At 37.5% G+C, this 144,179-nt stretch overlaps 1 protein-coding gene across 2 annotated transcripts; it reads right to left on the bottom strand.

Annotated features, from left to right (window-relative positions):
* Positions 1 to 17,736: 17,736 nt before the first annotated feature.
* Positions 17,737 to 113,473, bottom strand: LOC150080901 (serine/threonine-protein kinase H1 homolog). Of its 2 annotated transcripts, XM_090381227.1 has the most exons (3): positions 111,880 to 113,473; positions 26,567 to 26,875; positions 17,737 to 17,832 (listed from the first exon to the last, which is right to left on the bottom strand). In XM_090381227.1, the coding sequence occupies exons 1-3, from the start codon at positions 112,882 to 112,884 to the stop codon at positions 17,827 to 17,829; spliced, it is 1,320 nt and encodes a 439-aa protein (XP_090237353.1). In that variant the 5' UTR covers positions 112,885 to 113,473; the 3' UTR covers positions 17,737 to 17,826. The 2 variants fall into 2 exon arrangements, with proteins under 2 accessions (XP_090237353.1, XP_090237352.1); XM_090381226.1 differs by lacking the exon at positions 17,737 to 17,832 and having other exon boundaries at positions 26,487 to 26,875.
* Between the last annotated feature and the right edge of the window lie 30,706 nt (positions 113,474 to 144,179).

Here is a 144,179-nt window from a genome sequence, read left to right on the forward strand (position 1 = left end):
CTTGATTTTGGCAGTCTGTAGCTAGACGATGTCACGTAAGTATCTCACTGAAGCTGAACTTGAAAAGTTAGTAAACAAAGGGTTTGAGGATATTCCTGATGAAGACATTTCACAAAGCCAAAGGCAACAAATTAGCGATTCATCCAATGAAAATGGTGAAAGCGATAATTCTGCACATGCTGGTAATGAATTATCTGATGATGGCAGTGAAAATAATAATTCTGCAAATATAATTTTGACCAAAGATGGCACTCGGTTGTCAAAAAACCAACCATCTGCAAGAAGACGTCTTGCAACAAACATATTGAACAAAAAACCCGGACTTACAAGTTATAGTGAGAAGATTACGACACCCACAGAAGCATTCAACTTATTCATAACTGACAAAATTTTGGATATACTTACTCAAGAAACCAATCGTAAGGTGATGAACGGAAGGAAGTAAGTCGCATAGAAATGAAAGCATTCATAGGCCTGTTGATTATTGCTGGTTCACTCAAAGCATGTCAGGGGCCACAGAAATCCTGCATTGCAACGTGTGATTTTTTTTCTGCAACCATGTAATGCAGTAGAATGATTTGCTCAGATTCATTACATTTGACAATATAGACTCGACCACAACTGCGAGAAGAGAGTAAGTTAGCAGCGAGATATATTCCACGTTTGTTTTGAATTGTAAAAAAAAACTCAGATTCCTGGTGGAGACTTGTGCATTGATGAGCAGCTTGTCTCATTCCGTGGCCGGTGTCCATTTTGTGTTTACATGAAATCCAAACCAGCCAGGTATGGGATAAAGATATGGACCATTATTATTAATAGCCATATGGTGCAAGGAAGCCTGAGGCTTATGCTGCACCAGGAAAAAAAAATTCCTGAGTTACCGAGAGAGAGTCAAAAGTAAAAGGGAATCAATAAGAAAGAGAAGAATGATGATATCCAACTCAGGACCCTGGTTGTGCCAAGCCCATACTCACCAGATGCGAGCTCATGGCACACCCGAAAAGGAACAGGGCAAGAGAGTAGTATTATATTTGGTAGAAGGTTGGTCTTCAGGTTGCAGAGTTACCACCGATAAATCATTTAGCTTATAGTTATAAGTTGGTATACTTCTGATATGTTCATTCTGAACACTGTTTTTTGTGTGTGAATGTAGATGTAAAACATTTATTCAATATGTAAGCAAACAGAACACCATCATCAATAGTTAGTCAATTCTTATCTAGTGGACCAATGTGGTTTCTTTTCCTTTTTTCCTAGTGTTTGCATATGAAGAGTTTTTTTGTTACTTTTCTTTGTATTTTTAGCCAAAGTCTTCTCATAATCTTTCTTAGCCTGCTTAACCCCTTCTGTTACTTTATTGCAGACTTTATATTTACTGTGTCACCTGATAATTTATAATCATTCCATGCATTTTCCATCTGTCAGTAGTCTCATCAGTTCATCTTCATCTATTTAGGGCTAAACTTTAAACAGTATAGATCTCTAGTTGGTATGAAAAGCTTGGTAATGTCCACAATTACTTCCTTGAATGCTTCCCATTGCCATAGTTGAACAAATGTGATATAAAAGGTTTAGGTGTCAAACAATGTTAACTACAAAATAATTTTATAGTTGATGTTTTTGTAATTAATCAAAAAAAAAAAAAAAGTTGTTTGACATTTTCTTGGTTTACTGGAAATGTACTTACAACCTAAGCTAACTTGTAAAGTACTGGAGAGATACAGTTCTATGACATGATATGCATTGTTATTTGTATAAAGTAAAACTAAAGTTATTGCAAAAAGAAAATTCAATTTTTTAGTTACTGTTGACACTAAACCCTCGATATGATATCAGCTGGAATACCATACAATGATTTTTTTCTTCCCTAGTGAATTCAGCAGGAATCGGTTTGCAAATGACATTTCTTATCAACAATAAACAGGTGGTAATGTGCAAAAAGGCTCTCCATGAGAAAAATAAAATCTCAATAAAATATGGACACGTGGTGATATATTGCAATTATTTTTGTATTTCAGCTAGGCAGAATTTTCAGTTAGTGAAAATTCTGCATAGATAAACCTTGTGGGAGGGAGAACAATATTAGCATTAGTAGAGGCAGATGATGCAAGAAAGCAAGCTTATACAGCATCAGCCAAAAAAAAAAAAAAAAAAAAAACCATTACCATTTCACTGATCCATTCATTCCAAATGTTTGTTTAGTTCTGCCTTAAATTTATTTAAGCTATCAACTTCCACAATAACAGATGGCAGTTTGTTCCAGCAATCAACTACCCACTGGCTAAAGGCAAACTTCCATACATCTATTCTACAACTGTCTTTTCTCAAGTTTGAATCTATGCCCCTCAGGTTTGTAATCTGAGCAAGAGGAAGAATCCCATCAGCATTAAGCCTGCTCAATCCATTCAAGGCCTTATACACCTCAATCAGATCCCTCACAGGTGCCTAGTCTCCAGAAGCTGCAATTTGCAGAACTTAAGCCTTTCTTCATAAGAACACCCCTTTGTTCTATTCACCAGTCTTGTTGCCTTTCTCTGTACACATTCTATCAAATCTACATCCTTCCTAAAATGAGGCTTCCAGATCACCTCCTTATCCCTGCTAGCAAAATTCCTGTATATCATTGACAAGACCCCTCATGACCTACTCTGGCAGCCTCTCTGCACTGCTCAGAAAACTTCATATCTGACTGCACAATTACCCCAAGGTCTCCATTCTCCACTACCTTGAGTGTAACATCACATAGTTGGTACATTTCTCTTGGGTTACTGCTACTCATATGCAGTACTTTGCATTTGTCAATGTTAAACCTCAGTTGCCACTTCTCTCAGCCCATCTACCCAACGTTTCCAGATTCTGTTGCAGCAGCATACTGTCATTACTGTTATTAACAGTAATGACCCTGCCAACCTTTGTATTATCTGCAAACTCTGACATTAAGCTTAATATACCTTCATCAATATCATTGATAAATATACAAAACAACAATATACAAATATACAAAAAAAACAAAGGAATAGGCTGGCTTTGTCAGCCTATTCCTTTCTATGGTATACTATTACAATACTACTGGAGCCCACAACTTATAGCTGCACATTTTCCATGCCGATCGTTTTCTGCTCTGTTGCACCAGACAGCTCCATATTCATTCATCATGGTATTCCCCATTCACTGTCATATAGCTTTTTCTAAAATTAAAGCCATGTATTCAATAACTGTGACCACTTCTTCATCATTCAGCTTAGAACTGTGATGCTATCTGGATTTCAGATGATCAGGTCCAGGATGTTCTTGTTGCCTAATACTTTCCCTAACATGTTGATATAAATAATAATCATCTAATTGATTTAAAAAATTTCCCCCATGGTAAGTCCCCCCCCACTTATGGCCTACTTAGTAAAGGTCAAATTGAAATCACCCATAAGAAGGCACACTTGCTTGCCCATTCCATTTTTCGTTTCGTTCTCATTTTCTCTTTGCCTCCTCTGATATCACACAGATTCTATGTTGGCATGCATATATTCTAACATGTAATGCTTTCTTACACTAAGACTGCTTTTGATAAGGAGCATGGTCCTTCCTCCCTCCCTCCCTGTTTTTTTTAAACACATAAATGCTATAATGAAACTCTTCTTCACCTAGTTCTGGGTGGCACCAAGTTTCTTTTAGCCCTGTTATACTGGCATCAGTTATCCTAATCTCAAATTCACTCATTTTACTGACAACACTCCTGATACAGACAATTCAGACTAAGTGTTCTTGGGTTGTTTACTACCCTAATACAGTCAAAGTTCTATATAACGACCCTCCAGGGGAAATGAGGCCCCGGGTGCCAAGCGATTGTGACTGAGCGATTTATCTGTACTTCCAGTGCGATTTCTAGAAAGCGATTTACAGTTCCTTTTTGTCCTTATCGTTAAAAAATCTATTCATTTTATAACAGCTCTCGTAACAAAAGTCCCTGTACAGAGCAAGGAAGGAAAGCCACCTTTCTTTTTTCTCATAGTATATTACTAATACCTACTAATCTTCGCTTGGTCACACCAGGCACTGCTCCTGCCTCCCCGTGGCGGGGCCGGAAATCTTGGCAGAAAAGTCTCTCTGCCAAGGGCTAAAAGGAGCAAAGATGGACCATACCAACACTGACTCTTGTGGGATCAATGCCCCATCACATTCTAGAGAGCAGGAAGATTACAACCCTTCCTTTGCTAAGAGACAAAAGAAGGATACAGACCAGAATATCTGGCCTCATTTCCTCATTATACATTCTTTGACTGACCAGCCAGTCAGCAAGCTTTCTCCTTTTCTGATTCAGAAAAGTTTAGAGAACGTCGCTGGCTCACCAAAAATGGTTCGCAGACTAAAATCAGGTGACCTGCTTGTTGAAACAACACAATCCAAGCATTCTGACAAGCTACTTAAATTGAAAACACTTGGAGGAACTCCTATAGAAGTGTCACCTCATGCCACCTTAAACTACTCAAAAGGAGTTATAACAGAATGGGATCTTTTACATGTATCCGAGGAAGAAATTAAACAAGAGCTTTCAGAACAAAATGTTATTCAGGTAAAAAGAATACTAATCAAAAAGGATGGTTCACTACTTCCAACCAGAAACATTATACTAACTTTCAACTTGCCAAATCCACCAACATCTGTAAAAGCCGGATACTTGAACTGTCATGTCCGACCATATATACCGAACCCAATCAGATGTTATAAATGTCAAAAATTTGGACATTCACAGACAGTATGTCGAGGGACTGCTGTATGTGCTTCATGTGGATCTAAAGATCATACCCATACCGAATGTTCTGCACAAATCTTACAGTGTCCAAACTGTAGAGGCAATCATTCCGCTTACTCCAAAGACTGTGAAACATGGAAAAAAGAAAAAATGATTCAGAAGTATAAAACCGAGCACAAAGTCTCCTACCCTGAGGCAAAGAAACAAATATCACCAACTGCAATAACACGCTCATATGCAGCAACTGTCCAACAGCATAAACAGATAACTGTTGTCACCACCACTACCACTTCAGTTCAAACCAACGTTACAATCCCTCCAAACATCTCTATTTCTGATTGGGCTCGCTCAATCCTAGCTCCATCGGCAAAATCATCTTCAATTTCAACTTCTAATCAAGCCATAAATACACCTGTTACAATTCCTCCAATGCCTTCCACGTCACGGCCAACCATAAATACTAAAAACATAGATATAGATGACAAACTTCCTGTCCATGATCATATGGATACATGTGAAAAAGAAGTCCCGGAAGAACCAATCTTAGAGATACATGCTGAGGAAGAGATGGATGTTCGCCCAATCTTTCCCAGAAAAGAGAAAAAGCCTGAGCGATCCAAGCAAACACCTACTCGTAAAAAGTCAGAAACAAATACAACTACAAAGCCAATATAATGCGCACAATAATACAGTGGAATTGTCGAGGTTTCCGCAGTAACATTGATGACATTCGCAGCCTAATCGACAAATATCACCCTGTAGGTATATGTCTTCAAGAAACTAACCTAACTCCCCAAGTAAATACAGCAGTGAACCGTTACGGTACCTATAGACAAGACCGATGCCTTTCCTGTGGAGCTCATGGTGGAGTGGCAATTCTAATTGACTCCAAAATTCCATGTAAACGCCTCCAACTACAAACATCTTTGGAAGCAGTTGCAGTACGAGTCTCAATCCAGTTTACTTTTTCACTGGTCTCACTCTACCTTTCCCCAAATCAAGAGTATGCATATTCAGACCTAGAAGCATTAGTAACTCAGCTACCACCCCCGGTCTGTATCATGGGAGATTTAAATGGACACCATCCCATGTGGGGATCCCGTCACCAAGACAAACGGGGTAAATTGATTGAGAAATTATTGGAAGAGCAAAATCTCTCTCTCCTTAATACTGGAATTGAGACATACATCCATTTGCCCACTGGAACAGCCTCTGCAATTGACATTTCCATATGTTCACCTGTCCTATATCCACTGATAGAATGGACAATCTTGAAAAATCCTCTTAATAGTGACCATTTTCCAGTGGTCTGCAAAATATTAATAAATGATGTTACACATCACGATGGTGAAAAAAGATGGAGGTTTCATAAAGCTGACTGGACAAAATATAAAACAATCGCAGCAATGGATGAACAAATAATCACCACTCAGCCCATAGACAATGCTACAGCTCATGTCACAAACCAAATTTTAATAGCAGCTGAAGCTACAGTTCCTCGGTCATCTGGAAAATATCATAAACACGACACAGCGTGGTGGAATGAAGAATGCAGGATAGCCAAAAGAGAGAAGAATAAGGCTTGGAATCTCTTCCGAAAGTATCCCATTTCCATCAACCTCATAAATTTTAAGAAAGCTAGAGCCAGAGCTAGATATATCCAGCGTAAAAGTAGAAAGGATTCATGGATACGATTCGCCTCCACAATTAATAAAAATACAGATACCCGTGTCATATGGAACAAAATCAGAAGACTTAATGGGAAATTTCTTTCAGTTCCAACTCCACTAATAATCTGGAATGGACAGGAAATAACTAACTCCAAGGAAATCGCAAACTTACTTGCAACTACTTTTGCAAATATATCAGCAGTATCGGCATATACCCCATCCTTTCAGAAAACGAAAACTGTAGCTGAAAAATACAGACTAAACTTTAATACCAGACAACAACTCCCATATAACCAACCTTTCAACATAGAAGAATTGCAAAAAGCTCTGGCTAAGTCTAGGAAGAGTGCAGCAGGACCTGATGGAGTTCACTATGAAATGATCCAACAACTTAATCAAAAATCCCTAAAGGCTTTGCTTATGCTATACAACAGAATTTACATGGAAAACTACTATCCAAATTCCTGGCTTCACTCCACTGTAATTGCCTTTCCTAAACCTGGCAAAGATCATACGATTCCCACAAGTTATCGTCCAATAGCACTAACAAGTTGCCTTGGGAAAATCCTCGAGAGAATGGTGAACAACAGATTAACCTGGTTTTTAGAAACATATAATGTACTTAACATAAATCAATACGGTTTTCGTAAAAATAGATCTTCTCTAGATCCCATGATAAAAGCAGAAGCAAATATCCGAAATGCTTTTCTAAGGAATGAGCATCTAATAATGATCAGTCTCGACATAGAAAAGGCCTTTGATACTACCTGGCGATACGGCGTTCTTAAAGATCTCCACAGCATTGGTTTGCGAGGCAACTTACCGCTCTTAGTAAAAAATTTCCTAAAAGTCAGAACCTTCCAAGTAAAATATCAAAACAATCTGTCACAAATATATTCTCAGGAAGAAGGAGTTCTATTCAAAATAAATTCTATTACAAAAGACTTGCCAAAAACAGTGGAAACATTCCTATATGCAGATGATGTTACTATTTCGTGCCATTCACAAAACATGAAAATGATTGAAAGGCAGTTACAAAGCGCAGTAAAAAAAATAGAATTATGGACTAAAAACAATGGCTATAGAATATCACAACAAAAAACAATGGCTATACATTTCTGTAGAAAGCGAAAAATGCACCCAGACCCAGAAATAAGACTAGAAAACCAGCTGATACCGCTAGCAAATAGTATACGTTTCCTTGGCCTCATTCTAGATAAAAAACTTAACTTTTTGGATCACATCAAATGCCTCCGAATAACCTGTCAAAAAAAACTAAATATCCTCAAAGTTCTTTCTGCAATGAAGTGGGGAGCTGATCGGTTCACACTACTTCACCTATACCATGCTATAATCAGATCAAGACTAGACTATGGAGCCCCTGTGTATAGTTCTTGTAGACCAAGTGTCATCAAATGGCTCGATTCCATACATCATAGTGCCTTACGAATCTCCTTAGGGGCATACAGAACATCACCAGTCCAAAGTTTATATGCAGAGGCCCACGAACCCTCACTATATCTCCGGAGGCAAATGCTGCTATTAAACTATGCAATTAAAATCCGAAGTCTTCCTCATCATCCTACTTGGCAGTATCTTTTTAACCCACAGTGGGAAATTCTCTACAACAATAAACCTACAGTAAATAAACCAGCTGGAATACGACTAAAAGAAATAGTTTCAAAATGGGGCCTAAGTTTTGACAACATACATGAGGATAATAGGATAAGTATTCCACCATGGTTCACTTTCACGCCTAACTGTGACACTTATTTCCAACAATGGGGAAAAAGCACTCTTGCAAATGTCAACATAAAACAGATGCATGCAGCCCACTCATCACAGTTCCCTGAATACCTTCATATATATACAGATGGCTCTAAAACAGACACCAAAGTTGGTGCTGCAGTGGTATTTCCACAGACTGTTATCTCACAGCAACTCCCAAACCAATGCAGCAGCTATTCTGCCGAGCTATTCGCCATACTAATGGCCTTAAAATACATAGCAACTTCCCCGCATCTGAAACATCTCATATACACAGATTCATTGAGTGCAATACACGCTCTGCAACAAAGGCAGACTCCATCGCATCCCATTCTTCATCAGATACAAACTCATCTTGTGAAACTCAAAAGTAAAATGAGGCAAGTAAAATTCTGTTGGATTCCAGGACATACAGGCATTGAAGGTAATGAAAGAGCCGATAGAGCAGCAAAGAATCCTACAAACACAGACCTAAAGCTTTACAAAGTTCCACATTTCGATTACAGGCCTATTATAAAAAAAATTCTCCATACTCAGTGGTCACAAATGTGGCAAAATGAATCAAATAATAAACTGTTTCAAATAAAACATGAACTTCAGCCATGGAAATCGAGTCTTCGTAAAAATCGGCACGAAGAAGTCATTTTAACGAGACTGCGCATTGGACATACTCATCTCACGCACTTTCACTTACTCACCAAAGCAAACCCCCCAGAATGTTTTCACTGTTCTTGTCAACTCACTGTAAAACATTTCCTCATAGAATGTCCACAATACCACATGGCGCGACAGTCAGCCTTCCATCTCCCTATAAATTTCCAAGATCCTCTGACCTTATCACAAATCCTAGGCGATAACTCCAACATTGAAAATATATTCACTTATTTAAAATTAATAGGATATTTTGACCAGATATAAATCACATTTAAGAAATATAAACTTCCTTGTCACATAAACATTAATAGATAGGCGCAATATGGCCAAAGTTGCTTTTGCGCCAAAAAACCCTACAACAACAACAACAACAACAACAACAGGGGAAATGAGAAAAACGGTCAAATGTGAATGCCTTCTTATGGGTGATTTCAATTTGACCTTTAGCAGTAGAACATAAGTGTGTGGGGGGAACTCACCATGGGGAAAAATTTTTAAATCAATTAGATTATTGTTATTTATATCAACACGTTAGGGAAAATACTAGGCAACAAGAACATCCTAGACCTGATCATTTGCAATTCAGATAGCATCATAGAACTGACAGGAGAGGAACCCTTAAAAGGAAGCAATCACATAGTTCTAAGCTGAATGATGAAGTGGTCACAGTTATTGAAGGCATGGCTTTAATTTTAGAAAAGGAGACTTATGACAGTTGAGATACAGAGGGACTATAGAACACCTTTAAAGGAGTCACAGAAGTCATAAATGCATTTGAATTATATCAGTGGTTCATAAAATCCAACAAAACAAGCAAAAGCCTGAATATTTAATGTAATTCTACTAATACAATATACAACAGTACTGTATAATCTTATTTATAATATGTATTACAGTATTAAATTAATAGAGGAAGAAGCATGTGAAACTTCACACATTGCATCATTCAAGGCAGTAAATCCTGCATGTTTGAAGCAGTTGGCAATCAATTTTTCATCAGCTTCATTCTATGCTTAAACACATAAATACATTGCCTGCAGGATGTCAATTTTGCACTGAATTTTGCTTTCAAAACATAGCACAATTTTATTTAATAGCATTCTTTGGTAGTTTTTCTTAAAAAAGGTGATTACATCTTGATCAAGTGGCTGAAGAACTGACGTCACATTTGGTGGTAGGTACTCAACAGTGATTGCACATAGGTCGTTTATTTGACAATAAGGAGTGCAGTTATCCACAAACAGCAAAATTTTTCTATTCTTTTCACTCATCCTGCGATCAATGAGTCTGATCCATTCTTCGTAGCTTTGTGATGTCATCCATGCCTTTTGGTTTGGTCAATACATAGTAATGTCTTCAAACCATAGAGGCTTTTGGGCTTTACCAATGATTAAAGGAGGAAGAGTCTCTGTGCCAGTTATGTTTACTGCTAGGAGAATGGTAATCCTTTGTTTGGCCTTTTTTTCTGCCACTACATTTCTTGCCTTTAAATGTAAGTGCATGCTTTAAATCCAGTAGCAATTTAAAAAACAGTCCAGTTTTGTCAGCACTGAAGATGTCATTGTGGTCGTATGTGAGAAAAACATTTTTTTTACACGATTTTCCTTCCATTCCTTTGTAGTGTAAATATCCATGGCTGCACTTTTGCCACACACTTTTTTGAAAGACAGGCCATGATGAGTCTTAAATTTCTGGAATCATCTGAACTATTAAATTCCTCAATATCATTCGATGCGCAAACAATCCAGCCTTAGCTTTTAAAAGGTTACCACCTATGGGAACTTTTTTTTGCCTGCGTTATCATTAGCCATTCCAAAATCCAGATACTTTGCCTTTCATGCTCGAATTCCACCCAGTGCAGCGGCAGATTTATCTAAACTTTCAATCTTTTCCTGATCTTTCAGAATAGTGAACAGAGTACTCTTAGGAATGCAGAACTGTTTGGCGATGTCATTCTTAGACTGCACACCATTATCTTTAAAAAAAATGATGAAATTTTAAAAAACGATTTCTCAAGGCCAGGCTGCAATTACCAATATATTTGAAGTGAACTGTCATTTTTAAATGCAAATATTGTAATAAAAAAGTGAAAATTCAGATTAAGAGGTAGCAATTTATGGTCGTTATAGAGAAATCCTTTTATTTTTAATGTTGTTATACTGAAAGTAAAATAGTATTATGTTAATGAGAAATTGGCTGGGAACAACCACATAGGACATTATAATGTGTTGGGATGTTAAAAAGAGGGTCGCTATAAAGAGCTTTAACTGTACATCCTTTGAAGGTATGAATGTTTTGTTGTCCTAGCATTATATTACCCTTTGTTCCCCCTTAATTCTGAAGATGTGCTACTCTCAGCACATCTTCAGAATGTCAGTTCATCTAACATACAAGTTGTTTGTTTTAAATGAGCATGCATTTTGTATGAGGCCTTAAAATTCCTCATAAAAGAACTCTTGGGAAGTATTACTTTGATCCTTATCATCAGATAAATTTGTATTTATATTACCCCTGCCTTCCCTAAGGGTCAGGAGTAATACAGATACAAATACTAGTAGTTTCTCATATTTTCAATGATACTGGAAAGTATCATTAAAAATCCGAGAAACTACTACATTTGTTCAAATGTGTTCTGTCTCTATAAATTAGTTTCCTTCTACCTACAAGCAAATGCAAATTCTTGTGTAAGGAACCAAAAAAAAAAATTCTTTTTATTATTGAAATTTGTTAATTGTCTTGAGAAATGAATCTGTCTTCCAAATTTAACGGTCCCCTTTCAAGATCAGGCAAAAATGCAGCTGCATTGGCATAGTTACTCCACTGAACAAAATCATTGGGTTTTCTGGAGATAGTCTTTCAGTTAGCTCTTTGTACACTGAAAACTCCTTGAGAAAATAGAGAAAAAACAAAAAGCCTCCTGCATTCTTTTCTTTAATTTTGAATTTTTGGTTAAAGGTGGACATATTCCCCCGCTCCCTCCCCCCCTGAATATTCCCCTGAGCTTTATGCCACAAAAAAAAAAAAAAAAAAAACCCTACAAATTCCATATATCATATCACAGAGTAAAACTTAATACTCTGTGATATGGAATATAATGTTCTGTGCATTCCATATATTTTATGCAGTGGAGAGTTGCACAAACCTGGCAGCAGTTCAATAACCAGAAATAAAGAATGAAATTAAACATAAATTAACAGTATTTTTTATAAATTCTGTAAATTTAATGATGAGGTCAGATTTATATAATTTTTTTTTTTTTTTTTGTGAAAGAACTGTTAGAATTATGAACAGGAGAGGCCAAAATAACTGAGTCTCCATTGTAAATCTCAAAAGTTGATAACTTCATCAAGAGTTTCCTTAATTTGTGAAATATTACTGCTCCTAACTGCTATGGCAATATTTTGGCTGCACGAGTTATATATACATAAATATAAAAAGCACCACAAGAAGAAAAGCTGCACTGGGTGGATGGGATTATGCTATATATACAGCCAGCATGTTCCAACACTGCCATTGTGTAAGTGTACTGAGATTGGCAGATAGAAGGGAAAGCAACCAGAATGAGTTTGATGATGATTCTCTCTCTCTCTCTCACCTGTTCCACAAACTGAAGTTTGGGTAGTGAACGATTTAAAAGATGTGATAGTCAAGCAAATTGTGTTTCCCTTATCATACCAATGGAAGGATGTGTGTGTGGCAATCGCAAGAGGCAGCGGAGTCCACATGCACAGTGCATACAATGAAGGCTGGTAGCAGCAGTGCTCTTGTTGTCTGATACCAATGTAAGGACTTAGACAACATGCCATCGATGCAAACCATATACACACATCAGTGCTGCTGTTCCTCAATGGTGTTGTCTACCACCAGGATAATATACATACTATTGGGCCAGATGTGTGCAAGAATGATATGCTGGAGACTTTATCCCACCACCTCTGACTTTAATGCCATTGAACATCTGAGATCAGACATGTGAATCCGTCATTCTCCAGGTTGGAACAATTAATAACTGTCAAGGGCAAAGGGAAGGGATTTTACTTTCGTAAAAGTGACGACGGCGGTCTCAGACAGTTTTTAAATTCTGTGCAGAATTACCAACAGAATTCTAAATGGAAGCATTCAGGGTGTATTAGAGAAGATACTAGGCTTTTTATACTGAATAAGAGACGGGCTGCTAAGCGATACTCTTCTAAGCATAGCCCAAAATGGATGTCAAATGAACTGATTGAGATTCGTGGCAGAGAAGAAAAATATATAGGATGCAGTAGTAGTAGTGGCGTGTGATGCAAGAAAGCAAGTGTATGAGCTTATGTAGCATTAGCCAAAAAAAAATTTACAAAATAATCCCCTCTAAATGTTTGTCCAGTTCCTCCTTAAATTTATTTAACCTATCAATTTCCACAACGACAGATGGAAGTTTGTTCCAGCAATTAACCACCCACTGGCTAAAGGCAAATTTCCGCACATCTATTCTACATCTGTCTTTCCTCAATTTCAATTTATGCCCCCTTAGGTTCGTAATCTGAACAAGTGGAAGAATCCCATCAGAATTCAGCGTGCTGAACCCATTCAAGGCCTTATACACCTCAATCAGATCACCTCGCAGGTGCCTAGTCTCCAGCTGCTGCAAATTTACAGAACTTAAGCCTCTCCTGATAAGAGGATCCCTTCATTCCCCTCACCAATCTTGCTGCCCTTCTCTGTACACGCTCAAGCAAATCTACATCCTTCCTAAAATGAGGCCTCCAGACCTGCACGCAGTACTAAAGGCATGGCCTGACCATTGCCTTATACAGAGGGACAATCACCTCCTTTTCCCTGCTAGCAAAATTCCTGTATATCATTGACAAAACCCCATGACCTGCCCTGGCAGCCTGTCTGCATTGCTCAGAAAACTTCATATACGACTGCACAATTACTCCCAGGTCTTTTTCATTTTCTATCACCTTAAGTGTTACTACAGAAACAGTAACCCCACAGAAACATACCACACAGTTGGTATGTTTCTGTGGGGTTACTTCTACCCATATGCAGTACTTTGCATTTGTCAATGTTAAACTTCAGTTGCCACTTCTCAGCCTATCTGCCCAAATTTTATAGATCCTGTTGCAGTAACAAACTGCCATTACTGTCATTAACAACCCTGCCAACCTTTGTATCATCTGCAAACTTCGACACTAAGCCTGATATATACCTTCATCAATATCATTGATAAATATACAAAACAACAGTGGACTCAACACCGAACTTGGGACTCCACTAATAACATTAGTCCATGAAAAGCAGCAGCACCCATTGATTACCACCCTCTGTCTTCTCCCAATCAACCATCCTTTTATCCATTGTAGCAACTTACCCTTAATACCATTCTGCTCCAATTTGTACAATAGTCTTCCATGCGCAACAGTGTCAAAAGCTTTCCTGAAATCCAAGTATATGATATCAAAATTATTTTTTGCATCCAGTTCCTTTGTAACCACATCATAATATCCTATCAAATTTGTCAGACAAGACTTTCCCTTAACAAACCCATGCTGTGTCTGAATTATTGCTGAAGTCTTGTCTAGATGATCCTGCAATGCATCTTTAACCAGTGACTCCATTATTTTACCTGGAACAGAAGTTAACCTAACTGGTCTGTAATTACTCTTGTTACCCTTCAATCCCTTTTGTGAATTGGGGATACATTTGCACATCTCCAGTCTGGGACCTCCCCTGAGACCAATGATGCTCTCATAATTATGGCTAAATTAACTTCCTTTAATACAACTGGATAGATCCCATCCACTCCAGGTGCCTTTCTTATGTTTAACTTCAACAATTTATCCTCCACTTTGTTCTCAGTTATTACAAAATCATTAAGCACCCTGCTACAATTTGATAACCTTCTGGCATTTTCAAACCTTAATAACTCCTCATGTGTGAATGTAGACGCAAAATACTCATTGTTTGTTTGCTATCTGAGCAGGATCATCACCAGTCGAACCATCAATATCAAGTGGACTAATCAGATTCATTCCCCTTCCTTTTAGAGAAATCCTTTCTGTTTTTCTTAGCATCCTTTGCCAAAGATTTCTCGTAATCTGCCTAACTTCCTTTGTGACTTGATTACAGATTTTATTATATGTATGTGTATAAATAATCACTGATACAGAAGCTACAGTTGATAAGAACTAGTCTGCAATTAGGTCACAAAGGAAGGCAAGCTAAGGAGAACTACGAAAAGCCTCCAAGAAAAGCAGCAAAGACTTTTTTACTTATGTACACACTACAAAGAAAGGGGGATGATTCACATTGATCTGCTAGATAGAAATGTCGTAATTGTTGATGATCCTGAGCAGATTGCTGAAAAACTGAATAGATATTTTGCAGCTACATTTAGGGATGAGGATGCCAGAAGTGTATCAAATCAGGGAGCTAACAACTAATATTAATGGAGGTAAAACTTTTATTGATAATTATGAGAGCATCCTTGGATTCAAAAGGTTCCTTTGGAATAGGGATCTGCAAATATTCCACAAAATATATCACCAAAGGGGTTATGAGTAATTGCAGACTTGTTAGCTTGACTTCTTTTCCAAGGAAAATAATAGTCATTGATTAAAAAATTAATGCCCGGGATCACATACAGACAGGAATGCAGGTATCCTTCACTCACAGCATGGATTTGTTATTGGCAATCTTGTCTAACTCCTTAAAAAAGCTTATCAATGGGCACTGCTGCTATTCTTGGACCCCCCCCCTCCCCAAGTTCAATGCTAGGAAGATTTCTGTGTTCAATATTTATTAATGATATTGATGAAGGCATATCAGGCTTAATATTTTAACTTTGCTGATAATATGAAAGTTGTCAGGGTGGTTAATGACAGTAATCAGCATGTGTTGAATATTGTCATTAACCACCACACAACAAGATCTAGAAAAATTTGGCAGATGAGCTGAGAAGTGGCAATTGAAATTCAACATTGACAAACGCAAGGTAGTGCATAAGATCCCAGATTAACATACCAACTATGTTACCACACTCACAGAAATGGAAAATGAAAATGACCTGGGGGATAACTGTGCAGTCAGACATTAAGTTATCTGAGCAGTGCATACAAGCTGCTAAGATAGCAATTGTGGTTGTATACAGGAAGTTTACCAGAAAGGTTATAGAGGTGATTATCTCTTTTTATAAGATGTGGCCTAACTATTGCCTTATACAAGTAATCACCTTGTATAAGGCAATGGTTAGGCCACATAATGATTACTGCCTAGAGATCTGGAAGCCTCATTTTAGAGGTTTCCAGATTGGTAAAAGAATGTGGATCTGCTGGAACAACAATGAGTTAGTGAGGAGAACAAAAGGGCTTTTACCAAGAAAGGCTTCAGTTCTGGAGATTAGGAATTTGTGAGGAGATCTGATTGAGGTGTTAAAAGCTACTTTGAATGGATCGAGTAAGCTGAATGCTGATGGCATCCTTCCACTTGCTCAGACTACACACAATGAGAGGCATAAATTTAAATTGATGATTGCAGGATAGATGTGCAGAAATTTTCCTTCAGCAGCTGATTGTTTGAACAGGTTTCCATCTGGTGTTGTGAAACTGAGTACTCTGAATAAATTAAAGGAAAAACTAGATAACTTATTAGTGGGAATGATCAGGTGATATTTTGTTATATATATAATTTTTTTTGGCTGATGCTGTTATAACTTGCAACATTTGCCACTAATTGAGGAGAACTATTCAATTGACAACATTTATGCATTTCTTAAATTCGGTCATCAGGTCTAATCAGGAATTAGTATTAGTAGCAGTCATATCAATTACGATGGAAATAGAACTGTAGAAATTGTCTTTACAAAAGATAACAGAAGGATAGACAAAACAAATGTTACTTTGTTTTGTCTATCCTTATGTGTACAAACACTGTTATAGGTGTAGTTGCTAAATTTGCTTAATGACCAGATGATACTCTACTTCCTCTAGTATATTTACCTTAATGTGTTGAGAGAAGAATGTAACATGGTTATTCATAAAGAATTAAGTTTGATAATGATTTGTTCAAGTGAAATATGTGAAAAGTATTGCATAAAGTAACAGAACTATTCAATTGGCAACATTTATGCATTTCTTAAATCCCATCATCAGGTCTAATCAGGAAACATTTGGTAGCTGTTCCTAACTTTATGGGTCTCCATTGTGTAAATTTAGGAACAGCTACAAAAACATTGATGTCAGGATAATTTTTACTTTAAGGATTTAATTTAATTTTAATAAGGAATATATAAATGTCACTAGTTAATTAGTTCTATTCTGTGGAAACATGACTCTTTACATATATATATATATTTTTTTTTTTACACAATAAAATTTACTTAAAGAAATCCCATGATTTAATTAATTAATTGTGTGTTTTTATATATATATTTACTGTATTTTTATATATTGTATATGCATTTATCTTAATATATTTTTTAGTTAATAAATATTCAATTTATTCAGAGAGAGAAAGAGAGGATTTGGAACACAGAGTTTTCTAATGTGTTACTAAACTGCCTTGTTTTAGTTCAGCATATAAAATGGAAACATAGGTAATAATTTTACAAGTTTACACATGTGCAAATGGCTTTAAAAAAAAAAAGTCATATTTTTTGTGTTATTCTAAAATTATATTTATAAGACTAATGCAAATGTACACATGTACAGGACAAAATATTTTACAAACTAAATATTTTAAGATACTAACAAATGTAAAATGACAGTTGCCACACAAAATATAATGTTATTTACAAGAGGAAGGATCATCTAGCACATAATATATAGACAGATAATACATACAAATATATTAAAACATTTTCTACAATATTCTGAATTAATAATATAGCAAGCATTTTTTTTGTGTAAACAGGAAGTGGCACTTTTCCATTTTGGACTTTACTAAAAAAATCACTTTTGGCACTTTTCATTTGGCAAATAGGAACAAGCTTTGTACTATTATTTTTCATAGCTGAAAAGAAGAATGCAAGAAATAGTAAGTATCATGTTTCGTACTTTGTATAAAAATTACGTAATTCATACTGATGAATATAATTATTTTATAAGTAACTCAAATTAAATGAAAATAAATGATACCTTAAGTCTAAATATTTTAGAGAGAAAGAGATTAATCTCCCTCTAAATATTTTAGAGGGAGATTAATTTTAGAAAATGGAAAATAATAGTAAGTAAATTTATTAAAGGCAACTAGCAATTCCTCATTTTGAAGTCCCATTCTTGAATTATAATCATTTTCAATGAAATTATTCTTAATTCTTCCTCCCTAATTAAATATTAATTATGAGGTGTGGTCATAAATTAACAATGTTACATATATAAAACATAGGTGAACTTTATCCTTTCCAAAGTAGTCCCATGAAAAGTTTACAAACTTTTTAATACTTTAACAAATAATTCTGCTAAAGGAGAGCTCCAAAATGTTAAAAATATTTTGGAGCTCTCCCTTTTGAAATACCATTCATAGTTTCTTTAAAACAGTAGAAACCCTATTACTCAGGGTGGCTGGAAAATAAAAACTTTTCCAGATAATCTGCAATGAAAACACTTGTGATTGTGTGTAATAAAACTGTAAATTTATTTACAAGGAGTGATAATTTAATTCACAGATTGATGCAAGATCTTATCATAATTATCATCTGAATCTTTGTGGATTTCTCCTTCTTGAAATACTCTCCCCTTGAACTTTACACACTTTTTCCACCGTTGTACCCATGCATTAAATGCTTCTTGCAAGCCACTTTTCGAAAGACTGCAAAGTGCTTTCATTGTGGATCTGCGAGCACCATTGTGTTGGATGCGAAACGCTTGCCTTTTAGAATTTTCTTCAGATGTGGAAACAGGAAGAAATCACACTTGGCTAAGTCCAATGAATAAGGGGAATGTGGCAGAACCTCGGCACCTATGCCAGTAATCACTGCCTGCACAATATTAATCATATGGGGCCTTGACGGAGAAACCACACCACACTGGAATATGGCCGTCCTACCAAGACACTCATTACCATACACTTCATTCACTTCTTTAACTGTTTCGATGCATTTAAGCCCCATCTGACACAATAACAAATTACGTATCGCTGTTCAATCTGTATGTCCGACACAATTCTTGCTTCAAGATGATTGACAGTGACACATAGCTAAAAAAACTTTCTTACACAACACTAGCTAGACAAGTACTGGCATGTGCATAGAGTCTGCGCAGCAGCAATCAGGGAGAGGGCCAAGTGGCAGTTATGGAAGTTCATGTGGTAAACATAAAATCTTTTGGCAGTCTGCAAATTAAATAACCACCCTTCATATATACATACTGTAATTCATATTTTGAAAAGTTCATGGCCTGCATATGAAGGGTTTATTTGAGGAGTCCAGAAACGAACTGTCTCTTGTCTGGTAACACGTTACTTTTCAAAATAGCCCCTTGTGGAATCAATACTCTTTTGCCACCATTGCTGCAATATGTTGATTCTGGTTGTGGAAAAGAAAGAAACCCAAGAGAGAAAAAGGTTTTTCTCTTGGGTCTCCAGGAATGCATCCACTGCACCAATGATGTCACTGCTGGTAGGAAAATGAATACAAGCCAGGTATTTTTTCAAATTAGTAAATAGGTGAAAGTCCAGTGGTGGTGGATCGGGGGGGGGGGGTGATGGTCGAAGATTTCAAAGCTGTACTCATGCAGTTATGGAAATAACAGACCTGTCAACAGGCACAGTGTCCTGGTGGAACAAGACTTCTTTCCTGAGTTTTCCTTGACATTTATCTTTGATGTTCTCACATAAACACCTTGCAAGGTCTACGTAATATGTCCCCATGACCATCTGGCCTTTCTAGCAACAAAATATCAGCTTCCCAAAAAAAAAAAAAAAAAAAAAAAAAAACAATTCCATTACCTTTCCAGCAGAAGGAAGCAAGTTTGAGAGGGGGGGGGGGCACATTTTGTTTACACCATTTGGACTGTTTCTTTGCCTCTGGCTGAAAGTAATGGATCTATATCTCATCCATGGTCACAAACCTTGCAAGGAAATTTGCTGGATCTACTTGAAAACAATGCAAATGTTTGTTTGACTTGACAACTCTTGTGTGTTTTTGATCTGCTGTCAACAACCCATTGTGCTGACACCTTTTTCATAACAAGAACCTCTGTTATTGTGTGGTACACACACATTCAGATGAGATACCCAAGACACTGGCAATGTACCAAACTGTCTCTTGTCAGTCACTCATTATCAGATGATGCACACTGTCTACAACTTCTGGAATGATGGACGTTGCAGGTCTTCCACAGTGTGGGTCATCTTCTGTGCTCTCCCTCCTTCGTTTAAATTTTTCTGCCAACTTCTTAACCATGGAATAGGAAGGAGCATCCTCCCCCAATACTGCAACCATATATATCTTCATGAATTGCCTTTGGTATTAGTCCCTTTTTCTTCAAATATTGGATGACTGCACAGTTTGATTTTGTTCATCTTTCCTCATTCACATAACTTTGACTTCAGGACCTGTAATTAAAAAAAAAAAAAAGAAAAAAAAAAAAAAAAAAGACATTATTGAAACAGCATGAAACTTGATGGATTACTATTTGAAGTGTTATACATTAAGTATACTGAAATTTTTAACACCGTACCACTACCCTTTCATACTTAGGACAAACTTTTCCAGTCCCCTTTGTATGCTACAACATAAGAACTGACAAAATTTAATTGGAAAAGGAAAACAATGAAGTTCTCTTGATTTACTTCCTGTGAATGGAAAATTTTGAGGCATCATATTGTCAGCAAAAATGATGTCCTTGCTCCAAGTAGTTAATAAAGTATGGACTAACTTTTTATGTTTACTGATGAACTGAAGTTTTTCTTCAACAGAAAGAACAATCCTTTTTTCTGTTTAAACATAACAGATACAAAAAACTGGAGAAGAATGAGAATGTTAAAATTAACAGTAGTAAATAACCATTACAAAATGCAAACAACACCAGTAATAGATTTCATGTTACAGATATTACCTGACTTAGACTTCCTTAGTGACCCGAGTTATTCCTCCTTGGATAATTCAGACTTTACTGTGTCAACAACTCAAGAAAATAATATTCACTTCAAAGACTTTTTTAACTCAGAAAACAGACGACATGGAAACTCAAATCTGAATAGAGCAGGTTGCATGTTCTGCAGTTTTTCCCAAAAACTATAACACAGAAATCTTGTGAATACTGCCACGATAAATAATTCGTTCAGTTGGCCAAAAATTATCCCTTTTGCACTGAACAGACTCCCTTAACTCAACATTCCTGAATCTTATAATTTGATTTCTTTTTGAGTAAATTAAAATCCATGGCCTCATACTGGCCATAAGTTTTGTCTTCATACTTGAGCTTCATGTTTTGCATTTTTAGTTTATTATAGTACACTGTGATTTCCCTAGATATTCCTCAAATCTTATACACAAAATGTTACCACTGGTCAAAAATCAGTGCCTTGCTATTTAAGAATTTCCAAGTATTAAGTCTGACTAATTCTCTTACCATAAGTCTGAATGCTAAAGGAACAATGCCACTGATATCAAAGAAACAAACGAACACTGTTTCTACTGTTAATATGTGCATGTCATCTTGACTTTTGGGGATTGAAGAGTATCTCCATTGCCAAAAACAAAACAAAAATATAATAATAACAAACATTTAATTAATACGAAGTACAGAGAACAAATTATTCAACATTCAGGGGGTAGGGATTCTCTGCAGGGTCAGGATCATTAAATTTTTCACCTTCCTCAACTTCTAACTCAACAAAGGTTAAGCATGACAAAGCAGGAGGTACAGAAGCGAGTGGCTTCCTGTAACTGTTCTGAGTTGGTTGAGTTTGTGAATTTCTCTTCTCACAGAGGATTTCTTAATAGAAAGCAGCACATTCCAACATCTTCTAAGGATTCCATTAAGTAGCAGCATACAATGATGTGTCTGATTTAATGCTTTCCTTGATTTTTACCTTGTTGCCACTAATAGTGCATTCACTTATATTCAATGCATTCGTTATGATGGCAGTTGACTGGCCGCTTTCATAGTTCTTTATCACAACCAGTTTTTGGTCCAATGTTATGGACTTTCTGACATGTTTTTCTGCACTACCAGTAGCATTATCACTTGCTGCATGCTTAGATGCCAATATTAATTTATTACATTTGCAATATCAAACTAAAGTCACAATAAATAATAAAGTGCTTTATTTTATGTCTATTCAGCACTACTAACAACAAGATTCTGAAAGTGGGGAATGCAGTACCTTACATGGATATCATGTGATGGATGAGTAAACCATTCAGGTTGCTAGACACGCAAATAAAATGAAAATGTCTGAATATTGGGTCATGTAAGTTTGAACTCACATAAACAGAACTTGCATATACAGTGAACTCACAGTGTTGTGTTCTGGGCTAGTAAAATTAATTTTACTAGCCCAGAAATCTATAGAATTTGGAAATGATAAATTAAATACTCAGCTATAAGTTACAGGACTTATTTCACTCTTTCTTTCAGTAGCTTTATCATTAAAAACTATTAAATTAACACTCTAAAAAATCTAAAATGCTAGACAATGGTTAAACAAGGAGTTACCACATGTTACTTCAAAATGGTAATGCCTGGATTTGGGGAATACAAAGGAACGGGGCCGTGCTGAGCCATTTGAGTACTTGAGGCAAGAATGAAAAATTGTGCCCTACTGTTAATCATGGCAATTATTTAATCTTTCTTTTGGCACTCCTTTCAGCTTTTAATCTGAGGCAAGAGCCTTGTTCACTTCACCTCAGCACAGCTCTGCAAAGGAATTTTGTGTTTTAGGTGCATTGACAGCTTACTATACAATCAAAGGAAGACTATCCTAAATCCAACATAATGCAGTTTTCAAAAAAAAGATCCAGTCATCAAAGCAGAAGCAAACAGAAAATGCATTCCTCAGAAATGAATATGTAGTCATGTTCTGATTTGATATTGAAAAAGCTTTTCAGTCAAATTGCAAATCTGGAATAGTTCAAGACCTCTCTGAGCCTGGATTAAGGAAAGAACATTCAAAGTTTGTGTACACAACTGTTCTTCAAAATTCAATTTATCCAAAATATCCAAGAGGACAGGAGTCCACCAGGGTTCATTTCTAAGTAATACTGTGTTTGCTATTAGAATAAATTCATTTGCACATATACTAGATACAGACACTTATGTATATGCTGATGATCTCAGTATCTCCTCTCATTCACAGTACATGACAATGACTATAACTGGCAAAAGGCATATTTTCTCCTTAATTACATATATGGTAATTTAATTTTAAAATGAATTCTTGAAGGTAGACTTCTAGAGGATGACAAACTATTGTGACAAAGAAATTCACAATGCTGGACCACAGTTGTTTATACAATGTGAACTCTATGATCCCATTAGAGATTTAAATCTGCCTAAAAGGTCTGTAGAGCTTTTAGGATCAAGAGTGAAATCTAGAATCAGCTGGTTCCAGGACCAGTCTTTCGTGGTATAGACAGTGTGAAAACGAATTGGTTTCCAGTTTTTTCCAAAGAAGACTTCACAAGCAACAACATCTCTGTAAACCAATCCAAAACTTCAGTCATTCATGTACCAGCTCACAATTCTTAACATTTCTACATAACACCTATATACTATTATTTACTTAATACATTTTTCGAAAAGCAACTCACTTTAATTCAATTACATAAAAAAAAACAATGTTATTAAATAAAAAAATTAAATAAATAATGAAATAGATGTAATTTATTTACAAACATGCACATCTGAAAATAAGTTTCTCAGTAAGAAGAATGGAATTGTTTATGACCAGTATTTTCTTTATTAAGATGAAACACATCTTAATAAAAGGATATTCAGCTTAATATCACTTAGGTTAAGACAAAGATGAGATTCTGTCAATAAGATGGCTCAGTTTTTTAGTTTTGATGTTACCCACAAACCAAGCACCAAGAATCCCAACTGATATGTACATAGCTGGAAAGGGCAAAAGATATTTAGCCTCCTTCTCTGATAGGGCTGGACACTTGAGAATTAATTCCTAACTGAAATGAAGTGACTGAGTTCTGTTCAACAAACTTTTGTTTCAAGTGATCTCCAGAATTTGTCCTTGTGAATGTGACAAGTTATTTGGTAATATCCACAAATATCTGTCTGCGTACCACCTACTGATATATGTTGAGTTCTGATATAAAGTGCATTTTAGCAATGCAAATTTGCTCCAACATGACTGATATACTAGGGAACAATGCGAGTATAAAGCAATTTTTTACGTTGGCTCATGTGCGATTTTGTCCGTGAGTAACACCAGGTGAATGCAAAACCCAGCACCAAGCTGAATGTAGCAAGCTGCACAGCAATACATACAAGTTTACAAAGCTTTAAAAAAAATGTCAACCATCAAATGTGTGAGAGCTATATTTCCTATTTACTGTAGTGTTATTGGTTGGAGACACACTGTTGTCATTCACTGTATTCACAAGATAAAATTGTGATAGTGTAGACCGACCTACGTTTTCAGGAGCTCGCATTTTTCTGTTCGAACAAAAATTTCGTGAGGCAGGATAGTGTGAGCGGAGGAGCACATTTCTGGAGGTCACCACCATAAAACAATAAAAACAATTTGCAGTTCTCACTTTATTGAGCTTTTCTGTTAGTGAAATCTAATTATAAATGGGTAGTTAACTTGATCTTATTGCAACAATACGGATAGCTGGAATTCTGTGGGTTTTTGTGTTATGGCGAAATATGTTTCAGAGATTATGCAAAAGTGGATGTGGACATTGAATGTTTCAGAATATGCTCGAATGAAGAGGAACTCGTTGCAGATGTAATCGAATCTTCTGAAATTTGTAGTGATGAAGATGGGGAACCTGTGGTTGAACAAGAAGTTTCAGTAAAAGATTCTCATCAAGGATCAGAACTTGGATGTTGATTTTTTTTCAAGCGCAGTCTAACTGAAAAAAGGAAATAACTCATATCGCACACCTTCATAATTCTCTAGCATTGAAATGTGTTTTGACAGATTATTTTGAAGTATGAAACAATTCTCTTGATAGATATGTAGCCTATGTAATGAAATTTATAATTTAATTGTAACCTTCTGCACTCTAAATTCACAATCATAATTTTCTTGTTTAATATTGTAGTACATATTATAAACAAGATTATACTGTATTGCAGCGTTTCCCAAACTTTTTTAGTCCCGGAACACTTATAAAACACAAGTTTAGCGAGAGCCAAAGAACTGTTGCTAATATTTTATTACATATGGCGCACTGTGCATCAGGAGTATCTTTATTTCCAACACATGTAAAGCCAAAATTCAAATAAGTCATTTACTTTCCTGTTTTCTTCAGATTTCTGAGGAACAAAAGGCTGCGACTGTTCATCCTCACTTTGAAGTGTGACAATATTGTGTTAGTTTTCATAGAGCAAGTTGCACTACTAGAAGTACTTTGCTTCTCGTTTTAAAGTTCCTTTTTTCAACCACAAATCTATGGTCACATATTTTAGTAATAATATTTCGAAATCTAATAATTATCAAAAAAAATTTATACAAGGAAGGGAGTTTAATTATGATATCAGTTTGCTTCCTCCTTTCTTTCAACCCGTGTACTCCAGGCTAAATCGCATACGAATGGCATATTAGATCACTATATTGCTACTTTTTTGTAGGTGTCATTACCTACAAAAGCCCACCAAAATAAAGTGTCCTGCGGTCTATTTGATTATTAGTCTATGCCATTATATTAACTAACAAAAAAAATTGTTAAATATTATAATGATACAACTATGCAAAATTTATTATTATTATTTTCTGCAGAACACAGTTTAAAAAATGCTGCTATATTGTATTAATAGAATTACATTAAATGTTCAAGCTTTTACTTGTTTTGTTGCTGATTTTATGAATAATTGATACAACAACTGTTTTTCTCATCTCCCCCCCCCCCCCGGGGGTCATTATATAGAACTTAGACTGTATGTGTATATATATATATATATATATTTTTTTTTTTTTTTTTTTTTTCATGCATCGTAAAGGGGTCGCTATGTGGTTCAGAATGTCAGTGAGGATTTTTGAATCTTCAGAATCTTGCAAACCGATTCTTTATGGCATGATAATCATGCCACTGATTTTTGTAGTTAAGATCAAATGAACTTTATATCATTATGCAGACCGCAACTATTCAAAAAATTTTTGTGCCACTCTTTGGCACAAGATAATGTTTCATCATATAACTTTTTGTTGTTTCATAACCAATTATGGAAAATTCCATATTTGGCTAAAAATCTAATGTTAATGTCTATTTTTCAATTACACATATAAAACTAATTCAAATGTGAACAATTATAACTAGGAAAGGCAATGCTAACAGCTGTTGAATCCATTTGATTGATGAGGGGAGTTGCATAAGCTATACATTTGGTTTTGTTTCTTTTTTGTCACACTTTATATTACCATTCATTTCTGAAAATAAATGGTAATGCACCATTTATATCTTGATAGTAGAAATAGATAGTCTAGATGATTTTTTTATTATTATTTACAGGGTGTGATATGGAAATAGCTAGAATACTGCAAAAATATTTCTTCAGTGAGAAAACAATGCCATCAAAATGAAATCGTATCAAATTCAATTGTAAAAGTAACTTACCATGCCAGCTACTTCGGGATCTGCATGCAGTGCTTCCAACTGATATGCATGAACCCTCCGATGACCAGACCGAAGTGAATGAAGAGACTTTCCTGACCAAGCTGATTCTGACGATCGTGCAGACCATTGACTAGCTGTACATTTGATACTTGGAGTGGCAGTTCTAACAGATATGGGCTTCTTAGGTGAGGGTACTTCTTGCAGCCATAAATGCTGTAATGCTTGTGAAGCTGTTGGCCTCTGCTGAGGTTCTCGTTGCAGAAGTGCACAAACAAAACTTCTTGCATTCTTCGAAATTTCTTGCCATAACTGTAATAATTATATGAATTCATTAAATAAAACAGTTTCTAGTAATTTAAATAAAAAATGATTGAAATAACGAATTCAAATTACTCAATCCATTAATTTCAAGTTGGCATCGCAAACACTGTATTGTATTGCAATTTTTGATTTTTTTTTTTTTTTGATAAAAAATAAATATATTAAGTCCTAAAGTAACTATTATTTTAGCAAACTTGACTCAAATTATTCAAGTTTGTTATTTTTGAAGTATTTGTAATTAGTTTTTGCAATTACAAGCACTTATAAAAGGAAAATTTTAGTTGGGAAACCCTATATTGTGATCCCTAATTAAAAATGTTTAGCTATTGTTATTATATATGAATTTAAAACACTCTTCCTTGTCCAGAGATTCCTCGACTTTTATACCCTGACCCCCCCCCCCCCCCTTTAAAACATTTCATAAATCTCTTGCCCTTTACCCCTTCCAAAACAAGTAGAAAATAAACAGATTTGATATTAAATTTAACTATAGGAATACATACTTTTACTGATCAACATGCACATACAGTACTCAAAAAGATTGAAATAAAACCGCATGCAGTCAAGGCACACTCTGGGAATCTCTGTCCTAGCATTTACTTCAATAAAAATTACATGTGTTTTCTCTCTTTTCTCCCAGGGCTGAATAACTGTGGGGAAAAAAGTGATTGTGCCCTTTGTTCAGCATAAAAAAACATAACAAATAGTATATGACATGGTCAAATGTGGGTACTTGAGTGTACAGAAGTACACACCTCATATCAAATCATTTCATGTAAAAGCCTTAGTTCCTATTACATAAATAAATAAAAAAAATTCTCCCATGATTCTTATGCTATCATATTTCTTTTCTTACTGTCTGAAAGATGTCCTTCATTATACAGTTTTGTATATATTGTTACATTAAGTTAATCACCATTAGACAAAAATTACTTAAGTAATGAAATCAATCAATTAATTTCAAGTAAGCATCAAAAATCAAAAACTGCAAAATAACTATGTATATTTTGCAATAATATTTGTCACAGTTCATTGTACTGTTCAAATTGCATATCTCTACTGTAGCAATCACAGAGAGCATATTCTTTTTAACATATAATGAATCTACATGGCCTGGCATATCCAAATATAACTTTTTCAATTTTTTTTTTTTTTTTTTTGGGGATAGATATACACATCTTAATGCACAAAATAAAAGATTTTTATTTTATAATAATATGGTTCATATACTGTATTAAAAAAAATTAATGTTATTTTTATATTTACTGGCATAAATTTAACATTTAGTCAAAATACATAAAAAATTAAATGAATTATAACCATGCTTGTTTCTTCCTTTATGATGCCATGGCAAAACTGAACAATTATAGTATGAAGTATCCAGACACTAACAACTAAATGTATTCAAACAAGGTCTTAGCCGCATAATAGTAACTGTTCTGTGGCCTTAACAACTGATAAAGGTGAGATAGTTGCTCCTCATTAAACTTCATGTGGTATAGTGAAACTATACCACATCAGAATTAAGATTTTACTGTAAACTCGTTACATACTGTGCACATAAGTACTGTTTTTAATAAATTCAGTATGTTCAAAAAGTTAATTCAAAATTAATTATGAACACAGCAAAAATTACTGTTACTGAAAAAGCTCACACAACTATAACAAAGAATATCTGTCAATACGTATACCGCACTCAAGTTGTATTTTTTACTTCCCCACTCACACCCTACATGATCAGATATCATGTAGGCTGCTTATTTAGGAAGGCCCAGGTCACACACACCCACTTTCTACTGTCAGTCGCAGAGGGTGGAGCCAACAAGAAGTTGACCTAATGACTTCTGGAGTATCAAGTTCTTCACTGCCTTGGACTTTGTCAGCGGTGAATAAACTAATATTTTATTACATCACACTCACTGAATGAGAATTTAGCTCCTGAGTTTTATTATCATTATGAAATAGAGATAGTAAAACTGGCAGTAAAGCGATCATGAAAAAATAATAGCAATTAGCAATAAAACAAAATAAAGTGAATAAATAAAAACGATGTTATTTCATACTGCTTACAGATGAAAATCGGTCAGTAAATAAATTTATATATTTCATCCCTTCCTTTCGGCCGAGAATGGGGCTTTCTTTCTAATATTATCAGGTAGTATTTAGTTCTCATGAAGATTAAAAGAAAATATCATTACTCAATTACTTTTACGATACCGCACCAGATAAAAAGGCACAGGAAATTTATTGTGCGCACGGCACGAATGTTGATTAGACGCTACTGTTAAAAAAAAAAAAACAACCCTAAACAATTTATGTAAACAATTTATGTACTTTAAAGCTATCAAGACGATGAAGCGTAAATACTGTATTTATTTTTAACTCAGCTACGTTTTGAAAGGGTCCTCCTCCTTACTATAATACTCTTCTTTTCAGTAGAAAAGAAGCCTATTAGGCTGCAGTGCTCCATGGTCCCAGGTTCGCATTTGCGCCAAAGGCCAGTGCCCCTTAATTAATACCTTCCTGGGACAACAACCATCAAATGTCATCCACGACAACAAAGATTTATATATTTTTCGCAAATATGTACCTCAGGGGCGTTCCTAGGGTATGTGGCGCCCGGGTGTTAATTGAAATTTGGAGCTGTTACAGGTTTTCCGGAGCCCCTTGAACGTTGGCGCCCGGATGCAGTACACCCTTTCACCCTCGGGACGGCCCGAGCCTGATGTACCTTATTTTACATTTAACACATTGCATATCACAAAACAATCCAATTGTTTACAAAGCCTCCAAGACATAGACCACACAATTCTAAAAACACTGGCATTTGTTCATTACCATTTTACTCGACTCGCCTAACTTATATTTCAAAATCATTAGTTATCTTATCTTTATCTAACGATGATGCATCTCATGTTTGACTGATAGTACTGCTGGTTCTACTACTAAACGGTCCATGACATGAGTGATCTTAAAACAATTTAAACTTCAATTTGGAAAACGATCTTTTGCCATTGGCCAGAGTCATGTGAAGGATTACTAAAATCAATAAAATTATTTTTCTTAATGTAATATAAGTGTGATACCACGACGAAAATATTTTCTTATGGGTGATAAGAAATAAATTTTTTTTTTTTTTAAATTGCTTTATATGTCACTTTTTTGTTTTTGCGTGTTTATTTCGCATGCATAGGTTCAATCAGTTTCATTTGATATGTATATGAGGTATGTGATCAAAAAACTTCGAGACTTTTTTTGAAAATGCGGTTGTAGCTATGACTATCTAGTCATAGTAACGCATGAATCACTTGTTTATCTGGTCAATCTGAATAAGCACGCATTGAATGCCTTTGTTTCGTCGCATTTTAAAAATGAGCGATTTATTGAGAAGCGAAATTTGTAAACTCGAATTTTCCTCTACTTTCAAATTAGGAAAAAGTGCAACAGAAACCCGCGAAATGTTAAAACAGCTTTCGGAAAAGATGCTATGTGAAGTTCAGACTTATAAAGGGGCTGCTGTTCCTCGAAGATTACTTTGCTCGTGTTTGTGATCTGATCAGAAGCGATCGACGTTTAACCAACAGCAAGGCTGATTGATAGTGAAACTGCTATTTTTATGGGACATGTCAAATACAAGATTTGGGAATTCGAAGCATTTCAGCAAAATCGCTTGGCACACCTAAGTCCTCAGCTGGATATCATTATTTTTCTCTTTCTTGGTGATTCCTTTCTTTCTCTCTCTCTCTCAAGGTAATTCAGAATTTTTATTTATTTATTTATTTATTTTTGGCTGGTGCAGCATTAGCCTCAGGCTTCCTTGCACCATATGACTAATAATAATCTGTGCCCGTGGAAAACTCAGTCTTTTCAAAGGCCAAAAAAAGCAAGACAAAAAAGGGGCAGGAATGAAGATAAAATATTCATCAATAATAATGAATTTGGCCAGAATGGTCAAAATATCAGTTCTAACGCAGTAGTGCGACAAAACAGATGAAAAGTAGGTTTCGGAGTCTTGGCATCTGCATCTTTGGCGTTTCACATACGTAATAATAAACTTCCAGAGTACTTTTTTTTTTGTTGTTGTTGTTTGTTTCCTAACTTTAAAACATCCTTCAAAGGTCAGAGATCTGTAACTACCGAGAAAATAATTCAGAATACGACACAACTACATATTAGCAATTCCAAAATAAGCCATCAGAAAAGCTTCTAGAAGTTTCAGAAGGGTTGGGTACACAGTGTCAAGCTTACCTAGAAGCAGATCCATCAGCACATTAAGCTTCATCAGTCCCGAACTTTTTGATCACGCCTCGTATATTAACATTTATTAAAAATAAATATATTTATTTCTTGCTCTACTATTAATTCATTTATCATTTTCGGAGAGGGGGCAGCAGTATTGCAAAGTTTGTGAATTCCGGAATTACTCTATTATCAGAGCGGTAGGCACTGCCTTTCCTGATTCAGGTTTTTTTTTTTTTTTTTTTTTTGCGTATCAACTCAGGTGAGTGAGCCAGGTTTTGTTGTGTGTGACAGAGAGAGAGAGAGAGAGAGAGAGTTTGTGTATTTATTGCAAACTGCTCACGTGGAACAGATATGCAAAGCCCTCCACGACCAGGGGTTTACAAATAAGGATATTACACGGATTTTTCTGGGGGAACAAAGTTATAAACAGAACATGTTAAAAACATTTAAACACAGACAATGTTTAAATAAACCACTTCTGAGAAATGAGTTGGATTAATTATTTTGATATATATATATATATATAGAAGAGAAATAGACAAAGGGTACTTAAAAATTTATCCACACAGTTGCGAGGTCGAAAGGGACGTGTCGTCAGTCACAGTTGATAATTCACGGTCTGCGTAAGCATTTATAAACAATTTCCATAGTACAGTACTAGTAACTTTTGATGTCAGTAATGCCTGACCACAATAGTTTGAACAGTGGAAGACAAATTATAATGAATCCTCATCGTGAGAAATCTACAGCCTGGACTTAATATCAAGATGACCGACGGCGGGCAGGGCAAGTTGGAATGTCGCCATTAAATTTCACACAGAGAGTCACCATGTCCTGATTAGAAACGACCGTAATAATGTGGTGGATGCAGCCAAAATGAAGCTGTTTTTCGATGCGTGATTGAGAGACACATGGACAGCCTGCAAGCCAGACGATGTGTTTCCCAATAGTGCAGTTGGTAGCAAATTTGTTGAGGACAGCATCAATTTTCTGTACTTGTTTAAGCATGTGATGAGGGACGGAGCGATCCGAAAGATATACGCGAACTGTAGAGAGCAAATTGCGAGGATCACTCTTAAGTTGAGCAGGCGGAACCCTACAGCCACAGAGACATGCCAAAAAGAGGGAGATATGATGAGCCCAGTGTAATAAAGAATGTAAAATCAACCTTACTGTAATAAAGAGTCTTTCATCTATAATTGAGGGTAGCCTACGACTACCTAGAGCCAGGGCCATCGTTGTAATACAGAGCTGGGGTGGGATCCTATGTAGATTGCTCACTTGAGGAGCTAGAATTCTTCCGCAAAAATCACTGATAATGGTCGGTGCGGCTAAAGCAGTGGGAGGTACACAATAGACCTCATATTTCATTGTAATGGCTTTATCTGAAATATAAATGCAGGTGTTGTTTTGCTTTCCACTTGAGGTTTGCAGCGTGAGTGAGGAGTTTGTCAATGTGATGGATGAATCTTAGTTTGGTATCAAAGCCTACCCCTAAATCATAGTGAGCGAATACAGCTGGAACAGAGGCTTCTCCAAGCATGGGTGAGATGGCAGCTGGGTTGTTCTTCAAGGAGTAAATCATGCATTCTGATTTTTCCGGTTTGACGTTGAAGTCAACTGTACGATGTAAGTGACAAATTAGAAGTATGCTGTTTGATATTGTCTGTGTTCTCAACAAGATCTGCATTGGTGTTTTGACTGGTTTAAGAATTTTGAAATGATCAGCAAATGTCAGCACATCTGATCTTTGGGACTACAAATGGAGAAATTATAGCAGTAGAGAGGATGCCTCCTTGTCCAATGCCTGTTGATATCCGTTTGATAAATATTTCATCATGAGCATGTACTGCAAAGAGGAGCGATAAGAAGTACAAGACGTCTTCGCCAATGCAGAAGTGGTTCTTGAGCAGTCGATGGAGAGAAGGTATGCGTATGGCATCAAAATCTGCTTCCATGTCAATGTTAGTGACGGCAAGTTCTTTCCACTCAAATGCAGACAAAATTCTATGGCTTGCGGCCAGGAGATGTTGATCCATTTGGTAATAGGTAATGAATTTGGGGGGGGGGATCATCTGCAAGAATCTTTGGTGAAAACAGACAGAAGAATTCTCGCGAGTAATTTCAGAAGGCATGACGAGTTGGCAATAGTCTAAAATGCTTTTCGAGTACTGTTATATGAACTTTCGGAATTGGCCTCACCAGATCGATGTTCCATTCAGGAGGGAAAAGTGCGTTTTGAGAGCGCAGCATTAATATTTAGCAATGGCTGGATGATGTATGGCAGATGGAATACCTCAGTCCAAGGCATCGCAACATGGACTGAGGTATTCCATCTGCACCTGCAAAAGGTGGGATTGAGTTCAAGGCTGCTGAATTGTTGCGTAGATATGGATATCAATGTCAATTGACCTTGTCCATAGGGACTAGGAAGCCGATCTTAGTGAATTTGACCCTGCAGTGTCATCAAATTGTGTTATGAAGTCTGTCCAACTCTTTGATGTATTATGTCTGTATAAATAAAATGTGTTCAGGCTTCAAGTTGCATCCTGTGCAACCTGAAAAACTCAACATGACTCAAGGAGAAAAAAAAACAATATTGTCACCGCCTGAAATCGATAGCTCCGACAGAAGCCTGTAAGAATTCCTCATTCGCAGACGGGATTCGAACTTGAACTTTTCAAAACAGAAGTTTGCTAGTCCTCCGTCATGGAGGACCAAATAACTTCTGTATGATTTCACATGTGTGTGTGCGCGCGCGCGACTTCAAGAATACTCTTACGCAGACTCAATTATAGTAGGTTGGAGGAAGGAAAAATATCCTCATGAAAACGGAATCTAACAACAGACAGTGCTTGAGAGGAACCCGGGCATGGCTCTGTTACCAGGACCCATAAACCCATACGCGATATGACTAGGGGGTCTCCCCATAAATTCACTGCAGGAGTCCCTATACTTTATTGAGGAAGGGTGTTTTCGATTACATTAACAGCTGTAAAAAGAAGGGCGAAATCACAACTTTTAATGAGGTCAAATTATACAGCTGTATATATATATATTTGAATAATGGCTTTAAAAGTTAGAATGAAATAAAAAAAAATAAATAATAATAATAATAAATATAAAGCTATCATTAGAGGCAGAAAAATGCACATCCTCCACGTGATGCCCAGTACATAACAGACAATCAATATAAAAATAAAAATAAAATTAATACATATGCAAGTAGCATGGCAAAACTGTAGAGCGAAAAATTAACATAAAAAATTAAAATCAACAGGGAGAGGGAAAGTAAAGGTAACAAGACTGAAACTGTAGCCGAAAGTCTCCAAATAATTTAGAAGTTCAATTAAATCCAATTAATAATAAATCCATTTTAAATTTAAAATATAAAGCCAATTATATAATAATTTAGCGGCACCCCCCCCCCCCTGTAAGGTACCAATGTAACAATGATAGTTCCGAGAGACGTGAAATATCACCAAAACGGAACTAAAACGAACTAACAAAATAATAGACTGACCATTATGCCCCATATCGACGGAGGACCACGAGGTCAATAAGTCATGGAATCGCTGCATTTCAATCGCTAGACAAATCGTCGCAAAGGCGAACCGATCGAAGGACCAAACCACCCCTTCCTCCTCCGATCGATCCACAAATGCACAGGATTTGCACAGCGGTGGTCCTTATGCAGCGAGAAATAAACTATAGAACAGACAGCACTCCAGAGCAGAGCCACGCCACCGACATTTCTGAGCAAAGCAGACAGGCTGCCAGGGCAGGTCATGGGGTTCTGTCAATGATATATAGGAATTTTGCTAGCAGGGAAAAGGAGGTGATTATCCCTCTGTATAAGGCAATGGTCAGGCCACGCCTTGAGTACTGCGTACAGGTCTGGAGGCCTCATTTTAGGAAGGATGTAGATTTGCTTCAGCGTGTACAGAGAAGGGCAACAAGATTGGTGAGGGGAATGAAGGCATCCTCTTATCAGGAGAGGCTTAAGTTCTGTAAATTTGCAGCAGCTCGAGACTAGGCACCTGCGCGGTGATCTGATTGAAGTACATAAGGCCTTGAATGGGTTGAGCACGCTGAATTATAATGGGATCCTTTCACTTGTTCAGATTACGAACCTAAGGGGGCATAAATTCAAATTAAGAAAAGACAGATGTAAAATAGATGTGCGGAAATTTGCCTTTAGCCAGCGGGTGGTTAATTGCTGGAACAAACTTCCATCTGTCGTTGTGGAAGTTGATAGGTTGAATAAATTTAAGGAGGAACTGGACAGGCATTTGGAGGGAATGTGTGATTTTTTTTTTTTTTTGGCTGATGCTGCATAAGCTCATACACTTGCTTTCTTGCATCACATGCCACTGCTGCTACTACTACATTATGTAAGCTTAACCAGCTTTTATAGACAGAAAAAGGAAAATAAAATATAGATGGCGGTTTATATTTATTATTATTTATTTTTTTTATTTCATTCTAACTTTTAAAGCCATTATTCAAATATAAATGAGTGGCAGTAGTGGGTTTGACGTGCTAAAGCTGCGACTATACCGCCATCTATATTTTATTTTCCTTTTTCCCGTTTAGTAAGTCATGTTTTTTTTTTTTTTTTTTTTTTTTGTTATTTGTTGGCGCATCGGCTTCTGTGGCCATATTGCACCTACCAAGGTTTTTTTGCATTTTCTACTCTGATCCAAGCCCGATGCGGGATTCGAACCCGCGACCTTTGGGTTGCCAGGCAGGCACTTAGTAAGTCAAAAATGGAATAATTCGGGAGGAAAAAATATTATTTTATTTATTATTATTATTTTTTACAATGAATTAATAATGAAAAGTTTAGATTTTGTTTTTACGGTTATATAAGCTTTTGCTGGAAATTTCATGATTTTGCTTTGTTATTTTCATGTCTAAAAATAATCAAAATAAAACTGCTTTAAGTTCTACATAAATCTTTTACTCTCGAATTACTGAATTTTTATGGAGTTGAACTAACTCGTCTTAATTTTTAAAATAATTACTCTAACAGAAATTATCAAATGATAGTAAAACAGTGACAATGAACAACAGTTGAAGAAAAATGGGTGGGGCCGAATCTTTAAAGTCAAGGTTGACACTGGATCTTCAGTTGATGCAACGTAGTAATAGCATCACTTAAAAATAGGGGAGAAAGAGAATACTCATATGTCACGTCTGTACTGTTTAAGCTTAGGGGTTTGACAAACTAATATCAACGTCTTAAATATAATGATCCTGAGCAAAGAGGTCTTAACCTATTTTGGAATGTAGTGTTGTAAAGATCAACGTTATGGATTACGTCTACATAAAAAAGCATGGTATAAGCCTTAAAAATTTTTTTTTAAGTAATACAATCGCTCAACTATGTAGTTTTAAAAAGATCTTTTGTTAAACTGAACTCGATCGTTCCGAAACTTAAAAGGCACAAAAGATCGACTGTTCTTCGCGGTCAATGACTGCAAGACGTTTGGTAAAACGTCCACTCATACCCATAACAGGCCTCATTCGGAAATAAAGATTAGGTTGAACGATAGCGTCGCAGGCTTCTCAAGACTTACAATAGAGGAAGTGAGTGAGAAAGAGACTAAAAACACATTCCATCAGCTCTAACAAACCTTTACGTTCCACTCCCTTCGTGTAGGGATTACATATATACTTTATTGAAGGTTCATATTGTCAACTTTCCATATGTAAATATCGTGTCTAGACACAAAAGAAAAGAAGCCGGATTTTGCAACTTAAAACAAATATTTCGAAGAAAGTCGATTTTTTGAACTCTTTCTTATCCGACTTGCAGATAAACTGAAAAATTTGTTACCCTGTAAGAGAAATCCATATCAAATATATTTGTTAAAGGCTATCGCTATCTAAAATGATTTACATTTTTTTCTTACGACACTGTTTAATTAAATTCACATTATTCTCATGTCTTCGTAATAAGTTTTCCATTTATGTTTAATCACGCTTACAATTTCTGCCGTTTCATGTAACCGCTTGGAGTGCTACAGTACGGGGGGGGGGGGGAAGAGTTGGGAACTGAAAATAAAATGTGGTGTTTATCGTATCGAAACGGAAAGTTTCACGGAAGGAAAGGGCAATGTTTAGTTCCAATATGGATAGATTCCAAGATCAATTGGTACATATTATTAAGACAAAAAAGAGACGTCCTTTTCCAATGAAATTTCCGTTCTCTTTGATGCCAAGCAAAATAAAAAATGGAACACAAATAGAAAGCAGTACTCTGTCATAATGTTAGTATCATAGGTAGGATATAACTCCTGAGGATTCACTGAAGACGAAGCAAGTAGGAGGGAATAAACATTTTCCTGACCCAAAAGAAACTGCTAATACAGTTCCTGAACCGACAAAAAAAGTAACCTATCATTTATAGGGTGACCATATGCTTTTGGAGCAAAACCAGGGCAAAATGTGTTCGCAAAGAAGAAAATCCGGGGCAATGTGACTGTTTGAAAGAGGGAATCCGGACAGGACCGGATTTTTCATTACGCACCATAGGCACAGTGCCTAGGGCCTGCAAAATGTTTAGAGCTTACGAAGGAAGGGGAAAAAAAAAAAAAAAAAAAAAAAACCAACAACAACAATAACGCTCCACTCTTTTCACTTAACGAAAAACGAGCTGAGAAACGTGTGCAATCCACTGTTGTCGAAACTAGAAGAATCCAAGTGATGGTCACTACATCAATTGAGGTGGTTTATCACTTATTATAGTTGAAATTTGAGTCACGTTAATTGACGTGATTCGCACTCGCAGTCAAAGTCTTAAAATAGAAGAAAAATTTATCCCCTCCCCCTTTTTCAGCACATTTCGTAATAAAAGTGCCTAGAAACACCAAAATCCAGTCCTGAATCCGGGACAACACCAGGACAACATTAGTGTTCGCGTCTTTTTTAATTATATGCACCTTCTTAAGTAAAGAAAATTATTTTCTAATTTTCTGAGTACTTTAATAATATTTTATTTAGTTTGTTAATAAATAATTTAAATTAATTAATTAAATTGGCATCGTTTTGGTTATATCATATTGTGAATGCCTTCACAGCGAGTTGCCATGGTATTGTACTACCTTGAATAAACAATTCACCAGTGGAGAAGACTACTGTTATTTATTCTCAGCAGATACCACCAATGGTAGTACAATACCATGGCAACTCGTTGTGAAGGCATTCACAATATGAGATATAACCAAAACGATGCCAATTTAACTACTTTGGTAGATGGCTACGTTAAAATGATGCTTTTGCACTAACCTACATGTTAGTCACCCTACCTCGTAGCATGAAGCCTTTGCCCTTAAATATTTTATAATTTAAATTTAAAATTAAGTTTAAAAACGTGCAACAAAATACGTAACGAATGAAATTTGTAATTTTTTTAAAGGTGGGATAATAAAGTTACATTAAAATCTGTTCACATTATATAAATGAAAAGAAAAGAACAGTTTTTATTTTTTTATTTTGTTAATTCAGTGGTAATCATCACAAAATATCAAGTGCACTTAGTTAAAACGCAAAATTCATTTTGCATTTTAACTAATAATAACCGAAAGTATTGTTGTGTTTGAGAACTGAAAGTCTAGCATGATTATTTATTGTTTGCGTAAGGTTCTACACTGAATAATTCCATTATTAAGTAACTCGGAAGCCATAAATTCCTTAGGAAGTTAGTGTTAGTTAACCTCTATGGTATAGAAAAATAAATCAATAAAAAATTTACAGTTTAAATAAAAAATTCTGTTATGAGCTTGGCACTTAATTTTAATTAAGATGGCCACCAATCGAATACAGAAAGTTAGTTTCTTTTAGAAGTTATAATGCCTATTATACTTACCAAGTGCTGATTTCAAAATCTAACCTTGTTAAACACTGTGTACAAAAATATATCTTACTTTAAATTTTCAGAATCAACTCAATGAGTACAAGAAAACAATGTACAGGTTCATTTAGCTTAACCCTTTTCAGAGGAAAATCATGTTCCACAACTTGTGACGAATATAAGAATTCAGTGAAATGCAAATTTCTAATCATGGTGTCTCAGAATTTTTGGGGACAATTAACATGGAATCCATTTTCCAAGTTTTGTCACTTTTTGGGGACAATTAATGTGGAATCCATTTTCCAAGTTTTGTCACTTTTTTGGAGTCGCGTTAATTGTGTGATAAATGGATAAGTACAGTTGAGTCGAGTTGCTGAACAAGTTATGTAACTATAAGATAGGACAAGTTTCAACTGTTGCTTTCAAACTGCTGTCAAATTGAATAAATCGTACCTGAACTTCTGAAACCAACGACGGTACTTCCTTTTCCACACTTCCATAAATACACCCGCATGTATGAACTGAATTCAATAAAGGGAATACTACTGAATTCAATTCATAGAGCACAATATGCTCCTCCGAAACTTTCATATTCTTTTGAAGGTTACAGAAAAACACAGCGCTCTTCACTAGCTAAAATTTACCCATTCGATTCTACGTAGTAATAACTATTCCAAAGAGTGCCCAAAAACAAAATTAATTTAACGTAGTTTTGAAAGTGCAGGAAACCTCATAGAAAACAATGAACACTTTAGATTTTAGGGAAGCTCGTTTACCAGAGAATCCTGGCTTGCCTCAAGGCAACAAACACCTTTCTCTGTCACAAACTTTACGGCACGCTGTAGCATGTAGTAGTAGCAGTAATGGCAAATGAAGAAAGAAAGCAAGCTTATACAGTATCTGACAAAAAAAAAAAAAAAAAAAAAACTGCACTCATCCGTACCCTGCAGGAATTTGTCTAGTTCTCCCTTGAATTTATTAAACCCATTCTCCTCCACAACAGATGGGGGTCTGTTCCAACAATGAACCACAAGCTAGCCGAAGGTAAACTTCCGCACATCTATCCTGCAACCGTCCTTCCTATATCCATCCTTCCTCAACTTGAATTCATGTGTGTAGTCTTAGCAAGTAGAATAATACCATTAACATTCAGCTTACTCAATCCATTCAAGGCTTTAAACACCTCAATCAGATCTCCACGCAAGTGCCTGGTCCCAAGACGCTGCAATTTGCAGAACTGGAGCCTTTCTAGGTAAGAGCACCCTTTTATCCCCTTCACCAAACTGGTTGCCCTTCTCTGCACCTATTCCATCATATTTATATCCTTCCTAAAGTGAGGCCCCCGGATCTATATACAGTACTCAAGACGCAGCCGAACCATGGCCTTGTACAAAAGGATAATCACCTTCTAATTCCTGCTAGAAAAGTTTCTGTATATCATTGATATCCCCCGATGAGCTGTCCTGGCAGCATATCTGCAATTCTAATAGAATTTAATGTCTGCACTGCACAATTACCTTCTTCAGGTCTTTTTCATTCTCCACTGCCCTTTGTGTAGTACCACACAGTTGGTAAGTTACTCTTGGGGTATGGTAAGCTTAACACTTAACTAGACAAATAACAAAATGGGTTAAAATTAGTGAAGGGCATAAGTGCATGAATCCTTTAAATGATAAGAATAAAATCGAAATAATCGGTTACTACCTCCATTATGCCCACCAATAGTTAAAAATATCAGATAAAATACGATTTACAAGCTGGTGTAAATAATACAAACCAATTCAATAGTCACTGGCCCTCGTAAGTAGCACAGTTCGCAGAATCTCCGTCCTCCCCAAACCGGGTGGAAAAGACCTGAGTTCGAATTCCATCGATGACGTGAGGAATTTATGGGCACTTTTCACAACGTAGCTGAGTTAGTCAGTCTCAGGAGAGGATAGCATGGTTTTTCTCCCGGAAACTCGAGTTTTTCGTCCAGCAAACAGGACATCGACCACAGAAAACACATACTTTACAGACATACACAGTGCCCAATATGGCTTTAGCCGCATCAGCGACTAAAACCCTACAAAGACAGCTTGGTTACTAAACTGAACGTATTTGATACGTTTGCAGACTGTCATACTGACCCTGACCAGAATGTAAGAATTTTTAATTTAGATAAAAACAAAAAGGAAGTAAATAAATTTGCCCGTATAATAATTAATCGGATATATAAATAAAGTCATAAAATATAGTGCAAAAGACAGTTGTAATAAGAAAAATGTAAGGACTAAAATTTATTTTAGGTCCAACAGACCCGAATAAAACAGCAGGATTAAAAAGCTAAAAAGGAAAACTACAAACAAGGAGCGAGTTATTCGCTATAGTAATACTAATGGAAATAATTTAATTTTACGTTAATCCACTTTCAGATTTGTGATATTGATCGCTTAAAATGAACAAAGTTTGTAGGACTGGTAAGTCTTGTCAGTCTAACTGTAATAAAAACTCGACGCCAAGTGCCTTCAGACTACAGAATGGAAAAAGCAGACGACAGTTTCTCCCTCGTTCTGCGGGGCAAACTGAAGAGAAAAATGCTGTAATTTCGAAACCACTCAAGCCAGCAATTGGCGCCAGCTTTTTCACACGTAACGTCATCACTGCAGGGAAGAAACAAAGAATGCTTGGTCAGTCAAGTATTTTATCGTGCAACACGTGGATAAGCATCGTAAGAAAAGATGGGGAGAAAGCAACAGGGAAAAAAAAAAAAAAAAAAAAAGAAGTCGTCGTCACACAGTCCTTTTACATTTACGTACGGTACTGATACATTGACGCAATTAGACACATTCCATCACAGTAGAGCGGCGAAGGAAGGGCAATATATGGGAACTCTTATTAATAGTGTCTACGAAAAATGTAAATTCATAGCTAAGGCCAACGGTATGTATTATATACACGTACACAGAATCATTAACTGTTATAATAAATGTTTAAGGAATACAGTTCTATCACGCTCCTATTTATGGGCACGAGTTCTCGCTCCAATTCAAAGTTATGTAATAAAAATAATTCGGGATAATTTCTGTGCAGTCAAATTAATTTCAAAAACATAATTAAATTAATATTGCACCTTCTCGTACTTCATTTACCTATTTCTTTAAAGTATTTATCTAATCGCTGACTAAATTTAGATAAACTTCCAACCTCCACAAGAGTTAGTGGGAGTTTATTCCAACGGTCGCGATCCCAGTATTTGCTAAAGGGAGGCTGAAACACTATTCCGGGGAATCATTCAATCTTAATCATCACGTAGAGTTAAAATAATAATAATAAAATCCACATTATTTTTATCATGGAATGGAGGACTCCGACACCTTTTAACCACTGCCTAGTACCACCACTGCAGCAGTCAATAAGATTAAAGCGCATACGTATTTTATTTCTCTGCACCACGAGCGACCTGAAAATAACCCTGACCTCTAATCTTTCTTCGTATAAATACATCCCAAATTTTACTGTCACCCGGGTCTCTTTTTCGCTCTAGGCACTTACTTTTCTTCTAAACAGCTACTCACTCCCTACAAATCGAAAAGCCAACCGACTGGAACTTGTGGGTTGGGCACTCACACACTAGTCAGACTTTTGTGGATTTATTGGATAATTGTTTTCTGCAGCAGCATGTTCGAGAGGCAACCAGAGAAAGTAACACTCTTTATCTGGTTATCAGCAGTGATCATTCGTGTATTAGGAATTTGCAGATAAAAGAACCACTAGGTGGCAGTGATCACAGTGTACTGACGTGGGATTTACTTAAAGATTTAATTACCATCAGGGGTAAAGGAAAGGGTTTTTGCTTCCGTAAAGGCGAGTACAGTGGTCTCCGACGGTTTTTAAATTCTGTACAGTGGGATCAACTGACGATGTTACCAACAGTAAATTCTAAGTGGGAAGCATTCAAGGAATTAATCGTGGAAGCTACTAAAAGTTTCATACCTATTAAGAAATATTGTTCAAGGTTTAGGCCTAAATGGTTGTCAAATGAACTAATGAGACTCGTAACAGAGAAGAAAAATGCATGGGATGCATATAAATTATCAAGCGACTCAGAAGCCTATGGCAGATATAAGCTAATCTGTAATCAGGTCACAAAGGAGATTCGGCAGGCGAAGGCAGATTACGAGAAATCCTTGCAAAAGATGCTAAGAAAAACAGCAAGGTTTTCTTTACTTATATAAACTCTAAAAGGAAGGGGATTAATCTGATTGGTCCACTTGACATCGATGGTTCGACTGTTGATGATCCTGCTCAGATAGCAAACAAACTGAATGAGTATTTTGCATCTACATTCACACGTGAGGAATTATTAAGGTTTGAAAATGGCAGAAGGTTATCAAATTGTAGCAGGGTGCTTAATGATCTTGTAATAACTGAGAGCAAAGTGGAAGAGAAATTGTTGAAGTTAAACGTAAGAAAAGCACCTGGGGTGGATGGGATCTATCCAGTTATATTAGAGGAGGCGGCAAAGCAACTAAGCAAACCCTTAGCCATAATTATGAGAGCATCCTTGGACTCAGGGGAGGTTCCCACGGACTGGAGATGTGCAAATGTATCCCCAAATCACAAAGGGGTATCTAAGGGTGACACAAGTAATTACAGACCAGTTAGTTTAACTTCTGTTCCGGGTAAAATAATGGAGTCGCTGGTTAAAGATGTATTGCAGGATCATCTAGACAAGACTGCAGCAATAATTCAGACACAGCATGGGCTTGTTAAGGGAAAGTCTTGTCTGACAAATTTGATAGGATATTATGATGTGGTTACAAAGGAACTGGATGCAAAAAACAATTTTGATATCATATATTTAGATTTCAGGAAAGCTTTTGACACTGTTGCGCATGGAAGACTAGTGTACAAATTGGAGCAGAATGGTATTAAGGGTAAGTTGCTACAATGGATAAAAGGATGGTTAAGTGCGAGAAGACAGAGGGTGGTAATCAATGGGTGCTGCTCTTCTTGGACTAATGTTATTAGTGGAGTCCCACAGGGTTCGGTGTTAGGTCCACTGTTGTTTTGTATATTTATCAATGATATTGATGAAGGTATATCAGGCTTAATGTCGAAGTTTGCAGATGATACAAAGGTTGGCAGGGTTGTTAATGACAGTAATGGCAGTCTGCTACTGCAACAGGATCTAGATAATTTGGGCAGATGGGCTAAGAAGTGGCAACTGAAGTTTAACCTTGAAAACAAATGTAAAGTATTGCATATGGGAAGAAATAACCCCAGAGAAACGTACCAACTGTGTGGTACTACACTTAAGGTGGTAGAAAATGAAAAAGACCTGGGAGTAATTGTGCAGTCAGATATGAAGTTCTCTGAGCAATGCAGACAGGCTGCCAGGGCAGGTCATGGGGTTTTGTCAATGATATATAGGAATTTTGCTAGCAGGGAAAAGGAGGTGATTATCCCTCTGTATAAGGCAATGGTCAGGCCACGCCTTGAGTACTGCGTACATGTCTGGAGACCTCATTTTAGGAAGGATGTAGATTTACTTGAGCGGGTACAGAGAAGGGCAACAAGATTGGTGAGGGGAATGAAGGGATCCTCTTACCAAGAGAGGCTTAAATTCTGCAAATTGCAGTGGTTGGAGACTAGGCACCTGCGCGGTGATCTGTTTGAGGTATATAAGGCCTTGAATGGATTGAGCACGCTGAATTCTGATGGGATCCTTCCACTTGTTCAGATTACGAATCTAAGGGGGCATAAATTCAAATTAAGAAAAGACAGATGTAGAATAGATGTGCGGAAATTTGCCTTTAGCCAGCGAGTGGTTAATTGCTGGAACAAACTTCCATCTGTCGTTGTGGAAGTTGATAGGTTGAATAAATTTAAGGAGGAACTGGACAGGCATTTGGAGGGAATGGTGTGATTTTTTTTTTTTTTTGGCTGATGCTACATAAGCTCATACATTTGCTTTCTTGCATCACATGCCACTACTACTACTACCATGGAATATGGTTCCCACATCTTAGTAGCCTGCAAAGATTCTTCCCATCAAATACAGCGAAAATATTTAACTCACTACACATAGATGCTGAAAAACTGTGAGGATGCAACATACCGGAAAGAGATCTTCCAGAATTCGTACAGATTTACCGAAATATGAATTGGCTGCAAAGTACCAAAGAATTGAGAGTAAAAGAGAAACTTTCTACTCTAAGAACAATAATAATTGTTGACCGGAAAAATACACCTTCTGTAACAGTTATGTAAATAGGTAAGTTATATGTGGAATTATTAGTGAATTGTAAATATATGAGCTGTATAATGTATATACACAATCATAAATGTGTAAATACTGTATGTATTAAACATAAAATGTGTACAAAATATTTTGGGACGAGACTACGTGTACAGTATATGTAACCAGTTGCACGTAGTATCTCGTACTCTGATATGTACTTAGCACCCTCCTGGCACTTTGCCGTCCCGGGGTGGTTCCTTATGGAAATAAACAGATAATAATAATAATAATAACATCTGGGATGGTTCCACCAAAACCTCTCTAAAGCTTCTAGATTCAATTGAAAGGAGGGCGGTTAAGTTAATTGATGATTCTTCTCTAGGGGGGGGGGGGTAAAGACACTCAAACAGGCAGTCGTTCCAAAATTTGATGATTAATTCATTAGAAGTAGTGCCGTACACGCAGAAACAAATTGGTAAATGCTCAAAGACACGTGATGGATTGGAGTTTTCGTGGCATCAATGGCTTGAAATGAATATCAGTCAGGGCTGAAGTTTTTATGATTCGATTGCCGCCATGTTTTATTACTAGTTCTCAAAGAACAAGTAATGAAATCTGAACGAAATTGTGTAATCAGTTGTATATCTCCAACCTGAACAATCATTTTCATAGCCCACCCTCTTAATTTAGAGATCAGGATTTAACCTGACAAGATGTCAGGTTAAACCCTCTCAGCCCAACTACGGAATGAGCTGCCGCATGCTATATGAAATCAGTTTTCAACGCTTTAATAAAGCGTTATCTCTTGAAAGCTCTTTCAAGAGATAAAGCTATCCCTTGAAAATAGTGCAACTCGTCACAAAGGCAAGTTTGTTCTGCTGTGGGAATTAAGGCCATTGTATTATTCATGTAATTTAAATTCCGCTGCCCGCAAAAACAGATGGAAGGCTTTATACATTTGCAGATGTAGATAAGTTAATAAGTTCTGTTGTTTTAGACTCAATGTTTATTGAATTTTTCTCTGCTCCGTTTCCGAACTTCGGGACGTCCTGTCCAACTGGTCCAGCATAGCCGAGAACACCTTCTGTGTTCTCGTGGAGTCATGCCACGCTGGGTGCAAGCGTTATCACGGCGAAAGGTGGCCTAACACTTTTAGGCAGGTAGTCATAATATTTTGGCTCATGGGTGTAAGCTTGCTCCCCTGCATCATTTGCCACTACTAATACACATAGGCCCTAGCCACTGAAATCTCAGGAAACTAGGTGGCAGGGCCTGCCAGAGTAAAGCTTCATACTACTGTGTACCTGGTCTGCCTCCACGGGGCCAAGTGTGGGCAACGTTGGGCCACAGTAGGGGTCCAGCGGCTAAATGGCCAGATGAACAACGATACATAACATTACACTTACACAAAATCCATATACTTTTAAATCTCTGGCCTTTCCAGTGAACTGGTACACCTACAATGAAAGCAACGCGGAGATGGGGGAAACCCCTGGTGCCGTTAGACATCAATACACTTTACACTAATACACTGGGGAAGCCAATATGGCCGCATAGTGTCCGGCTTATTCGCTCCTGACTTTTAGTGGAATTTAGTAGTTTAAAATGTGTATATAGTTCTAAAAAGGTGTTCAAGCTGAAAGAACCTAATATAAGAAATCCCTAGGTGAGAATATTTTTGCATTCTGTTGGGAATCTAGTAAACTACCAGCGTTTTTTTTTTTATCTGTGTCCTCTATTGCCAGACCTACAATGGTCACCATGTGGCTGGCAGCAGAGCCATAGAGAGGCACTGATATAAAGCAGTGGCCAAGTCGGTAGTTTGCCAATCAGAGTAACATTGGCCAGTGCTTCTGCCCCAAAATTGAAACGATATTGTGAACTTAAATGCAAGGAAAAATGATTTTAGTGTCCCCCCCCCATCTGCCATTGACTCTCATGGACGGATCGAATCTGCTTGATACTGCTTATTGGTGGTGGTGCCCATGCCAAGGTTCTTGGCATTGTGTATATAGTTTGTTGTGGATGCTTTAGCATTAGCATGGGCACATGATGCAAGAAAGCAAAGATTATATAGCATCAGCCAAAAAAAAAAAAAAAAACACACACACCCCCTTCCCATTTCACCCATCTCTCTCGCTCCAAATCATCGTAACTGCACCACTAGTGTAAAAACTGTTCATCGTAATCTGCGTCATAGAAAATCCCAACAGAAATTAGTCTGGTCTCTCTAAGGCTATTTTCACATTCGGGCGTCTCCCCCCAAATTGTAACGGGGGAAAGGTAAAAACTTGAATCGAACGTTGCCAGGCAACAAATTGCGCCACGAACTCACGATTGGCATAATCTGCTATCAATTCCCAGTCCCAGGTTGTTGCGGATTAACGAGTTCATGACCTCTCCGTCAGGAAAGGTCATAAACTGGTTAATCCGCAACAACCTTGATGATTCGAAGTCAGACACCAAGTGGAACAAAATGAGCAATTCAAATCACTAAATGACAGAACAAACGAAGAAAAACTAACAAGAGGACTACATCATAAACAAGATCAAAATGACAAATTACAAATAATAGAGCAAAGTGGAGACGGCAACGACGCATAGCCTCAGCCAACCCTCAAAAAGAAGTACTGTACAAGAAATACATCGCCCCGAAGTTGGGAAGGGAGACAAGATCTCAAGGCGAACCTAAAGAACAACAAGATAAAGAGGACGCAACGAAGAAACAAGCAAACAGACTGAATCCCCAAACATTGACCCCAGACTGCCAGAATAGGTACTGGCAATTCGGGTAGAGCTCGAAAAGAAATTAAAAGAGTCAACGAACAGAATCACAGGCAGCCCTCAGAGGCGAGATTGTGGGAATCGGGACTAAACTAGAAACAGTCCTCCACAAGGTCAACAGCGAGGCAAAAAAAAAAAAAAAAAACGCGGCCAAATTAGAGGTCGCGTTTCTTTAGAAAAATACCTACTAGTCATTTCAATTGATTTTGCGGGGCATTCAACTCACTATGGTGGCCGAGCGTCCTGGGCAAACTAAGAGAGGCTGCAGTCCCTATCAACCTATACAAATTTTGTATAAGGTATAAGGTATGTTAGTGTCTAACGGCTCCTGGGATTTCTCCCATCTCCGCGGGTGTACATTGTATCGGGGCCAGAGATTTGAAGTGTGTGGGGGTCATGTGCTGTATATTGTGTTGTGCCCTTTGTTCCTCCGGTCTATTAGCCGCCGAGCTGACCGGGTGTACCACTGTAGCCAGAGTACTCTGGCGGGTCCTGCCACCTACTTTCCTGGGATTTCAGTGGCTAGGACCAGACTAGAACCTATACAAGGTAATGGAGGACTACCTATCTTTCAAGAAAGTAGAAATAAATGCCAACTACCAAAAAAATCACAAGATCTGTACACAGGGGGTGCTCGCAGGGGTCTATTTTGGGGCCACTCCTATGGAATATGGTACCCGATGAGCTCCTGAACCCGGAGCTGGTCGGGGCCCAGGCCTTTGCGGACGACCTTATTCTTACCATTGAGGCTGACTCTAGAGCCCAACTGGAAACCACAACACTGGGCTACAAGAAACCAGTTAAAAATTTCACCGAAGAAAATCACATCTATTCTACTAAAAGGAACCCTGCAAATACAGCGTCCACCACAAATTAAAATAGAAGGTGTGACCATTAAACTCACCAACCAAATGAAATATCTAGGAGTTATCCTAGACAAAAACTTATCCTTTCAACCCCACCTACAATATATAAGGATGAAGATAAACGTTATTCGGCACTGGTGGCGAGGGTTATGAGAAAAGATTGGGGTTTTAAAAAACCAACACTAACGTTGTATTATAAGGAAACCTTCATCCCTGTGATAACTTATGTGCGGCATAGCAAAACGACGCTTGCAGTCAATAGGAGAACTCTGGATAAGATACAAAGGACCATTTTATTAACAACCACACCAGCACTGCAGGTGCTTGCTGGAGCGCTCCCCCTCGATTTGGAGGCTGTAAAGGCTTGCTTGCTCCACCTGCACGCGAGGAGGGGTTGCTGCCACCTACCAGGATTTTCATAATTGACCCAGCAAGTAGTACAAAAACAGAAAAAGTCCGATTAGAGGCCTACCTTCTCTGGGAGTGGCAACAAAGATGAACAGATACGACAAAAGGAGAAGTTCCTCCCCGACTTCAGCAAAATATACCCCAAGCAACCGGCCTGGTACTTTCCGGGGATGCACTTGACTTCACTGCTTACTAGTCATGGCCCCTTTAACGAGAAGCTGTTCGGGTTCTTCCTTGTTGAGGATCCGAACTGCACGTGTGGGGAGGTTGAGAACACTGGAACCATTTGGTCTATGACTGTCCAGAATACGAAGATCTCAGAGGCCTGATCACGAAGATACGCTACCTTTCAGAAGGTAGCGTATCGACCGCCATATCGATCCCTTTCAGTGACATCTGCGGGGTGATACCGTGTGCCAACCTGTCGCCAGATTAGCTGACGTCCAGAATCGCTGCTGAGACTGAATCTACTCTCATCAGGAAAGATTTTGTGGTTGTTGTAACCTTTAGAAATAGTTTTGGTCCTTAAGTTTTGCACACCAACAGAGAAATTTCTCTCCATCAGCTCTCGAAAGCTTGGCATACTCGGCACCAGACAAGGAATGCAAGCACAAAGGCTAATATAATTCACAGAATTTCCGATGGCAATTCCGCAATCAATTTCTACACTGTTTGACATATAACACGTTTCCAGTTTGCTAAACTACAATTTACTAGTCTCAAGTTACGAAGCCCCGACAAAATAGCATAAAGAAGGATACCTGAATGTTAAAACTAGCTTTTTAAATACTTATCTAAATACAAAAATAAGCTAACCGATAGATTAGTGAAATTCAAACTATTTATTAACTAGAATTTAGTAAAAGTTAAAAAATAATAATAATAATTTAAAAGCTAACCTGCTAGAAAAAGGGTACAGAAATTTTCCACAATGTAGCCTCATTCCCAGACGAGGCTATATTATGTTATTAGGAACTTATTACCTAAGCCGAAAAAACAAAAACAACTTCAGTTAAAAGTTACTGAAGTTGCCAAAAATAATAACTTGTAGCGTACTGCCAATCTTGTAACTCATTACTTTTCATGTCTGGTCATAGATTACATAGGTACCCGTATCTTTCCTTAGCCAAAAAAAAAAACAGTAGAAATTATGCAAGAAGTATAATAAAGTGCTAAAATAATTTATTATTTTTTTAAAGTCACTTTAAACACACACAGAAATAAAGAAAGTAATCCAAAATGTAATAAAACTTTGTCCAAGACACTCACTACAGGAGGGTCCTTCAAATGCTTACCAGTATCCAAAATGTATGAACTGACATCTTTAAAAGTTATAAAGTTGATCTAAATTCTAGAGCCAGCGGTTCCCAAACTGTGCGCCGCGGAATTAAAATTTCGAGGGAAACACAGCAATGCTCGACATCTGTCGGACAACCCGCAAACTATTAGCTCGAGGTAGTTCACAGTTTCAACATTACTTATTAAGTTGTTTGGACCTAACTACTTAATAAAAGGAACTGTTAGGTATTTATTTTAGCCTAGGGGCGCCGTGAAAAAAATACTGAGACACTAAGGTCGTCATAAACCAAGAAAGTTAGGGAACCTCTGGGACTCCAGACAATACCAGAAACTCCGAAAACGGCTCTTTGAAGTATGTTTCCATGTGTGTGTGTTTGCGCGCGCTATTCGACATCTATCGAGTCCTGGCTTCATGTTATACATTTTCGATATGCTTCATTGAGCGAGGGCAGTGTAACAGAAAATAACATTCTGATTGCATTTGCTCCCTTTCCACTTTCATAAGCAACTTTTATGAACTCCATATATTACTGATCGACAAATGAAATGAAGATTTCACTCGATCTTTATATAAAAGATATACAGTATTTGGTTTTACTGAATTGCATTTTTACTATAATTAAGATGTACTTTCGAAATACAGTTTGCATCTCGAATAGTAAGCGTATAGAAGATAATCCTTCAAAGATGAATTTTTGGAATGTCTGATATAACCCAGGGAAAGATTACCAGGCGAACAGCAGGGAATGAGCAACATCCCTGCATATTAAATATATAATATAAATGCTCTTTACTGTACAAAGAGAGAAAAATGAACAGTGCTATTGTACAAGCCTTTCACGGCCACAGGTTAACAGGAAAAGGTAAGTCAGTACATTACAACAAGCAAATAAAGTAAAATAGTTAAGAATTATAGAATGTTATGAGGGCAAAAAATAAAATACAAAAGTTTCAAGGAGTCAGTGCTAAATTTCCATGGCTTTTTTTTTTTTTTTTTTTTTTTTTTTTTAATTTAATATCCGAGGAATATTTTGAGAATGATACTCAGGTACCGTTGAGCCGTAAGCGTGGTGGTGGTGTTGTTGGTGAAAGGGCCGAAGTTTCGTCGTTGCCCATTTCAGCAGGCAAAATTCTAAGGAGTACGTTTGATATATTCGTGGGACGGCAGAGGCACAGATTTCATTGCTGAAGAGCAGAGTTTCCCAAACTGGGGTTCGTAGACCAGTTCCAGCGGGTTCGCGAAACGGTGGTCGACCAATATATATATATTATATAATCCAATTAATCCAAAATTAAATAGAGATAAAAAGTAATCAAAATATATATTAAAAATAAGAAAAAAATATACATATTAAAATGAATAAGAAAAAAATAGTAGCAAAACTAACATCAGTGCCAGCAGAAAAGCACAATCCACTTTTACATGTTGCTTATAATAAGCTAAAATGGGATATTTGCCAGCAGCATGGCAAACCAGTAGAGTGAAAAAGAACTCAACCAAATAAAATAACAATAACAGAAAAATTATAAGGGGGGGTAAAGAAGAAGAGGGTAGTGTTGAAGCAACGTTCCTAAAATAATTTAGAAAATTAAGCCAATTAAAAAATTTTAGTGGCGCCCCTCGTAGGCACCTGCATATAACACGCATGCATATGTCATATATAGGGGTCCGCAAACTTTTTTTGATATCTGAAGGGGGGGTTCCATGAACTTTTTTTGAAAGGGTAAGTAGATCTCAGTAGTTTGGGAACCACTGCTGTAGAGGACTGACTGCTCGATAGACGGTGGCACTAATAAAGTTCCGTATTGTGAAGATATGCTTGCCATGCAGAAGTTGCGTTTTTGCGAGCCAGCGAATCTTCGCAAACCGTGACTGCATGGCATCTACAGTAGATGGTTACGTAAGGAAAGCTCGCTGTCAAAAATAACCACAAGGTATGTGTAGGTAAGCCCATTTAGAATGGATTTGGTTTCAGAGAATAGACAGCCTGTGCCGACTTATCTGTGACAGATAAGTGCAGGTTTAAGAATGGCTTCTAAGCATTTCAAGATGTATGCTGTACCATGTTTCCCCTAACTTCCCCGAATTGCGTCCCGTAGACCTGTAACATTCCATGGTGGAAGATCTAGAAGCCAAATCTGTCTATCCACGAAATTCCAGAGATGTTCTATGGGATGCATATACAATGAATTCAGCGGCAAATTAGTATCTAGACGTTCATTTTCGTATTCGGCAAACCACTTTCGAATGATATCGGCAAAATTGCAGGGCGCAACATCCTGCTGAAACACACCTGTGCCATCCAGGAACACAGTCATCATGAACCTGATTAGCCACGATGGATAGGTAATTTTTAGCATTCAGAGTACAGTCTAGGGGAATGAGAGCTCCCAGAAAAACATCCCCATATCAAAATACTGCCGCCACCTACCTGTTTCTGTTCGACGATTATGCCATCATACTGAAAACGTTATTCATAGGAAAAGGAAACATTTTTATAGTCGTACATGGTCAAATGACACCGCAGGTGCAAATTTTAGACGTCGTTTGCGATGAGTGGCCGAAACTGGGTGCCTACTTCGAAGGGTTCATAAGGAAGAGGGTTCGTTGAAACGTGGTTTGGAAACACCGCTGGTTGTCCCCTGGTCCATGGTCAGCCGTTCTATCCTTTTCATCTATCTGCTTGCACAAGTTCACCGCGAGCATCGATGAGCGTGGGCGCCCACAACTAGTCCGAGACTGCTGTTCTGTTCACTATCCGTCCACTCTTGGAACACCTTAACTACAGCACTCCGCGAACAGCCCAAAGGTTCGCAGTTTCCGTAATACTGCCACCCTACAACCATTACCCGATAATCATCCATTTTTCGAAGTCTATCAAATCGTGTCCCTGGTACAAGTCTATAAAGTATTTCGTATGAGCCGCATGCCATGAATCTGCAGTACTGTCCGGCCGCGCGAAATGTGACTGTGCCAGACAAAATGTCAGGACGATTCCATTTGGTAAACACTGTCGGCGTTTCTCACAACTGCATTGGTTGGTTGATTTGGTTTTTAATGGCGCATTGGCTGCTAAGACCATAATGCGCCAAGTCAATCTCACAACTGCATAGTTTAACAGTTCGTTCAAGTTTATGAGGTTTGTTAGCAAAGAAAAAAATATTAAGTACAGTATATTTATTATTTATAATAACATTTAAGTATATTTATAATAACAGTTAAACACTTACATCACAGAATGTTTGAGGGAAAATTGGATTTTCTTGGAAGAAAATCCAATTTTCCCTCAAACATTCTCAAAGCAAAAGAAAGCTTTGTTGGGATAAAAAAAAAAAAATTATATACTTAAAAGGATAAGTTTTGAAGACTAAATGCACAAGGCATAATGTGTTATGGGTTAAAATTAACTATATAATATCAATGTAAATACACCATAGTTTATCCATAAATTTAACTCCATAAGTAGTGTAAAGGCATCGTTTGATTTTATCTCATATTGTGGCTAGCTTCACAACGAGATACTCTATCGAATAAATAACGCTTCTCTAGTAGAGGAGACTACTGTTATTTATTCTCAGTGGGCACCACCACCCAGACGCGTTTCGGAGCTTGCTGGCTCACTCATCGGTGGGCGGGTGTATTTACACCGATATTATATAGTTAATTTCAACCCATAACATTATGCCTTGTGCATTTAGTCCTCAAAATATTATCATTATCTTCACCATTTGGCAGTTCTCTCATATTATTGTGGAATTAACTTCGCAACCGTGATGGCATGTCTGCATTATCAGGGTGCCTGCTCGCCCTGATAAACAAGCTCCGAACCGCGCCTGGGTGGTGTGGTGGTGCCCACCGAGAATAAATAACAGTAGTCTCCTCTACTAGAGAACCGCTATTTATTGTAGTGCAATACCTGGTATCTCGTTGTGAAGGTAGCCACAATATGAGATACAATCAAACGATGCCGTTGCACTACTTATGTATTTAAATTTATGGGTAAACTATGGGGTATTTACACCGATATTATATAGTTAAAAGGATAAGATATTTGCGACAAAAAATGCGACTTAGAAGAGAAAATAGGCCTATCTATCGTTCATACTGATGAAATTTGGATCGATAGAAATTTAATATTCTGTAAATGCTGGCAAAGTCAAAACGTCTGCGGTGTCTATCGAAATCAGGAAATGCTTCAAAACGACTTCCAGTTTTAGGCGCAGGTTGAGAAATGGGATTTATTCCTAATTCAAATTTAGTATACAAAGCAAACACGACAACAGGGTTAATTACGGTCAGATGATTTCGACAATTTTGAAACTGTTACCCAATTTACCTGAAAAGGCTGTCGTAATTATTGATACCCTATCATTCCATACAGTTAAACAAATCTCCTAATTCATCATTCAGAACACAGGAAATAATGGTTTGGCTTTCCCAGAATAATAATGCTTCAGTGATGATCTTAGAAAAGTTCACCTTTTTGACTTGAAAAAAATCTAAAAGTTGAACTTTTATTTTATTTTTCAACTTTTAGATTTTGAGCTATTCTCAAAATAAAATATATAAATTTGATTCCATGCTTGAACAAAAAGGATTCCTAGTTTTAAGACTGCCACTGCGATATTAATGCCATTGAATATGTATGGGTAGATTTAAATATACAGTGTATATATATATATATATATATATATATATATATACACATTAGAAATTTTAATATTACTGAGGATAACCATGGATTGTTAAAATTAACTATTCGTGGATACTAACTTCAACTGGCGAAGAAACTTGGAAAAAATATTGTTCTCGTGTATCGAATTTGGAAGGAAAATATTGGAGAAACGATGCCATGATGGTATTATTATTTATTTATTTATTAGATCCGTTTATTAAAGTAGCAAGTGTTTGCTTTCACTCCTTATACACAGCCGACAGGATAGAAGGGTTTACAAAAATGCACGATTACAATTATTTACAATATTTACACAAGTGCGTGTACTTACAATATTGTACACAAAATGCAATTATTGACAAGATTATAATTGAAGTAAGCTGTGCGCTTCAGAGAGGCTCTTCGCTCTGTACTGCTTGCTTTCGGAGTATTTCACAGGGTCTATTGCCAATGAATTGAATTGAAAGGTTGACTACGCTGGAAAGAAATTCTTCGGACAGTATAGAATGTAACGGTAGGTAGGGGTTATAATTACTGCGTCCAGCACGTGGAGTAGAGATAAGTCCTCAAAGACTAGGGGCGTCAATCACACCGGTAAGCATCTGAGAAAGAAGAATATTTCTGGATGTTATGTGAACTCTCCAGGGAGTGATATTTAAGTTGGTATATAAAATAGCCCTGGAGATGGTGAATGCGTTACCTGTAACCCTATTCATCCATCGCATTACCCAGTACTCGACTGCCAGGAATCTGTTTATGTACGACGTCGAGGCAGAAGACCAGAATGGTGATGCATATAGTGGTTGTAGGCACCGCTGGACGTATCCTCCGACTACATCGACGTTGAGTAACTCCGTCAGCTCTTGTCGAATTACTACACTGCCGAAAAAGTCTTCGATTTCATGGTCGAAAATTGGGTCTGAAAAGTGAGGCATTTGTCACAAATCATGCCGAGGTCGGTGTGAGACTTCACTTTCCTTATCTGTAATCCGTTGTGATAGGCTGTGATGTCCTTTTTGATTCTCTTTTCTGTAAAGGTAATTTAAGCTGATTTTGATACGTTTAGTTCCAGCCCAATTTGCAGTATTATTTATATTTTGTCTGTTTATACTCCGGCACGACAACCAAATCAGTAGAGTTTACAATAAATCGTCAATACAAATATTTATCGTATTTAGTAGTCACAGGCTTGAACCCCGGTCCACCCAAGGAACGCGTACTATACACTCTCGCTCCTTTCAAGGCTGTCGATCAGGACGGAGACTCGCTGATTTATAATGTGAGTTTGTTCAGCGTCTTTAGATGTTATGTATACTTTGAGGTCGTCTGCAAATGATGAGAAATCAGCATACCTTGCGAGGAAAGGTTCAAGGGCAGCGGCGAACAGTAGACCGGACAGGACACCTCCCTGCAGTACTCCTCTCGTTATAATCTTTATTGTACAGTAAAGATACAGATACAATAATGTGCCCACCACAGCCAGGAGGCCAGGGGCTAATGCACTCCTGTTGGAAGGATTTATAGCTGATAATGAGTTGTCTTGGTGTAAGGATGGTTTTTAGCAGGCTACCAATAATGCCAAAGTACTTTTCTAGAATGTAGATGAGAGCGGGAATTGAGAGCTTATCATAAGCAGATGAAATATCAAGGAAGATTACGTCCAGCTGAGATTTACTGTTGAGAGCAGTTTGAATTTTAAATAGGGTGTCCAGTAGGTTTGTAGATCTTTTGGGGATCATAGTATGCAGATGTCTGGGTCATTGAGAGAAGCATTGGTCGATCAGTGTTGATAAGATAGTTTACTCAAACACTTTTAATAGAGAGCAGCCCACTGAGATCGGTCTGAAGTCATTAGATTCCCCGGGGTTTCTTCTTTTGGGTATGGGTTGTACCCTGTAGTGATTCCCCATTGTCGGGATTGATCCAGAATTCAATATGCGATTAAAGATTACAAGAAGGGGCTCCAAAATGAAGGCACTACAAACTTTAACCATGAATAGAGGAAAGCCATCAGGACCAATTGTAGATTTATTGGGAAGTCTATTGATGGTATTTATAAGGTGTTATTTTGTTGGCGTTATAGTTGAAAGGGGCTGACTGGAGTGCATGACGAATTCGTTTAGGTTTGGAGGTTTTGGGTCTGCTGGTACCTCGTTGAAAGTCAAAGATACCCATTTCTGAAATACCTTCTTATCGATATGGAAATCTTTAGCATTTGGATGTAATACGTTTGGAGTGGTTTATTCTGTTGAGTACCAGCTGCCGGATTGCTTTTCCTTTACATTTAAGGAAGGTTGCATGCTCTTTCTTGTACATCTGGTAGTCAGCTGAGTTATGGTACTTTTTCCATATTATGAAAGCTTTTTGTTTCCTCTTGAATGCTTCTCGGACTTCAACATTGAACCATGCATTGGATCTATCAGAGAATTTTAATTGCTTGGAAGCTCCTTGGGAAGCAATTCAAGCAGCTGGTTAGCCAGGCTAGATATAGCGATGTCTATTGATTCTTGGTGTAGATCCTTCCAGTTTATTTCTGTGAGACATGCAAGGATGATCTTTATATTTAAGTATTTGATGAAGAATACTGTTTTGGTCATCACCTCATTTCCAAAAGCTTCACCAGCGTTTGAGGTTTTTGTAACACTGAACTCAAACGTGATGGGAGAGTGGTCAGAAGGGAAGCTGTGGTGTTCAGTGTGGTGACCAAGCTGTTGGAGATTATGGAATAACAGATCCAATTATTAAGAGCTGCGACCCTCTTAACAATACTAAATGAAGACAGTAATGAAGATACAAGTTATAGTTCAGAAGAAACAATAATTTATGAATTTACTAGTCCTTCTGGGAATGAAATGGATGAATAGAAAAATATGAGTCAATTTATTGACGCCAATGAAAGTACCATTATTATTTCTATTTATGATAAATTCAATGTTGTAAACATGAAGACTGCAGTTTTGTTAAATCAGTAATAGTAATAAAATGTCTATATTATACTGAATCAGTAATATTCATTTATATATATGTACAATTTTGAACAGCGTTTAAAATATTTGCCCGTTTAACATAACCACCCTTTTTCAGCAAATCGACAATGCCGACTTGGTCATGCGCATATGAATTCAGGGTCACATTTTGCGCGGTCGGACAGTATCACGTTTACCAGTTCTCACCGGAATACCCTTGATACAAGACGGGAGAGAAACGACTGATTGCTAAAACATGCGGGTGGAAATATTTTGATTGGGCTAATCGCTTCCATGATTTTTGCATTTTTTTTTTTTTTTTTTTTTTTGATATATACTGTTATCTATGCACTTTTAACCAGCATGAGAAGTATCGAGTTACGAGGTTTACAGTTAAGTTATAAATATTTATTTTTGGTAATTTTTAACTTGTCATCCCCCCCCCCTTCTACCCAGATAATATCATAAATTAGAAGATCATGTTAAAGTAAAGAATTCCTGTTATATACGACTTTCCAAGAGGATGTCTAGTCGCGCCACTTTCGACCTTAACTCCTTGGATGGCAATTAGACTTAAATGTATGATTTAATTCACGAAATGTATGATTTTTAAACTATCAGCAATAAATAGATTCTAAACGCTACACAGGTGAAGTCGCTTCACCTGTGTAGTTGCTAAAGCTGCAGAACTCATCCTCAAAGCGGAATTGGGCCAGATCTGAGTTCTGAATATTCAACTAATATTGTGCTTTTAGTTATATGTAGCGCAGTAACTAATCAATTTTTTAGTAGTAGTAGTAGTGGAAAATTATATTAAATACAGCATCAACGCAAAAAAAAAAAAAAAACCAAGAAAAACACTACCCATGACAAGTAGATCTGATTTTATGACAAAATTTTCTTTAAATATGTACTAGGGGGCCCCGCTCCCTGCTCGCCAATCCCCGCACACGCTTTTTTCTACGTAATATGTAGAGGTATGACGGAGTAAGTCAAATCTTTTCTACGTAAAAGACATACCTGTCGAAACGCACTGATCGATATCTAATCTAATATATAAAAGAAAATAGAACGTGTAAGAAAAAACTATAAAAAGTAAAATGTGAATGTAAAATGAAAGTTATTAATTGCATATTCTATCTTAGCCTCTTCACCGGACAGACTGATGGCTATGCAAGCCCTCAGGAGCTTCATGGTTATCCAAGCTGACACCATGGTGTAGCTTTGCCTAGCTGGCATGATGTGGGATGCTGACACTGGCCATGGGAGTAACCCCCAGGCCAGTGTGGGACAGAACTGCAAAAAGCACCCTCCACCATAGGAATCTTTCACCCAATCTCCTTTCCCACCCTGTGTGGCCCACCTCCCTTTTGCCTGGCGGCTTACCCCACCACCCAATTTCAACTCCCATCCTCTGAACCAAGTGGGCATCCTGTACCAGGGTTCTCCTTACTGTCTCCCCTTTTAAATCAGGCAAGTGCCTCAAAACCGCCCCTCTGTTCTTTACCCTTTTTATCCCATCCTCTTCCTATCTATCTCCCCATTATCTCCTTTCCAATCATTTTTTTTTGGGGGGGGGGGTTCTCCTTGGATGCCTAGGCTCACCCCGCCAGAGCTTTCTTCTCTCCTAATGTGTCCTGGCCCGCCTCCCCGTGGCGTGACGGAAACTGGGGTTGTTAGTGCCTCTCCACAGCCCGCTCAGCCTAAGTAGCCAGAGGAACAACACAACCCACACTTCACAAATATAATACTTCAAAAAACACACACTAGCACACACCCTGGCCTTATGCAGAATACTGTAATGTAATACTGCAGAATATTACAGGTAAAAACGTGGAGTTGGGGGAGACCCGGTGCTGCCAGACATAAAAAAACCAAAAAAAAAACCAACATATGTCACCGTGATCGACATATAAACAGGAAATGACCTGTGTAATTATTTACCTGTGAATTTGTAATGCGCGGCATTTTCAAGGTCGAATAAATATCACTATGTAATTATTTACCTGCGTTCACATAGGTCACTTAGGAAAAGGCCTTTTGCTTTGGATTCCCATAACGCATGAGGAATATTGTTGCTCCCGAAACAGCAGGACCAAAACATTTAACTAAACTACGGGATTCATTTAATTAACTAAACTACAAACTATACAAATACTTAAAATATTTACAAATCACTAAACTATTTGTACAAATATACAATATTCATTAATATACAAAAAACGTTACAATGGAACATCAGATATTAGACAGCGAAGCACATGCACGAAGTTGGTGAACGATATGGAGGCAGTTGTCAATAATTACATTTGTAGTGACGCTCTCCATATGTATGGTGACAGAAAGGGTGAGAAATATTCGTATTGCAATGGAAACATAGCAAGAAGATCATTTTAAAAAATATACATCATATGCTTCCATGTTTGGCTATATAAAAATTGAAAAAATTTTTATTTCTTTACACAAGTCAATGGCATTGATGTCACTTTATTTTAAAGAAGGATCTGACAAATTAGTTTGGAATCCATACAATGTTTGATTTTGGTTTCTTTATTTAGAGACGGAAACCAATAAAAGTCTAATAAAAAATTAAAACTATTATTATGAACCTTCAGTTGTTCGAATTTCTCTTCTATTTGTAATACCGTTATCTAGTATGACGTAATAAAAACTTATTTTGTACGAAGCTTCAGGAGAATTTATAGTTTCATAATTTGTACTTTCATAAAGAAACATTCTTTCCCTTCTTCGTGTCGTATAATTGACACTTCTGTAAATCTAGTTTCGCATTGCATTTCATTAGCAATAGCTGTTGCTTCATTTAACATTGAAAACCATCATCTGTTCTTGATTCTCTAAAATATTCACTTAATTCATGTAACATTTTTATGATTGTTGGTACTGACGTCTTTAAATTTTGCGTCGATTCTCAAACATTGATTTTTCATAATATATAATGTCATATTACAAGAGAACAAACAAATGTATAAGATTTGATTTTTGTTATTAATGATTTGGCTATGGTTTTAGAATAATTATCACCGGAAATATCTGTATAGATACTGATGCCGTAGGACTTTTTTTACGGCATCAGTTCTACATTCCCATCGCGTTTCACAAATAGGTTTGTCATTGCTGTAAGTTCCGATTTAAAGACACTCCCACGATATGTTTATGCTTAAAAGAAAACGCAAATTTCATGGACAATGCTCCAAAAATAAGTTGGAGTCCACCTGAACCTCACATGAGTATTGAAGGGTTCATTTATATAGTAAATTTTAGAGTAGACAAGCATTATGTACACATTAACAAAAGTTCAGTACCACGTTTTAAAATTTTCTTCATATGTGTATGTAAGTTTCAGGTTTTCAGGCGCCCCTTGATCGTTTGCGCCCGGGGTGCAGTGTACCCCGCGATGGCTTGCCCATGTCCTGACACATCGACTACTATGGACGAAGCGCCAATAAATCAATGTGGGCCGATTTGCATGTTGTGCGAACTAAAACAAACAAAAGAAAACAGGGAATAACTCATGGTGAGAGGAGGGAGGGCTGTTTTCTTCGCCTGATATCGGGTGAAAAGACCTTTGACAATTCTTCCAATCTCAAACGAGATTCGAATCTAACGAACCAACCTTCAGCAAAAACGGTTACTAGAAGCGGTATACCACCCAGTAGGTTAATGTAAATTTAATATGCCTCTCTGAGCAGTAGTCAAGGAAACGCGTTCTACGAGTGAAGAGAGTTCAAAAAATATTTGAATTCACTAAGAAGTAGTTGTGATAGAAGGTTGACGTAAACACCATGTATTACACTTTTTCAACACAGTTACCGGACAAAATTACACATTTTTGCCATCTCTCAATACACTTCCGCAGGCCAGTTTTGTAGAAGTCTTCTAACTATCTTTCATTTCACGACTCGGCAGCGGATTCATCTATTATCAGCAGCAAAGTGTTTACTGCGAAGAAAGGACTACAGGGCAGGAAAGAGGAAGAAATCCGAGTGTGCAAGGTCGGAGAATAAGCAGGATGCGGCAATATTTCAATTTTTCCCGGCACATTGACAATATTTTATGTGCTCATTGTGTCCTTTCCTTCTTCTTGTAAGGGGATCAGAAGTTTGGAAACCCATCTAGCAGACAATTTACTTATATGCAACCGTTAATGGACCAGAGACCCTACACTTGTGTGGAGCTCTGCAGCTAGTTCTTTCACGCTAATACGCTCTTCCAGAATTAATACCTCAATATTTGTAACACCACTCTTCTGTTACAGCAGTTGCTGGGAGTCTTGGAATTTCTTCTTCGTTCAGAGATTTCACACTTGAGTTGTTTTTACCAAAATACAACAATACTGTCACTTGGACAGTCTTCTCCATAAATAACTATCATTTCTTCATGGGTGTTTCCCTTGCAGGAGGAGGAACCGAATCACTGATCTATATTCCACCGTATCCATTGTAACCACTTCACTTCATTCAGCGCTAAGAAGAAAAAGAAAGGGGAAAAAAAAAAAAAAAAACGTCAGATCGAAACCAAAATTTGTGTGGTTGGTATCAAAAGAAAATGTCATCTTTCTTTCATAACTACTTCTGGGTGAATACAAATCTTTTTTGAACGTTCTTCCTATATCAAGTTAAATTTGATGGAAGAACAGTGTTAAACAAGAACGACCTTCTTTTTAGGCACGCTATTGGACGAGTAACAAATTCAAAATCAGCCTTTATTTAGACTTTGTTACCAGTTAAAATAAAGGCAGTTTAAAAATGCCAGTTGTCTTCATGCAATCAACGAGCCTAAATTGGCCACGGAAATTGATATTCGTCAGTTGGACTAATGTGTCGGCGAATTTTGAACACCTATTAGAGCGATTGGGGTCAATTGTAACATTTTTGCATTTACTTCTTTATAGAAGTAAATGAAGCTATTTATGATGAAATGATGTCGAAATGTATATGTACACGAAAGGTTGTTCTTCTGTTATTGCAGATATACTTTTAAACGAACTTAACATGTAACATTTATCTTACCATTTTATTTTTAAATATTTTCGCAAAAACTGTAATTACGATATGCCAACACATGGATCAACTGTAGTAGTTGTAGAATTTGGCAAGCTTATTTTAGAATTAGCATTAGTAGAGGCACATGATGCAAGAAAGCAAGCTCATTTTAGCTTAGCATTGGTAGAGGCACATGATGCAAGAAAGCAAACTTATACAGCATCAGCCAAAAAAAAAAAAAAAAAAAATCTCATTTCACTCATCCATTCTCTCGAAAAGTTAGTCCAATTCTTCCTTGAATTTATTTAAGCTATCAACTTCCACAACGATAGATGGAAGTTTGTTCCAGCAATCAACAACCCGCTGGCTTATTCTGTGCACTACAAGATGCTTTTCCTAGCTTCCTTTTTAAGCAATGGAATTATTCAGCGTAGCACTCGTATCTTTGTCCTCTTCTGATCAAAATAGTTAGGACAGGAACCTAATTTCAGTTTTTACAAGAATGGGAGATGTAACTCTTATCTGCCCTTCACTGTATTCAGTGTTGTTGCTGCAGTCTTTGGAACATTAATTTTCAAGTATCTCAGTATCGGTTCTCTTTCAAAAATTTTCTGTACGCATAACCAAATCTTGATTAAAAAAACAGAAAGGAAGAAAAAGTTGACTAATTCACTGTTCCTCACGCATTTGATTCTGTTCATCCCAATACCCCCCCCCCCTTTAAATTTTGCACCTGTAGTTTTGTTTCCCTTTACTGAATCAGCTTTTACAGATGTTTAGTGATCTTTTATCTGTAGTTGTTGTTTCTGTGCGTCAGTGTTTGGGTGGACATAAGGGCAGTCCCAGGATTTTCTTTGCATGGGGGGGGGATATGGTTAAAACAGTATTCAGGAAAATCATTAAGCTTTAATCGTCACGTAGCATAAAAAAATCCGCATTATTTTTAACCGAGGAGAACTTAGCCTCTACCCTAGACCGGCTCTGGGTGCACACGAACAACATTTTCCTAATTCAAAATTTTCACTCAGATTAAGATAAATTTAAAAACATCGGCCTGTATAATACAAAATTGTTGAAATCAACTGTGTAGTGTTACATATATTCCCATTTGAAATATAGATTCTCCCAAGACGTCATTACTAACTGAATAATTCGTCACGTTCAAAACACCAAATAAAACAAATTTAAATCGCTGGGTATTAAAAGAGGAATAAATTCAACGTATTGATAATATAATGTCTTCAGCAAAGCAATAAAAATAAGTCCAAGAAAATACTTTTATTGCGGGGGAATACTGTGGCGCACACAACGTGCCACTCACAGCAAAGTCCATTCGTTTCGTAGTTCACAAACAGGATGCCACTTTGCTAGGATATCTGTAGCAACTAGGGGTACGAACAGCAGTTTATTCCCGTTTTGCCAACTGCGACTAATGACACTTCATAACATCTCAAATAAAGTCCCATTTCGCCAATAATAGATGAAATTTGTACAGATATTCTGGAAAGATGTGAGAAAAATCCACGCTGTCAACAACAGTCATCCATCTCATTTGCAAAGCTATGATATTTTAAATAGCAGCTAAATTTTTGAAATTAGTTCCAAACTAATTAGTTTTTGAATGGTAAAAAATTAACACGTATCTATAGTGAAATAACACGTATATATAATAATGAAGTACTTATTATTTTGTTGTTTTTCAGCCCCCCTATTTTTTAAAATCTCATTGATAACAAACCCTGTAACACGCTTGATGAGTCACTATATACATATACCTTTGGTAATTGGCTATTTTTAATGTGATCAAGGGCTGTTTCTATTGCTTGCAATTGTGCAGTATAAATGCTAGTTTCTTGTGGGATCTTATTGGATAATTTTTGGTGAGGGAATATCACAGCAGATTCCACATAGCATTCTGACTTCGAGCCATCTATATAGCCTGGCAAAAAGTCAGAATACTGCTCTCTATGTGATGTAAAAAGTTGTTGGTAGATAGCTGACAGCGTAGTAGCCTTCTCCCAACTCTTAATTAATAAAGCAACTCAAAGAATTTCTTATCACACAACCGCACTTCAATAAAGCTCCACATGTGCACCTTTGTTAGCACGTAGAATGTCAAGACGGCAGCCGAATTCATTCGAAGTGTTTCGAAGCATTTCTGAAGAAATGGAAGTCACTCCCTGTTCAATCCGGTCTTTTAACTCTAACTTTTTTTGCACAAAGAAATGGAGAGGTGTGTTATCTGGGAGAGAGGAGGTCATGGGATGGAACCGATTCATCGGTTAGGAATTTTTTTTTTTTTTTTTAATTCAGGAAATCGCGCACATGCAAGCTCCAGTGTGGTGGTGGTGCCCCATCTTACACATGTGGCTGTACAGTATATCTTCCAGATAGTACAAGAGCAGTGCCCATTGATAACTACTCTGACTTCTGCCATTTAACTATCCCCTACAAATAGTAGTAACCTTACCTACTGCCATACTGCTCCAATTTGTATTGCAGTCTTATGTGGAACGATGTCAAAATTATTTTTTTTTCTTCCAGTTCCTTTGTTACTACATCGTAGCAGCCATCAGATTGGTCACAGATCTTCTCTTAACGGATCCGTGCAGCGACTGACGTATAGCTGCATTCTTGTCAAGGTGATCCTGCACTATTTCTTAAATCAACGACTCCACTATTTTTCCTTGAACAGAAGTCAAGATTTGCTATACTCTTTTCTCCATTTGCCTCTCTTTCAATATAATTGGATAGATTCCATCAACCGCAGTGGCTTGTCCCTGTCAGACGCCATTCCATTGTTGCCAGCGCCTGAAGTGATGTAGGCAGAGAGCTACCACATACGACAAGAATGGTATCGTGTCGTCTATATTCACTAATCACGCTTCGGTTTGGGTTCCAGTGACAACCATATGCATGTCTGGAAAGGTTGATGATTTGTAAAAATTTATTCTTTCCCATGTCGTAAATTTTTTATTTCCTATTACTGAATTCTTTGACAGAGATATTCATCTTTGTTTTGTTAGAAATCAAAGAGAAATCGATCACTTACATTATGTTATTTAAAATCATCGTTATTGTTGTTGTTATTTGGTTTTTAGGAGCATTAGCAACTAAGGCCATATTGCTATTTAAAATCATCATGTTATCAATTTTGCTGTTGTCAAGCTACAACGTGGTTTTGTTTAAGAATAAGCATAATATCAAGTTTTCTTCAAAATACTCTGGGTGAAAGTCCGCATAGCGTTTTACGTGGAGCTGATGATAATAATACACTAGCGATCGCTAGAGGCGCTGTTTAACAGAGAGTTACTTTTCTCCTATTTAAAATAGGAGAAAAGTGTGGCCAGATGTTCATAAAATATATGTTTTTGTTTAACGAAAGCAAAAGAAGTTTAAAGTGAAATATATTTAAAAAATGCTTTAACAAGTAAGTATACACAAGTTAATATATTAAGTGGTAACATGGTTTATAAAACTCTTCTATATTTAATTTAAGTACAATTCATTTATTCTGTTTAAAGTGTTATGAAGAAAAATTCTCTATCGATAATTTCGAATGAAATTTGCGTTATTTCCAAACGACAGTTATAACGCGGTGCCTTCAATTAAAGTACAGTATGTCATTTCTAAAAAGGAATCTTTCTCTCACGTAAATGTTTCTCAAGTTCTAAAAAAAAAAAAAAAAAGAAAAAGAAAAAAAAGTGAAGATAGAAAGATGGTAATTATTTGATTAAACGTGAACCGGGAGCTAAGGTAGTAAAAAAAATAATAATAAATAATAATAATAATAATAATAAATAAATAAATAAATAAAATAAATAATAATTAATTAAATAGAATTCTGTTATAGTTTATAACCTGTTGTTTGAATGGAGAATTCTGTCATTTGATTAGAGCCATTAATTCCTAATTCTCAATAAATATAGTTAATAATTAATTTCCTGGCCTCCCAAGCTTAGTATAAATACAGAAATATTTTGATGCCAATTTGTGTTATGAAATGTAAAAATATAAAAACAGGAAGTCCTCGCGTGCATATCAGGATCTGTGATAGCTCGTACCGTTAAATCACAGTTTGCTTATTGAGACTTTCTTATAAATTTCATTGCAACCTTAATTTTACTCTGTTATTTAAATATTTTCAAGAATAAAGTTAAAAATATCTTCAATGGTTTACCAAATTATTATTATTAATGAAATTAGTATAAATTTTGTTATGAAGTGTGGAAGCAACGCTTTAATTATGATCTCTAAACGGCCTGTTCTTCACAAAATTATCATTTTCGCAAATGACAATTTTGTGGGAAAAAAAAAAAAAAAAGCTGAAAACATGATTCAGCTGGAGCAAAAGCTGAATAACTCACAGATTTGAAGCCAGTGGACATTGCATTTATCCATGCCGCCAACTTCGGCGAGATCTGCTTTGAGTTAAAAAAAAAAAAAAAAAAAAAAAACAGCATTATTTAGAAGTGCTGCAAAAGATGTTACTTCCATGAGTGCCACTAAAGTAACAAGAATGAGAAGCAACGTTATGGAAAACTTATCAGCCACCTGAATTCAGGATAAGAATTAACGACATTAGTATGAGGATAATTATGGACAAGGTACCGAGTTCACATATGCATGCAAAGCAGAACTTTGGTGAAAGTGCAAATGAAGAAGCTTTTAATGCTAGTGACAGATGGTTTGATCGTTTTATATGCAATTTCCTGTTGAAAAAAACTTTGCGAAAAGAAAGAAAAGTAAAAAGTAAATAAACAACCGAAAATAATTTTTATTAAGAAAAATGAAGCTGCAATATCTGAGTCCCTGCAGAAATAAAATGGTCACTTTATTTATGGCTTAATTACATAGCACGAAAAAAAACAATTGGCGACTCGGAAACACGAATTATGAAGGAGAGAGCGAAAGTCGCACATGGAGTAAGAAGGAGTTGTGCCACCAATTGGTTTTCTATTTAGTGATATTTTTATACTTTACTAAAAAATATTATATACGTGACCTTAAAGACATTTGTTTTTTACGCATAAACATCGCCCCCCCCCGGAACATATCTTTCGTGTATTACATGTCATATGCAAGTCAATCGGCTTAATAGTTCGCCGCAATTCCAGAATCGCAATTGTGACGAACAATCGACTTTCTGTATTGATTTTTTTTTTTTTTTTTTTTTTAGAAGAATTGTTTGGTAATGATCAAGTACAACGTACAATCTCCTAGATTGTACGTTGTACTTGATCATCACTAAATAATTATCAAAGGACGCTACGCATTCCTCAACTTGACCAAACAAGGCAATTCCTTAATTTTAGAAATACCTTTTCTTCTTTAATATATATTATTTTAATATATATTAAAGAAGAAAATTAAAGGGGTGAACGGGGGTGTTATAAGCGCTTGCCTAACATACTGCATCATTGTTTATGAAAGCCTTAGGTCTCTGAAAAAGTATTAGGTAAAGAAACACGTCATGGGAAATGTTGCAAGGAAGAAAAAGAGTACAGAAACGAGAGAAATCACTCGGCGTGTGTGTACCCGGTTCAGGCCGTGATTGCTAAATACGGTGCTGTTTCTTGTATTCTCACTATCTTGTGAACTCCCCTGACTGTCTGGTCGTCTCGAGGTATATAAACAGAAAATTTATTTATTATTCATATTATACACACAAAAATAATACAAATAAAATAGATTAAAATAAGATATTTGTATGTGTGTGTAGATGAAATTAGAAAGAATTAATAGAAAATATAAAAAGATGGAGAAGTATTTAACACAAGGTGCCGAGCCTAATATAAGAAAAGAATAAGAAATAAAAAGAATGTTAAGAATCTAAAAAAAAAAAAAAAAAAAAATTTTTAATTATATAAAATTAAAGGCTGAATTAACAAGCCAATCAAATGTACATAAGCTGAAAGGGAGAGAAGAAATTTATTATTAATCAATGTTAAATAATAGTGAGCATCAAACTGAAGGTGGTAGGATGGTAAATAGGGGGGGAAAATTGATGCAAACTAAAAATTGGTACATAGATCAGGCATTTCATAGGCGCCTCCGTAGCCAGGTGGGAAGGAGCAGCAGTGCATAGCACACGCTTCTTGATTAGACCGGGGTTCGAGCCCGTCACCACCAAATACGGAGGATGCGGAAAGGTCAGGGAATGACCACCGCATATACCGGAGCAATATGGCCTTAGTTGCTAATGCTCCTAAAAACTAAAAAATAACAATAACAAATAACAGGCATTTCATCAGGGGACTACACTTTGGTCCTTGAGGTTGTCACAGACATTCTCTCAGATATGCCAGACAAGCTGTTCTTGCTACCTGGGAGTCTAAAACGCTGATGGAACTGATATTCGGTGACACTCAAGTCAAAGTGGACCCAATTTCGGTGAAGTCCGGACGGTCTATGACAGCCAAATCCTCTGCTTGCACCTTCACGATGGTGGGACTGTTAGTAATCCTGGGTATAACCTTCATGCACAAGTACATGGTGGGTGACCACCCAGGTGTGAACCAACGTAAGCAGGGGTCGAGGTGTGGCGCCCACACCACATGGAGGAACGCCGCCCCTCTATGTTACCAGGCAGTACTAGGTGGTAGATGACTCTCATCAACCGGTGAAATACCACCACTTTGCTTATTGGAGGCTTGAAGTGGTGGAACCCATGTTTAGTCTCTAGAGCTAAGTTCCGGCCAACCCTTCCCTATCTCTTCCATCATGCAGTATGATTCATGACTTTTGAGGTTATGATGAATGTCGTGGCGAGATCCAATATTCCTTACATTTCGAGGGTACAGCTCTAAAACGGTGTTCGCAGGCCGGCCGCTAGTTAGTACACCGGACTGAACCTATTGGTAACTCTCTAGGAAGCTTCCGGATCAGCTAGTGTATAATCTTGCTACCTCTACTCTGCCAGATAGTGACTGGAGGGAGTCCGAGTAGTGTGTATGCGGGGAGCATTGTCGAGGCCACGTTATGTCAAGGATCTGGGTATATTCTTACCACATGTACGCCATATCCAAAAATCTCATTACTTCATACAGCATGTCCCACCCACTTTTTCTTACTATTGAATACACCATGAATTGTCAAAATAATAGAGAAGTTTATCTGCGAAAAGATCTAAACCTCCCAAGGACTTCCTAATTCATTTCACAAATATACGTGGTCTCAATTCTAATCTCAACGATGACCATTTCCACTTGCAGTCTTCCAAACCCCATGTACTTTTTCTGACTGAATCTCAGTTATCAGCTGATTCAACTACTACTCATCTCAGATGTCCAAATTATTTGCTGTATGATTCCTTTCGCCTCAAAGGTGGTACTTGTGCATATGTCCGTTCTGATATTCCCTGTCAGAGACTTGGCAATTTGGAATCTCCTCTCTTTGATCTTCTCTGGCTTAAAATCTCTCTACCTCATTGTGTAAAATTCATCTGTTGTCTCTACCGTTCTCCCAACTCCACTAATCACTTGGAGCTCTTTGACTTCCTCTCTTTGCAACTTGACTTTCTCCAGTCCAACTTTCCTAACAGTGAGGTAATTTTCCTTGGTGATTTTAACGTTCACAACTCCAGCTGGCTTCCGTTTTCTAGTCACACCGACCCAGCAGGTCGAGATGCTGAGGCATTTGCAGTTACTAATGCCCTAGCACAGATTGTTCATTTACCTACAAGAATACCGGACAATCCTAATCATACAGCCAATACGCTTGATCTTTTTCTCACAAACAACCATTCTAAGTACAAGGTTGAAGTGAGAGGTCCTTTAGGCACTTCAGATCACAACTTGGTGATTGTCTCTTCTCCAATGGAACCTTTATCTCATGGCTATTCCCAACCTCGTATTGTTTGGCATTACAAGAATGCAAAATGGGATGACCTGCGAGACTTCTTTTCTTCTTTTCCTTGGTCTGATTACTGTTTCAAAACTTCTGATGTCAACGTTTGCTCAGATCGTGTCAGTGAAATTATTCTTGCAGGAATGGAATCCTTTATCCCACACTCCACTTTAAAATCTCGTCCTTTATCTAAACCTTGGTTTTCCAATAAATGTGCTAAGGCTGTCCAAGAGAAGAACGTTGCATATCATAATTGGCTTGTTTCTAATTCTTCAGTTTCATTTTCTGCCTACACCAAAGCTCGCAACAATTGTAAAGCAATTATTAATCAGTCCAAACTAGAGTTTGAACAGGCTAAGAGTAGAAAACTTGCTTCTTGCCCTAATGGTAGCCGAGCATTCTGGTCTCTTGCCAAAGCTATTGGCCGCAACTTTTGCCCATCTCTGCTCCCACCTCTGTCCAAACCAGACGATTCTGTTGTCACTTCAGCCAAGGATAAAGCTGACCTGCTAGCATCCCATTTTTCTTCGAGCTCATGTATTAATGATCTTGGTAAAACACCTCCCACCATCCCTAACACGCTCCATTCAATGCCTCCTGTGATCTTCCGTCAAAAGGATATCAGAAGGATTTTGATGAATCTTGATGCTAAGAAAGCTCCAGGTCCTGATGGTATTTCTCCACTTGTTCTCAAAACCTGTGCTCCTGAACTTACTCCTATTCTTTGCCGCCTTTTTTCACTTTCTTATTCCAAAGGTGTTTTTCCTTCTGCTTGGAAATTTGCTCATATCCAGCCAGTTCCTAAAAAGGGTGACAAATCCCTCCCATCCAATTATCGTCCCATTGCAATTACTTCTACTCTTTCCAAAGTAATGGAGAAATCAATTAACCGGCAACTCTTAAACTACCTAGAAACCTTCCGTCTGATCAACGATCGCCAGTATGGATTCCGTCAGTGTCGATCCACTGGTGATATTCTGGCTTATGTTACCCATTTATGGACTAATTCAATGGAAAGGTTCGGTGAAACACAAGTAGTTGCTCTTGACATCTCAAAGGCTTTTGATCGTGTTTGGCATAAAGGTCTTCTAAACAAGCTTCCATCTTATGGTTTGCCAAATGTTTTTAGTAATTGGTTATCCAGTTTTCTCTCTGATCGCTCACTGAGGGTGATGGTAGATGGCTCTCTGTCTTCTAACTTCTCCACTAATGCCGGTGTCCCCCAAGGTTCAGTTCTTTCCCCCACTCTTTTTCTCTTGTATATCAATGACCTTCTTCCATTGACTGGAAATCCTATCCATAGTTTTGCCGATGATAGCACATTGCATTCAACTTTCCATTTTGAGAAACCTTGTCCAGCTCAATCAGCTTCTAGTTTTCGAAAATCTGCTGCCAATTCCTTAAATGCCGATCTTCAGGTAATTCTCCAGTGGGGCAAAGACAACTTAGTTGATTTCAACCCTTCTAAACTCAATCTTGTCTTATATCTCGTAAAAAGGATTCTTCTGCTCCTATGCTTATCTTTAGTGACACTCCGATTTCTAGGCAAAATGATATATCTCTTTTGGGGATTACCCTGACTTCTAATCTCTCTTGGCACAAGCACATTACAAATATTGCTTCCTCTGCATCTAAAAAACTTGGTTTTCTCTTTCGCTCTCGGCGTTACTTTTCTCCCAAACAGCTGCTCACTCTGTATAAATCGCAAATCCGCCCTGCCATGGAATATTGTTCCCACATCTGGGGTGGTGCCCCCAAAACCTCTCTCAGGCTTCTTGATTCCATTCAGAAGAGGGCAGTTAGGTTAATTAATGATTCATCTCTAACAGAGTCTCTCCACTCGCTTTCTCATAGACGCACTGTTTCTGCTGCATGCCTCTTCTACAGATACTTCCATGGGCACTGTTCTTCTGAATTGGCTTCTATAATTCCCGCTCTCTCTTTCAAAACAGTCCGAACACGTGCCGCCACCAGCCAACATCTATTTACTGTCCAACTTCAAACCCACAGAACCAACTTTTCATCTTCCTCATTTATTCATTCAACTGCCGTTTTCTGGAACAACCTTCCTTCATACGTATTTCCTGAAAATTACAATCTACAGAAGTTCAAGTCCAATATCAACAAATATCTTCTTTCGTCTTCTCAACCTCCAACCCAAGCACGGTACTAAGTACTATAGGTTATAATACCTCTCGTGTTTGGGGTTCTCATAAAAAAAAAAAAAAAACACCTGAGCATGTACCAAATCACTGCGTTTCTATGCAATCTTATGTTAATTGAGGAAAGATTAAAAATATTACAAAATGGGGGGGGGGATAAAAACATAAGTAGCCCCCAACGCACTGTGTGTAAATAAAATATTAAATTAAACAAAATAAAGTGTAAATAAATTAAAGAATGCCTTGATTTCATGTACATGGCTTAAGGGTATAAAATGTAATGTAAATTCTGAATCGTCCAAAGGACGAAAAAAGGTTTTGAAAAAGACGAAAAAAGTGAATTTGTATATCATAAAAGCATTAAATGTAACAGGCAGTGGTATAGAAATGGGAAATAATGCAGGGTAAGGGAAGGGAAAAGGTGATAAAGATAAAGGAGGTGAAAATAGTAAGAATGTCCGAATCGCCCTCGTATTACACTAATAGTTTAACGGAAGGAAGAAAGAAGAAAATAAACTCTAAGTACAGAGTTCTACATTAAATTCAAGAATGTCCAGGTTAAGCATATCACTCTAGATATCTCTCTTTTTAGAACAGGTAATATCAACACGTACAGCAATGAATATTGCATTATTAAATTTACGCATAGCTGGTTTGATAAAATTCCTTGGCATCATTTGCTTAATAATCGTAATAATTTTCTCCCATTGAATAGCAATTTTAGGTTCAATATTCATCACTGTTTCAGCTATGAATCTCCTATTAGACTTAAAATATGCAACTATAAAACATTAGCTACCAACTTAGGCAATTTGCAACTTTCAGATCTTCCATGTCACTGCAATAATCCCATATATGCTCCTTTCGTAGATGAACATCATGGGCATATTATCATTGGCAATCTGGATATTATCAATAACGTCTCACTCAAGTCTGTCATGGAAAAAGGATACAAATTTAGGCCAATCCATAAAGCCTATTTAAATAACATCTATAAAGATCCGTATCTTAATATCTTGCATTTTTGCAATAAGTTCGCTTACAAATATACGATACCTCACGAAGCATTTCAAAATTGGATAAACATTGTATACCACGACATTGTAAAAACAGTTTCTGAGGCTTATAATCTTTATAATAATCCGCACATTAGGCATTCTTATCTTAAAAAACCCCATTTTGGATTAACAACAGAACTTTATCATCACAATTTTGCCATTTTTTGCAAACAATTTTATTATACCACTCTTAAAAAGGAAGTTGACAGCAGCACTACTTTTTTACGTTATCTTGGCATTAATGCAACCATTAAAAAACTTATGGCCCTGCATAAAAAATTGCACACTAAAATTCGTAATTCTACTTTACCATTCTTATATATGATAGCCAAGTTCCACAAGTATCCTGTTGGCTTCAGATTCATTACAAGTGCTAAAAAAAGTGGCCGTTATTTGCCAGGCAAACAATTTTTTAAATTGCTAAATACTATCTTTATTAATCTTCCATCTACCTGGATCATCAACAATAATCATAACGTCATAAAAACCATTAATTCTAATACCAACATTTTCAGCATTGAAACATATGAAACTTATTTACTTCTTTACCACATCATTTGATTATTTTTGTACTTAATAAATTATACTCTAAATATAAGAGCGTTCTACTTGTGGATGAAGTTGTTTGGAATAACTATATTAACCTATATATTCTCAACAATTTCATTTATGATGGTAAATGTGCTTATGGACAAACTGTAGGAGTGCCCATGGGCTCACAAATTTCAAGCATAGTTTAATTTATTTCTACACTATTACGAAGATTTATATATTCATAATAACCCAAACCATAATTTCTATGCATTTCGATACGTCGACGACATCCTGGTTATGAATGTTCATTTTGAAAATATTGCTAAAACTATATTCCCAATCGAACTCACCTTGAATAAAGAAAATAATGGTAATCAACACGCAAACTTTCTTGATTTAAGTATTACTTTAAATAGTTCCCCCACTTCATCATAATTTGGAATTATTTGATAAAAGAAGTAAATTTAATTTTAACATTATTTATCTAACTAATTGGAATTCAAATATTTCTATTAAAGTTCATAAAAACATCATCTGTACACAAATTACTCGTCTTGCAAATTTAAGCAGCAATCAAACACTTTTCATTAATGCCTTAAATGGCCTATATACTAAATTGCGCATTAACGATATTCCAATTAACTTTATCAATTATATTATAAAAAATATGTCGGCTTTCATCAAACAAAAAAATGGATTTATTATGTCCCATTTTGGTTAGTGCTAACCTGATACTTGCATAGCTGAACGATATATATTTTAATGGTGGCATTTCAACTACTTTGAAAATGAACCATTACATGACCTCTCTCTGAACGATATTTATGCTTTTTCACTCTAAGTTTATTTTCTTTATTACTATTAATATTAATAATCATTTACAAGCGTAACGGTATTTCATTTGCTTCATTATCGTCTATGACATGTTGCTCTCTCAGATTTCTTTCAGAATTTTTCTCCAGTCAGCCTTAATATACACAATATTAGATTCACATTTATTTTTATTTCTTTTCGATATCTCAACTTATTTTAATAGCTATAGAGGGCACCTGTGTCCTTTTTACTCAGCTTTCTACTGAGCAACTCCACAGTCGTCATAGCTATCCTTCTGTTTATATTCCATTTATACTTGCCTATCTTGATGAAATATTTTCTTTCTTAGTAATACATTTTTGCCCACTTTGATGTTACATAACTTAACAGGTATTTAATTGTTTTCTCTTATTCATTATTTTTACCTTATATTTTTATTCATTTTTCGGCTTTTTTCCGGCATTGTATTTTTGGCCTTTTAAAATATAGCACAGGCTAGTGGTATTAGTTTCCACTTCTACTAACACTCTCAGAGCCAAGGCCCTCTCAAAGAGGTTGGATATTTACACACCTAGCTTGCCTAGTACCCTTTAAACTCTTTTCTCATTTCTTTTCATCTTTCTATTCTTCTTTCTTCCGTCCATTGAACTGTTAGTGTAATACAAGGGCGATTCGGACATTCTTACTTTTCTCATTCTTACTATTTTCGCTTCCTTTATCTTTATCACCTTTTTCCTTCCCTTACCCTGCGTTATTTCCCATTTCTATACCACTGCCTGTTACATTTAATACTTTTATGATATACAAATTCACTTTTTCGTCTTTTTCAAAACCTTTTTTCGTCCTTTGGACGATTCAGAATTTACATTACATTTTATACTCTTAAGCCATGTACATGAAATCAAAGCATTCTTTAATTTATTTACACTTCATTTTGTTTAATTTAATATTTTATTTACATACACTGCGTTAATTCATTTACACTCTAATTTGTTTAATTTAATATTTTAATTACACACAGTGCGTTGGGGCTACCTTACTCATGTTTTTGGAGGTTTTATCTTTTTCTCTCCCCACATTTTGTAATATTTTTAATCTTTCCTCCATTAACATAAGTTTACACAGAAACGCAGTGATTTGGTACATGATCAGATGTAGTCCCCTGATAAAGTGCCCGATCTATGTACCAATTTTATTTAGTTTGCATCATTTCCCCCCTATTTACCGTCCTACTACCCTCAATTTGATGCTCACTATTATTTAGCATTGATTAACAATACATTAATCAATGTACATTTTTCAATGTACATACTTTCAGCTTATGTACATTTGATTGGCTTGTTAATTCAGCCTCTAATTCTATATAATTTTACATTTTTTTTTAGGTTCTTAACATTCTTTTCTCTTACTTACTTTTCTTCTATTAGGCTCGGCACCTTGGGTTAAATACTTCATCTTTTTATACTTTCTATTAATTCTTTCTAATTTCATCAATATACATTTGTATCGTTTTTGCAGCATTGCGCATTCAGGTGCAATTCCTGTTTTTCTTTTTTTTTTAGCATTTCCTATTCATGCATACTATATATACATATATATATATATTTTAAATATATACCGTGTTTCGTTTATCTATTGCTTCTCTACTATTTTCTTTATACTTTTTCTTTATCTCTTCTCTCTTTTTCTATAATTTTATCTCTTTTAACTTATATTCATCATGGTCGTTGGGCTCTTTCTGACCATCAGTGACCTTGGTTCGTAAAATATTTGTAATCTCGTTACTTCATTTTGCCTTTTATTTGTTATTAATCCTATTATATATTTTTGGCTGTATGGCTCTTTTGTATGTTAGTATCACTATTGGCAAATGATGCAAGAAAGCAAGCATTTACAGCATCATCATAAAAAAATAATAATAATTGAATTATAATTTAAATAAATTAATTAATTAAAAGAAAGGGTTTAAATATCATGCAGGTTGTTTGGGAAAGAAAGGTGCTAGAAAGGGACATTGGAATTGTTTTAAGTGATGTTCTCCCTCCCCCAGTAGGAGCCGACCATCAGACAGTAGCTTTTCATGTCATAAATACACCGATGAGCCAAAACATTGACCACCTACTTAATGTGACGTTGGTCCTACACGTGCAGCCAAAACAGCTCGTACCCGGCGAAGCATGCACGCTACAAGATTTCTAAACGTGTCTTGTGGTACCAACACGTAACTAGCAGATCTTTTAACTCCTGTAAGTCCGTGGCTTAAATGCCGAAGACCTGGGTTTGTGTTGCTGTTTCAACACAAACCACAGATGCTCGATGGCAGTCTTCCTCATGTTTCGCCAACCAGTTCCGAACAATCCGGCCGGTGTGGCATGGTGCATTATCCTGCTGAAAGACGGCACCGCCAGAGGGGAAAAGCGTTGACATGAAAGGGTGTACCTGGTCAGCAATGATGTTTAGGTTTGTGGTAGACGTTAGAGTGCCAGGCATATGGATGACTGGACCCAGGGTATCCCAGCAGAACATCGCCCAAAGCATGACACCACTGCCACCGGCTTGTTTTCATCCCAGGGTGCGTCCAGGTGCCATCACTTCCCCAGGTAAATGACGCATACGTACCCGGCCATTGGTGCAACAGGAAACGTGATTCATCCGACCAGACGACCTTCTTCCAATCACTCAAAGTCCAGTTTCGATGCTCACGTGCCCATTGTAAGCGCTGTCGCCAGTGAACCGTGGCTAGCATGGGCACTCGGTGCGGCCTGTGGCTATGCAGCCCCATTTTCAGCAGGGTTCGATGTACTGTGTGTTGTGACACATTACTCCCGTCATCAGCATTCCAATTACCGGCGAGTTGAGCCACAGTCGCCTTCTGTTGCCCCGTACCATCCGGGGGTTCGTGGGTTTTCCCTCCTCGGACCACTTTCGGTAGGTACTAACCACGGCTGACCGAAAGCATCCCACCAGCCGTGCCGTTTCGGATATGCTCTGACCCAGTCGCCTGGACATTACAATTTGGCCTTTGTCAAACTCGCTTAAGTCCACTGCCTTTCCCATTTGAAGAGCATGAGTAACACTGATTAACGGAGCTCAGTATCAGGTGTTTTTTATACCGTGTCCCAACCCGCTCATGCGCCGTAGTTCACCTGCAGTTGCTTCGATTTGCATAACGACTCGCTGGTCAATTTTTTGGCTCATCGATGTATATTTCTAGGGGATGTAGTAGTAGTAATAGTGGCATGTGATGCAAGAAAGCAAGCGCATGAGCTTATGCAGCATCAGCCAAAAAAAAAAAAAAAAAAAAAAATTAAACAAATTTCCCTCTAAATGTTTGTCCAGTTCCTCCTTAAATTTATTTAACCTATCAACTTTTACAACGACAGATGAAAGTTTGTTCCAGCAATTAACCATCCGCTGGCTAAAGGCAAATTTCCGCACATCTATTCTACATCGTAATGTTAAAACCTTATGCCGCGGCCACATATATAAATAAAAGAATATATAAACAATCTTAATAATAGTTTAAACAACTCATCCGAATTGAAACATAACCAATGAAGCCTTTATACCTATTCCTGACACGTGGATGTATCATTTATCCTAAATCCTAGGAGTGCCGGATACTTGTGGTAATTATAGCATAAACTGCAGGAAATATAACAAAAAAAAAAATATATATATATATATATCTTGGTTAATCATACTAAATTAAGTGAAATATCATCTTTGTAGTCGAAGTAGTTTTTTTTTTAATTACCTCATAACCGGGCTTGTCGTCACAAAGGCTAATTTTCACGTTCAACTTTATTTATTTATACCGCAGCCGTGTATGAATATTTACCAATGATTTTTTTTATCCGTCGGTACACTCTGCATACTATAAAGAATAAATTATAATAAGCTTAACTGCAGTAGCTACGTTTCAAATTTAATTATTCCTAATGCCTACTCCGTTGATCCGTTATCCCGCTTAAGCAACGCAGTGTTAGCTCCAACAAACCAGTTACGAAGGGGAAATTCTTCTGGTCCCTAGGGGTCTAGTGGAGTATAAACGATTTTTATTTATTATTTTTTATCATTAATTTTTAACTGAAGAAATCAGTACACTCCTTTCGGCTTGCAGAACTATCAATACCACAAGTACAATTTCCTGGGTAAGCAACCTCTGGCAAGTACACCAAATGCGCACTACACGATAGAGATGGGAGAAGTTCATAACTCACTTTAAATAATTTCTCATATCACACCCCCAATAGCGGATGTCTTTTTCTAACTTCGCACGTTGGCCTGATTTCCTGGTGAAATCTTTTGTATCCAGTTGCCATCTCCGTCAGTAAGCAGCCACTTAGTCACTTCCTGTGTCGACCCCACCTTCTCTCAGGCGGCGGCACCACATGGCTCCGCCTAGTCTATATACAGTCATTGTTCCTTCATATTGTACGCCGCGAGAAGGGCGTCTGGTCAACGTTACTGATAGCTGAGGGGTGCCTAGATACGGCGGCGCCCTTGTAAAACACTCGAAAGTGCAGCACTCTAGCAGAGACTGATAGTATCCCTCTTATCTATTATGGTCTTACGAGTGCACCGAAACAGCCATATAGTGCTCAGTTAATACATCACTTGCTCCAGAAAGCAAAGGTGCTTCATACAATTTAAACGAGGGATGGCCAACCAGAGGCACATGATAGAACACGTGTCACTTGAGGCCGTCGTGTATTAAAAGCTGTTGTTAGTGAAATGCCTCTCGATGTGAAAAAATAGCGTAAAAAAAATTACACAAATCGATTTGAAAAAATTAGAAATGAAACCAAATTATTACAACAGAGCCTTCCAAGTGAGTGTCGCGTTCTGTTTCAAAAGGATGTTTCTAAATTTTGGTATTTCACTAGTTGTTCTTATTTCTGGCGCAAGAGGCCACATTGCGGCATATCACTAGTTTTCCTTTCATTGTGTGTGTATATATATAAATAACTGGTTCATTAAAATAAACTTATAATTACCTAAAAAACTTTCGACATTTATTTCTTTGCGTATTTTATTTCATACTCGAAAGTCGGTGAGCTGGGAACATGTTCTTTATCTACCATTTTACTGAAATTGAGTATTTCTTCAATAACCACATTGTGTTTCTACCACGCGATATAAACAGCCAGATGGATACGCAAGGATGTTTGTGCAACAATGGATAAGACAGAAGAGTTATAATTTTGAACACGGCATAGTAGTCCCTAGCCCATGTGTACCTGAGAAACTGCAAATCTTCCAAGTTTTCATGTACAATTGTGTCTTGGGATATTTGATACAATAATCAAATAACATCCAGTCAATGCAGTGGTCAGAAAAGGCCAAGAGAGGCTGGCAAGACTTGTGCAGAGTAACAGAATGGCTACGATTCATCATACAACAATCCAGTGAACAGTGGTAACCGAGAAGACATTTCAGAGCACGCTACTCATGGTACTTTGACACAGATAGCAAAGGCACATGATGCAAGAAAGCAAGCTTATATAGCATCAGCCCAAAAAAAAAAAAAAAAAAACACCCTTATTTCACCCATCCACTCCCTCCAAATGTTTGTCAAGTTCTGTCTTGAATCTATTTAAGATATCAACTTCTACAACAACAACAACAGATGGAAGTTTGTTCCAGCAATCAACCACCCGCTGGCTAAAGGCAAATTTCCACACATCTATTTTACAACTGTCTTTCCTCAATTTGAATTTATGCTCTCTCAGGCAATTATTCTGAGAATGAGGAAGAATCCCATCAGCATTGAGCATGCTCAAACCATTCAAAGCTTTATACACCTCAATAAGATCACCTTGCAGGTGCCTAGTCTCCAGACACTAATTTGCAAAACTTAAGCCTTTCTTCATAAGAGCAACCCTTTGTTCCATTCACTAATCTTGTTACCTTTCTCTGTACTCGTTCCAACAGCTCTACATCCTTCTTAAAATGAGGCCTCCACACCTGTATACAGTACTCAAGGTGTGGCCTGACTACTGCCTTATACAAAGGGATAATCGCCTCCTTATCTCTGCTAGAAAAATCCTGTATATCATTGACAAGACACCATGAGCTACTCTTGCAGACTGTCTGCACTGCTCAGAAAACTTCATATCTGCCTGCACAATTACTCCTAGGTCCTTTTCATTCTCTACCACTGTTAGTGTAGTACCATACAAAGGACAATACTACTCACTATTACCAGAGCATGTCGCACAGTAAGCACACCTGCACTACAGTTGCTGGCCGGAACTCTCCCACTTTACCTGGAAGTAGCCAAAAGAGGCTTATATTATAGATTTAAAAAGGGCATACCCACAGAATTTCTGGGGATAGCCCTTGATACAACCAATACCTTCAATGATGAAAGAAAAAGAATAGCCACAAAACTCCACGAGCTATGGCAAACAAAGTGGGAGCAGGAAACCAGAGGTCTGGTCACCAAACGGTTTCTGCCACTGGTGTCAATGGTTAGCCCAAAGCCACCTAAGTGGTATGCCCCTGGACTTACAACATTTATATTGACAGGGCACGGCTCCCTAAAGGCGAAACTAACCTCCTTAGGCCTGACCGATGACCCAAACTGCACCTGTGGCGAAAGTGAAGACTGGGCACACATTCTCTATGAATGTATAATATATGACATCCCCAGAACAGAGCTAATAGCACAGATTGGTCCCCTTCCCAGGGGAGAAAAACATCTGTTCATCATAGAAGAGCAAAATTATAAAGCTTTTACATCTTTCACACAGAAAGTTTTCGAAATGCGCAGAGCAATGCAAAGAATGGCAATTCAGCCCCCCCAGCAATTAAACAATAATCAATAGTAAAATTGCCCAAGTTTCCCACCACGCCCAGATGATGACTTAAAAACTGTTAGGATAGCAGTATTCTACACCCTGACAGAAACCTGACATAACAAAACTCCCCATGACTACCATGCCATGTGTAGGAACCTGGGGCCCCAAACCAATGTAGGGGAGGAGGATGGGAATGCATGCAGAGAAAGTGAATGGGAATGAGCAGAAGAGCAAATGTAATTGGCTGAAAGAATACAAAGTTAAAAATAACTTACATTACTTTATATATACTGTACCAACAAACATTTACAAACCACATAAACACTAGCACTGCATTCTCCCCTGGCCTGCAAAAAAAAAAAAAAAAAAAAAACCTTGCAGCTAGGCCTGCACCACAACTGAAGAATAACAGTAAGTTGCGGTGCCCAGAGAGTGCAGTGCAGAAAGAAAAAGTCAAATAAATGAGATGAGAGCTAGAAGAATGAATAAAAGTGTAAGCGTGAGAGAAAAGAACACAAACCACAAATGCTAAGTTAAGTACAAACTAACACTAGTTTTAATTAGTATTTAAATTTATGCTACCCATCATTGCATCCCCTCCTGGTGTGTGAGAAAAAGATGAATGAGTTGAGTGAAATAAAAAAAATAATAATAAATAAAATAAATAAATAAAAAAAAATATATATATATACATATAAAAAAAATTATAAAATAAGAAAAAAGTAAAAAAAAAAAATTATAAAATAAGAAAAAAGTATAAAAAAAAAAAAAAAAAAAAAGAATGCAAGTAGAGTGAGAATGCACATTACGAATGAAGTAAATGTGTGTGTCTCCCCCCCTCACCTGGTAGGTTCCCCACTGCCAGCTAACATATCCCACCCCCCAGAGCGGGATGGGCAGCTGGACCTTCATACCGGATTCGACACTCCTTGGAAATGACACCGACGAAGACATTCTGCGGCTTTGCTGCCAACATGCCATTGGCAATCCAAACTGGGTACTCTAACCTGGTTCCCTTTAAAACCCTATCCCCAGGCAGGGAATGGAGGAGACGGATCTCTGTCTCCTCTCCTCCCTGCCTACCCCCCATATTTCGCCTGGTGGGGCTCGTCTCCACTGACCTCTTTGGGGATGCCTACTCTATCCGTCCCTATTCTTCTATCTGTTTCCTCCCCAGTCTTCAATCTCCCCCCTCTCACTAAATCAACCGAGTACACCCCTTAACAATACCGCCAAATTATAACCAACGTCTAAATTTTACCGGTTTTGTGCAAATCTCTAAGATATCTAACACTATCAGCTTTTATCTAGCGCTACATGTCTAAATTTAATAACATCAAAATTTTGCCCGACCTATTTGGCCTTTAACACATCTCTTTAGTGTTCAACCCTAACCAGCGATTTCCTAACAGCAATCCCATTAAGCATTAATGTCAAATGCATAAACTTTTTTTTTTTTTTTAATAGGCCCTAGCCACTGAAATCCCAGGAAACTAGGTGGCAGGACCTGCCAGAGCAAATTGTCGTGATACTGGATACACCCGGCTAGCCTCCACGTGGCAGGGTATGGGCAACGTTGGGCCCCACTAGAGGCCTGGCGGCCAATAAGCCGGATAAACAATGGGCACAACATATCACACTGCACAGACACGACCCACACACTTTCAAGTCTCTGGCTTGACAGTGTACTGTACTCGATACAGCGAAACACACGCGGAGATGGGAGAAATCCCAGGTGCCGTGTGACACGAACATACCTTATACCTTGTTAGTGTAGTACCACAAAGTTGATGTTACTCTGGGGTTACTGCTTCCCATATGTACTACTTTACATTTGCCAATGTTAAACTTCATTTGCCACCTCTCAGCCCATCTGCTCAACTTTTCTAGATCCTGTTGCAGCAACTTACTGTCATTAGTGTCGTTAACAACGCTGCCAACCTTCGTATCGTCTGCAGACTTGGACATTAAGCCTGATATACCATCATCAATATCATTTATGAATACAGAAAACAACAATGAACCCTGAAGGCCTCCACTAATAACATTAGTCCATGAAGAGTGTCCATTGATTACCACTCTCTGTCTTATCCCACTCAATCATCCTTTTATCTAAAGCAGCAATTTGCCTCCAATGCCACACTGCTCCAATTTGTGCAGCAGTCTTCCATGTGCAACAGTATCAAAGGCCTTTCTAAGATCCAAATAGCTGACAAACACACTGGGTTTCACTCCTGTCAGCAAAAAACATGATTGAAATCAAAGGAAGTAAAGCTGACCAATTTTATTTCATTTCCAATACTATTGAAATAGCCCCCTGCGATCATATACCATAAATAGGTAATTAATTTTGATCTTAATAAACATCTATGTATATTAATTGGCCATAACATCTCAATGCAGAAATTTATTATTTGAATTAAAAACAAGAAGCTATTTCACTTGAAAGGAAGAAATGATATCACTATATATTTGGAAAAATTGACTCCCTCAGGAAACTTACAAATATCTCTTTAAAAGATAAATAAATCATTAACCCTCTTTTTGGTTGATTATGTCAATTAACATTGAAATCCAGATCTAATTTCATGCATGCATTCAATTTTAAAATATGCGAAAACTTCCTATAAAATTATCTGGAATTCAATAATTTAAATTTTTCTCCATGGAAATAAAGAAAAAAAAAATTTACTTGCAATTAACAACAAAAAGACTGTTGTTAACTCATTTCGCACCTCTATTGAAATAGAAAGAAATTATTTCTGGAATCATTAACAAGTAGAGAAGCTTGCTGGATTTGTTAACTGAAATTCCAAAAGAAAAAATGCATTTCAGTGTTTTTACTTTAATTCTTTTTACAATTAAACTGTTTTTACAGGGGTTGCAAGAACATCTGCTGCTGCTATAGAAGCAATGTTAGATGGGGTCGGAAAACTAATAGTTTTGGGGAATAAACAGTCTAACAGATTATCTATATCCAATTCATAGGTTTTTTTCTTTTTTATTTATTTTTTCTTTTTCTTTTTTCTTTCCAGGAAAGCAAGAGGTCGAGGATTTCAAGCTCTGCTGTGAACCATCATGGAACAAGTAAATACATGGACTGTGCTATGGTAATGAAGAGTAAGAACAGGCACATATATACTTGCATGTGCACTGAAGCTAGAAGCATAGTAAAAAATTTATGGATTTGAAGTACTGATTAAGTCATCAAATGAAGACATGGAGATATTGGAGACATGGAGTCGCTCAGATAAGGAATGCGAAAATTTGAATACGAGAAGTATAATGTGTGCAGAAAGGATAGGGAGGAGGATATTTTCTTAGTTAAGAAGTATATTAAGTCTAAAGCAGTGGATCCAGTCAATATGGGTGGCCAATACAAAGTCGAGTCAGTTTGGTATGACATTAGCATTAATAGAGGCATTTGATCCAAGAAAGCAAGCTTATGCAGCATCAGCCGAAAAAAAAAAAAAAGAAAACAATTAAATAAAAAATAACCACTTCCACTTCACCCCTCTGTTCGTTCGAAATACCTGTCCAGCTGAGCCTTAAACTTATTTAGGCTATCAACTTCCACGACAAGGGATGGAAGTCTGTTCCACCAACCAACCACCCGCGGCTAAAGACAAATTTCCACACGTCTATCCTACATCTGTCTTTCCTCAATTTGAATTTATGCTCTCTCAGGTGATTATTCTGACAAAGAGGAAAAATCCCATCAGCACTGAGCATGCTCAAACCATTCAAGGCTTTATACACCTCTATCAGATCACCTCGCTAGTGCCTAGTCTCCAGACACTCTAATTTGCAAAACTTAAGCCTTTCTTCGTAGGAGCACCCCTTTGTTCCATTCACTAATCTTGTTGCCCTTCTCTGTACTCGCTCCAACAGCTCTACATACTTCCTGAAATGAGGCCTCCAGGCCTGTATACAGTACTCTAGGTGTGGCCTGACTATTGCCTTATACAAGGGAATAATCACCTCCTTATCCCTGCTAGAAAAATTTCTATATATCATTGACAATACACCATGAGCTAGTCTTGCAGCCCATCTGCACTGCTCAGAGAACTTCATATCTGCCTGCACAACCACCCCCAGGTCCCTTTCATTCTCTACCACTGTCAGTGTAGTACCACAGAGTTGATACGTTGCTCTGGGGTTGCTGTTTCCCATATGTAGTAGTTTACATTTGTCAATGTTAAACTTCATTTGCCACCTCTCAGTCCATCTGTTCAACCTTTCCAGATCCTGTTGCAGCAGCATAGTGTCAGTAGTGTCCTTGACAACCCTGCCAACCTTCGTATCGTCTGCAAACTTGGACATTAAGCTTGATATACCATCATCAATATCATTTATAAATACAGAAAATAATAATGGACCCAATACTGAACCCTGAGGGACTCCACTAATAACATTAGTCCACGATGAGCAGTGTCCATTGATTACCACTCTCTGTCTTCTCCCCCCTCAACCACCCCCTTATCCATAGCAGCGATTTGCCTCCAATGCCACACTGCTCCAATTTGTGCAGCAGTCTTCCATGTGCAACAGTATCAAAAGCCTTTCTAAGATCCAAGTATATAATATCAAAGTTATTCCCTGCATCCAGTTCTTTTGTGACTGCATCATAATATCCAATCAAATTGGTCAGGCAAGACTTCCCCTTAACAAAACCATGCTGTGTCCGAGCTATAACTGAAGTCTTGTCTAGATGATCCTGCAGTGCTTCTTTAACCAGTGCCTCCATTAATTTTCCGGGAACAGAAGTTAAACTCACAGGTCTATAATTACTTGTGTCACCCTTTGATCCTCCTTTGTGAATTGGGGTCACATTTGCACATCTCCAGTCCACGGGTACCTCCCCTGAGTCCAAGGAAGCTCTCATAATTATGGCTAAGGGTTTGCTTACTTCCTTTGCTGCCTCTTTTAATATAACTGGATAGATCCCATCCACCCCAGGTGCCTTTCTTGTGTTTATCTTCAACAATTTCTCCTCCAGTTTACTCTCAGTTATTACAAGATTCTCTAGCTTACTGCCAGAGTTGAATATACCTCTGGCATTCCCCTTGCTGAATAACTCCTCATGTGTGAATGTCGATGCAAAATATTCATTTAGTTTGTTAGCTACCTGAGCAGGATCATCAACAGTTGACCCATCGATATCAAGAGGACCAATCTGATTCATCCCCTTCCTTCTAGAGTTTACATAAGTAAAGAACTCTTTGCTGTTTTTCTTAGCATCCCTTGCCAAAGATTTCTCGTAATCTGCCTTCGCCTGCCTAACCTGCTTTATAACTTGGTTACAGATCAACTTGTATCTATCATAGGCTTCTGTGTCACATGTTAATTTGTATGTATCCCATGCATTTTTCTTCTCTGCCATATGTCTCATTAGTTCATCTGACATCGATTTAGGCCTAAACATTGAACAATATTTCTTAGTTGGTATGTAAAGCCTAGTAGCTTCCAAGATAAGTTCTTTGAATGCTTCCCATTTTGAATTTGCTGTTGGTAACATCATCAGTTGGTCCCACTGTATAGAATTTAAATACTGTCTCAGTCCATCGTAGTCACCATTACGAAAGCAATAACCCTTCCCTTTACCCCTAATGGTAGTTACCTCTTTGAGTAAATCCCACTTCAGCACACTGTGATCACTGCCACCTAGTGGTTCATTTATCTGCAGATTCTTAATGCACGAAGAATCACTACTGATAATCAAATCAAGAGTATTACTCCCTCTAGTTGCCTCCCGAACATGCTGATGTAGAAAACAATCATCCAATAAATTCACAAAAGCCTTGCTAGTGTGTGAGTGACCAGCTCCAAAATTCCAGTCAATATCTGGGAAATTAAAATCTCCCATTATAAGACTCTTATTTACTGGCCCACCTCTCTATTTCCCTGCACAGTTTCTTATTATACTCATCAGAGTCATTAGGCCTATAGCACACTCCTACTCTCAATTTTGATCTCCCAATGCTTATGTCACACCAAACTGACTCGACACTGCACTGTCCAGCGATGTCGACTGGCTTCACTTCCTTGGATTTTATGTATTTCTTAACTAATAGTATAACCCCTCCTCCCTTCCTATCCTGTCTATCCTTTCTGTAGACAATGTACTCCCAAAATTCCAGTTCTGCATTCCTTATATCTGTGTGACACCACGTCTCTGAAATCCCAGCAATATCTGCCTTTGATGTTTTGAGCAATACTTCAAATTCATCAAATTTATGCTAACCTCCTAGCATTGGTGTACACGCAAGTATACATGCACCTGTTCTTTTTCTTAGCTACCCTAACACAACCCATGTGTTTACTTGTACCCCAATGATTCCCAGCAGTCTCTGAAATATCCTGCATCTCATTTTACAGGCTGCTGCTCATTCCAATAGAAGCCGTGCAAGAATCACTTTCACCGCTGCCGGTGGCTACTGTTAATCTATTAGTCCTTGTATCCCCCCAATCTAGCAGTTTTCCGACTCACCTAACACTGCCTCGATAGCATCAGCAAACATTCTTGCACCCTTTCTATTTAAGTGTATCCCATCCCTGCAGAAGCAGTCTCTCCTGTTAAAAGTATTCTTATGTGTTTTCCTAACACATAAGTGTTAAGAAATCAAAAATGAGAGTAGGAGTATATTATAGGCCAAATGACTGTGACAAATATAACAAACTATCCAGAGAAATATAGTGGGCCAGTAAATCAGAATGTCTTATAATGGGGGATTTTAACTTTACGGATACTGACTGGAACTTGTGGATGACTTTTACGGATTTAGTGGATGACTGTTTTCTACAGCAGCATGTTAGAGGGGCAACACGAGGAAGCAATACTCTTGAACTGATTATCAGCAGTGATTCTTAATGCATTAAGAATCTGCATGTAAGAGACTTTCTGGGTGGCTGTGTTCAAGTGGAATTTACTTAAAGAAAACTACTGTAAAGGGAAAGGCTTTTGTTTTTATAAGGGTAACAACAGTGGTCTCGGACAATTTTCAATTCTATACAGTGCGACCACCTCATGATGTTACCAACAACAAATTTTAAATGGAGAGCATTCAGGAAATTAATGGTAGAAATTATTAGGCTTTTCATACCAACTAAGAAACTGTACCAGGTTAGACCTAAATAGATGTCGAATGAACTGATGGGACTTGTGACGGAGAAGAACAAGGCATGGGGGATGCATATAAATGATCATCTGATATAGTAGCCTATGGTAGATGTAAACTAGCCTGTAATCAAGTCAAAGGAGGTTACACAAGCTAAAGCAGATTCTGAGAAGTTTCTGGCAAAGACTACCAATAAAAGTATCAACCACACTGCTCTTGATATTGATGATTTAACTGTTGATAAACCTACTCAGGTCTCTGTTAAAACTGAATAGGTATTTTGCACCTACATATAGGCATAAGTTCATTTAGGGAGGGGAAAGCCAGAAGTTCAAAGTCTAACGGGGAACTAAATACAGGCATACCTCGGTTAACGTTACCTCTGATAACGAAGCTTCGATATAACGAAGTCCGCAATTTCAAGCCCCATTTAACATAAAAAATATTCCAGTTTAATCACCTGAAATCTAAACAAACTGAAGAAATTACGGAAACCTTTGGGGCTTCTCGTGGTTGGTTCGAGAAATTTAAAAAACGGGCCAGGATTCATAGTGTAAAATTAACAGGAGAAGTTTCCAGAAAAACTAAAGGAAATAATTGAACATGAAAATTTTCCACCAAATTTGTTCAATGTTGACGAAAGCGGTTTGTTCTGGAAACGGCTACCAACAAAAAGCTTCATTTCTATTGAATAAAAATCAGCTGCTGGGTTCAAAGCAGCCAAAGACCGTTTAACGTTACTCTTTGGATCAAATGCCTCTGGCGATTATAAATTAAAATTGTTATTAGTCTACCATTCAGAAAATCCGAGGGCGTTAAAAGGAACATAAAAATGAATTTACCTGTAATATGGAAAGCAAATAGAAAAGCGTGGGTTACCAAGGAGTTATTTACTGATTGGTTTGTTAACCACTTTTGTTCTGAAGTAAAACGGTATTGTCAAAAAAACAACTTTGAAGAAAAAGCTCTTTTGTTGTTAGACAATGCTCCGGGACATCCTACTGATCTTAACACGTTGGACACATGCATTCCTGTCAAAGTTGTGTTTCTTCCAGCAAACACAACTTCCCTGATTCAACCATTGGATCAGGGAGTAATAGCATCATTTAAAGCTTATTATCTGCGTCGAACATTAAGCAGTTTAACTGAACTAGAGGATAAAGAGGAAATGACAGTTAAAACTTTTTGGAAAAAATAAACCATTAAAAACGCAATTGAAAACATTGATAGTTCTTGGAAAGAAGTCACAAAGAAATGCTTACATGGAGTTTGGCGCAAAATATGGCCAGAAGTTGTACTAGAAGAAGAAAATAACATCCAAGAAATTAGAAATGAAGTTATCCAGATGGCTCAATCAATAGGTTTCGAAAATGTCGATGAAGAGGATGTTGAAATTTATTGAATGCAGAAGATGATGGTTTTTCAGTGGAAGATTTAGAAAACCTTGTTAGCAACGAAGACAAAGATAATGAAGACGAAGTTAAAGAAGTTCCTGCTGAAAAAGTGTTAACAACCAAAGATTTAAAAAGGTGCTTAAATGACATTGAAAACGTTTTAAATTTTTTTAGTGAAAATGACCCTGATTTAGGAAGAAGTTTTATTGTTAAGCGATCAGTGTTAAATGCAATAACTCCGTATAGGCAATTGTTAAATGAAAGAGAAAAAAAACATAAGCAATCAACTTTAGACTCATATTTTAAAATGTGATTTCACTTCGTATGTAAGTTGACTGTTTATTTAATAAAACTTTTCTTTGTTCGAAAAAAAAGCTTTTCATTTTCTTTACGTAGGAACGTATCCCTATTCTGGCCATAGTATTTTTACCTCTGAAAACGAAGTTTCGCTTAACGAAGTAATTTCGTGGAACGCATCCTATTCGTTATTCGAGGTATGCCTGTATAGTTCCCTGTCTAGATCACCTAGACAGGAAAGCAGCTGTGCTGCAGTCACAAAGGAACGGGATGCAAAAAATAACGTTATGATATACAATACTTGGATTTCAGAAAGCTTTTGATACTGTTGCACATAAAAGACTGCTGTACAAATTGGAGGAGTGTGGCACTAAGGGCAAGTTACTGCTATGGATAAAGGGATGGTTGAGGGGGAAAAGACTGAATGGTTATCAATGGACACTGCTCTTCGTGGACTAATGTTATTACTGAAGTCCCCCAGGGTTTCAGAGTTGGATCCACTGTTGTTTTCTGTATTAATGATACTGATGAAGGTATATCAGGCTCAATGTCTAAGTTTGTTTATGGCGTAAAGGTTGGCAGGGTGGTTAATAACAGTAATGATGGTATGCTACTGCAACAAGATCTAGAAAAATTATGTAGATGGACTAAGAAATGGCAGGTGAAGTTTAACATTGGTGATGAATGCTAGATACTGCATTTGGGTAGGCAGTAATCCCTAATTAACTTCTTGGACTAATTTTATTAGTGGAGTCCCTCAGGGTTCAGTGTTGAGCAGATCGGCTGAGAGGTGGCAACTGAAGTTTAACATTGACAAATGTAAAGTACTGCATATGGGGAGCAGTAACCCCAGAGTAACGTATGAACTCTGTGGTACTACACTGACAGTGGTAGAGAATGAAAAGGACCTGGGGTGCAGGCAGATATGAAGTTTTCTGAGTAGCGCGCAGACGGTCTGCAAAAGCAACTCATGGTGTCTTGTCAAGGATATACAGGAATTTTTCTAGCAGGGAAAAGGAGATGATTATCCCCTTGTATAAGGCAATGGTCAGGCCACACCTCGAGTACTGTATACAGGTCTGGAGGCCTCATTTAAGGACGTAGAGCTGTTGGAATGAGTACAGAGAAGGGCAACAAGATTAGTGAATGGAACAAAGGGTTGCTCTTACGAAGAAAGGCTTAAGTTTTGCAGATTACAGTGTCTGGAGACTAGGCACCTGCGAGGGGATCTGAGTGAGGTGTATAAAGCCTTGAATGGTTTAAGCATGCTCAATGCTGATGGGATTCTTCCTTTTACTCAGAATAATCACCTGAGAGGGCATAAATTCAAATTGAGGAAAGCCAGTTGTAGAATAGATGTGCGGAAGTTTTCCTTTAGCCAGCGTGTGGTTGATTGCTGGAAGAAACTTCCATCTGTCGTTGTGGAAGTTGATAGGTTAAAGAAATTTAAGGAGGAACTGGACAGGCATTTGGAGTGTGCAGATGGGTGAAATTAGATTTTTTTTTTTTTTTTTTTTTAAGCTGATGTTATATAAGGTTGCTTTCTTGCATCATGTGCCTATGCTAATGCTAAATGATTCTGCGATAACTGAAAGTGGAGGAAGCTTAGCATAAAAAATCAGGGGCTCACATCTGGTGAGTATGGGCTTGGCAAGCCTAGGGTCCTGAGTTTTTTTTTTTTTTTTTTTATAATGTAAACCCCAAACACGACAGGTTTTAGAACCTATAGTACTTAGTACCGTGCTTGGGTTGGAGGTTGAGAAGATGAAAGAAGATATTTGTTGGCATTGGACTTTACTTCTGGAGACTAATTTTCAGGAAATACGTATGAAGGAAGGTTGTTCCAGAAAACGGCAGTTGAATGAATAAAAGAGGAAGATGAAAAGTTGGTTCTGTGAGTTTGAAGTTGAACAGGAAATGGATGTTGGCTGGTGGCGGCACGTGTTTCAACTGTTTCGAAAGAGAGAGCGGGAATTATAGAAGCCAATTCAGAAGAACAATGCCCATGGAAATATCTGTAGGAGAGGCATGCAGCAGAAACAGTACATCTATGGGACAGCGAGTGGAGAGACTCTGTTAGAGATGAATCATTAATTAACCTAACTGCCCTCTTCTGAATGGAATCAAGAAGCCTGAGAGAGATTTTGGGGGCACCGCCCCAGATGTGGAAACAATATTCCATGGTAGGGCAGATTTGAGATTTGTACAGAGTGAACAGCTGTTTGGAAGAAAAGTAACACCAAGAGCGAAAGAGAAAACCAAGTTTTTTAGATGCAGAGGAAGCAATATTTGTAATGTTCTTGTGCCAAGAGAAATTAGAAGTCAGGGTAATTCCCAAAAGAGATATCATTTTGCCTAGAAATCGGAGTGTCACCAAAGATAAGCATAGGAGCAGAAGAATCCTTTTTGTGAGATATAAGACAAGACTAAGTTTTAGAAGGATTGAAATCAACTAAGTTGTCTTTGCCCCACTGGAGAAATATCTGGAGATCGGCATTTAAGGAATTGGTAGCAGATTTTTGAAAAGTTGAAGCTCATTGAGCAGGGCAAGGTTTCTCAAAATGGAAAGTGGAATGCAATGTGCTATCATTGGCAAAACTATGGATAGGATTTCCAGTCAATGGAAGAAGGTCATTAATATACAAGAGGAAAAGAGTTGGGGAAAGAACTGAACCTTGGGGGATACCGGCATTAGTGGAGAAGTTAGAAGACAGAGAACCATCTACCATCACCCTCAGTGAGCGATCAGAGAGGAAACTGGATAACCAATTACAAAAAACAGTAGGCAAACCATAAGACGGAAGCTTGTTTAGAAGACCTTTATATGCCAAACATGATCGAAAGCCTTTGAGATGTCGAGAGCAACTGCTTGAGTTTCACCAAACTTTTCCATTGAATTAGTCCATAAATGTGTAACATAAGGCTTTGAGTAAGCTGAGCAAGCTCAATGCTGATGGCATTCTACCCCTTTCTCAGACTACACATATGAGGTGGCAGAAGTTTGCCTTCAGCCAGTGGGTGGTTGAGATTGGTTGTTGGAATAAACTTCCATGTGTTGTTGTTTAAGTCCATAGATTAAATAAATTCAGAGAAAAACTAGACAAATTATTGCAGGGGATGGACAGGTGATGTCAGAGTTGTTTTTTTTTTTTTTTTTGCTGGTACTTTATAAGTGAACAATCTTGCATCAAATGGTACAACTACTACTACTACAAAGAAGAATTAAAATATGATGGAATAGGGCTTTCACTTCCCTGTCACACCTTGTTAGGAATCACAAGGCACCAGCAACCGAAACAACCAAGTTTTTACTGATGAGTGGGGCCCCAGCAGTTGATATCCTTTATTCCACCACATACATTTATAAATGCATATGACTCTTAATGTCTAAGTTTGCAGATGTACAAAGGTTGGCAGGATGGTTAATAACAGTAATCAAGGTATGCTACTGCAACATGACCTAGAACAGGGGCAGGGAACCTTTTTTTGTACTGGGGGCGAATTGCAAGTGATAAGAACCTGTGGGGGTGCATTTTTGCTGAGAAAAATAATGTATTTTAAATTTTACAAATTCATAAGTATGCACGTGGTCACATTAAGGAATATTAATTAAAATGTTAATGTATTAATTAATCACACAGTTATAATGATTTAATTACCGAAAAACTGAAAACATCATAATTATGTTTTAATTTTAATGAAACTTCTTACCTTGCACCTTAATGAGAAGGTTGGCCCTGCTTTACTCTGGACAACTCAGAGATGTTAGATGGCACTGATGATGCAGCAATTCTTAGTTGGTTTGCAAGATTATCATCCTTAAGTCTAGCACGCAAGTGGTTCTTGGCTAAATGTAATTTTGAGAAAAACTGTTCAAATCGGTACGTGGTAGAAAACAGTGATGCAATTTTCAATGCACGATTTCTCAAAAGTGAATATTTTTCACTATCTACATAGGATTTATAAAATTCCAAAATAGATACACTATTAAATTTGGATTTCAAAGTATTATCCGATTGTAAATGAATTAATTCTAGTTGCAAGGAATCAGGAGCTTCCTCTGGCATCACATCAAAAGGAGTTTCGCATATTCTTAGTTTCAGTTCATAATTTCATAAATCTTGAAACCTCTTTTGAAAAATTGATTCAAAAGATTGGTACACTCGGCAGCATACTCCACTATCAATTCTGGTTTCAGTTCTTTCAGTGTTGGACCAAAAATGTCAAATCACATAACCACTTTTGGTCCTCTAATTCCATAATGGGAGAGCCTTTAATATCCATGAAGAGTTTCACTTCATCTTTTAGCTCATAGAAGCGCTTGAGCATGCACCCTTTGCTTAGCCAGCAAATTTCACAATGGTACAAAAAAAAATCACCATATTTCACTTCAAGGTCCTTTAACATTTCTTTAAATAATCTGTTCTTCAACCCCTTATTTTTTATGAAGTTAATACATTTTGTTACCATTTTCATCACATTGGCCATTCTTAGAGAAAGTGCACATAAATTTTGTTGGTGAATAAAACAGTCACACACTATTAACACATTAGATTCCAATTGATGGCTCTCCAATTCTTTCTTAATTAAAGCAACAAGTCCTTTTTGAGATCCTACCATAGATGGTGCACCATCCATAACTACACCACTCAGTTTTTTGTAGATTAAATCGAAATCACATATTGCTGATTTGACTTCAGAAATCTTCACCTGTAGCAGTCTCGTGCATCAATTTAAAACAAGTAAATCTTCTTGCCAAGTTTGCCATTATCCCACATACAAATATAGCCAAATGTGCCATATCTGTTGTCTCATCTACAGCTATGGAATAAAACACAAATTCTGATGCTGCTTGTTTCAAGGATACTTTGATATCGTTAGCCATGTCTTTTATACGGTCAGAAACTGTCCTCCGTGATAAACTAATATTGTCAAACAATCTGACTTTTTCCGGAGTTAAAATTCTTGCAACAGCAACTATCCACTCTTTAACAAACTTGCCTTCAATGTGTGGTTTCAGTTTCTTTGCAATAAGCTCACAAACTTCATAACTTGCTTGTGTTACAGATGTATTTTCATGAATATGTCTTTTGAAAATAGACCACTGTCTGCATAAAGATTCTTTTAAAAATGTTAGCTTGTCTAAATGCTGAGTTTCTTTCAGTTTTTTGTATTCCTTATGCTTGGTAAAATAGTGTAGTTCAGGATTTTACTCTTTATAAACTGCAACCAATTCTTTACAAATGAAACACACACACACACACTTTCCATTTACTTCCATGAAAAAATAATTATTCGTCAATTTTTCATCAAACAGAACTTTCACTTGCAGCTCTTCTTTTATTATTGCTAGTAATTGCAGAAAGGGGTTACTTTTATGCACGTTTACAATATTGCTTAAACAGAACTAAGCAAAAGAACCATAAATGTTGCTAGCATTCAAAATTATTGCACTTAATTTGCAATGATGCAACCGACAACCAACCAAGACAAAACACTTAAATCAACACTGACTATCCATCACCAATAGCAAGACCTAATAAGACAGAACCAATGCGTGCAAGTGTGGTTTTTTTGGGGGAATAACAAATGCTAAATGCTAATTGGCTATAATAATGGTGCGAAATCAATTCATACATATTACAACTCATGATTAATATCACAAGACAAGCATTACAGCCAGAGGTAGACTAACCATAAGACTTACCGGGGAAACCCCGGTGGGCAGGAGCCCTGTGTGATTTTCAATATTGCACTCTGATCTCCGATACATTCTATTTGTTGACTAATGAAAACTAAATGCACAAAAATCGTAACAAAAATATGGTTCTTCCTTATCCACAGAAATATAGGAGTCAAGTTGTTTGAAAATGTTTTGTTTGCCTGTATAGTAGTCGCATCAATACTGTTAGTTTGTTTGATAAAAGCAGCACCACCAGGTTGCCACTGTGGCTAGTGGCTACCATACATATTGATACAAGGTAGTGTATGACTGTGACCACTGTGGTGTGGTTATGACTAGCGTGACTTCTCGGTACAGTATGTGGGCGAGGCTGTGTATAGGTTTTACAGACACCACTTAATTGTAGAATGTTAATCCCTTTAGCTCGTAATTTGTGTTAATTGGACCACCCATGAATTAAGAGTTGAAGGGATTAACATTCCACAATGCAATGGAATTGTGGTTCAATGAGGTTCCCCACCACTGATCTAGAAAAATTAAGCATATGGGCTGGGTTAAGAAATGGCAATTGAAGTTTTACACTGACAAATGCAAGATCCTGCATATGGGTAGCATTAATCCCAGATGAATGTACCAACTGTGTGGTACTACACTCTGGGTAGTGGAAAATGAAAAATACCTGCAGGTAATTGTGCAGTCAAATATGAAGTTCTCTTAGCAGTGCAGATAGGCTGTCAAATAGCTCATGGAGTTTTATCAATGATATACAGGAATTTTGCTAGTAGGAATAAGGAGCTGATTATCTCATTGTATAAGGCAACTGTCAGGCCACATCTTGAGTACAGTATACTCATTTTAAGAAGTATGCAGAGCTGCTGAAATTGGTGTAGAGAAGGGTGGTGAGATTGGTTAGGGGAACAAAGAGGCACTCTTACCAAGAAATGCTTCAGTTCCGCTAACTGCAGCATCACTTGCGAGGTGATCTGATTGAGTTGTTTAAGGCTTTGAATGAATAGAGCAATATCTTCAAAAAGACCTCTAAGGTTGGGAGAGTACATATCCAGAATTTAAAACAAATACACCAACCGTTTAATTATAATGGTTTAATACTAGAAACTAAAATGTACCAAACGATACTACACTGTAAAATGATATATGCAAAAGACTGATTTACAAAATAAATATACGATGAAACTTTAATATATAATAAAATATAAATAAAATACTTAAAATACAATAAAGATAAAAGCGATAAAACATTGACTGAAGCTTTCGGAGGCTTCCGCCTCCTTTCTCAACAACAATGATGTTTAAGCAACACATCCTTAAGTAACAGGCTCACAGCACACGTGGTTCACCAGGCGCATGCTCAATATTTCTTCCATACGATCCAGAACCGGAAGCGGCTCGGGAGCGTGGAAATATAAAACGCTCGTCTTTTGCCAGGACCACAGCTTCTAGTAGGGGGTGAAATCGAACACCCCTGTCCCTATTCATACTATTGTTCTCAGACGAGCCTATCCACAAACTCTCTAGCCACTTACGGTTCCAGACCCTATGCGCCTGGTCAGGGATGACCGCATTCACCGGGGAGACCTGATGATGTTTCTCCCAATAATGCTCAGCAATGGCGGACTTACTGAACTCTGCGGTCTGTATAGCTCGCATGTGCTCCCCCAGACGGTCTTTTAGTCGCCGTCCTGTCTCCCCCACAGTGTGTCTGAAAGTCACATCTGCACACAGCGTGACTTTCAGACATGCTGTGTGCAGCTTCCGGGTCGGAAGTTGCACACAGTGTTGTCACAGGTCAAAGACCCCATTCCTGGGGATTCCAGTAGTGGGGTCGTATATGAGATCGAATGCCCGGACTATGGGGAATGTTATTTGGGGGAGACAGGACAGCGACTAAAAGACCGTCTGGGGGAGCACATGCAAGCTATACAGACCGCAAAGTTCAGTAAGTCCACCATTGCTGAGCATTATTGGGAGAAACATCATCAGGTCTCCCCGGTGAATGTGGTCATCCTTGACCGGGTGCATAGGTTCTGGGACCATAAGTGGCTAGAGAGTTTGTGGATAGGCTCGTCTGAGAACAATAGTATGAATAGGGACAGGGGTGTTCGATTGCACCCCCTACTAGAAGCTGTGGTCCTGGCAAAAGACGAGCATTTTATATTTCCACGCTCCCGAGCCGCTTCCGGTTCTGGATTGTATGGAAGAAATATTGAGCATGCGCCTGGTGAACCACATGTGCTGTGAGCCTGTTACTTAAGGATGTGTTGCTTAAACATCACTGTTGTTGAGAAAGGAGGCGGAAGCCTCCGAAAGCTTCAGTCAATGTTTTATCGCTTTTATCTTTATTGTATTTTAAGTATTTTATTTATATTTTATTGTATATTAAAGTTTCATTGTATATTTATTTTGTAAATCAGTCTTTTGCATATATCATTTTACAGTGTAGTATCGTTTGGTACATTTTAGTTTCTAGTATTAAACCATTATAATTAAACGGTTGGTGTATTTGTTTTAAATTCTGGATATGAATAGAGCAAGCTTAATGCTGATGGCATTCTTCCTCTTGCTGGTACTATACACATGAAGTGGAATAAATTTAAATTGAAGGATGGCTGCAGAATAGATGTGTGGAAATTTTGTCTTCAGGCAGCACGTGACTGATTGTTGGAACAAACTTCCGTCTGTTTGTTGTGCAGGTTTAAATAAATTGAAAGTAGACAAAGTATTGGAGGGGATGGACAGGTAATTTGGGATTTTTTTTTTTTTTTAGCTGATTCTGTATAAGTTTGCTTTCTTGCATCATTTGCCACTACTATTTGCCATTAGTATTAACTAATATTTTAAATATATTCAATCATTTAACTTTAGCATTTCAGTTCACAAATCTAGTAACTCAGAAGTATATGCCACACTGGAGATAGGTCATTTCACCTAGGTCGTGTATTTTTAAAAGTGATTCCAGAAATTCTTTATTTTGATGCAGCACATGTTATGTGAGTAGACTGTAATTTCTGAATATTTGTTCCCTTTTGAAAGACTTAAATCCTTCAAATTTTCAGTTATTTGCAATTCAGATGTTTCAAAATTTATTTAGCTTAATATTAGTTGTAGCCATTACAGTTACAAAAATATCCCTCGAATATTTGCCATAACCAGATAATATTTGTACTTCATTAATTGAGCCCAAAAAAATATCTCATTCCTCTCTTTTGAAATTGAAGTTGCTGCCTCTACCAAACAGGTAATTTTAGACAGAACCCATTTTTATGGTATTGTGATCGTTCCCTGTTATTGGTTCCCAGCACTGCCAAGTTTTGATACAATTTGATACAGTACATACAAAACCCCAAATACAAAAGGTATTTAAACCTATAGTACTTAGCACCACGCATGAATTCATGGATGAGCAGACTGAAGATAATTGTCAAAATTACTGTATAAATATCTCACGATTATACAGTAATACTCAAGGTTTAGGCTAATTTAAAAAATCTTTTTAAAGATTTTAATTCTTTTTAAGCAAAAAAAAAATAAATAAATAAGCCTAGTACATTATGTGCAGTTTTTCAATTTAATATAAACAATTGCTTCATAAACACACACACACAAAAAAAAAAGGAAAAAAAAGTCATCTAGCAAAATACTGATGATGAAAAATAGTCTCCAAAACTGGGTCTCACTTATAACACTTTCTGCTTATTGGGGTTAGTCCTGTGAAAGTGGTCTAATAGTAGTTTACTCTGTATGTGTGTATTTTTATGCATTATTTTTTAGGTGCATTTGCTTGCATATATATGCATAAGCACCTCTTGTCTTCATAATATCTGTTATTGTTTGTTTGTTATTTAGTTTTTAGGAGCATTAGCAACTAAGGCCATATTGCTCCGGGATATGCGGTGGTCATTCCCTGACCTTTCCGCATCCTCCGTATTTGGTGGTGACAGGCTTGAACCCCGGTCTAATCAAGAAGCGTGTGCTACGCACTGCTGCTCCTTCCCACCTGGCTACGGAGGCGCCTCATAATATCTGTCTGTTTGCATGTAACAACTTGACTCTGATACTGTTACACATACATTGATACCATTACATCGACTCCCAGCAGATGGATTCTTGTGAAATTTTATATTTAGTTCTTTCAGGAACATTTGTTAAGCTATCTCAAATTTCATAAAAATCTTGGACAAATAGAAATTAGGCAATTATTTATTTATTTATTTTTTTCGATACAATTTATACGTAAAAAGATATTCCCGGATTAAATGTAGTTTTAATGCAGTACTGTTAGCTTCAGACAGTCCATGACAGCTTTGCATGCATTGTTATGCAAGACTCATGAACATGTGTCACTTGTGAAGATATATATATATACAGGCAACCCCCATATAACACAGTACTTCTACATGGTTTTGCTCTAACACGATTGATAAATTGTGGCAATCCTCGCACAACACAGTTAGAGAATTTCGGTAAACCTCGCATAACAGTATTTTTGAGCTTTTGTGTGGGGAAAACCGTTGGATGTAATTTTTCAACATTTCCACTCTTTTTGAATCCCCGTTGTTGACTCGCTAGTCAAAAAAAATATTGAGAAATCCCTGTATTTTATTTTGTTGGGAAATCCCCGTGTTACGTTCTGTACTATTGAACTTGTGGAAAAATCTAGATTTCAAAGTTTTATTGCTATTGGATAGCACACCAAGCCATCCAAAAGATTTAAGTCATCCAAATGTTGAAGTTATGTTTCTACCACCACAGTTGTACTAGATTAATACAACTTCTTTCATTCAGCCATTAGATCAAGGCATTATATCCACCTTTAACTCATTACATCAGAAAATCGTTACAATGGATTTCGGAAAAAAATTATTCCGAATCTATTGAAGTAATGGAGGCATGGAAACATTTCTCAATTGTGGACTGTATCAAAATCATAGCTTTATCGCTGAAAGTAGTAAAATCATCAACATTAAATATGTGTGGAAAAATGTATGTCCAGAGTTAGTTCATTCAGGAAATATGACTGAACTGGCAAAACAAGAATTGGTGCAATAGTAGAACTTGCTACGTCAGTGGGAGGGGAAGGTTTTGATGATATGAATACTGAAGCCCATGTGAGTAGCACAGTTGATAGAATCATCCTGCTCCCCACACCGGGTGGAAAAGACCGGAGTTTGAATCCCATCAATGATGGGAGGAATTTTTATGGATCTTTTTCACAATGTGGCTTGAGTTAGTTGGGCTCAGGTAAGGGTAGCATGGTTTTTTCTCCTGGAAACTCCAGTTTTCATCCAGCAAAACAGAAAATCGACCTCAGGATACACTCAATTTATACACAATATACACAGAGTAAAGTGGCCTTAGTCGCTGATACCCCTAAAAAAATTTTAAAAAAGATATGATTACTGAAGACATTCAAGAATTACTGGTAGAAAAAGAGGCTAGCGAAGTGATTTGGTGTAATTGGTATCTGAGGTAAAACCAAATCAATTCAGAGGATGATAACGCAGATGAAAATGCTAAACTTCCAAATTTTACACTAAAAAGCATATGGGAAAGCAAAATGTTAGCCAAGCAATTAGAATCTTATTTTGGGAATGCAGATCCTTGAATGAAAGGAGCCCAAAGTTCAAAAGGGATCTCCAAAAATACCTAGTTCCATACGATGAAATTCATAAAGATTTATCAAGCAAAAGCAAACAAATCCAGATTACTGATTTTTTAAAGAGAGCAGAAGATACACGAAATCTAGAATGTTGTATTTTTTGTTAACGAAATAGTGTATTTTTTGGAACATAACCCCCATTTATGTACTTTTTCTTAGTCCCGTATAACACAGTTTTGCACAACACAACATTTTATAGGAGCGTAGCTATCATGTTATACGAGGGTTACCTGTATATACAATGAGTGATCATTGAATTATGACCACCTACCTAATACCATGTTGGGCCACCATTTGCATGGATAACAGTTATTTGCCTGGGCCTTGGCTCCACTATATGTCTGAAGATGCCTGTAGGGATCTGCAGCCATGCTGCCTGCCTGTCAACCTGTCAGAATAAATGACGGCTGTGTGTCCATACACCTCACTTCCCATTCAAAAATATCCTACAGGTGTTCAAATGGACTGGGGCAGACGAATTTGGAGACCAATTTTGATAGATGGTACCTTCACTGTGTTCCTCAAACCACTCATGCACAGTGCAGGCCCCATGACACAGTGCATTATCATCTTGGAAGATCCTGTTTCTGCACTTGGAAAAAATGCAACATGGAAGGTGCACATGGTGCTCATAAGAGCTGCAAATAGACCTCACCAGTTGATCCATATGCAGTAGGGGTTCTGGTTCTTGCCAGCAAAACATGCCCCATATTAATCAACAACTGCCACCTGCCTGGATAGTGAGCACCACACACAATGGGTCCACGGACTAGTGTTACTGAGGCGATGGGGGTTTCCTTGGATTTGGACTCATCCAACCAGCACACTCATTTTCAGTCCTCCAGTGTCCAACCAGCACACTCATTTTCAGTCCTCTAGTGTCCAACCAGCATTTGCAAAATCAAAACTGCTAGGAAAGTTAATGAGAGCATCATTAAACTATGAGAAGATTCCCTTGAACTGCTAATGTCTTTCCAATCCCTATAATTATCTACCCCCTCTTTGGCACCACCTTTAAAAAAGTGGTTCCAAAGCAAAGGTAGATAACTATAGGCAGATGAGTTTGACTTAGGTGGATCATGGAATCAATGATTAAGGATGTCATTCAGGACCATCTTAACAAGAAAGAATGTATGGATCCCAGCATGGGTTCATTAAGGGGAGGGTTCGTTATGCCTAACCTATCTGATAAATTATATGACAGTCATTAAGTAGTTGCAGTGATGCAGGTAACAATTTTGACATCATATATCTAGACTTTAATGAAGCTTTTGACATGGTAGTTATATGGTACACATCATATATCTAGACTTTAATGAAGCTTTTGGCATGGTTCTTCAAGGAAAGCTGCTATATAAACTGGAAGAAGTCGGAATTTACTGGTAAGATGCTAATAAGAGATGGGGAGTCTTTAGGGAGATGACCTCCCCGAAGAGGTTCTGCCTAGAGGAGCCAAGTAACAAAAGGGATCATTCAGGGATCAGCATTGGTCCCTTCCCATTTCCAAATTTCATAAATGATATTAATGGGGGGGGAGTATTCAAGGAAGCTGTCAACGTTTGCTGATAGCATGAAGGTGGGAAGGGTGGTTAACAATCCAAGCAAGGCCATGCTGCTTTAAAAAGACTGATTGGTTGCATATATGGCCCAAAAAAATAGAGTTTGATGCTTCTGAATATAAGGTTACGCATTTGGAGAACAGAAAGTCTGGAGTCACATGTAAGCTGGGGGGGGGTGCTAAAAGTGGATCAAGAGGAAAAAGACGTTGGTAGTAGTTGGTAGTTGTTGGCGATGCATCGGCTTCTGTGGCCATAATGCACCTTCCAAGGTTTTTGCATTACTTTGATCCAAGCCCGCGACCTTTGGGTTGCCAGGCAGGCACGTTACCCACCCGGCTAGCCCGGTCGGCGAGGAAAAAGATAAGTGTTATGATTCAATCTGACATAGCATTTTACACACAATGCAAACAAGCAGTCAGGAAGGCACATGGTGTCCTGACTAGGATTTATTAGGCTTTTGCTAATAGGGAAAAGGCCATCATTATCTCTCTTTACAAGACAATGGTTAGATTGCATTTGGAATATTGTATTCAGGTCCAGAGACCTTGCCAAAAAAAAAAAGATAGACTCAAGAAAGGGAACCAAAATAGTGAAGAGTGCAAAGTAATGCATATATGAAGAATTGCTTAACAGATGGGAACTGCAAAGTTTGGCAGCTATCAGTTTAAGCTGTATAAGGCATTGAAATGTTGAGCAAGATGAATGAGAAAAGTCTGTTCTCTTCATGCGCAAGACACAAACCAGGGGACACAAATATAAAATCTAGGAAAAATATCAGAAGATTGGTCTTGTGAAGTTTGTTGAACACTGGAATAAGTTACCTCCCAAATTGGTGGAGGCAGTGAATGTATGTTTAAAGCAGAAACAGATGATTACCTTGCAGGAATGGAAATAGTATAAATATCCTCTATTATTTGAATTTTTAGTATTTTATTTATTTATTTTTGGCTGATCCAGAAAAAGTCTGATTCTTTGCATCATTCAGCCTTACTAATACTAAGTGTATACCACTACCCAGACCTTTTCAACTGCAATTCAGATGGCTGGCTGGCAGGCAGGCATTACAAAGCAATGAGATATATCCATAATGCATTGTTAAATATAAGACAACTTCTCATACCTTTTTGTAGGAATCCAGAAAAAGTCTGATTCTTTGCATCATTCAGCCTTACTAATACTAAGTGTATACCACTACCCAGACCTTTTCAACTGCAATTCAGATGGCTGGCTGGCTGGCAGGCAGGCATTACAAAGCAATGAGATATATCCATAATGCATTGTTAAATATAAGACAACTTCTCATACCTTTTTGTAGGAAAATTCTTCAACCCAACGCCAGTGTTGCCAACTCTTAATAATATTTCCCGCTAGCCGCATACTCAAAATCCGCTATTTTTAGCACTTGACCCGCCAAATTTTTTGAATTTTCATTTGTTTGTACTTTGTAGTGAATAAAAACAAACAAACAAATAGTATATATAAATAGTTATTTATTTTTCTGTTTTTAATATAAAATCAATATCTAAAAATCTAAATTAATTTCGAAATTCAATACCTCCTCATCATATGCTTCTTGTGTACCTATTTTGCGAAGCACTTCTTCAGGTAAAACATAATTTTTACAACACTTTTCAACTCTTTTGAGCCCATATCGTACTGATAAGATTGCATTAACCGTGCCAACACTCATTCTGTTGCGTGTTTTGTTTTTTACTAGATTTAAGTTGCTGAATATTCTTTCCACATCTGCATTGGATAATGGCAAAATTAAAATACCCAATGCAAATTCGCTAATTTCTTTAAATGGATTTTTACCGCTTGCATCTCGATATTTCGAAACTTCTGACCAAAACTTCACTGTTTTGTTGATGTTTTCCCATTGAACGAGAGTAATGTTTATATACTGTTGCTCAATTTTTTCAATTTCTACTTCAGACAATTTTAAATTTTGTAATAAATTTATCAGTGGTTCTTTTTGTTGCTTTAATATATTTTTAACTGAGATTAATGACATTTTTTCTAATTCTTTTATGTTGTCCGGAAGGCGTTGTTTTAATTTTTGATACAAATCAATCAAGAAATTACGGCATCTCTCTCTTATTGCCATTTCATCTGTTGTCGTTGTGATAAGTTTATTCATTATTAATTCATTTATTTTTCTTTCAAATTGGTAACCTAAATATTGCTTAGGGTCTAAATAATTATTAATGTCCTCTTCTATCCTTTCAATATGTGTATTTGATAAAAACATTTTAGTGGCAATCATCGACAATAGCATGTTTGAATCATGTAGTGATAATGTAGGATCGGCAGTATTTGATTCAAAAGATTTGTTTACTCTTTGTACTTCAGATAAGATAGGTTTTAAAATAAAAGATATGCTAAATTACTTTCATCTTTGAACATTGAATAAAGAAGTTCTGCAGTATAACATTTGTCAGTCAAACGAGTTATTTCAAAATGAGCTTTTAATTCAATATACTGTTCTAAAATTCTTGTTATAGCAACTTCAATGGATAACCACCTTGTTTGACACGAATGAACTATCTTTTTCGGATCTGCACAATCGTTTATGGCACTGTATAAATATTTGAATTGATTTTGTCGGCTGGTGGATTTACTAAACGCACGATTTTGCATTGCAGGAGGGTTTCTAGGAATACAACTATCGTGCTATACGAGGACTGACTATACTAAGATATTATTACACTGTGGTTATTAGAAATAATTATTACTTATTACTCTTATTACTTATTGCTCTGTGGTTATTAGAAACGTTGAAAGAGATGTCGGTAATTCGGATCGCGTTTCTTGGAAGCCAAACAAATACGACGAAGAAAAATTATCCAATGCCATTCCTTCGCTGTTTCAAAAAAAGGCGTCATTAGAATTTTTTCCACATTTTTAGATTTGATTCAACAATTTAAAGCTATGACCCAATGATCAGGTCGTTTGACCGCGAGCGTAACTACGTAAAATTGTTGGGGTTCTCCTCAGGGAAATCCAGAATAATATAAAACCGATTCTTCGCTTTATAAAAAAAAAAAAACTATGAAATATGATATCCCTACTATTTCAATTATGAATTATTTTTATTGTTAATTAAATAATTAATTGAACAATTAATTTAATATTTCTTAAATTAATATTTCTTAATATAAATGTTACATTGCCAAAATACATAAAATACATTTATACTCTTCCCGCTAAAAAATCCGCTATCCGCTATTTCATATTTTTATCCGCTAAACCTGAAGCAATTCCGCTAAATCTAGCGGGAAAACCGCTAAAATGGCAACACTGCCCAACGCTCACATCCAATTGATCCAGTTAATACATTATGTAGAGGTCCAAATTAAAAATGTTATATAATCCATTTAAAATATTGTTAATTTAACCCGATTTTCTAAAAACTAATCTTGTATTCAGTTCCCGTTATCCACTCACCACCAAGAAGGAATAGCAAAGTGCAGCTTATTCACACCAACCCACCCAAAACTAAACCAACCAGCAATAAAAAGACTGGAAACCGAAGACAATTGTCAAATTCTACTTAAAAATCTTTTTGACTCAAGAAATTTAGTCAAAAAAACTTAAAATCTTTTTGACTAAAGAAATTTAGTCAAAAAAGATTTTAATATAGAATTTGACAATTGTCTTCGGTTTCCAGTCTGTTTATTGTTGATTGGTTCAGTTTTGGGTGGGTTGGTGTAAATAAGCTGCGCTTCACTCTTCCTTCTTGGCAGTGAGCGGATAATGGGAACTGAATACAAGATTAGTTTTTAGAAAATTGGGTTAAATTAACAATATTTTAAATGGATTATATCGCATTTTTAATTTGGACCTTTTACATAATGTATTAACTGGATCAATTGGATGTGAGCATTGGGTTGAAGAATTTTCCTAAAAAAAGGTACGAGAAGTTCTCTTACATTTAAAAATATTATTTATGTAGGAAAGATTGAGCTTCATTGCTCTTATATTTTATAATCCATAATACATGTATGTGGGATACAAGACGGTGTAGCAATGGTTCATCAATCTCATATTTTAGAGGCAAAGTCCTTTCATATTATGAGTTGGCAGGAAATTCAGATTCATATTACACAATCTGTAGAACTTCACTGTCTTATAAATGAAGTGAGTATGTGAAGTGCAGAACTTCAATGTCTTATAAATAGTCTTATTTTTCCTGCTCAGAGCAGGAAGAAAAAAAAAAAAACAGACTTTACAATGAATTGCATTGGTATTGTGCTACTTTCAGCATATTCATACAGTTTACCCAGAGTTTGTTTTCTGGAAAAACCTTAAAAATAATTTCAAAATCAATGCCACACAAAAATTTGTCTATATTTAGGAAAGCATAGAAAATTATAGATTTTTATCTTCAACAAATATTAACATGGGCTCATTTATTTTCAAATGGACTTGAAGCAGGTCTAGCACTAACACTGCAAGAAGATTAACCTTTTTGAGATATCATTTATTTGAAAGTAGTGCAATATTGGTGCCAACTTACTGAAGGCAAAGTTTGTTCTACTGTGAGCATGAAGACCACTGCATTAACACTACAAAGCTTGGAATTGTTGTTCATAATTCAAGTTTAAGTTTATTTTAACTTGTCTGTGATTATTTTATACAAAAAACTTACTTGAAAAAGGCTATTCTCTTTCTAATGCTTCTTCACATCCCAGTTGTAAGGAAATTAAAGTGTTGGTTACCCCAGGGGCTCACATTTGGTGAGTATGGGCTTGGCACACCCAGGGCCTGAGCTGGATATCATCATTCTTCTCTTCCTTGGTAATTCCCTTCTACTTCTAATTCTTGTTTTTCTCTCTCTCTCTCTCTCTCTCTCTCTCTCTCTCTCTCTCTCTCTCAGGGTAATTCAGAAATTTTTTTCCTTTTTTTTTGGCTGGTGCAGCACAAGCCTCAGTCTTCCTTGCACCATATGCTAATAATAATAATCTGGTGAGTCAGTTAAGTGGTGATCAGTTAACAGGGGCATCTACTGCAAACTGTGTTTATATATAAGGTATGATCAAAAAGTTCAGGGAACTGAATTATTTTGGCAAATATGAAACACACTGACACTGGCTATCTGAAAGAATCTCCTTGACATTGTATGCACTAAATCTAATGCTTCAGCAGATTCTTCATACAGGTCTTTTGGAATTTATAATAGTTATAATGTCACACTGTTTCTTAGCTGATTTTCCAAATCTGTGACTTTAATGGGGTTTCAAGCTTGAGAAACAACAGCAACTAAAAAATCCACTAAATTAACCCCGGGGGCTCACATCTGGTGAGTATGGGCTTGGCAAACCCCGGGTCCTGAGCTGGATATCATCATTCTTCTCTTTCTTGGTGATTCCTTTCTACTTCTCTCTCTCTCTCTCTCTCTCTCTCTCTCTCAGGGGGTAACTTGGGAATTTTTTTTTTTTGGCTGGTGCAGCATAAGCCTCAGGCTTCCTTGTACCATATGGCCATTAATAATAATAATAATAATAATAATAATAAATCCAGTATGTCAGATAGGGCACCACAGTGATGAGTTACTTCACAAGAAATTCCATAATGAAAAGCATCAAGTGTGCTGGAGGGACACTGTCATGATGCAAGTACCATTTCCCTGAAGCCCACTTTTCTGGTTGTTTTCACCTAACAGTACTTTTGCAATTGCCATACAACTGTTTTATAGTATTCCTGGTTCTCTATTTGACCATGCAGGGCAAATTCATAATGAACAACGTCCTGTGAATCAAAAAATATAACCATGATCCTCACATCTGATAAACAGTCTTACATTAAGAGGACAGGCTGAAAAACCTAAAATAACTCACTGGAGGAAACCCTACTCCCACTGTTTAAAGTCATTTAACTATACATCCAACTGAAGAAGCCTTTAGAAAGTTCTTCACTCTCTGAAGATTCTAACCCAGACTCTCCAAATAAGTAACAAGTGGTTAAACTACTATATTGTTCATCACTCCATCACTGTGGTGAGATTTTAATGGACATCATCCATTATGGGGCTCTCTGGTCTCGGATGGACATGGTGAGATTATTGAAATGCTACTTGACAGAGAGAATTTGACACTATTGAACACTGGCTTACAACCATTTTCCTACTGGGTCAACTACTTTGCTTTCTGATCCTCTTCCCAACCATAGAGTGCAGTACACGACAATCCTCCAAAGTGATCACTATCTGCTGATTTGTAGCAAACCACCCATTCCAAACAAACAAAAACAAAATTTTCCAAAGCAGGCTGAAAAAATGTACCAATTATGTATCTTTTGACGATGACATCCTTGAGTCTTCTGCTATTGACACTGTCACCAATCATATCACAGCGCAGATACTTACAGCTGCAACAGCCGCCATCCTACAGTATCAAATAAGAAACCATCGGCATACTAATCACTGGTGGAATGATAATTGTAACAAAGCAAAAAGAGAAAAATAATGCAGCATGGAACACCTTCTTCAAATAATTCACCACTGCCAACCTTTACTCTCCCACTTGACTTGGAAATAGCCAAAAGAGGCTTGTACTACAGACTTAAGAAGGTGGTGACATTTTAAACTGACACGTTTAAAATATCACCACCATCAGCTACCAGCTCCTTAACAGATATACAAATCTGACTAAACTGGATTTACTAGCCCCCCAGGTTTACCCTGCCCCTAGTGGTGGACTTGGGAACCTCCCGTGCCAAACAAATAAACATGTAGGGGAGGGAAATGCACAGGCAACCAGTGAAGCAGCTTAGATGAAAAATATCAATAAGCCAGCAGAAAGGGGATGCAATGCAGAATGAATTAAAGGAAAGAATAAAAGAGTACGAAAGACTGAATGAATGAGCTGGGCACTGAATGGTAAAGTAAAATAGGAACTGTGGTAAAAGGGAATGAATGTTAGTTTTGGTGAGATAGAGAGTGACCCACCAAGGGAGCAAGAGAGAGTGAATGAGTGTTATGGTAAATGGGAGTGAGTGAAGGAATGAATGAAATTGGCTGCAAGAATACATAGTTAACAATATATTTATTAGAAATACTAACAACAACACACACTGTACCCCTCTGGCTTCAGAGGTGGACTAGCCATAAAACTCACTGGGAAAACCACAGTGAGCCAGAGACAGACATGATTTTGGCCATAAACACTAGGATAAGGCCGCTGCAAGTTTTCCCCAGTAAGAATTTTTGACTGAGTCTGCTCTGCCTGGCTTGCAAGATCTGCATCCGGGCTGCACTTTAACTGAAAAGTATTAGTAAGTTGAAGTGCCTGGGGTGAGCAGTGCAGTAAGAAAGAACTGAGTAAACGAGACAAATTCCAACAGAATAAATGGTGTCTGAGTGTGAAAGGGTGCAAACCAAGATTGATTAATATAAGTGCTATATTTACTAACCCTTAGTCTCTTAGCTACTTAATTTTAATTATTAGATATTTAGTATAGTAAGTACACTACACACCACTGCATTACCCCCCCCCCCCCATTGTGAGAAAGAAGATGGATGTATGGAAAAAAAAGTTCGTCCTATGTTGGAGGGGGGGGGAGAAACTTAACTTCCACTCTAGCGATTGAATTACCGTACAATTCAATGCTTTTTGCTAACACTTTAGTATGCAAGTTATTGTTATGTAGTAATTTGATTTGTTTAATTAATATTATTAGTTTGTTTCCTACGTCACAAACAGAAGAAGGCTTACCTGACCAGCCATGGAAAACTTCCCTCGAAGAATAAGTTTAAAAATCACAGCATCCTGTTCAGCATCAAAAGGGAATGTACCAGTCAGCAAAATGTAAGTTATAATTCCGACGGCCCATATATCCACAGCACACGTGTACGGTCGTCGGGCTACGATTTCTGGAGCGATGTATTGGGGTGTCCCACAAACGGTGTGCATATATGGGTTTCCATTTGGCTTCCTCGTACTGGCGAACCCAAAATCAGTAATCATTATTTTTGAATCAGTGCCTGGGTGATAATAGAGCAGATTATCAGGTTTCATATCACGATGTGTAATACCTAAATTATGCAAGTAGTTCACTCCGCTTAACACCATCTGAAGGACTCTAACTGCATCTCCTTCTGTGAAATAACCATGGGATTCTAAACGATCAAGTAAATTACCACCAGTTGCCAGTTCCATCACCATGAAAATTTTATTGTTTGATTCAAATACTTCAATTAATCGAATAACATTGGGATGATTAACTCTCCTCAAAACAGAAAGTTCTGCTTCGAAAACATCACGACCCTCAGGTGCTTCTATCATCTTCAGAGCATACGGCTGTTTCGTAATTCGATGCTCCACTCTCGCCACTCGACTGAATGTTCCCTTTCCAATTACTGCCTTCACATCATATTTTGCTGTAATTCGAGGATCATATACATTTTTGCGACTATACTCTAAAATGCCTGATTTTTGAGTCATCACATTTCTTGAATTATTTTTTCTTGAATTTGGCCTTCCTCTGCTTGACTTAGGCTTACCGCTCCTCCGTGAATCACTGCCGTCTCCTCCGCGGTTTCTGCGTGTTCGTTCTCTACCACCTTTAGTGGATCGCCCTTTGACAGTACTAGATTTTGATGATGCCGATGGTTTAAGGTGTCGATTACTAGGCAGACCTAACACTGGTTCAATTTTCATTTCTAATTCTTTCAAATCTGTTTCGCTACCTTTGGAAATCTTACTATCTTTACAACCCATTACTTCAACATTACAGGGTTTTGAATTTCCATGTTAATAACGGAAAACTACAAAAAGTAACATATAAACACACACACGTTGGCAGCGATATATTTACATGAAAGAGTATATAAGTAATCTCCGAATGGTTCCAGTTTACATCTGAATATGCAGTTATCAGATTATACATGTAGGGTTTTGTGTGGTGTTTTCTCTGCATCTTCTACATTACATTATTAGTAAGAATGAGATCTATTTATGGATTCCCACTTATTGAGCTTCAATACAAAACTAGTGAAGTAACTCCAGATTCAGTTTCCCGCGCTCCGCACCACGCATACATCATATCTTATCACATGTAATGCTTGATAATCATTAAAAATGAATTACGTTCTTTCAGTTGTAATACACATTTCATGTGCTCACATCGGGCGAAGAGAGTAACAAAATTGGAAGGGAAGCAACCCTGGGTGAATTGTAAAGATTTTTAATCCACTGCACAAATCCAACACTTACTTTCAGCTTCATGCCATCCACAAGAATTTACTTTCCAACTCGGACATTTCTGTCGACTGCCCAACATTCTCGCTACTGACGCGCAAACGGCGCAACCTTGCTGACCCTAACTGCAACTGAGAAATTCTTGGTTCGAGAGTATGTGCATTAAATCGAATTTTAGTGAAAACGCACCTCTCAAACTCGAAGTGTTAGAATTAGAATGTTACACAGGTTGGCCTCTTAAACAGTACACACACACACACACAGCATTCTATATAATACAGATTAAAAAAAAAAAAAATAGCTATTGACTGGTTCAGATTCGATAACGGCCTCGTGGAACGTGCAAACACAGAGCAGTCCTTCGCTACTAGAGTAGTAGGTGGGAAAAGACACAAGGATGCATCAGTGCAGTAGAATAGATGTAATCTGTGGAACAATACTACCTCACATCTGACCCTACTACTCAACTCGCCCGACGAGAAGTGTGCAAAGGAGAAAAATGCTTTTACGAGGAACGAACTCAACCCAGATTTCATAAAAGGCACTTATACTTGCTCTGCGCCTTGTGTACTTAATTTTTTCCACCTGTCCTGCCAGTGAAGCCTAAATTGCTACGATGCATGCCAGGGTGGATGAGGAGGAAATTAGTAGAAAGCGATTCCCCACTACTTGATTCAGAATACTAATTGTTATTAGTACTGTACTGGGAACACGATGCAAGGAAGCAAAAGCATATATAGCACTAGCAAAAAAAAAAAAAAAAAAAACACTTCGAAGTGTAAAAGGCAGAGGGGGGAAGTTAATGTGAGGCAGGGCGGACTCAAGGGTATTAAAAAATTATTATTATTATTATTATTTTAGGGTTGCCCGTAATTTGTGTCTGTAAATTGCGTATGTTCTATGGTTGATTTGCCTGTTTTGCTGGACGAAAAACCCCAGTTACTGTGGAGAAAAACCTTGCTATCTACGCCTGAGACCAACTAACTCAGCCACGGAGTGAAAAAAGCCCATTAAAGTTCCTCGCGTCATCGACGGGATTCGAACCCAGGCCTTTTCCACCCGGTGTGGGGAGGATGGTGACGATACCACTGTGCTACCGCGCAGACTGGACTCAAGGGTATATGGCACCTCTAGGCCACATTAACTGATGGCGCCCCCCTCCCGCCGATTTTCATTTTTTAGAATGGTTAATTTTACCAATTTGCGCCAAGGTTTAGGGGACACCAATTCCCCTAAACCTTGTCGCCCCTAGACCAGTGTCTACTTCGCCTTACTCTAAAGCCGGCTCTGATGTGAGGTGATTCCCGATTAGTTGACCAGATCAGGGGTTTTAAAAAAGTTTGTTAAATTGTTATTATTACTATTGGCAACGTGATGAAAGCAAATGCTTAAACAGCAGCACCAAACGAAAAAAATAAAATAAAATAAAAATAATAATAATAATAAATAATTTGTCCATTTCTGCCAATAATTACATTAGGTGGAGATTTATTCTCACAATCACTTATTGATACTGATAACAGTATATTATTCTGGTTAAATTTCCAAATTGAATTTCATTAAAGTAAAATAACATTATTCGGTTAATATCCAGTATGTGAGGATTACCCATGGATCTGTGCGAGAGCGATTCCTAGCTATTTGTAGCTCCGACCACTGCTTCTCAGTGATTGGCTGCTAATCACCGCAGTTTTCTGTTGTGGTGAGCACTGTTTTGCAAACAAATGTAGCCAGTATATGTTTCTTCCGTTTTTGCTTATTAATCGGATTAAGCAAACCGTAGTGGAAAAAAAAAAAAAAAAAAAAAATGGTTGGTTACATTATATGACTTTCGGAAGGGATTCAAGCAAAAAAAAAACCAAAAAAACCCACCATTAGATATTTTTGCTTTTGCTCGAATCCTTCCCGAAGTCGTACAAAGTACCATAACTTTTTTTTACTCAGCAGGTAGGTTAAACTTAAATATACCGTACTTGAAAGAAAAAAAAAAAAAAAAGTTAGGTTATATTACTTTATACGACATTCGGAAAAGATTCAAGGGAAAAAAATAATACCATTATGTTTTTTTTCTTTTTCACTTTTGCGAAATAAACCATCACAAATGAAACGTATAAAAGAAATTAACGGTAATTAATAACGTATAAAATACATCCGAACACAAAAAACGAGATAGTACATCAAAAGCAACACATTACAAATAAATGAGCTATTTAAGCCGTTAATTATTCACCTGTCTACCAATCACCGAGAAGCAGTGGGCGGAGCTACAAATAGCCAGGAGTCCCTGTCGCAAATATATATATATATATATATATATATATATATATATATATATATATATATATATTTTTTTTTTATATGAAAACCGCAAACACGAGAGGTACTGGAACCTATAGTACTTAGTACCGTGCTTGGGTTGGGGGTTGAGAAGAAGAGAGAAGATATTTGTTGACATTAAACTTGAACTTCTGTAGACTGTAATTTTCGGAAAAGAAATAAGAAAGAAGGTTGTTCCAGAAAACGGCAGTTAAATGAATAAATGAGGAAGATGAAAAGTTGATTCTGTGAGTTTGAAGTTGTTCCAGAAAACGGCAGTTAAATGAATAAATGACGAAGATGAAAAGTTGGTTCTGTGAGTTTGAAGTTGGACAGCAAATGGATGTTGGCTGGTGGCGGCACGTGTTCAGACTTTTTTGAAAGAGAGAGCGGGAATTATAGAAGCCCATTCAGAGGAACAGTGCCCAAGGAAGTATCTGTAGAAAAGACATGCAACAGAAACAGTACGTCTATGAGACAGTCAGTGGAGAGACTCTGTTGGAGATGAGTCATTAATTAACCTAACAGCCCTCTTCTGAATGAAATCTAGAAGCCTGAGAGATGCTTTGGGGGCACCGCCCCAGATATGAGAACAATATTCCATGGTAGGGCAGATTTGCGATTTGTACAGAGTGAACAGCTGTTTGGAAGAAATGCAACACCGAGAGCGAAAGAGAAAACTAGGTTTTTTAGATGCACAGGAAGGAACATTCACAATGTGCTTGTGCCAAGAGAGATTAGAAGTCAGGGTAATCCCCAAAAGAGATATATTAACTTGCCTAGAAATCGGAGTGTCACCAAAGATAAGCATAGGAGCAGAAGAATTCTTTTTGCGAGATATAAGACAAGACTGAGTTTTTGAAGGATTGAAATCAACTAAGTTGTCTTTGCCCACTGGAGAATTACCTGGAGATCGGAATTTAAGGAATTGGTAGCGGATATTCGAGAAGTTGAAGCTGATTGAGCAGGGAAAGGTTTCTCAAAATGGAAAGTGGAATGCAACGTGCTATCATCTGCAAAACTATGGATAGGATTTCCAGTCAATGGAAGAAGGTTATTAATATGTAAGAGGAAAAGAGTGGGGGAAAGAACTGAACCTTGGGTGACACCAGCATTAATGGAGAAGTTAGAAGACAGAGAGCCATCTACCATCACCCTCAGTGAGCGATCAGAGAGAAAACTGGATAACCAATTACAAAAAAATAGTTGGCAAACCATAAGATGGAATCTTGTTTAGAAGACCTTTATGCCAAACACGATCGAAAACCTTTAAGATGTCAAGAGCAACTGCTTGTGTTTCCCCGTACTTTTCCATTGAATTTGTCCATAAATGAGTAACTTAAGCCAGAATATCGCCAGTGGATCGATACTGACGGAATCCATACTGGCGATCGTTGATCAGACGGAAGGTGTCTAGGTAGTTTAAGAGTTGGCGGTTAATTGATTTCTCCATTACTTTAGAAAGAGTAGAAGTAGTTTCAATGGGACGATAATTGAATGGGAGGGATATGTCTCCATTTTCAGGAACTGGCTGGATTTAAGCAAATTTCCAAGCAGAAGGAAAAACACTTTTGGAATCAGATAGTGAAAAAAGGCGGCAAAGAACAGGAGTAAGATAAGTGTGTACAAGTGGAGAAATACCATCAGGAGCTGGAGCTTTCTTAGCATCAAGATTCGTCAAAATCCTGACATCCTTTTGACGAAAGACCACAGGAGGCATTGAATGGAACGTGTTGGGAATGGTGGGAGGTGTTTTACCAAGATCATCAATACATGAGTTGAAAGAAAAATGGGAAGTTAGCAGGTCAACTTTATCCTTGGCTGAAGTGACAACAGGAACCTTCTGGTTTTGACAGAGGTGGGAGCAGAGATGAGCAAAAGTTGCGGCCAATAGCTTTGGCAAGAGACCAGAATTTCCGGCTACCATTAGGACAAAAAGCAAGTTTTCTACTCTTAGCCTGTTCAAAATCTAGTTTGGATTGATTAATGACTACTTTACAATTGTTGTGAGATTTGGTGTAGGCAGAAAATGAAACTGAAGAATTGGAAACAAGCCAATTACGATATGCAACATTCTTCTCTTGAACAGCCTTAGCACATTTATTGGAAAACCAAGGTTAAGATAAAGGACGAGATTTTAAAGTGGAATGCGAGATAAAGGATTCCATTCCTACAAGAATAATTTCACTGACACGATCTGAGCAAACATTGACATCAGAAGTTTTGAAACAGTAATCTGACCAAGGAAAAAAAGAAAAGAAATCTCGCAGGTCATCCTATTTTGCATTCTTGTAATGCCAAACAACACGAAGTTGGAGATAGCCATGAGATAAAGGCTCCACCGGAGAAGAGACAATCACCAAGTTGTGATCTGAGGTGCCTAAAGGACCACTCGCTTTTACCGTGTACTTAGAAGGACCACGAGGCCAATAATGGTCATGGAATGTCCTCTGTCGATATGGGGCATGATGGTCAGTCTATCATTTTGATATTTTAGTTTTTTGGTAGTTTCTTTAACCCTTTTTTGGTGATATTTCACGTCTTTTGGAACTGGTACCTTCGAGGGGGGTACCGCTAAATTATTTATAATTGGCATTATTTTAAATTTACATTTTTTATTAATTGGGTTTAATGACTTAATTGACTAAATTATACAGGGGATTATCGACTACCTTTTTGTCCTATTATCTCTACTTTCCCTTCCCTGTTTGTTTATTTTATATTATTTTACGTTTCGTTTCGCTCTGCATTATTGCCGTACTACTGGCTGATGTTTTTATTTTAAATATCATATTTATTTTAATTATCAGATATAATTAGGCATCATGTGGAGGATGTGCATTTGCTGCCTCTAATGATAGCTACATAGCCATATTTATTTATTTTTATTACTTTTGCCTAACTTTTACCTCACATTATATATATATATAATATCAAATATAGTACCAATGAGTTAAAAACAGTGGAAATAAAAATATACTGAATATGTCAAATGCGCAAAGCAGCAGCAAAGGATGCGGATGTGTATATATGCATGTTATAATAAATATAAAAATGTAGATATGAGTTACACAGAAAGTCAAAAAGAAGAAGTAATAGCCGAAACATAAAAGAAATATTTAAGGGAAGTGACCTGTAAAATAAATAAATTAAAGGAAGTGACCTGTAAAATAAAATAAAATAACGTCAGCTATTTTATTTAACGATATATATATATATATATATATAAGTTATTATTAATGTATTGAATAAAGTATGCATAAATGGATGTGCAAGTTACACAAAGTGCCAGTAACTAGAAGGGTGAGGATAGTTGAAAAAGAAGTGTAGTAGATGTGAAAGGGAAAAGAATGTTAATATCCTAAAAGTTAGGATGAATTAAGAAAATAATGGTCTAAATTACTAAGCAAATAGAAGGTTGGAGAACTGTAAAGAAAAATTAGTACGGCAAAATACCAATAAAATAAAGATAAAAAATAAAAATAGAAAGTGGTACAGCTGTAATCAGATATGGGAGGAAATGTATTTAGGTAATGATTGAATATAAGTAAGGCAAAAGTGCCCGATCTGATGTCAGATTCAAAAAATATTGATAGATGATCAGGTATCAATATTTTTTATGTATCATTGATCATGTATCAATATTTTTTATGTATCATTGATCATGTATCAATATTTTTTATGTGTCATGTATCAATATTTTTTATGTGTTATGTATCAATATTTTTTGAAGCTGACATCGGATCAGGCACTTTTGCCTTACCTATATTCGACCATTACCTAAATACGTTTCCCCCCATATCTGATGACAGCTGTACCACTTTCTATTTTTATTTTTTATCTTTATTTTTGTTTTATTGGTATTTTGCCGTACTAATTTTTCTTTACATTTCTCCAACCTTCTATTATCTTAGCAATTTAGCCCATAATTTTCTTAATTCATCATAACTTTTAGGACAGAGGTTCCCAACCTTTCTCGGTTCCCGGCGCCCTTAGCGTCCCAGTAATTTTTTCACGGCACCCCTAGGCCAAAAGAAATACCTAACACAGTGGTTTTCGACCTTTTAATATATACCTATATAATAATTTTATTCTTTATATAGAGGTACTATATAAAGATCAATTATAGATCACCACAAAATTAAAAAGATACGGTACAATGGATATTGTACCCAGGAGCGGATTAAGGTCGGTTGAGGCCCCGGGCGCAGAAGAAAATATTGGGCCCCTTAAAAAAAAAAGAGAGAGACAGGGAAAATAAAAATACATGTTAACCATTTTTTTAAATAAATAAAAAATATTATGTACTATTAATGTTTTATTTCCAATAAAATTTGAATATAATATGTATAATATAATTAATAATAATAATCACTAAGTTTTGAACTAATATGTTCAACTAATTTGTTGGGGTTTTGCGTGGGCCCTTCAAAAGTCGGGGCCCAGGGCGCGCGCCCGGTGCGCCCGCCGTTAAATCCGCCTCTGATTGTACCGTATATTTTGTACCCTTTACATTGTACCCTTTTATAATGAAATAAATATATAAATTTCAAAATAATAATAATAATAACTTTAACTTAAACCTAAATTACACGGCACCCCAAGAATGTTCTTGCAGCACCTTAGTGTGCCGAAGCACCCCGGTTGAAAACCACTGTTTTAGGATATTAACATTCTTTCACTTTTCTCATATCTACTACGCTTCTTTTTTCGACTATCTTCACCCTTCTAGTTACTGGCACTTTGTGTAACTTTCACATCTGTTTATGCATACTTTATTCAACATATTAATACAAACTTATATATATATATTTGCATCCTTTATTGCTGTTTTACGCTTTTAGGTGCATCTGTTATACCGACTCATTAATTTTTCATTTACTGAAACCATTTCATCAACTGAATACCATTTTATCCTATGTAAAAATTTTAAACATTACCTTTAAGGGATTACATGTAATATTCATATATATATATATATATATACACAGTGAAACTTCCCTTTAACGGACAGCCATGGGGAACGAAAATGTGTCCGCTAACAAGAAGTCTGAGGGAGAAAAAAAAAAAAAAAAAGAAAGAAAAATTGTTAAACGTTTAATGTAAAATTAAATTAAAATATATACAGATTTTGAACAATATTTTTGTAAATAATATACATACAATTGTGCTATGCATATTATGACTTTATCTTAAGAAAAATACATACAGTAATCATTATTTTCTTCTGCACCTTCTTCAGGCTGATAATTTTGTTTTCAACGTTTGTTTGGAGTGAAGAAACCATCGAAAGTCCTTCAGTATCTTCTTCAGCGGGGAAAAACATTTTTAAACGATTGATTTGTATGAGCGCTTCTTCTATTTTCATCAGTGGTTCGTCGTTAATGTGTTCTTCGACAGAATGACATCCTTCCATTTCTTCATCCTCATGAGGAACTTCTTGAAAAATATCGATGATAATGTCGTTGATATCTAGAGCACCATCTTCTGTAGTGAGGTTTGAGTCTATATCTTTGTAGCCAGGGTCACTTGTAGCGGAAGTATCGTACATTATCAATAGATGTTGAAGTTCTTGTTCTTCTTGGTGCTCCACACTGCTGTTCACAACTTCAATTTTTGCGTTTGAGAAGCCAGACTTTACAAAACAGTTCACGAAAGTTTGTTTTCTAATTGCGCTTACTGAAGAGGAAATCCATTGAATCGCATCTAGGATGCTGATTTTCTTTGCAAGGTCACTCGCACATGTTACATCGTTCATGTTTGCAATGAGATGTCTTAAAACACGTTTTCTGTAGTGAAGTTTAAAATTTTTATTATCCCTTGATCCAAGGGCTGCCACTCTGCAGATGTGTTTGGTGGCAGAAAAATGATTTGAATGTTGGACAATTCAATGTGCGGGTGAGATGCAGCATTATCCATGAAAAGAATAATTTTTCTGTTTTGACGAATCATGTTTTGGTTAAAGTGACTTATCCATTCGCTCATGATATCTCATACCATCCACGCTTTTTTATTAGACTTCCAGTCAACATTCAAAAGATTCAACTTTATGCCCTTGAAACAACAAGGATTTTGTAGGTTTCCTATAACAAGAGATTGTTCAAAGTCTCCCAGCATATTTGTACACAACAGTACAGTCAAGCGTTCCTTAGAAATTTTTCCGCCCTGGCACTTTTCGTTTTTTAGACTCTTTTTCAGGAAGAGCTTTAAAAAAACAACCCTGTTTCGTCACAGTTGTAAATATCCTTAGCTTCAAAATCACGACATTAATCTTCTAATTTGACGGTCCACTCTGTCACAACCCCAGTATCAACAGATCCACCTTCACCACTTACGGTTTTCCAAGAAATTTTATGCCGAGTTTTGAACTTGTCTAGCCATCCCACAGAAGCTTTGAACTCATTTACTCCCATAAATTTCGCAACCTACAAAGCCTTTTCCCTAATAATAGGCCCATTAATGGGTATTTTTTTTAGCACGTGCGCGACAAATTTGAAGTCCAACAGTTTTCGGGAATGATTTTTGAACCTGATCATTTATGTGTTGCCAAAATTGTTTGAGCAGTTCATTTTTTTTTTCTTTAGGGTGTCGCTTACCTGCGTCTTCCCGATTTTGAATTTTACAGCGAGATTGCGAACAGTATATTTTTTGCCGATCATACGCATTAATGAGTTCGACTATCTTTTAAAGTTAAATGTTTACGAGAAGACATTGTGCACTTCACACGACACTGAACAAAACTGAAAACTGAAACTGAAAAGACGAAAGGCCGACCATATTCCCCCCCCCCCCTCCCTGCACACACCGAATTCATCAGAAGTTTTACACGTGCCTTAAAATTCTTGAAAAAGGGTTTAGAACCGCGACGTAAACCTTGATAAAATTCAGAGAATCGGAAATAGAAAATAAACACACGATTGAGGCAATACGTGGAAGAAACGTTCCTAGAAAAAGGGCCGTGAGCTCTCGCGCAGTCCGTTATGGGGAGATCAAATTAAGTGCTAATCTAAACGAAACAGTGCAGATTGCCTGTCCGCGTCCGTTACAGAGAATGTCCGCTAGACAGAAGCTGAAAACACGTTAAAACCAATGGAGGTGAGTTGGGGAATTTGAAAATGTCCGTTGTAGAGAGATGTCCGTTAACGAGAGGTGTCCGTTAGGAGAAGTTTCACTGTATATACAGTTGTGCCTCCGTATCTGCTGATTCAGTTACCCGCGGTTAACCACGGGAAAAAAACGAAAAAAACTTAACACGTACTACTCGCGTGTCCAATACGATGCTTCCCTTTATTTTTTACGATGTCGCGAATGGTTTGGTCACCAACATTATAATGGTTCTTTTGAGATTTAACGGATGCACCGTTTTCAAACTTTTGAATAATTTCAAGTTTTTGTTTAATTTTAAGGGACAACTCTTGCGTATGTCCATCATTTTCGCGATTTCTAAACAAAAAAAATAAATAAATAAATAAAATTAAATAGTTACTATAAAAAAAAAAAAATTTCGACATCCCTGACATAAATAACGAAACAAAATTTGTCCTTTTGCGGTGCGACGGAACACACAATCGATGCGACGCATTAAATCAAACTAAACTTTTTTTTTTTTTTTGTTTTGAGCTGCAGCACTTATGAAAACCGCATTTGCGGTTTTTCACAAGTGCTGCAGCTGCCTGGAGATCCTCAAGGGTGAACGGTGGTTCTGTCAGGTCCGTGTACATCGTTGTCATTGCAGAGTTGGAGTTGATCCAGTGTGGTCTGGTTTGCTGGTTGTTGGAAGATGACATCTAAGATGTTTCCGATTGACTCGTCCCGTGTAGTGGCTGTGATGCCCTGTGGGGATCGAATAGAGGTAATAACTTCCCCTCTGGGGAGTTTGTTGGTGGTGACTTTATACACCATCCCCCAGGGGTCAGTGTTCCCTGCCTCAGCCACTAGATTTTCCCAGAATTTTCGTTTACTTACTGTGATTAGATTTGTGTAGCGGTTCTTTGCTTCTCTATACAGTTGTCTTAAGGCTTCCACCTCCGCAGGAGGCCATGATCGTCTGGATCTCTGAAATTGTTTCCTTTTCCTGATGACTTCCTTCCTGAGAGCATATAGTGCAGTTTTGAAAATAGCTTCTTATTACCTTATATTGTTGCAGATTACATTTTGAAATAGTAAGAGGTCTGAGGACACTCTTCCACCATAGGGAGTCAAATGCTATCTAAAAATCTATAAATATTGCGAGTTCATATACGGCAGAAGAATTTTTACAATCATTTTCGAAATCAACAATCGCATCCTCAGCAGAGCTTCTTTTTTAGAAACCGTAGCAATTTATGGTACTCAGCCCATATGAATAGAACAAGTCCTGAATTCAAGGAGTAAGCAATCTTTCGAATAATTTCCCTCGATTAGCCAGTAGAGAAATCGATCTGTATGCTCTTGGATCCGTTTGTGATTTACTTGTTTTATGGAGTATTTTGAGAAGAATTTTTCAGAATTCTGGAAATACTCCTTGTAACAAACATTTGTTGTACACATTTAATGATATGCACGGAAATAATTCATGAAATTATCCATGGTCAAAAAAAAAAGAAGTCAGTTAGGGTCACCCGGAATGTTAATTCAATTACCCAAGTGTATTATGTCCGTGAATTATGTTTGTTCTCTGGTCTATTTGCCTGTTCTGTTGGACGAAAAACCCGAGTTTGCAGTGGGAGGGGACCTTGCCATCTATGCCCGAGACCGACTAACTTAGCCACAGAGTGAAAAAAGTTCATAAAAGTTCCTTTCATCATTGACGGGTTTCGAACCCAGGCCTTTTCCACCCAGTGTGTGGAATGAGGGTGGCGCTGCCACTGTGCTAGCCACGCAGACTATTCCATGGTCATATATAGTATAGTATCTTCTGTATGGAGGCTCCAGGAACATTAGTTCAACTCCGCCGTGGTACTATGTAACGATACAAGACTTTGTAGAACGGCCAGAAATGTGTATACTGTTATGTTTGCATAGAGTATGTGTTGTTATGTTGTTTAGTTGTTTCTGGCCTCTTTGCCATCAGGACGGCGATCACCTGGAAAGCGTGTCCGGTGCTCGTCTACACCACAATGAGGTTGGCCACAACAAGATATGTCTCTGGGCAAGTGGAGATATACTTTGTCTGCCTTGAAGAGGTCGAAATCCCACACCCACAGGAGGTAAAGTGTTAATTGTCAAATGGCACCGAGGTTTCCTCAACTCCGCGTTTGTGTCTTCTCGCCTGCATAGAGTTCTGTGCAGGCCAGAGATGTTAAAAAGTGTTATTTGTATGTTGCGTAGTGTAGTGTCGTGGTGGGTTAGAGTGTTGTAACTCTGGCCATTTAGCTGTTGGGCCCCTAGTGGGATCCCCGTTGCCCATTCACCGCCTCGAGGAGGCAAGCCAGGCATAGGGATCTCAGAGTACTCTAGCAGGTCCCGACATTTAATTGTCTGAGTTTTCAGTATCAGAGCCTTAAAAAAAAAAAAAAAACATCGGAGGCAAAGTGTTTGTTGTCAGACGGCACCAGAGGTTTCCCTCCCGTTTTTCGTCTGTTGGCTTACAACAGGAGGAACAGCCCACGTTCACCACGCCCATCGATGAGGCTTGAGCGCTCGCCATTTGCCTGGTGACTGCTGCTCTGTCCACTCTTGGAAACTCTACAGCACTCCGTTAACAGCCCACAAATTTCGCAGTTTTCCGTAATACTGCCACTCTTCTTCCCTTTTTCAAAGTCCATCAGATCACTTTCCTGGTCCACGTCGATCAAGTACTTCGTACAGAGCGCGCGCCACGAACCTGCACTATCATATTTATCGGTTCTAGCAACGACACGTGTCCCACCAAGCAGGGAGGAACGACATTGATAAAACACGGGGGAAAGGGGATCATTATGCTTTTACTGGACAGTGTATAATGCGTGGTTATTTTTTAAAATTTAAAAATTAACGGAAATTATTCATTGCATATTGATTTTTCATAAAGAGTTGATGCAAGGAATATACTAGCAAACGATATCTTTAAAATTTAGTCAGACATAACATATTATGTGAGTTTTGTACTAAACATTTTGTACTGAAATAGAAGCATTGATAACAGATTACGGGAGTTTTGTACTGAAATAGAAACATTTTGCCATTTATTTTACCGATTTGCACAGGAAGTTTTTGAACAGATTTATAGAGTTTTGAGAGTGAGACATTTCACTCCGGCGAAGGTAATCTACTTAAATTCCTTCGGAAAGAAAAAGATGTTTACTATTTATTTTTTTAATTACATATGCAAAATACCATATGTGTAAGCTTCGAAAGTCAAAAGGGGTTTTGGAATTTTTAAGAAATATTTATGGGAATTAAACAGAGGGATCTGCATCCATTCAAAGGTTTTTTGCAGTTGAAGAGATAGCATATCAGGTCATGCAAATTTCTCAAAAGGTGGGTAGAACCATGACTTCTGCGCAGTTTGGTTAGAGACAGTACATCTGAAATATTGGTTTTGGGGATGGGGAGAGAAACTGAGTTTTATTCTTGCATTGTTTTAAGAATTTGTCTGACGGAAGATCCAAGTACCCAAACACTGTTCTACTTTCAAAAGGTCAATTTGTTTTATCTCTGAACTTGGTGATGATGATGATTATTTCTGTTATGAAATACGTTTGATGTTTTTCATTTGGTAGACCCAGTCCAAATGGGGATTTTCTACATTAACTTCATAAGAGTCGAATCCTGGAAGTGGGTGGACCTGTCAACCCAGAGCTAAATTGAGGTTGTGAATCTCCAACTGCGAGGTTGGGAGTGCGACCACATTAACTTAAAAAGACTCGAAACCCAGGTCTGGGGAGTGAATACACTTTAAATAAAAATAAATATACTTCTCCACTGGAGTAGTGCCTTTTATTTAAAGTACTCAAAGCACCCGTTGCGATATGCCTGCAATATGGGATCGATGCACTAACTAGCAAACTCAGTTTGCTCACAGCTATGTGCAGAAAGAGGCTATGCCCCAATTGTACAATAACATTATTTCGGAGCGCATTCCTTTTACTACTCTCTTCTCTTAATTAATTAATTTAGTTTTTCTTCCCTTTCCTTTTTTTTGTTTCTGCTATTGTTAATGTTGATTTTTTAATACTTTTTTTTATTCACTTCCTACTTGGCTTGCCTTTCTGATCACCATTGTTTCCAAATTTGCACATCTTACTTTTGTTATTTAGCAACATGCGGCAGGCACTGCTTTGCAGATACCGATGAATGTCTTACTTTTAAATTTTATTTTTTTCTTCATTTTCTTCCTCTATTCTTTTATTATTTACTCAATTAAAATTTATTTAATATGTGCAAGTGTGTGTATATATACATAATCGGTAAAAAACATAAAACTTGATTTTTTGTCTTTTATAGCATAGCACCAAATTAACGACCCCGACGAAATCAGAGCCTCCACTTGTCAGATAAAGTGACCACAGTGAATGAAGTACATTCATAGCGGGAAAGACGTGACCTATCAACAACTGTATTATTCTGTGCCCCTTAACTTATGACCTTCAAGTACGTAGCTCCGCAGAAAGGTTTCGTAGAAAGGCCCACAGTCTTGAAAGAAGATCTCGCTTGCCATTTAACCTTTTACTGTTAGCTGTTTATTTTGTTAGACTTTATCCTTACGCAGGAAATGCAATTTCAGTAGTCAAATATTCCCAGAATTCGCGGTGTACTATAAGGGAATAAATATTGACAAGTATTAAAATCACACACACACAAGCACTCAAGATACAATCATTCTGTATGTATATGTAACTTTGAAAGACAATTTCTACATATATTTAAGTTGGCATGCATTTAATTAATTATTTTTGTGTTGTATCATCCTGTGGTGCAGTTTCACCTGCATACTGAAGTCGGGCGGGGGGGGGGCTAAAATGAAGGGAAAAAATTACTAATGGATCGAGTTAAAAAATTCTCGAGTTACCCTGAGAGAGAGAGAGAGAGAGAGAGAGAAGTAGAAAGGAATCACCAAGAAAGAGAAGAATGATGATATCCAGCTCAGGACCCTGGATTTGCCAAGCCCATACTCACCAGAGTGAGCCCATGGGGTAAATGTACCATAGCGCTCAAGGACCAGGGCGAACGTAAAATTTTAATTATAACTTTACAAGAATGATTTAATATTTAAGAAAATGGTGAAGTTCTTAATATTTAAAGAAGGTGAAGTGAATTTATTCTTACAATTTAAACATAACAAATTAAATTACTATGTGCTAAATGAAATTAATTTACAAATTATAATTAAATAAATTATGAAGTTATTTTACTTTCTTATGTTTTATGTAATAGTATAAAATAGTTTTAATTAGTTACATTTGAGTTATAAATAATTTCAATTTATTATAAAAGGAGGCGAATCCACTCTTTGAGTCAGACTTAAAAGATAGGGTGGGATTATAATATTCGCTTTCTCCCTCAGGCGGAGTTCAAAAGAAGAAGAAAGACACTGAGCTGTCTAAGTCGTTGAAGGATGTGCATCTGGAGTGTGAAGAGGCGGCCCATCATCTTCTGAAGGGAGGTTATTGAAGATCTGCAGGACCAATTATACTAGAGCAATAAAGAAAGAACAAAGTAAATCAGTTTTTCCTACTACTGCTGAAATATTTTTTTATATTATTAAAAAGAACAAAACTGGCCGTCTCGCAAATATTTCCATTTTCCCTTATCCTTAGGTAGAAAACTTTTTCTTGATTTCATTGTCTGTCTGTTTGTTTGTTATTTGCTGTAGATTTTCAGAATTGCCCAAAAGCCGTCTCAGGTGAGTAAAGAGATTTCAAACTCATGCTGACTGCTCAAGATTTTTGAAAAAGTCAAAATTTTAATAAATAAATAAACTAGTGTTTCAGTGTCGCATAAAACTTCTTGCCGTCCTTGAGATGTATTTATTTTTTATTATGTTTATCGCATCGACTACTCAGGCCATATTGCCCTTGTACTTTAAACAGAAGCTGCCCCAGGTCTATCAGCGTCCTGTACGAGATTTTTGTTGTGCCCTCTCCGTCTTGAAATTTACAGCAAATCCGTGAATTTTCGTGGGATTTTGCGCCTCCTAAATTTTGGCGCCCTGTTCGGGGGAACCGCTCGATCGTGCCTTAAGCCGGCCTTCAAATAAGCTCAGCCTTCAAATAAGCAGTACTTTTCTACTGAGCTGTGCCGTTATTTAAAGTAAGATTTTTATCACTCAGCATGCTTAATGAATAACTGTTGTTGTTGTTGTTGTTGTTGTTTGGTTTTTAGGAGCATTAGCAACTAAGGCCATATTACTCCAGGAATATACGTTGGTCATTCCCTGACCTTTCCGCATCCTCCGTATTTGGTGGTGACGGGCTCGAACCCCGGTCTAATCAAGAAGCGTGTGCTACGCACTGCTGCTTCTTCCCACCTGGTTACGGAGTAATGAATAACTGCAAAATTGCTTCTCAGTAGAGACCATAAACGAGTTAGTCTCTGGAAAGAGTTGAATTAGTTGATCTCCAAAAGATCAATGGTATTGCATAAAAAAAAATGTCTTTCTAATGGACCTCAGTTTTAAGCCTCCCCCACCCCCAAACCGTATGATGAATGGTGCGAATGAGATGTATAAAAAGTATGAATGCTTTCAAGACATATAGAAAATAAGAGATATCACAAACAAGCAGAATGAGTCGTGTTAAGGCGCTTAGGAGGTTTCAGAAGTTTAACCGTTCGATGCCATATCAGAAATTTATCACTCGGTGTGTTAAAAGCGTCATTTGAACTCTACGAAGCCAACTGTAGCCAAGAGATGGAAGAACGAGGACGACGTAGAAATGTGCAAGGCGTGAAGTAGACTGTTTTCAGATACACTGCTCGGAAAAATTAGCAGAACAAAATGTTTTTCATGAACATTTTATTGTGAATAAATAACACGATTTTAAATAACACTGAACAAATTTTGGGTCATACCTTTTTACGGGCAGGAAAGTTTACTTTTTATAGATTTTGGAGTGCTAAACACAAAAATAGTACTTAAAATAGCAGATTGGCTCTTGTTTTCGAAAAAAGTATTTTTTTATATTTTTTATTTATACAGGTATTTTTATTTATATATCAGTAAGATTGTAGCTGCGAACATATGTATCAAACACAGGACCTTTTCGCCTTTCGCTTATATTCAGCTTTGGGAGCATCCATTTACACCATTCAACAATAGGCTAACATGGTGGCATTCCATTTACTTTTCTTTCTTTGTTCCATCACTGCGATGTCTTGATGGAAGCTATCAACAAGTTCGTCACTGACGGGTTGGCGGGAAGAAATCCAGGTGTCAGTGCAAGAAATGCATCTTCAGTGACATGTTGCACCCCAGTTTTTCGTAAGAAGTAATGAGATTTCCACAAGCTGCCTGTAGTTTCCGGCTTTAACATTTCCAGGAAAACCAGTTGAAACATTTCGAAATTCATTCCACGCTGATTTCTCGCTATCACTAAGAACACACATTCGAACTGTTCATCTTTGAAAAGTTGACTTATTTGTGGACCATTGAAAACGCCTGCCTTAATCTTCTCTGTACTAAATCTTGGGAATTTCTCTTGAAAGTATGTGAATGCAGAACCGTTTACTTCCAAAGCCTTCACGAAAGTTTTCATGAGCCCTAGTTTGATGTGGAGCGGTGGAAGCAAAACTTTATTTCTATTTTGTGGATCTACCAGAGGTTCAAATGCTACGTTCTTCATCCCAGGTGTTAATGATTTTCCTTGAGGCGAACTCCTCTTCTCGTAGTGCATATCCTTGGCACGACCATCCCACTCGCAGAGAAAGCAACAGTACTTAGTGTAACCCTTTTGTAGTCCTAATAAAATGGCGATTACCTTTAAATCACCACATACTGTATCTGCCACTTATACTTTTGATAGTGTAGACCTAAGAGGATGTGTTCCATGTTTGCATATGTTTCTTTTTTGTGGACCGCATACGCAAGAGGTATTGAAGGCAGCATTAAGGCTAACCTTAGAAGTGTCTATATATAGTCGCCATTCTTTGGGAACATGCCTCATGTTTAATGAGGCATGTTCCCAAAGAAAATACCTCAAATTATGTTCTTGCTGATCTTTTAACATGGTCTGTCGATAATAAATTAGTGATTATTCCTAATAAAACGAAAATGATGGGCTTTGGTTCTAAACTCGACATCAAATAAACCACCATCGTCCACCTCAAATAAAAATTAATAACAAACAACTTCCAATGGTTGAAGAATTAAAATGTTTAGGGATTACCATGGATAATAAGCTAAATTTTCATTCTCATTTATTTAATATTGCAACGAAAATTAAGGATTTACTAGTGCATTGGTTAGAATATCATGTACTGATTGGGGGTTGTCTCGTAAAACTATGTCGATATATTATAAGGCTGTATTTCTCCCTGTAGTCAGCTATGCTTCAGGAGTATGGTTCCATAGGGTTGGCACTTTCTGGTTTAGTTCAAAATTGATTTTCAGGATCGTTTCTACGCCAGCTTTACAGGTTCTTGCTGGTACATTGCCTTTGGACTTGATGGTGATTTTTACAGATTTACGTTACTGTATTCGTAAACAGCAATCAGCTGAAATTTTTGGGATAAGTATCAACACTGACGTTGATATTAATAGGGAAAAAAACTAGATGTTTTAATGAACTGATTAATATTTGGCAAACTAGATGGGATACTACTGCCAAAGGTCTGGTTACCAGAACATTTTTTCCTCTCGTTACTTTCTTCTTGAATACGTAAGAAGAACCAGAGATGGTTCTCTATGGGAATGTATTTGTCCTATTTACTTACTGGACATGGTTCTTACTCGAAACTTTTCCAATTTCGGTTGTCTGACACGGATCTCTGTCGATGTGGTTGTTTAGAAGATTGGAAACATATTCTTTACGATTGTACATTATATAGTGATTTTAGAGAAAGATTAATGGTTAATGTTAGGAGTATGACTTTAGGGCAGGAATGGATGTTTGTTCGAGAAGAACAAACTTTGAATACATTACATTTTTTTGTAAACGCTGTTTTTTACGCGAAGAGCTTCGAATGGGCAATTCACTATTTCTAGTAATTAATGGTAACAGGGGGTCTCTGAAACTAAGTCGAAAATATTGGTGGGTTTACTATTTAGTTTTATTGATAGCTATGTTTTTGGGTCTTTCGTATTGTTTTACTCATTAAATTTATATGATGTTTTTAGTTATTTAAAAGTGAAATTTTTGTAGCTGATTTGAAGTTTAGCATAATATTATACGTTTTATATAATGTTTAGTTTGACTTCGATGTTATAAATTTTTGTTATTACTTTTACACTGTGTGAGTTTTTCACCTTATACAGACTTTTATTTTTATCTATTGCATGGATGCATGACTCCGTGTATCGAGATTGTTTCCATTTGCTTACATAATATAATTTATCTATTTTGTTAATGTTAGTATTTTGATGTTCTGCAGGTTTCTGTTAGTATTTTATTTTTAATTTGTTGCATGATGCGTTCTGTTTACAACGTGATTGGGTATCATACATCAAAGTTCTGATAACCATGCTTCCATGAGGTTACCTTCCTTGTACATAATTTTATTACGGTTGATCTTGACCTTGTAAGGCGTTTATATAATGATGTCTAATCTTAGATGTTTATCATATAAAGCCGTTTCTTGAACAACATGACGATCATCTTCATCAATTACGAAAGTGTGCAATTTACAGAATGAAATCCTTACATGGCAGAAGATTTAGTTCGAACAGTCAACGGCATACTTACTATCCGGTTTGTGCGGTGAATTCATTTTATACCTTGTTTCTCGTCTGAAGATGCTATTGGAAATATGAAGATTCGTTTTATCAAGACCTCGATGATATTTAGTTGCAGAAGTATGATGTTAGAGCTCTTGGTACCCACATTGTATAAGACCTGGACTAGTTGATAGTGTTCAAAATTGTATGTGTTTAATTTTTTTATTTTTTATTTTTATTATTATTATTTTAAATTTAATTTTTTAAAATTTATGTATTTATTTTATTTTTTTGGGAAGCTTGTAAGGTACTCAGTTGAGAGTTAGTCGGATTTGAACTAACGTTCTAAGTGCCGCCTTTATGTTTAATAAAAATGTAAAAAAATGTATGGAAGCAGTTCATCCCTGCAGTTGACAGGTTTTATCCCAGCTTCCCGACCTGGTTCCATTCAGGACTCCACGTGACGTACCTCCTCACGGGCCAGGTTCATTTAACGCAAAACTCACCTACTTTGCGATCACCCAGGACCCCCCCCCCCCCCCAATGTATCTGCGGAGGCGGAGAAGTGGGGAGTTGGCACCATCTGATGTTTGACTGTGAACTCTACAAAGACATCAGATGCATTCTCATCACGAAAATAACATACCTGCCACGAAACATGTAATCGCACTTACTGGACACGGCGGATGAATACAAGGTCTTTACGAAGTTTGCACAATCTCTATTTGCGTGAAGAAAAGCCCTCAAAGCGGCAAACTCGTAACTCCCGAAAACGACCATCCGGCTTACGCCCGCTGTTGATTGACCAAAGGGGACTCAAAACTGTACTACTACTCCGACTCCAAACGCTACACCGCCCAATGTACGAATAGCACAACAGCATAGACGACTCAGCAATGCCACAAAAATGTATTCCATGGACAGGACAACGTTCCCATATATGACCAAAAACCAACCTTGGATGGGACCACAATCCCAGGAATAGAAACCGGACTTGACCTACCTGATTTAACCATGACAATCTGCAGTTTTGCTGCCAGCGACATTCTGGTGATCCGTACCGACTCACTTGTCGGTACCTTTACTCCTTCCCCTGGGCGGGGGTAGGGGACGAGCATCTGTCTCCTCCCCTCACCACCGCCCTCTTCTTCTTCTGTTTGGGGCGTGCCTCTGGTGAGGCATGTCTTGTATCAACTTGTGTAATGTGACATTTTTGGTAATTGTTATACAACCCCTATAAATGTCCCTTATACCTGTCCGAAGTTTCTCGCTGCCTCCCCATTTCATCGTTATTCTATGGTACATCACCATACCAAATTTTATCAGTCCCCTTCATCGCAAGCTCCACGAATTACACCGCATTTTCTACGTGTTCTGTTAATTTTTTCGAGTAGTGTATTTCAATAATTATAGAACTCATTGAAAATTCTTATTAAAGAATGGGATTAGCCCTCTCTATAACGAATATCAGCTGTAAAAGTGTCTGCTGATGTGAACAGTCCCATTGAAGTTAGGTGTATGTTGTTGGTATTGTTTGACCAGATTTTCAGGTGTGAAAATTTGGAGAAACCGAATTCTGAATTATAAAAATCTGGACATTGTTGTGATCCGAATTTAAAAGCCAGAGCAACGTAATGTTTACTTTCCTGGACTCGTCTAGAGCATATTAATATTAACAACGCTCAAGGATGGACCCAGGTAGTGGCTAAAAGGGCCTTATGATTAAAATAGTATGGATTTTTTTGCTACTACACGATGATTACAGCTTATCGATTCCACCAAAACTCTACTTTAGAATTTCCGTTAAGGGCAATAAATCGCAGATAAATCAACACTCAAAGAATTTCTTCTGGGAACTCGGGTTTTTCGTTCAGCAAAACAGAAAATTGACCATCGAACGCATTTAATTTATATACATCGGTATACACAGAGCAATATAGCCGTAGTCGCTGATTCTCTTAAACAAACAATGAAAAATATTCGAAAACAAAATAAACAGTAGCACAACACTGAATATTGGTTACAAAAGAGCGGTAGTGATTCCATAAAAGACATCAATGAAAAAAAATGAAACGAATTTGTACGAAAGTGCAGACTAAGGTGATCTTTTAAGCCTTTTTAAACATCCAACCTTAGATTATAATAAAAGACATGCAATATAAAAAGATAAGGGTGTTGTTGCTGTGTTATAGGATTTTAGGCTCACTAACACTTATTTTTACCTGGTAGGGTTAAAATAAGTGTGTCAGTAAAGACTAATGCCAAGTTCCTGTTCAGTTCATCACCAACATCAGCGAGGCTATCTAAGACTTTCCCGCATCCGATACACAACGGTTCGATCCGATTCGTTTTTTCTTCTATATGTTCACATATGTGCTTCTACAGGGATGTGATACACTTAAATAGAAAGGGCGCAAGAATATTTGCTGATGCTATCCAGACAGTGTTTAGGTGGGTCGGAAAACTGCTAGTTTTGGGGGCTTCACAGACTAATAGATTAACAGTAGCTGCAAGCAGAGGTGAAAGTGATTCTTGCGCTGCTTCTATCGAAATGAGCAGCAACCTGAAAAGCAAGGTGCTGGGGATTTCCAGAAGTGCTGGGAGTTATCATGGAACAAGTAAATACATGGGCTGTGTTAGGATAACTAAGAATAAGAACAGGTGCATGTATACTTGCATGTAGACCAATGCTAGGAGTTTAGTAAATAAATTTGATGAATTTAAGGTGCTGGTGAAGACAGCAAAGGCAGATATTGTTGGGATATCAGAAACATGGTGTCACACAGATATAACGCATGCAGAATTGAATTCGTTGAGTACAATGTGTACAGAAAGGGAGGAGGGGTTATGAAACTGGTTAAGAAACAAAATCTAAGGAAGTGCATCCAGCTGACATGGGTGGACAGTGTAACGTTGAGTCAGTTTAGTGTGACATCAGCACTGGGAAAGCAAAATTGTGGGTAGGAGTGTGTTATAAGTATAATGACTCTGATGAGTGCAATGAACAACTGTACAGAGCAATAGAGTAGATAGTATGAATCAGAGCTGTAATACTCAATATGTTCTACGTACTATATTGAGGTAAACTCCTCTTATTAATTTACTAATAAGAGAAATAGAGTGGGCCAGTAAAATCAGATTATCTTATAATGAGGGAATTTAACTTCTCAGATATTGACTGGATCTTGTGATTGGTCACTCGCACACTAGCAAGACTCTTGTGGATTTATTGGATGATTGTTTTCTATAGCAGCATGTTTGAGAGGCAACTAGATGGAATAATACTCTTGATCTGATTATCAGCAGTGATTCTTCATGCATTAAGAATCTGCAGATGAAGGAACCACTAGGTGGCAGTGATCACAATGTACTGATGTGCGATTTAATTAAATATGTAACTACAATCAGCAGGAGCGGATTAAGGTCGGTTGAGGCCCCGGGCACAGAAGAAAATACTGGACCCCTTAAAAAAAAGAGAGAGACAGGGAAAATAAAAATACATGTTAACCATTTTTTTAAATAAATAAAAAATATTATGTACTATTAATGTTTTATTTCCAATAAAATTTGAATATAATATATGTATAATATAATTAATAATAGCATAATAATAATCACAAAGTTTTGAACTAATATGTTCAACTAATTTGTTGGGGTTTTGCGTGGGCCCTTCAGAAGTCGGGGCCCAGGGCGCGCGCCCGGTGCGCCCGCCGTTAAATCCGACTCTGACAATCAGGGGTAAAGGGAAGGGTTTTTGCTTTCGTAAAGGTGACTATGGTAGTCTCAGACAGTTTTTAAACTCTTAACTGTGGACCAATTGATGATATTACCAAGAGCAAATTCTAAATGGGAAGCATTCAAGAAAGTAATCTTGGAAGCTACTTGGCTTTTCATGGCAACTAAGAAATACTGTTCAATGTTTAGGCCTAAACGGAGGGCAGATGAAGTAATGAGACTCATGGCAAAGAAGAAAAATGCATGGGATGCATATAAATTATCAGAAGACTATGGTTGATATAAGTTGTCACAAAGGTGGTTAGGCAAGAGAAGGCATATTATGAGAAAACTTTGGCAAAGGATGCAAAGAAAAACAGCAGAGACTTCTTTACTTGTGTAAACTTTAGAAGGAAGGGGATGAAAATTGATTCACTTTACATCGACGATTCGCTTGTTGATAAACCTGCTGACATAGCTGATAAACTGACCATTCTGCATCTACATTTACACATGAGGAGTTATTCAAGGAGGGGAATGCCAGAATTTCATCAAACTCCAACAGGGAGTTAAATGATTTTGTAATAACTGAGAGCAAAGTGGAGGAGAAATTATTGAAATTAAATCTAAGAAACGCACCTAGAGACTATAGTCATACTTTTCACCATGTTCTGGTCTGTATATTACTCTCGGTTTCGTTATACTTATGGTTTTAATTAATTCACACCACACAGATTCTAGGTGGGCAGAATCAATTTCTGACGCAAAAGCTCTTTTCGCGTTCAGGTTGCTTTTTAAAATACGCATAACTCTGCCAATCCTTCTATCAGGGTTGCTGCTAGCGTTCGTGGCGTCTGAGGTAAAACCTTGTAAACCTTGCCTATCGCGCATTTTATATGCTGTAGCGCATCTAGCAGCGCCTATTTTAGGCGGCACCTGTGGTAAGTGCTTCACTGACGCACCCCTAGCGCCGACCCTGCCTTCTGTATTTCCTACCTTTTCTAAACACATTATACTTACCATAAGGGGAGTCTGCGCAGTAGCACAGTGGTATCATCACCGTCCTCCCCACACCGGGTGGAAAAGGCCCGGGTTCGAATCCCGTCGATGACGCGAGGAACTTTAATGGGCTTTTTTCACTCCGTGGTTGAGTTAGTCGGTCTCAGGCGGTGATAGCAAGGTTTTTCCCCAGAAACTTGGGTTTTTCGTCCAGCAAAACAGACAAATCGACCATAGAACACACGCAATTAACAGACATAAGACACACACAGCACGGCAGATGAATTTAATTATTCGGGTGGCTTAAAAATAATAGTTACCATAATGGGATCTGCGCGGTAGCACAGCGGTGTCGTCACCGTTCCCCCCACACCGGCTGGAAAAGGCCCGGGTTCGAATCCCGTTGGTGACACGAGGAACTTTTATGGACTTTTTTCACTCCGTGACTGAGTTAGTCGGTTAGTCGGCGTAGATAGCAAGGTTTTTTTCTCCCGGAATCCTGGGTTTTTCGTCAAGCACAACAGGAAAATCGATCAGAGAACACAATTTACAGACAACACACTGGTAGATGAAATAACTTTCCGGGTTATTTCATCTAATAAATAGTTTACTATAACGGAACTCTCCGTCCTCAATTTCCGGGTGGCACCACATTTCTGTTAGCCCTATTTTGTCAGCATTAGTTGTTCGATCCAGAAGTTGAAATTCACCCATTTTGTTGAGAACACTCCTGACATTACTGTAGACACAGTTAAGACTAAGTATTCTTCTATAGTTTACTACCCTTCAAAGTAAGAGGAGTGATCATTTAATTGGCGGACTGATGCAAGATCGTATCTTAATTGTCATCATCTGAATCTTCTGTGGTTTCTCCTTCTCGAAATACTCTCCCTTGAACTCAAAAAATCACTTTCGCCGTCGTACCCACGCATTAAATGCTTCTTTCCAGCCATTTTTCGAAAGACAGCGAAGCTCTTCCATTGTTGCTCTGCGAGCATCGTTGTGTCCGACGCGAAACCTTTGCCTTTCAGAGCTTTCTTCAGACGTGGAAACAGGAAGAAATCACATGAGGCTAAGTCCTGTGAAAGGGGGGATGTGGCAGAACCTCGGCATCTATGGCAATGATCGCTGCCTGCATAATATTAGCCGTATGGGGCCTGGCATTGTCTTGATGGAGAAACCACTTCATACCGGAAAGTTCGGTCAGACCACAATTTGTCTGTACTACCAGAACACTCATTACCATACGCTTCATTCATCTCTTTAACTGTTTCCAATGCATTTCAGCCCCGTCTGGCACAATAACGAATCACATATCGCTGTTCAATCTTTATGTCCGAAATGATACTTCCAAACGATCGTCGGTGACACGCGGCAAAAAAAAAAAAAAAAACTCTCTTCACCTAACACTTGTGCGCATGCTATAGATTTATAGCATGCGCACACACGGTCAAGGTATGTTTGTTTTAATTGCGGTCTCCGGGGTTTCCCCTATATGCGGCTGTAGCATCTGAAAAGGCAAAGGCCAGGCCAACAAGTGTATATATGTAGGTGTGTAAGTATGTGTCTTGTTATGTTGAGTGTCGGCACCTGGCGATTTCGCGGCCAGGGGGCAGAGTACACCTGTTACCTTGCCTCCTGACTCGCAACCTTCGCCACGTGGAGGCGCACCACGTTCCACTTTCTAGCTGAGACTCTTACTGGGGCTATCTGGCAAGCCTAGGAGTCCAAGGTATTCAAAGAAAGGAAAAGGGATATAGAAGGAGTAGTATGGAAAATGGAGGGAAAGGAAAGTGGATAGAAAGCAAGGGGAAAAGAAGCAAAGTAGGAAGAAAAGAGTAAAGTTATTAGTGGAAAAGACAATCAATTTTTAAACTAAGAAATTAATCTTTTAGATTAATCTTGTAGAGCAATTTAGATTAATATTGTAGAAAAATAACTGTCTACCTGGCAGCAGTACCAAAAAAATTAACATGTCACAGCTGCAACAATCAGATACCAAGGCATAATTTTCATTTGACTTTATTAAAACTATTAACATTAAAACTCTTGATATTATTATTAACACTCTTGATATTATTATTAACACTCTTGATATTATGATTAACAATCTTGATATTATAATTAAAACTCTTAATATTAGCACAAGACCATGCAGTAAAGAAAAAACAAGAAGGTTAAAGTACTAGCTAATGGGGATTTCCCCAGCCAGTAAGAAAGCAATTTACACAATTGAAAACATCCAATTATTATACTGAACACCCAGCAATAACCACGTTAAACAAGAAATCACTGTCTTGTGATAATCGAATTACCTCTTTATCCCCATCACTACAGGTCAACTCTGTTGAAGCATGCGCACACACTCTGCTCAGTAGCGACCAGGAAGAGCGTCTTTAGTGGCAGTTATGGAACGTTTGTGCGGTAAACATAAAATCTTGCATCAGCTCACGAATTAAATGATCACCCCTAATATTTAGGGGTGATCATTTAATTCGAGAATTTTTAATCAAGAATCATTTTATTCCCTGACCGTACTCTCTCATTTGCAACATTGCTGCCAGCAAAAAACCCCTTGCCAACATCGTCTGTTGTGGCAACAAACAAGAATTCTTGAGATGTGTGCGTGCATTATTTTAACCCATATCATCATATAAACGCTATAACTAGTTATTAATAACTACTAAATAATATTAAGCTCGCCTAACGAACGTCATACCAAAATGAAGAAATGAGGGGTGCGAACATTTTTTTTTTTTTTTGATTTCCTCTACCAGGCAGAACAAAACAATAAACATAGATATCAAAAGGAGTCCTTAAAGAGCAGTGCATTTGTGTAGCAGCTTTCGGATTCGATATCGCAAAGTATGTGCCCTTGTACCTTATTTCAGAACCGTGGCCAAGTCCCTGGATAAGATTTAAAATTTTGTGCAGTGGTCAACGGACATGTCCGAGAAAATCAGGATTCATGGTAGTCTTCTGAATCTTAAGTAGCTTTATCAGTTATGTTGACCTAGTGAGTAAGCAAATGAACGAAATACATGTTATCAACACCATCCTAATTAAGAGGCTTTTTGACAAATAATTTTTGCTCATCGAATTAAATTTTCATTGCTTTGGTTTACAAGCCATTATTATTAATGTGTTCTCGAGTTTTCGCATTCCACAGACACATACACTGTGCTGCCATTTTATTAGATACACCCCTCCTGTGAACACAAATGGTTTGTCCCACAACGTTGCAAGCCACATGACCACAGTTGTGGATATAAATGCAGCAGAACAACGTTTCTAGTATCAGTTAAGCGTACAAACCGTAGCAAGAATGGAGAAAAGGAGTGATCTAACGAACTTCGAACGTGACATGGCAGTAGGCACAAGACGTGCTGGATAAAGCATCTCTGAAACGGCAGTTCTTCTGAACTTTTCACGCACCACAGTTTCAAGGGTGTATCGAGAATGGTGCAACGAACAGAAAACATCCTCTCAACGACACTCCTGTGGAAGAAAATCGCTTGTTGATGAGAGAGGTCACAGGAGGATGGCTAGAATTGTGCAAGCAAACAAACGGGCCACAATGTCGCACATCATGTCAGAATACAACCTTGGTGCGCAGAACAAAATATCACAACGAACCACTAGTCGCACTTTGTCGCGAATGGGCTACAACATCCGATGACCACATCGCGTACCTTTGTTATTAATGAAGAACAAGAGAGAACGTCTCCTGTGGGCACTACAACACCAGCACTGGACTATCGAGGATTGGAAAACAGTTGCTTGGTCTGACGAGTCGAAGTTCCTGGTACATCATGTTGATGGAAGGTTCAGAATTTGGCGAAATCAACATGAATCCATGGACCCGTCATGTCTGACGACTACTACGCAAGATGATAGGGGCAGTATTATGGTGTGGGGAATGTTTTCTTGGCACACGTTGGGTCCATTGATACCCATAAATTCACGTCTGAATGCCACATCCTACCTAAACATCGTTACTGACCAAGTGCATCCGTTCATGTTGGCAATTTATCCTCAGTCAGATGGTTACTTCCAGCAGGATAATGCGCCGGTGCACAAAGCCCGAATCACTATGGAATGGTTCCAGGAACATGACAATAACTTTTCTTTGCTGCAGTGGCCCGCTCAGTCCACGGATCTCAATCCTATTGAATATCTTTGGGATTAGCTGGAAAGGGCTGTTTGCTGCAGGCCTACACCTCCGTCGAATCTCAAGGAATTGCATGACACACTCATGTCTGCATGGTACTCCGTTCCTGCACAACGTTTTCAGCATCTTGTTCAATCCATGTCTAGACGAATTCAGGCTGTTTTGAATGCTAAAGGAAGCTCAAAACGCTACTAGGTAGGTGTACCTAATAAAGTGGCAGCACAGTGTAGTTTGTTCCCTTTTTTTTTTTTAAATTTCTTGCTTGCGAGCAGGCTCTACAAGATTGACAACACTGCCATGTTTTTGTGAAGATACTGCACCCAGCAACCAATCAGTGCAGGGGTGCATATGTTTCATAGTATAGGTTTGGATTGTGATTTCTTTTGACTGGCCTGATGTCTTTTCCGCCCAGTGTGTGGAGGACGATAATTTCATCAACTGTGCTACCAGCGAGAGTTCTAATACCTTTTGGTTTCTGTTTAGAAGCTATTAATAAACTGGATAGCACTGTGTGTGTGTTATCCTCTATGAAGAGGACTATTTCATCACTAGATGCTTTCCAAATCATCTCTGGCAATTTGACTTCGGAGTAGTTCGTACTCTTCAAGATAACTGTTGTTATAGAGTTTTAGAAGCATTAGTGACTAACGCCATATTGCTCCGTATATATTGTTTGTAAATTGCGTGTTCTGCGGTTGATTTTTTGTTTGCTGGACAAAAAAACCGAGTTTCCGGGAGAAAATAACCATGCTAGCCTCGCCTGAGACTGACTAACTCCGCCACGTTGTGAAAAAGGCTCATAAAAATTCCTCTCGCCATCGACTGGATTCGAATCCAGATCTTTTCCACCCGATGTGGGGGAGGACGGCGATTCTATCGCCCACGAGGGTTCAAGATAACTTATCAATCTCAGAAAGTATATCTACTCCAGGCTTGACTTCAGTATAGTTATCCAGACACTAACTAGCTATCTGTGCCACATCACCAGGCAGAGTCCAAAGCAGACAAGCACAGTTCTGTTCTGCAATTCAAACAGGATAATAGCAGCAATGAGCCAAGATATCTATGATGTTAGTATGTGACATGGCACAAGGTATTTGCAGCACAAGCAGCCGTAGTGGCCATGTCATCGAATGAAAGCACACCAACTGCTCCTCGCTATCCGTGATTAGAGAGCGAGCTTTACCTACCAGCCAGCACAGCACAATGCTCTACCTAGGCCCACCGCATAGTTCTTGCTCATCACCATCTAAAAATCTACCATATTTTCTATATAAAGAGTTGCAATGGCCAGTGCAGCACAATGAACCACAGCAGAGTTCAAGGAGTTGCACAGACCTACCACATAGTTTCTGTTCATCAGCACCTTGAAGTCAAAGCTATGCTGATTTGTGAAGTAGTGAAAGTGAAAGTGGACAGTCACCAAAAAAAAAAAAAAAAAAATCGTGTTTGTACTGTACGCACACAATTTAGTAGGATTTCTTTGACGACAAAATTTCGAACAGCTAGAACCGAAATCATGAACGATGTATAATTTATGCTCATGCCCACTACTTACTCTACCGAATCAATGCTAGTGATAAATAGGATACACACGCCCGCTGTTTACACTTAATAAACGTTTGTTAGAGGTTAGTCCAATAGCCTAATTACCCATTTGATTGTAGCATGTGTTCAATAGTATGTAACAATACAAGTATTTGTATTGTTACAATCATACTATCATCTTGGATCATGTTACTCTGTCATGCTTTGTCGCAGATTACACATGCAGCGCTACGAGATCTGCCAGAAACGACAGTATCCACGCATAATACGCTATCGAAATTATGACTTGGCTCAGAATCTCAACGAGTACAGCGCGAGATGGTAACGCTGCACATTCCATTTCGCAATGAAGAAACAGAGATACTGTCAAAGATGAAATATGTCCAGATCTACGACGACAATGAAGAGCTCATATTAGATCGTAAATTGTATGAATCAGACTTGGACATTTGCAAATCGATAGAAATATGTAAGACGATGTGTCAAGACAACGACGACGTTGACCCTGACAAAGCATGCGGTAATGACCTGCATAGCCTTGTAACGCGACTTCGAGGAGAAGAAGACTCCTTTCGAAACTTTTACAATCATCCAAACAGCAAGATGAATGAGGATCATCCAAACAGCAAGATGAATGAGGATCATCCAAACAGCAAGATGAATGAGGATCATCCAAACAGCAAGATGAATGAGGATCTAAAGCTTGCCACGCTCAATCGACTCAGCGCAATTGTAAAGAAACGCGAAAACTTGATGACCAAGGAGGACTTCTGCAACTTAATGAGAATGACCAATGACAAGCAAAAGATTCTACTCATACATGTAATTTGAAGTGTGTTATCTGCCAATCGCTAACCAATTCAAATATTATTGACCGGCCCAGCTGGTTGCAGAAAAACGTTTATGATTCGCTTGTTGATGGAAATATACAACCGTTTCAGTAATACAGACGGGCACTGTAACGCCCACATTACATTCTCTTCAACTGGTAAGGCTGAAGCTCATGTAATGCAATGATATTGGATGTGCTCAGAGCTGGCAAAACCACGTCTGAGCTCATCCAAGATCACTGCCCTCAAGATATCTATTTCTCTGGTTACCAAAAGGTTTCTGCCACGGGTGGCAATGGTTAGCTCAAAGCCACCTATGTGGTATGCCCCGAATCATAAACGTTTTTCCGCAACTAGCTAGTATATGCCAGCTCTGAGCACATCCAAGATCACCTACCATGATGCTTTGCGCGACATCCTCTCCCGATTCCGTTTTTCTTTGATATAAAATGGAAATGACGTCATT

The sequence above is a fragment of the Mastigoproctus giganteus genome, chromosome 9, assembly GCF_048544385.1.
Source record: "Mastigoproctus giganteus isolate SK-2022 chromosome 9, ASM4854438v1, whole genome shotgun sequence".
Lineage (NCBI taxonomy): Eukaryota > Metazoa > Arthropoda > Arachnida > Uropygi > Thelyphonidae > Mastigoproctus > Mastigoproctus giganteus.

Excerpts from the sequence above, each read along its gene's own strand:
- LOC150080901 (XM_090381226.1), bottom strand. The coding sequence starts at position 112,884 with ATGGGTTGTAAAGATAGTAAGATTTCCAAAGGTAGCGAAACAGATTTG. Across the intron at positions 26,876-111,879 it reads AGTTTTCCATGGCTGGTCAG|TTATGGCAAGAAATTTCGAA; the intron begins GTAAGCCTTCTT and ends TAATTATTACAG.